The sequence below is a fragment of the Pelmatolapia mariae genome, linkage group LG1 (genome assembly GCF_036321145.2).
Source record: "Pelmatolapia mariae isolate MD_Pm_ZW linkage group LG1, Pm_UMD_F_2, whole genome shotgun sequence".
In the NCBI taxonomy this organism is placed as follows: Eukaryota; Metazoa; Chordata; class Actinopteri; order Cichliformes; family Cichlidae; genus Pelmatolapia; species Pelmatolapia mariae.
Genome location: NC_086227.1, coordinates 11877710 through 12021888, shown reverse-complemented (window position 1 = coordinate 12021888; position 144179 = coordinate 11877710). Strand labels below are relative to the sequence as shown.

Here is a 144179-nt window from a genome sequence, read left to right as displayed (position 1 = left end):
GTGACTGTGCCATGCAGGAATGTTAAGATCGGCAGGCACACCAACAGTAACCAAGAAGGGTGCGGCTTGCTGCACAATTTGATGCATTAAAAGTCAATTACATCCCCACAGAAAAAAAGCTAAATTAGCAAGATGCATTCCAACAAAACCAGCAGATGATGCAAGAGCACAATGGTCTCGTTCTTTTCTAACATGTTTTCAGCATCCGTACTCATCCTCGCTATCCCCCTAACAACCTACAAGCTTTAAAGAAAATTATTATTATTTAAATTTTGCAAATTTATAACACCTCTAACATTGTGAAGCGCTGCTCAGAAAGGCCACCGTGGCAGAGAGAACAAGTGATTATACAGTGGTACAACTCATCAAACAGAGCACTTGATATCTCAGACAAGTGAATTTAATAGCTGCCAGTGCTTGACCTTCTTCACAGGGCCTCCATTTTAGTCATTCTCCAGCAATTCCAAATTGAACGAGTCACATCAGCCAGTGAATGTGTGCAGAGAGAGGCGAACGAGAAAGTACACATAAGAGAGAGAGAGGAAGCACTTTGGAGATTTCACCCCCCTCCCTTAGGGTCTCTCTCTTCAGTCCACCCTGGTATAGCCGACCGATTTGGGAGTGGGTTTCCCAGTTGGGCAATAGTGTGACAGCGTCTCTGAGTATTTCACCGCGTAAAGTTTGTGGGCAGAAAGGAGAGCTGCAGACCACCCTACTTACTGGATGAGTCTGAAAGCTGCATTAGCCGTTGCCAGCAATAGCATTTTGGCACAAAGGGCACGAATGTTGCTGCAAACTGGGCTGGATATCCACAGTAACAGGACTTCCACTCTCATTTATATGTGTAATATTCTTCTTGTTCAACCAGGATCTGACAAATCAAAATGTTATGAATATGTCTTTTTCGAAAGCTTAGCATGAAAATTAAAATAACAAAAAATAACACGCTATTTGTGACCTAATTAAACCGACACACAGTACCAAACGGTGGAATTTCACCATATGTCCAGAACGCCTCACAATAAGCCTCCATCGGCTTCACATCAGTAACCCACGGCTCCACCCCTGAATGGCCCTGCCATTACTCTCATCCTCCTTATGGACGTCCTGACATTCATAAGTGAATCTATTGACGATTACAATTAAGGAGAGTGATGGAGCTCATCCCTCAAGTTCCAGCGTCGCTGGTGAAACATGCAGCAGGTTCTGTGAATGGAACAATTAAGATAATTGACTGTACAAGCCCCATTAACAAAGCCTGCTCGCAGCTAGAAGCTGCGATTAGATTAATTCTCATAATGGAGAAGCCCTTGTTCCTCTATTGTTCACCATTTGCCCTCTTCATTCCAGGTGCCAGTCATATCCTGTGAGGGAGGTTTCATATTCAACTGGAATCACAGCATTTGGTTAGACACACAGGATAAAGGACAACACACAGTCAATGTAAAGTGACCGGTATTTAATCAATACTTTAGCAACAGATACGCAACTCTAAATTCGATTTCTGTCCCTGCGATTCAAATACTGTGTGCTTTAGAGCCCTGGTAAATAGAAATGCATCCATATAACAACATTAGTAACATTTCTTATGATAAGCCTCCATCCCAAATAGACATGATCTAGGCCAGAGAGGAGCCCATTTCAAGCCAGCGAGTTTTGCACGCTTCATACAATTGAACTTTTTTGGATAACTGAGGCAACAGTTCAGTCCTGTGGAATGCACATGCAACGGTTGAATGTGCAAGTCGAGCATGCAGGAAAAAGGAAAAAGAAAAGACTAATTACTTTAGTAAGTTGTTATTCACTAATTCAACTCTAAATTGCTGGTCTTGAATCTAAGAGCCAGATTTTCTAAACGGGGCAAAACAGCATCTGATCACAATCCTGAAATAGTAGCCATAGGTGAGGTTAGCTTGATGGATGGTTTACAAAAGTTAAGCACAGTTGGTTTATTGTCAGTTCAATTCAGTTTTATTTGTTGCTAAATCACAACAACAAGTTACCAGACCTACAATAACACAACATAATATTATATTTCAATATCAAGCCAAAGAATAAGACATGCTTTTGTTTGGAATTGAATATAATAAAAATATAATTAATCTAATAATATAATATAATAGTGTTAGCCCTGCATCAGGTTGGCGACTTGTCCAGGGTGTACCCCACCTCTCGCCCTGTGGTAGCTGGGATAGGCTCCAGCCCCCCCACGACCCTTATAAGGATAAGCAGAAGGGAATGGATGGATAATAACGTAATATCAATATAAATATCATTTCAGAGTTCACGCCTCCTATACGCAGTGTTGGCACTGCAGTCTCTTTGTATATACTGAGACAACTATTTGAATGCTAAAGGCCAGGCCAGTATATCCCCCACATTCAATCACTGCTGGTAAACTCACCACTCAGACAGTACTGCCACTACAGCTCTGATATAGCAGGACATCTTATGTTTTCAAACTACAGAAACAATCTGTGGATGTCTGACCTTATGTGCTGATGTATTGTTAGAATGGTGGTAAAACGCTGACGCAGTTAAACACTTGTGTCTTCAGCCCTGCTGCGGCGAAAGCAGCACAACGCAGCGGATTACCATGCATGCATGACAAGCGTAAAACCGCCATTAACCACCATTAAAGTGTCACATCTCCTACTAGGTGTGTTCCTATTGACTCTGGCAATATTAACTCTATCTATAGTTAGTTATAGTGTTGCTTTCATTCAAGTTGCACTGGAAAATCAACAAAACTTTATGAGCGCCACAAAATGCAAAAATGCAAATTTAAGTGACCAAAAATCGAAAAAGATGTTAAGTTAGCATCCAGTTTTTTTAATGGTGGATGGTTTTAAATTTTTAAAGGAAATGATGCAATAATTAAATGTTATGTGTCTGACTGTGCATCCTGTGTTTCTGGTGAAGCAACTCCATTACCAGTCTTTCCAGTCTTATGCCTGTCTGTGCTCTTGCCTCTTGCATGCTTGGAGCATGGAGGTCAGGACTGAGGCTTCTGCTACTGAATTTTCTTTTTCTGTGGATGTTATTCTAAAGAACATGACGTTCTCTTTTATGTCTGTCCAGCTCAATCAGCTCATTCAGGAATGATATGGATTCGTCAGCCACTTCAAACCACCTGCACCCCAAGCCACGCAGAACAGGTTGCACTGCCTAAGTCAAGAATGCTGCAAATACAGATGCAGTTATTGGACAGGGGTTTGTGGAAAATAAGGATAAAAAGCTATAGACACAACACCACAGCAGCAAATGTTTGAACATACTATATGGCAGAGAGATGAGAAGATTTTTTTTCTCTCTAATAAAACAAGAGCACACAGCTGCTTCAGATTCGTCCCATCTCTGTCCATTTGCAGTAAGAGCCCCTTCACGACGTCTGTAACAGAAGGCAAACCAAATACCTTCTGAGTCAACACAACCTTGATCCAGCCTGCAGTTGGAAAACAAATAAACACGGGCTCACGCTAGGTAGCCCCAGCGAATCCACTCAGGAATTTCAAATACTCTTGAATTTATTTTCCATGAAGTCTTTGGGGCAATCAAAGAGGTCAATTTTACTTGGAAAGAGAAAACTATGAAGTAAATATTTTCAGGGAAGCTGGTCCTATTTGAAATGAAATGGCTTCTCTCTTCACCCCTGCCCTCTGTTTTTTCAAGCACACGCAGTGTACACACAGGGAGACGCACAAAGCTGCGCTGGAGACACATGCATACACAAACAGCTTTTCTTTTAGACACAGTCCAGTTTTTTCCGAACGATCAGCTCCCCTGCCGCTGCACCGACTGACACGCTTGTTTATTTTTCCCATGCCCACTTTAAATTCCAACATCCCCCTCCACCCCACACCACAGCCGAGAAGATCCATGTGTGCCTGGCCAGGAGGACAAAAAAGGTAGGAAAATATCAACAAGTCATCATTTACATCAGAATAAAAACAAACAGAGCCAGGAGAAAGGAGCTGCTAAGGAGGTCCAAGGCTTTCCCCCCCTTTTTTTGTGCTCCAGGAATCCTTCTCATGTGGCTTCAGGCAGCCTGCCAGCCAAATCTAATATGGATTTATATACAAAGAAAGTGCTTAGTTTAACATAATGAATATTTAATCATGCATGGACCCTGTAAAGCAATTTTGCAGAAATAATTGAAAGCAGACTTTGTCTCGAGGCTTGGGAAAAAAAAAGAAAGAAGATGAAGAACAAGAAGGAAAAAAAACAACAGCTAAACTGTTGACCCAAAGGAGCCCAAAAATCTCATGCTGGATTAAATGTCTACACTGCTGGCATACACTCTGATAAATGAGGTTAGGAATCTGGGGTGGAATCAGCGGGTGTTAAATCTGCTGATTGTGTAGGGGTGAGAGAACACACAGATGCCCTGCTATGCATACAACACATGCACAGGGCTGAGCAGCTTCAACCTGCATCCCTCAGCGGTCTATGCATCAAGTATGTCAATTCTTTCATTCAGAGAGTGATGACTTAGTGAAGGAATACAGATGTCGATGCACCTGCATGAGTCAGAAAATTCACGTTAACCGTCTTTTTAAATGAATCGATCAAACACATTTTGCATTTTTTGCATGGAGTTTGTGTTTTGCTCTTCCTACCCTGAACGTCACATTGTACTCCTAATCGCCCAGCAGCACTTCCGTGGTTATGTGACGGTCAGGATGACACTGTCTCTGCATACTTTAGAGAGTTTAATAGAGCCGGCATGCCTATTAGCAAAAAAGAAAGAAAAAAGTCCACCAGGAGAAAAGCTTGATTTTCAGCAGGAGAGCCCAGCCAAAGCAGGGACAAGATAAAGTACAATCAATCACAGGAGAAAACTTACATCATATAAAAAGCTTTTCACAGGCATGTCTCATGCAGTTCACTCTTTTGTGATTATTACTCTCTCCTAATAGCATTAACAAAGAGACTGTGACGATAGCATTGCACAGCCTCAGGTCACAGAAAAATACAAGAACAGCTAAACTTGTATTTAAAAAAAAAAAAGGCAGGACGGGAGCCACATAAGAGGATTTGAGGGAAAGTGTTCACTTATGCAAAATAAAACAGGTTATCAGGTCTATTTGGTGATTCCCTGGCACCCTTAATAAATCAGCTTAGGGTGCGGCCCAACGGCTTCATTCACCTCACAAATCTCTGCACTGCAATAACATGCGCCAGCGAGCACAGATTAATTTAATAACTCTTTAATATTCTCCATGAAAAAAAGAACAGGAGACCAACGAGTCAGGAGCATATGGGGAGGGTGGTGAAGGTGGCTATCTGTGGAATAGGATATTGCTGCAGCAACAGATTGAATATTACGTAATGATGTCATTTATATTCCATTCAAAGTGCTCGCTTTCTAGACTGGGGACTCAAACAGAGCTGGGGATTTGTCTGTGATCAAGTGTAATACTGAGAGAAAAAGTTTGCAGGTACAGTCAGCGTGAATGAGGACGGAGGTGAACAGGTAGTGAAAAAATGGTCTTATTACATGTGAGAGTGTGCGCGACTTGATGTAAAGAGCCAAGTGTGATATACGTATATGCATTTGAATACATTAAATAACAAACAGTTCTCAGTCAAAAAGCTTAATATGAAGCACCGTCTGGAGTCATCTGCTGCATGTAAGCAGCTCGATCAAACATATATAATCAAACATATATACTTCATAAGGCTAATTGTTTTTTTCTTTACAATAAAGAAGTTGTGATTAGATTTTTAAAAAAATATATGACATGGCTAGATGAAACTTTTTTCTGGGAAATTGCTGCCCCTGATTTTTAGCTTAAGTCCCCAACGGATAAAGTTCTGATAATTTCATCACCATGGCCTCTAAACTAACTCCAAAACTACTGAGGTCATGGTGTTGTAATATATGCAGAAATGAGGTTTGGCAGTGTCTTGCTGAAATCAGTAAAGGCCTGAAATACATATCAGTTAGCATTAATGAAGCCTTCAAACATATGCACGTTACTCATGCTATTTAGACTATTGCACTCTAATACCATCACAAACTGTGGCATCATTGCTGAAAAACAAGAAATCCTCCCTCTCCATGATTCAAAGAAAACTGTAGCCTTTCTTGTTTAGTTATGATTCATTTATATTTATATTTTGACTGCAGTGACGATATGTGTTCACTGATAACACATTTTCAGAAATACACCTGTGACTATGCAGTTATATGTAGAAAATGATGTTATTAATACAGCATCACCTGACAGTTCAAGGGTCACAGCCATTCCACACTGGTTTCCAGTCCTGTCCTGCACACACAGATTTCTCTGAACTCTCTGATTCTTTTAATCATATTAATTTTAGTTTAGTTTTCATATTAATCAATGAAAACCACACACTGAGAACTATATGCCCATACAACCTTTTCCATCTCCTGGGTTGCTCTTTTCATAACCAGTCCTTTGTTGGTCTTTTAAGTTTCCAGTCCTTTTTTCAACCATTCCCACATTTTTCAGATGTGTTGCTGACGTCCAAACAAAGACATCTATTTAATATGTTGCCTGTACATTATTTTCAATTAAATGCATGATTCAAATTATTTGCAAATCACTTTGTTGTTTTTCTTTTTATTTTGCACTGTGATCAAGCTTTTAAAACTGGGATGTAAATAGAAATGTATAAATTTCAAGAAACGTGGCTGCAGGTCTAATGCTATAGCGCTGTCATCCTAAACTATTTCCAAATCAGTAATGGTGTCTGACCACATTTCAATCTCTCCATCTTGTGCCAACGTCTGACTCTCCTCTAACTATTCGTTCACGTTCATCACAAATTACTCCATTTATTAGCGATACTGTGGGAACTTGTTCATGATAATTATCGAGATCATTTTATTACCCAGCCCCAGCAGCGATGCAACAGATCACTCTAAACAGCCCCACAAAACAAATGATGTCTGTTTTTGCCATTCTGTGCTGAGGGTGATAAATATCCTGTAATCAGCAAAACGAGGCATAGCAAAATGACACGTCTGCATCGGAAACAAGTGTTGAACACATCAGATGGCAAAGTGGTGCAAGGGGTGGAGGTGAGGCTTGGAGAGAATAAACAGAGCTTGCAGACGTTGTAATGAGAATTTGCTCCATTTGGCAGTAGCCCACAGCAAAGGTCTCCCATCTGTTTCCTATTGGAAAGGGAGTCAACAGTTTGAAGGGGGGGAAGGTGGAAAAAAGGAAATGAAAGAACGAACAGGCCACAGTGACATCCTGTGGCAGCAGCTGATAACGCAGGGTAGGGTGGGGAGGTATGAATCCAAGCTTCATTATTAAATGAATTGAAGTGGTGCTGGAAAGCATTAACAGCTGTTCTTCATTGCTTGTGTTCAGGTCGTAAATGGGACACACAAGTAAAGTGTCCAACATGGCGTTTAGGCTGTTCCAACGTAAACAGTGGATTCTGTAGGAAATGAGCTGAACGTGTTCTAATATTTGAAAGGTTTGATGGAGAACACAAGTGGTTTTAAAATAAACTGAATCTCAGGTCTCGTCTGTCCTTCAGTGGACAAACACTGCTACAAGAGCGCTGACTTTAACTAATGTTAGCTTGAGAGTCTACTATTTTAATTGTCTCGGGGGACAGAAGGGTCTTGGCTTTGTCCTCATGCTCACATTCTCAAAGAACATGGGAGTTGGCTGACAGTGACTAAAGATTTGTTTGCATGTTAAGTGACGGTCGTTTGTGCAGGAAGATTAAACACTAGGGTCAATGTTGAACCTGTAAAAGCACTCGACAAAGAATGGCATTACAGTTGTTATTAATGTGTGTGCTTAAACTGGGTACACACACTTGTGTTTAGTGTCTGTGTGTGTATCCATGGGGTGTGAAAGGCTTTTAGCAAGATCAACAGGCAAAGCGGGTAAACAGGCTCGACGGTGGCTATCACCTGTGGAGGATGTTATAGCTTTACCTAGCACACAGGCCCTGCCTTAACTTTCAAACTGTGAAAACATGATATAAGAAGACTTTCCCAGGCCTCACCAAGCCGTCTCTCAGCTACTGTCCCAAATGCGTAGTTGTCGACCACAAACTCGTGGCTCGTGAGCACATTTTTTGGTTTCGCTTTTGTTTACAGGTATCAAATCTGTGGTCACGGGGAGACATTTTTGTCAACGTCCCCATCAGTTTTTCCATGATAATACTACAATTCACATTCTTCCAAATGATAAACGCTGCCAGTCACACAATAATGGAACTTAACAACACTCAAACTACCTGACACCAAGCTGGATTTAATGCCGCCTTTCCTAAACACTGAAAAAAAAAGTCTTGAGCCGCTGCTCATTTCTTCGATTTTGCTTGAAAAATTGAAAATAGGTTCAGCCATTTGTTAAAACTTGTGCAAACATAAATCACAATACAGTATATGAGGCAAACAGTTTTTTTCTTTTGTCCATCATTTTTCCCATTTACACAATTTTTAAAGGACGCACTGCACACCTGCTGAGATATGCTAAGGTTTCAGTTAATAGCTCATTGAGAATCAGCTTGAGGTGATTTCCAATGGTCAGAAACAAGGACTGCACTGAAAATTAGTGAAAAAGCAGCCAAAAAAAAACTTTGAAAGACCTTCAGAAAGACTAGAGAACTATTACTCAAGAGCACTTTAAAAAGTCTGGCTGATTACAAACAATTTAAAGAAATGAGCTCAAGACTTTTGCACAGTACTTTAGGGTCAGCGATGAAACACAAAAAAACTACCTTGATAAGTTTGTGAAGTCACGCGTCCTAAAAACTACATGAAATGTATTTATTACCTTTATTGCTGTAACATTATTTATATCATATAATTAGGTTCTGCTATAATTTTATTTGATGCCAATTAAAATAAAACTAACATTTTTAGGGGTTTTTGGGGCACATTACAAAGAGGATCACTACACAACCTGTGACGGGTTCACGCTACAGCAGGCCACATCCATGTTTTTCTGATACAAATTCTAAAACAACAAATTTGCAATTCATATTTCCATAATCGATGCATCGTATTAGCTCCAACCAATCAATACAATGTTATTTACAGTTGCTACACATTTGACTCGCAATCGATGTGAGATAAATGTGTAATAATTGTAATAAAATGTAATAAAACTGTGTTAACATTTACTCAGTGTCACGCAGTGGACATGGACACCAACTTGGAAATTAACTGAGAGACGAGGTAGCCCTTGCTTGCATGGCCATTGTTTACTCTGATCACACACACACACACACACACACACACACACACACACACACACACACACACACACACACACACACACACGGCTGTACAAACACTCTTTGCTGACTCGGGAAGAGACAAAGGAAGTAAGTGGAAAGAGGAGGGAGCTGATGTGGAAGAGTGCAGTCATATATTTTTAAACACTGGTGGCAAAGAGTGCAATCAAGAAGGGTGTTGGAGCTAAATAAACACATTTAACTATTACAATTTTTTTTACTCTCACCCCTCTGTTACACATACACACACATATCAGCAATTGATATCAATAACTAAATACACTGATCATGGCTAGAGACAGTCCTATTAACGCACATCACAACATAAGTACAAAAACAAGGGGAAATACCGTGCCCCCCACCCTTTTTAATTTTTTTTTATCAAAACAGCATCAGCCAAAAACTACCTCATCACCCTTACCATTGTGTTCATTCAAGACAAAGCTAAAACACAACACAGAGGGACTGAAAAGCCAGTAGGCAAAACATGTTCTTTGACTTCCTAAATGCACCTTCAGATCAAAAATACCACCACTAAAAGTCGAGTTTATCACATGAATCTGCGTACAGTTTTATCGGAGACCAAAACACTGAAAAGCAGTTTATAATGCTACCAGGCAGGATTTCACAAAGAATATATTTTATCTTTCGTTGCTATGATTGCAAGGCAAACAGCCGAATAATACTCCGCACTTTACAAAGCAATCACCCAGGAATGTTTTCATGCACATACTTGACTGACAATGATTGCTAGATATTGCCACATTGTGTCAGGGTAAAAGTGGAGCCATGTTCAACCGCTTTGGCTCCCCCACTGTGCAGTTTTTAAACTGAAAGGAATCCGTGAGCCGTACAGTAGACTGAGTGCAGAGAGCATAACAAACAGCTACAACATATGGCCATCTAAATATGACCCACAGCTTCATCAGGAAATCAAAGACCTGGCTACACCAATGGGCTACACGTAAAAAACTTAAATAAAATGCAAGGCGCTTTTCTACTTCTAATAACTGTTGGAACTGCAGGCAATCTTAGATCCTAAAACGCTGTTTAAAGGGTATTTCTTAGCTAGTTTTTCTTTTTAGGTACTCTCCCAGCATTGATGCAGCTGCACAGTTAGCTACATTTTTTTTTATTAGCAGGCAGAAAAAAATTCCCTGGAATTGATGTCGTTTTCCCAGTGGGTATTTACACTGGGGAAGTCCCCTGAACTGTTTGGTCCTAGAGCAACATAACAAAGTCAGACACTTCCTAAAATGGCCTTAAGTTCCTTTTCTTTCTTTTTTTTAAAAAAAGAACTTGTATATAGTGGGACTCTGTACCCTGGCCAACAGGTTGTTTGTAGTATTTGGTTAGTAATGAAGAGTTGTTTTTATTTTAAAGATTTAATGTAATCTTAAACCCTTCTCTGTAAAATGCAAACTCATTTGAATTTACATGTTCATACCTGGTTCTTTAACCGTCAAACCACCTTTAACTGATGGCAGTTGTAAATGACTTCAAATTTGCAAAAGTGTTCAGCTGCAGCTGTGTAGGTTCGAGACTATAAAATTCAAAACTAACCACAGCTAAGCTAATTATCCTCATGTTCATAAAGCTCCTGTAGAATTTGACAGTTGTAAGCTGTCAGGTGGGGTATGTGCTGTGTCTGTGGTAGTTTGATGATAAAGTGCTGTGAATTTGGCTTGAAATTTGCATCTAATAACTACTAAAATTAACCTATAGAGCCATCAACCCCTGCCTTTGCTCCATCCATCTATTGCTACTCTGAACTCCGACTCCGAACCATGTCTTCTGGGTTAGCTGCAGTTCAGCGGGTAGAGGAGGTAACCTACTAATTACCAACTAAGGTTGGAGGTTCGATCACTAGCATCTCCAGTCTGAATGCCAAATATACTTGGGGAAGATACTAAACCCAAGTTGTTCTCTGATGCATCCATCGGAGTATGAATGTTAGCTAGAAAGCATCTAAGCATGGAAAAAAAAGAGCTTGTGTGAATGGATGAATGAGGAAAGTTGTATAAAGTGCTTTGAATGCTCAGTTAGAGTAGAAAGAACCAGCCCATTTATCTGCACATGAACTTTAAAGGTGCAGTGTGAAAAATCTGACCACTAGATGTCAGTAGATTGCAGTTTGCAGTGAGCTCTGAGTTCTGTTTCCTTGCCCCTCCCAATTGAAGTGTACAATCCTTGCATAAACAACTCTAGCCACTGTGTATATGTAGTGAGAGCAGGCTGCCAGTCTGCTGTTTACCTCAGCTGTCAATATATGAGCAGGGTTTTTTTAGTTTGTGGAATTATGCCCTGATTCATTTCAGAGTTTTTAAATCAGATATTGGATCTGTGTTGCAGATTATTGTCTTGCAAAACAAGCTGTAGTTTGCTAATTTCATAATATTATGTTATTCATAGGTTGTGTGAAAATATCAGGCAGTTTATTGCAGGTGACACTAGTCAGTGTGTAATACTGTGAGAACAGTTCTACCCTTGATGTGTTACTATGTTACATCAAGGGTAGAAGACATCAATCTTTAATTAAGGCAATGATGCTGATCATTTAATTCTACATTTATACCAGTTTTTAAGAGTCTGACAGGCTTATTTACAGCCCTGAGTCAGTTTGTGAAACATCTGTGAATATCTTGTTGAATTTACTTGGGTAAATCCACAAACACCAGTGAATACTGGCGTAGCACCACAGGTCAACTGAAGACAGTCTGCAGAAAAAGAAAAATCTTTTGGAGGTCACAAAAAAACTCTCATGGCACTTGTTTCGAAGTAATTCTTTTTTCCTCACTTCACTGCTACATCTGGTCTTAGGGTTCCCACAACTACGCCCTTCAGTCTCTGGTTGCAACTAGCAGAAACAAGTTTTGCCAAAGTCAGAAACTCATCAGAACTGACTAACACACCTAGCTCTAACCTCCTGATCTGATAAATATATAGAAGAAGCCACTGTAACCAACTCATTTTAGACTCGCTGCCATGTTGGTTTTCTGAAGCCAGAAGTTTTATGATGGTTAAATCAATAAACTTTATGGGTACTTTGCACAGACACACATATTAGCAATCTAATAAAATGTTCGACTTTCTCCCACCACAACTGAGGTACAAACTTGTTGGGTAGTCTGTACTAGACACCAAACCACATGACTTTTCAAAAGGTCCCAATGGAAATGACCAAGGTAGACATCAGGTAGATGATTTTAGTTGAACATTTAAACACTGCAGCATTCTTCTTATTTTCAGGGCTTTAAATACATCTGTACGTGTTGCATAACTGCCTCCTGTCACATTATCCAGTCATAGTTTAATCTGCAGTCCAAATTAACTGTATTCTTTACAAAAGTCCCACTGTTTTCAGAAACCTCAGCACTACCATTCCTCCCACTGCTGAGTTCTCACACAGACACATATCGCTAATGTTACTATTCTCTACCCTTAATATTTGCATGCTGGCACTTATCTTTCCCCTTGTTTCTTTGTACCCCCTCTTTATGATATCAATGCGTTCTCCTCTGACTCGCTTTCATGACACCAATTATAACAACCAGTCAGATGTTTCCTCATAATAAAAAATGTGTGCTATTTAAATTAGTGAGTCCTATTCTCAAACTACTAATGATGACTTGTTCTTTCTTACCGGAGCCAGTGCTTCTTTCCTCCCCTACTTTCCTTTTTATTACATGTAAATGTCAACCTGGTATTTCACCATCCCAGATCTCTCGCCATCACTATTAATCATTTCCCGCCATAATATGGACTTTTTTTCCAGTATCTCTGTCTCATTCATGAACAGATTCCTCTGCTAAGTTATCTGCTTTCTCGCCTTCTCATTGCCAGGAATTCTCTTTATGTCCTGGAGGTTCCCGCGTGGGGAGGACAAAAAAAAAACAAAAAAAAACCCCAAACCAAAACAAACAAACAAACAAACAAACAAACAAAAAAAGTTCCTCCAATAGCTAGTCGAGGTTGGCTCCAAAAATGAGTCAATCCAGACAGAAATAAGAACACTTAGAGAAGAAAACTCCCCCCAAAGGGCAAAGGCTATGCAAAAACATTGATGTTATTTCAAAATCAACTTTAACCCCGATAACAATGAAGGCAAAGGTCAAATGCTTAACCAACCTAGGTACTCATTTGCCTCAATTATTGTTGTGAAGTATGAAGACAATCCATAGAAAATTGTGGGTAATATGAAGTGTTTACTGATTGATCCTTGACACGATTTCAGGTATTCTATGACGAAAACTATTACATATCACCTAAAGAATACATTGAAAAATGTTTGTGGGGCTTGAATCACCACTGATTTCAGATCAGGTTACAGGTCTTGTTGTCTTGCACTATAAACAAAAACATATCTAAAAAGATTTCAGTGCACACAAAGTCTGTGTGTTATTAAAGCCGAACTGCTGTACTTCTGACCTACAGTTAGACGCACGAGCACATTAAAGTCATTAAAGTGAGCAAGCTGCAGTTATTACCACGGGTCTAACAGAAAGTCTACACGTATCAATTACCAAATATCACTCACATAAGCCAAGTCAGAGTTTGAACTTTATGGCTTAGTGTATATTTAGTCTGTCACGCTACAGTCTTTACTGAACAGCGTGTTTGTTTTTCCAGCCTTCTGTTTACTTGAACATCACGTCTTTGTGTGTGTACACAGGCCAACAAAACCCACCAGCCGCTGTGTATCTACATCATATTTGTGCTACACTGGAAAGAAAATTACCCAGAAAATAAAAGCCTCAAACATCAAATACATGGTTTGTAATCTCTCGCTTTCACACGGCAGTGCACAAAAAGGTGACCAGTCTAATACAATGAACCAAAGCAAACACAAAGTCCACAACGGATAAGAGGAGCTGTATTTAAGCAGCCATTAGCAGGTGTTTGACTTAAGGAAGCCATAAAGCAGTCCTGTCATATGGTATTTGCTCCCACACTGCTCAAAGGCTGGCTAGTTAAACAACCAGGAAAGGAAATGTCAATGTTTTTAGATGCAAGCGTGGAAAGAGGTTGAGACTGGCTGAAAGCCACGTACCACGTTCTTACCACAAAACCAGTCCACGAGGCAGGATGGACATCCTGTGGGCAACAGAAATCACCACAGGATCAAATAACTAAGGACCAATTAGAAAAAACAATAGTTTAGTCCTGTCATAAGTTTTCCTTACACAGGTAAAGATGTACGTAAGTAGTACTGTCAGGCCAAATATTATTATCAGGTCAGTATAGTGCAAAGTCACCTGGGGATTCATATATTAAAACAAAGCATTTATTTTTGATGTATTAATCATAATTATTTGATATAAGTTACAAGTGCTGGAGCCTATACTATGATGTGCAAATTATGTATAATGCTAAAAGCTCTGTTAAAAGATGTCATCTCTTTAAATTTCCAAGCTGGAGAGCAACTGTTCTCCAGACTTTCTGGAGGTCTTTCAAAGGTTTTCTTGGGACATTGGCTGCTTTTTCACTCCAGTAACTGCACCAGACCATTTTCAGGTTAGTTTTTATTTTTTGTCTGTTTGTTAAGTCACTTAACAGACATCAATTATTCAATCTTTAAAAATGCGCCTAACTCAAGAGTTAAATCTGTGTTGTCACTGCAGACAACAGACAACTTAGAGAAAAAAAAACAATTTAGCCTGTGTCCCTATGACAAATGCCAAATATAACACAGTTTGGCATAAAAATGGATTCTTTCACCAACAAGGTGTTTCCCAAAAAGCTATTAGCTGAAAACATGCCATATCTTAGCATGGTGTGCAGTTTGTCCTTTAAAATTTTAGAGAACTGAAAAAGTGGAGGACAAAAAAAGACATGACAGGCCTAAAAAAACAAAAAAACAAACAAAAAAAAACAACAACAAAAAAACCCACTATCTACAGCAGGAGAATAGGGTCTGGAAGTCCTGTCCTGAAGAAACAGGAGGGGGAAAGCAGTAAAGACCTCACACAGGATCTAAGAGATGCATCTGCCCCTTCAGTTAATCCATTTGCTGTTCACTGAAGGTCATCAGAAACGGTCTCAGTGGAAGGGTGGCTTTCAAGAAGCCATTCTTTAGGAAGGGAAACAGGAAAAAAGGCAGAGATTTCCCAAATTACTCAAGAACTAAACTGAAAATCAGTGGAATCAAATTTAAAGTTTTGGTTGAAATCTTTGTTCATATGTATGAAGAAGCTCAAGAAAGACACTGAACAGTGGGGTCATCTTGACAGAGAACATAACTAAAGTCAGTCAAGAGAAGAACTTTGAATGTCCTTATTAAAGAAGCCTGGAGAACTATTCCTGAATACTCCTTGAAGAAGCGACAAGCTCGCTTACCTAAGAGAGCTTTGATAACATTATACAATCTCTGTTTTTGCCTTATATACTGTATTTGAATGTATGTTTAATTCAATAAATCTCTGCACCTATTCCCCATTTTCCTGGCAAAATATAAAGAACTGAAGGGTGTCTAAAGCCTTTTGCACACTTCTATACACTCACTTGAGTTTCCTGTTCACCAAATTTTTACAGATCAAATGTTGTTAGAAACACTATCAGATCACGAAGGTAAACCTACTTAGCCAGAAAATTTAAAATCCTATATCATGAGCCTCCTGATGAAAGGGAAAAAAATCATGTTTAGTTGTGCAGCCACAGTTTGTAACATCATGTTTTGTGTTAAACAAAAAAAACCCCAAAAAGGCTCATATTCCATCAGCCAGTTTTAGTAACCAAATTGCCCTCCATAGTCAATTTGCCAAATGCACATTAGCCATCACCACATACTTTTCAGCTTCATTTCCTGTGAAGTGAAAATAAGGCAATTTCAATCTAATGACAGCTCATCATCCAGGCAGAAAAGTAGTTCATCAAATCAGTGACCTCATCATCCTGGTTGTCCAGGCATTCACTGTGAAATGATACTGCTGAGGCAGCAGGGCATCATGGGAGGCACAAGCTGTCTAATGTCAGTGGCGGTGAACGAGCAGGCAGCATTAAACCTCCATAAATGGATGACTGTCACACTCGTTTCACTACCGGGTCATTTCAGGTCAGGCAAGTAACGTGCAGAAAGGAAAATGGATCATAAAGGCCAGATGAACATTTTAAGGTAATAATAGCAGATCAGATTTAGCCTAAAGGAGAATGAAACCCACATCTCAAGCATATCAGAAGCACACACTCCTCACTGATCTGCAATTAGAAATACTGGGTGTGCTTTCTAAAGCGGTTTAGTTCCATCTGCTGTTCAGACTGTAAACTACAGGTAAGTAAGCATTCAGTGCAGTGAAATGAAAGAAGCCTTTTAAACAGCAGTATAAGAAAATAAAATGATTAATAAGGAGGAAAAGAATCAACTGTGCTCCATAAAGATGTCAAGCTTTAACATTTTGCAATCAATGACACGCTGCTCTCATAACCTAATCTGTCATCTGAAAATTCAGTTATACTCCGGTTGCACCGACTTTGCCAACGCAGTTAATAAATATTGATGGAATTTTATACAACCCAAAATGCAAGCAGAGCCTCAGTCCACGCGATTTTTCCTCTCAGAGGTGAGGACAGAGCTGCTAGTGTGTACGTCTAGCTGGTAGTTTGGTTTGACATTTTTCACCTGCTGACAGGCCAAAAATGTTGCACAAACAAGCATAAAGTGTCTACTTGTCAGCAAGGCAATCTGTGTGCCGAGTGTAAAAGGAAGCCTTGAACTCAAGCTGAGAAGCTGTCAGGGAAATATATGTTTGAGTTTTAGCTTATGCAATCTCTCTTTACACAAGTTAATAACAGTTAGAATAATCAAAAGGATCATTCTCAGTAACTTCTTCATTCACACTAACCTGTAGCCATTACTATTATTTTTCTTGCTAATCACATTAAACAAAAATACTAAATACAACAATGAACTATGCTTACTGGCCACTTCATTAGGTTTAGCTGCTCATTAATGCAATCAGCCAATGGCAGCAACTCAAAGCATTTAAACACACAGGCTAACTCAAGTTTAAACTGAGCACTGTGCAGGGGAATAAAGGTGATTTAAGTGACTTTGACATGATTATTGGTGCCAGATGGGCTTGTCTGTGTTTTTCAAAAGCTGTTGACAATCTCTCTCTAGGGTTTACAGAGAATGGGCAGACTGCTTCAAGCTGATAAGAAGGTAAATACTCAAGCACTCGTTACAAGCAAGTCATGCAGAGGAGCATCTCTGGATGGACAACACATGAAACTTTTAAGCAGATGGGCTACAGCACCAGAAGACTAACCCTAAGAAAAGGAAACTGAGGCAACAACTTGCACAGGCTCACCAAAATCTCGTGGGATCAAAATTTGGCACAAACAAACTGAAAACAAGGATTCATTCTGGTTTAATGGTGTGTGATATTTTCTTGGCGCACTTTGGGCCCCTTAGTTACCAACGAAGCATCGTTTAAATCAGCTGTCCCCAACCTTTTCTGTGCCACGGACCGGTTTATGTCCAACAATATTTTCATGGACTGGCCTTTAAAGTGTCGCGGATAAATACAACAAAATAAAACCAGTACCGGTAGCAAAACAAAACAAAACAAAAAACAAAACAAAAAAAAAAAAAAAGATTTATTCATAACACACGGGAAGAGACCCAGGGAGACAGAGTTAATGATAAAAATGATATTAAAAAAAAATAATGCTAAAATACCATAAAAACCCTGAAAACCATACCCAAGCCTCAACTCTCGCGGCCCGGTACCAAACGACTCACGGACCAGTAACAGTCCACGACCCGGGGACCGCTGTTTTAAACACCACAGCCAACATGAGTATTGTTGTTAACTGTGTCCATCAGTATGACCACAGTGTACCCACATTCACATCAAATGACAAATCTGCAACAACTGTGCGATGATGTCATGTCAACATGGACCAAAACATTTGAGGAATGTTTCCAGCACCTTGTTTTATCTTTGCCATGAAGAACTAAGAGAGTTTGGGAGGCAAGCGAGGTCAGTCCTGGGACTAGAAAGGTTAAGACCAAAGTCAGTCTAATCCATTCTCTCTTTGGTGATTGAGGGAAAAAAAAAAAATAAAAATCAGAATGAGACTTGATGTCGGTGTTTGAATAAATTTAATGCCACCAGAAAGAGCAGTGTGCTGCATGTCTTAGGAGATGTTTCAATAAGCCAAAGTAAAAAGTTTCATGACATCTATTTACATGCAGGCCAGGGATCGAGTTCAAAACCTACATAATGGTGTAATATTTACAGTTTCAATTCTACACAGTATAATCTAAAATTTGTTTTTTTTTAATAATCAGCAATATGCTTAGTGTGACATTTGATCAATCAATGACCTTTGAAAAGAAAAACAGCGACATAGGGGGGGAAAAAAAAAAAGCACATACAACAGGTCTATAGAAACATATGGTCGTCTTTGGATAGTACAAAGCATTCAAAAGCATAAAAGGTTCCATTTGTAGAGTGTTTATAAGTTTGTTCATGTTTTTAAGGAGAAATATTTCCAGAATTCAAAAAGTAACACAAATGCAGCAATTACAACTTAAATATTCTCCATTACTCTTGTTCTGAAAAAAATGATAATTCCACCAGAATAATTCCTAATAAGATGTGATAGAATTAAAAAACAAAAAAACAAACAAACAAAAGACCCAACTTGGTATCGAAAAGATGCATAGTTTCCCTTCAATTTCCTCACAATTACCCACTCTTGTATGTTAAAAGCAAGATGAAAATATTGAGGGCAATTTAAGGCTTTCTGCGTCTGGAAGAAAGAAAACAAAGACAACCAAGAACAGAGTTTAGTTTAAACTGAAAACCAAAATCTAAAGTACATAAAACAAACACATGCTTAGTGCTTACTTTTGATACCCATGGGATGAATTTGTGCTAGCCACTGGAGCCTAGGGAGGGAAAGTTTGAACAGTGATTAGAAAGCATAGTTAAAGTTTTGCTCGTCGTTGTATTTACGCTTTTTAAGAGCTTACCCTGTTTTCTATGTCCTCCACTTCAGCTGGTCCTTCTGCAGATCCTGATCGCCTTTTGCGACTGAAACAAAGAGCGTTGTTTTTAAGTCAGTTCTCTTATAACCTAAGGATTCAACCTTTGCCAGTCTCTATTTGGGAACATTTAATAACTTGTATTTGATTAGCATTAATGAGTGCTATGTTTTGGTATTATAGTCATATTTCTCTGTGCACACAGAAATATATCACATTTCTGTACATAATACTGTACCTTGGTGCTAACGGGCACACTTGTTTGAGAGTCTCAATGTCTGTAAATTGCACAGCTTGTCCGCCACTTCTGGTCTTAAACACATCGCCCTGATGAGGTTTAAACAACAACAACAAAAAAAAGAAGAAGAAAAAAAAAAGGAAAGAGGAGGAAGAAAGTGTTATCAGAATTAAATCTGTAAGTAAATAGGAAGGTGCGTCCCACTAAAACTCTGTAATCTGTAATCAAGTGAAATTCATGCAACATCTAAAATTATCTAAATCAAACACCAAAAATTTGTCAAATTTTTTTTGATTTTACCTTAATCAGTTTGGTTTCGATCTCCCCGTCAGAGGCAAGCTCTTGATGTCTAAGCACATACTTGTGGCATTTAGACAGAGCCTTCTCGCTTGGGGTGGACACCTTGATTGCATTGGGTATGATTGGCTGCATGACAGTGTCTAACTCCAAATTAGAAGGTGGTTTGTGGTCTACCCATTTCTCCCCACCAGCAGAGTGTGAACGCCTGTGTTTTGGATGAACTGGAAGTGCCTTCTGGTGATCCCAATGTGAGAAAGACAAACCAGGAAGTTATTCACATGTGACTCCAATCAAACTCTGTCAGGGTTAGTAGGGAAGGTGAAAAGCTAGAAGGTGTTAGCTTGTTAGGAAAATAAATGTATTACTGGAAGTCACAGGAAGTTGATGCATTATAGACTTTATTTCTGGAAATTTCTAATCAAAGTTGAATAGTTTATTTAAAAGTTTAACTGTCTTCCAGCAATACACATTGTCAAAGGGTGTTTTCACACCTGCAGTGTTTTGTCAGTTTATATCGAACTCTGGTTCGTTTCCCCCTTGGTGCGGTTCACTTGTGCAGGTGTGAACACAGTAATCACACTCAGGTGCAGACCAATACAGATGAACTAAGGGGTTTCTTCATGGTGTGAATGTGACTCGACCTCAATCCAACCAAACTAGCAGGTGCATCTTACATGTTTGAGCTACTTACAAGAAAAAAAAATAAAAGCCATGTGTGCTTTGTTTTGTGGAATGTGGCAGGGTACTAGAGATGTGTAAAGATCTGTACAGGTCAGCAGCCCGTGAAATGAATTCTGTGAATGAGCTGTGAAATGAATGCAAATTCTCTGTGTTCTCCAAGAGTTCAAAACCCAGCAACTTCTTCCTGCATCTACTTTTGTTGCTCCCGCCCCAGACACATCTGGCCAATAAGCAGACTGAACATTCTCGCGTGGTCTGTAGTGACGCATTTTGGTTTGCTTGGAGTCCACTTGCAAACCAAATCAAAAGGGGGAAAGCTTAAAGTTACAAAGTCATTAACTGATTCAGACCAGAGTAAACAAACTATAGGTGTGAAAATGCCCTTAGATTAAGTGATAGCACTCTAAAGGATTAAGAAATTAATGACAATGCATGCAAAGAAGCACAAAGGTAGCATAGGAAATGGATCTTGTCATGCAAACACCCATTACAAAAGCCAATCTTTTCCCCACCCACGTTTGGCTGACTTATTATCCGGTTTTATTGAGCAAATTTCAGCATTAATTTGAAAATTAGCAACATCGGTGCTGCTATAAGGCTCAAGACCGAGCACTCTGGAGGACCGCTGTCGACGGCCTAGACCCTAGACTATTAATACTCACCAGTGTTTTTTGGTTTTTTTGAACAAAGATGTTTGTGTTCATTTCAATATCAATACCGTGTTTATGTCATTTTACATGATGCTATTGAAGTACAAGAGAAAAAAAAAAAGTATTTCTAGAGAGCAGTTTGCATCCAGAAAAAGAAAGACCTACAAACATGATGTAAATACTCATGAGCCTTAAGATGCAAGCCAAGAAGATTTCCAAGCATGACAGATCAGTCTGCCTAAGAGCGAGGACAGGAGACAGACCAGTCTACACTGATGCTGCTACTCAATGCATTTCGAAACAAGGCGACAGCTGTTGGAATTACAGATGCAGTTCTACACCAAGGCGAAGCTTAAACTACAGGCTCACAAAGATGAACATCTAGGTTCTAACACACACTGACCCTTGTGCCTGCCTCTAGGTCTAGTCCATAGACAAGAGTGGTGGCAGGGACCTCAGTGCCTGGGGCCCTGCGCTGGCCTCTCCTGTGACCCACACTGCTGGTGCTGTGGCATGGGGCCGGAGTTCGGCTCCTGCATTGGGGAGTCCCGGTGAACCTATTCTGGCTGCCTGAATCTACAGGGAGCCTCTGCTCCCACCTAGAGATGCTGGAGGCTACTGAAGGATAGTCAGAGGAGGATGGTGTGGAGGTGGGGTCCTGAAACACCCTAACTCTGGCTTTATTTTGGTGGGAAGGAGTTTGGCTGAAATCCTGAAAGGGATGAGGTATTGTGGATGTTAGGTGCTCCAGATTAACACAAATTCACAACAGAGCAACAGACAAAGTAGAAAACAAAGTGATGTAACCAGTAAGCGTATACATGTCAGGATTCCTGCTCATGATTTTCACAATGATTAGAAACATGCTGATTCAATCGGGTTGACAGAATGATTAGGTGCACATTGGCGAAACATGCAGCATCAGCAAATAACTCACAGGAAGTGGTGATGGAGAGGGAGACCTCTTCTGTTGGATGTTTCGATCTCTCTCCCTTGAGGGCCTCTCGGGCTTCTCTGGACGCTCAGTGGGAGTGCTGCCACCGCTGCTGCTCTCCGTCACTATGGCCTTCAGCTGCTTCAGCTTCTCATCCTTTACCCACAGCTTGTTCTGCATCTCCAGCTGCTTTGCATTCACCCGTCTCTCCTAATCAGAAACCGTGGACAAGAAAATATTTAAAGTCTTATTTGATCGTTTCATATCTAACAATTGGAATTACAAACTTACATGAACGATCTGAGGGACATTACCAAGTGGAGTTTAGTATAATTTGGTATAATTACATTGCACTGTTCATGTTTTGGTAGATAATGTGGGTTAATCTCTGTGTGTACCCATACAAATGTTTCCAAACAGTAGGGCTCTCAATGCATATTTGAAATGCAATTGTAAAATATAACTTATAATTGTGCAAATTAACATTTGATTGCAGAAAAATAATTTACAATACCTGATCTCCTAATGGCTCAAAACAGTGAACAACTCCACTTACACACTCCTTCTCCCACTTGAGTCTGGTGTCCGTCACCACGCCCTGCATGCGCTGCTCCATGCGCTTCCTCTCTGACAGCTCGCTCTGTAGCCTGTGCTCCCGGGTCTCCAGCTCCTGCTGAAGTGCACGTTTGTCCTGCTCGTACATGTCCGTCGTCTTCTGCAGGATATCGATCTGAAGACGAGCAGCGTACACAAACAGTTAAATGCAGACCATTATTTAAAAGAAAATTAACTGAATGCACATTTCCAAGAACATGTGTTTTGTGTCAGTTGTAGAAAGAAGACAGCACCTTATACTCCAACGTTTTGGACTTTTTCTCCAGTCGTTCCATCTCCGTTTTCTGACTGAGAATGACTTTGTCTTTTTCATTCAGTTTGCTCTGTTGATCGTGGAGGAAGTAATCCTTTGCACTGAGCTGGCTGTCAAACTGCTGCAGCATGGATTTCACTGTATTAGCTGTAGAAAGAAGCACACTGATATTAACAGATGTAGATTTATATTTATTTTTAAATAGAAATGTTACTTGTTTGTAAAACAAAAACACAATCCATATCACAGAAAAAAGATTTAGATACTGAAAACACTCAGACTGATGCATCACTGCTGTACCGAATAAATCTGCTCTAACAGCCTAATCCTGGAATTCCAAACTTTGCGTGATGGAGAAAAATGGCCTGTACCAGTTTTATTGAATTGTTCTGTCATCATCTGTCGGATTTGATGCCTCCTTTCCAGGACCTCAATCAGGCGGGGCAGCGTCTGGTCATCAGCTGGGTCGACCAGCTCGCAAGTAGGTAAATCTGGAAGGCTTTCTATAAGCTGAGTCATCAGAACTCTGTCATCTACTATGAGAATCAGATATGGTAAAGATTGTTTAAACTGAGTAACATACAAAAAATAAAACATCTCCAATTGCTTTGCTGTTATTTGCTTTCAGCATAATAACAGCACAATGAGCAAGCAGCAGAGACTTGAGGGTGATCTACCAGCATTGCTGGGCCCTCCTCGTTCTTCCAGACGACGTGAGAGCTCGTCTCTGAAAGCCTGGTTTCTGTGCCTGCGTCCAGGAGCAAGGCCACATATTGGACGGTCAACCGGCCGTGCCACTTCTACCTCTTGGGTCATTTCTGCAAAGCGCATCACCAACTGCAACACACAATATGGAGGACTCTTTAGAAATAGTCTACTTGGCAGGGACAGTTCAGTAGGTGGAGTGGTGGCCCCATGATCGGAAGGTCGGGGGTTCGAATCCACTGAACGGCTACCCTGAGGTACCCCTGAGCAAGGTACCGTCCCTACACACTGCTCCCCGGGCGCCCAATGGCTGCCCACTGCTTCACTGAGCGAATGGTTTAAATGCAGAGAGGAATTTCCCCACGGGGATCAATAAAGTACACACATTATTTCATAAAGCATCCAGCAAGGCTGCAAAAGAAAAGTTTGCTCATGTAGGCCATTCTACTACACGAAAAGAAAATGTCTTACCACAGTTTCTTCATAATCATCAGCATTTGGGTTCACACAAACAATCATCCTGACTTTTCCCTCCCCATCAAAGTAGTTTTTAAATAGATGGGTAACTTTAGAGTCTCTGTATGGCACCATCTGAAAGAAAACAACAGCTCTGAAACTGCAAGGAATGAAAAACCCAAATGTTAAAAACAGAGATCATGCCTCAAGGAGGCGGGAAAATGATAAAACATGAACCTTATTAGTTCCACACATCTGATTTTCACGCAGGACTTCCATACATGTGCGCAGCGTCATCAGGGACTGGTTAATATTTCCTGCAAATGAGACATCACTAAAAATGCTTGGTCTCCTAAGAAAAGTGATTTCTACATAAAGTAACTTTCAGAATGTGGTTAACATTAGCAAAGCTGAAAGAAAAAACAGACAAACCCGCTTCACGGAGACGGCTTCCCTCTGCTCTGGTCCTGTTAGTGCGCTCACTGCCGGCCAGGTCAACCAGACACAGCTGGCTCACATTCACCTGGTTTTTGTCCTGTTGTTCAGTGACATTGTGTCAGCATCACCAAGCATTATAAAAAACAAAACAAAAACATCTGTCTTTCTTTTAATAAAAAGGTATAATTGAAGATACCGATATCACTGACATATGTAAACATGTTTAAATAAGGGCTGCGCGTCACCTGTAGTATGTGGTCCCCATCAGCATCTAGTGGTGCCTGGGCCAGTTTTATTGTGAAGACACTGTGGGAGCGGCTGGATTCACGGTTGAGCTGAGTGTTGGCTATCCTCCTTTTCTTTTGACCTGGACAGAGAGGAGATCATTAACACAATCTGTGAGCTCAAAAACCAGCAGTAACAACTTTAATTTACTACAATTTCCATTTATTTGCGTTAATTTGATTTATCACTTATTATAAATGCTGCCATATCCTCCTGACTACCAGGTAAAAAAAAAGTTGTCCAATCAATTTTTTTTAAAAATCCCCCAATGTTTGTAAGGTAATCAGAAAGACAGAAATAATTTTTTGGGGAAAAAAAGTTTTTCTTTTTTAGATATCACATGTCCACTGCAGAGGACATAGGAAGGCCAAGCATGTAAAACTGAACTTTTATGGCAAACATTTGCTTCAACTCTTCACCAAGGAGCAGTTTGAAGTCAGGGAACTTTAGTGGTTTCTTCACCCAAAACTGCAAGTCACTGCTATACTGAAGCCATGAGTTGGTGATTGCCAGATCAAGAAAGTACAGAACTGCAAGTTCAGGAGGACTCCGTCTGAGTACCATCTCTGATGCTCCCCTTTCTTTCTGCTTGAAGGGTTTATTCCCTATGATCGTCTTCATCAGACAACTCAAGATCTGAGTTTCCCCTCAACAAACTGCAATAAATTTATTTCTGCTTCTAAAAAGGACTCATTTTCCAGTCATTTAAAAAAAAAAAAAAAAAAAAAAAAAAAAAAAACAGAACAAAATGGAGGAAATGACTACAAATGGCCACTACGGAGGACATTTTTTAAAAACTTCAATACTATACTAAAAAAGTTAGAATTAAGCATACTATGTTTTAATATGTTATTAAGAGCCTTATCTAAAATATGCTAACATTTATAGCCAAGAATTGCTCAATGAAAGGTTTTATGCACTTACTTTTGTTCTCCCCATAAAATGTGCTTGCAGCGATGGGCGCCATGTTCCTTGATGAAAAAACTAAAGTTCCCAAAGGCCCACCCCTTTACATTTGGTATCATTGGAAAACCCTAAATGCCCTCTATAGATTCCAAAAGGAAGTAATTCTGTAGTATGCAGTGGATGGGAGATATTCAGGTTTAGAAAGGTCCTCTACAGAGGACAAATTTGCATTGCTGGTAGTCAAGAGGATGTCTGCAGAAAGCTCAAAATTGTTCTGCTGTATATCAGCAATCCCAGCATGCCACAAACATTGTAAAATCTAAGTCACTACTCTCCATTTACATGGAATATAGAAGCTCTTTTAAAGCTCATGTTTTACAAAAAAATAATTTCAGATTTCAATTTATCTGACGTTTTTTCCACTTTGCCTCATTCCATTCTTTTAATTAGCTTTGGCCTGCCCCCAAAAAAGATGGCAGCATTTCTGGATTATGTTCAAATATGGCTGCTTCTTTGCATGATAGAGCTTTAAACTGGATCTGTAGATGGTAGTTGTTCTGAGCCTCTGCAGGGATTTTAACCACATAATAATGCCCATTTTTAATCCAGTGCCTCGTAGCGGCCCAGAAGTCATGGTCATCCAATACTGATTTTCGGCCCTATACCCTGCGCACAGAGATTCTGAATCTTTTGATGATATCAGGTACTGATGATAATGATATTCAGCCCATCTTTACTTTTGCAGCCAAATATCATAATTAGTTGCAAAATCTTCCTCCAGCTGGTTGTTTCTAGTACCACTTACTTTATTGTTACTTACATTTTACTCAGCATTTGTACTCTTTTAAAACTCATAAGAACTGTTTGATTTAAATATTTTACTTATTTCCATCATAAGAAAAAACAAACAGACAACACTGTTTAAAATGTTTCTACACATTCAAGTTCTGACTTCTACTCACCCTTCCAGAAGACTTCAAAAGCTTCCTCTGTTGATTTTACCTCCACCTCTGTGCAGCCAGCCACATACATGTTATGATTCTGATCTTCTCGTAGAATCTTAGATTGAGGTGGTCTACAACAAATTCAAAATATTTCTAAGCAAACACCAGTGAGGTAACGCAATTACATGTTGGTATAGTAAGCAAAGCAGCAAAAGCCAGATGCCAAATAATTGTTAGTGCCATTATTTAAAAAAAAAAAAAAAATGCAATCTAGGAAGACATACACATTCATTTAGGGGTACAGACACATGCACACAGCATTTGCACAAAAGCAGCTTGAAATGTTCAAAGACACCGTTTCCTCTACGTTGACAGAGAGCCAATTAATTACAACGGCGGGAGAAAAAAAAATACAGTAAGCTACACCTATGCTACAAACAGACGACTGGATTAATGGGAAGGGAATGCACTGATTACCTAAACAACTTATCAGCTACAGCCAAGTTATGCCTATGAAAAACAGTACTGTGTAATGCTATTTTACTGGCCACATACACATACTCATTGCTCCGCACAGGCGTGCTTCCACCGAGCCACCTAACAAAAAACAGGGTTTTTACAAGTACAATTTGTCAGTAAAGACCTACGAAGCACAAAAAAACATGGTATCATTTTATACTTTCTCAGTTTCAACACTGTGCTATCTTCATGTGCACCACAAGTATGGGTGCTGTCGGGTAGCTTTGTACACAGAGCTTTTTAACAAGACGTTATGTTTCAAAAGCATACGTTGATTTCTAATCTCTTACTTTGGTCTGATCGGATCATACGGAGCATCTTCAAGGAGATCGTAGATATAGTTGTTGTAGATCTCAATATAGGAAACAAACACACTGTAACAACCGTCTTCATCCACATTCTCCGATTTACAGGCCTCATCTGGACTGATCATATCTGCAAATTCAGGGTCAGGCTTCTGCCTAAAAAAAAGAAAAGAAAGTAAAAAGTAACCCAACAATGAAATGCAAACTTTAAACTCAAATGTCAACAGTGCTCGTGACCACCATGAAAGTATAAAGTGAAGAGTGGACTAAAACGACTCCTTAGCTACCTAGAAGATGGCGTTTTGGGCACTGCCTGCTGACTGTCTCGCTTCTGCCTCTCGAGGAGAGCATCAACTTGACTCTGGATCTCCATGCCATTTTTATCATCTGGTTTGAACACCTGAAGAGGTTTAAAAAAAATATTCAGTAATTTCAGTAAATACCTCACTCTGCAAAAAAACAAAACAAAAACAAAACTGTTCAGTCTTACAAATCTTTTAGCCTGAAAGGGTCCGATGCTGTTGAAGATCATGTCTAGAGAACGGGGGAGAAGACCACCTTCCCCAGGTGAGCCAGTCATAGTGAAGGTCTTACCACTTCCAGTAACACCATACGTAAACAACAGACCTGTGGTGAACATAGGTAGGATATTGCAACATCACAGTAAAGCAACTCTCACAGAGACTCACACAGAGAAAACCAGCACGGCAAACTAGCAGTAATCTTTTGGCAAGTCTTCAAAGTACACATTACACATGTCAAGTGACTTACCATTTTTACAGTGAATTAGATCCTCTACCAGCGGCTTGGCAACATCCTCAAACAACTCCAACTGAGTGGTGTTAATACCGAATACTTTCTTAAAGGAGTACTGTGTCTGAAGGGTAAACAAACAAGAACATACATCAGTGGTATTAAGAAGAATAGAGACAATAATAGCAGTTATTATAATGTATGAAATCGCTGTCGAAGAATGTCTTTGGTATCCGCTTTCAGGTATTTGCTGGGTTCAGTATTGTTTTGTGATTTTCAGCACAGTTTAACAGCGACAAACTGAGGTCATGAAAGAGAGGGGGGGAAATACTAATCAAGTATGAGTGGCCAGCTTGTTTTACATTTTTATAAAACACACTTACCTCCTTGTATTCCCCATTTCGGTTAGCTTTAAGGCCATCAGGAGCATGCAGCTGAATGGTGGTGCTGCTGATCATCTCAACACAGCATTCCTCATCCTCTGATCCAAGGGGCCGTATACGGCAGTACACCTACAATAAATGTTGTTTTTATAAAAGCTCATTGTTTGGCCCCCACGCAGGACCAATTTGTCTTGAGACCCTACTAGAAACAAAACATAACCCCTGTGATCACTGGAACACACAAAGACCTCCACCATGATGGAGGGTAATTCACAGACATATGGATTTGAAGTCTGTCTGTGAGCTTAAAAAGGACAAAATTATTCAACAGGACTGTAACTAACAATTCTTTAGACTAGAAGACTTTAAGTCAATCAGTCACAAACTGTTTAGTTTCTGAAACCCCAGAACACTGGGAAAATGTTTCAAACTTTTCTAATTCAAGTCCAAGTAACAATCCCATTTGCCATTTTGCTCAGTTAACAGTACAAATTCAAATATTCAGTTTACTAACAAATACGATAAGCAAGACAACAAATCTCAACAGTTAATTGGCATGGTCATAACAAAGGGCTCAAAAAGGTTGAAATAAGTCACCTTTTTCTCATTTTTGTTTGAAAAACAGCAATTTTCTGTCACAAGCACTGGCAGCTCTAAAGAACTACATCGATCACCTTGTCTTGTCTGTGTTTACACGAAGCACTAAACTACAAAAAAGAGGATTTGACAGTAATGGCTTCTCCATTAATTATACTTTAGTTTCATGTTTAATGAGTAAATAAGTTCACTTACTCCCACAGGATCTCTCTCTGTGTTGGACGCCTTCTTTGGCCCAGGCCTCCGAGGAGTCTTCCCTTTGCTGGAAGTGTCAGTACAACACCATCAACACCAAACACATTATTTAGTTACGGAATAACCGACCTATCTTAACGTGTGTGTGTGTGTTGTGCGGTAATATGTAGAGGCAGACGTGTGCTTAAAGTGCCAAACCACACAGTTAGACAGGGGTAGGTAGGCGGAAGGTTAAAAAACTGTCAGTGAGGGTCTGACGTGTATGATGAATGGAGTCTTCTTATGAATTACGCTAACTAGCTAGCCAAGTTAGCTTCTAACTCGCTAACCATGGTAATGTAATTTTTTTCCTGACTCGATATTATATTTTGAACGTTAAGCAAACCGAAGTCACGCTACCTTTTAGGTTTAAAAAAAGTGTAGGAAACACACTGTCAGAAACAGCCGATGAGTTGAATCTGAGCTTGGAAGCCAGTTGAGCAGTTACCAGACGGTTTTAATTACGCGGCGATAATCTCAAAGCTCCCTTTCCAGAGAACAATCGTAAACTAACTACAGTCATTTTAATACGTCTCTCATTTATAATGTGCTACCTGTTCACTGTTAGACGTGTAAACGATGATAATACTGACCCCGGTCTTTGCATTGTTTGTGTTGTGAACACCCTCTCCGCTGTTCTCACGAGCGCCTCTTCTCGATTTGAAAATTTCCCTCTTGTAAACGTTCTTCCGAAAATCAGATGTTCCAGCCAATCGCAATACTCTGCAGCGGAAGTCCCGCCTCCATCCTCTCCCCCTCCTAACTCCGTTACTAGCTCTGGGTCAAACAGACAGGTCCGAAAATCTGGTAAGCTGTATTTTGATAAGTTTAGCATGATTTTCCTCTTCATTCCTATTTTTTTAGAGCAATGTCGTAACATCTAACTTCTCGAAGCTGGACAGGAAACTGCAGGATCTAGGACTGAGCAGCTCCCTCGGCAGCTGGATCCTTAACTTCCTGTCTGACAGACGCCAAGTGGTCAGGCTGGGCAGCACCACCTCATCCCCCATCACACTGAACACTGGTGCTCCACAGGGGTGTGTACTGAGCCCTCTCCTGTACTCACTCTACACCTACGACTGCACGGCCACTAGAAACTCCAACATCATTGTGAAGTTTGCGGACGACACTACAGTGGTGGGTCTTATTACCAACGGTGATGAGACGGCCTACAGGGAGGAGGTCAGCGCCCTGACCCACTGGTGTCAAGACAACCATCTCACCCTCAACGTCGCAAAGACAAAGGAGTTGATAGTGGACTTCCGGAGGTGCAGAGGAGTACACACCCCCATCACCATCAACGGCGCCGCTGTGGAGAGAGTGAGCAGCTTCCGCTTCCTTGGTGTACATCTGGCTGAGGATCTTACGTGGTCAGTACACATAAACAAAACAGTGAAGAAGGCGCAGCAGCGCCTCTTCTTTCTCAGGAGACTGAAGAGATTCGGCATAAGCCCCCGCATCCTCAGGACCTTCTATCGCTGTGCCATTGAGAGCATCCTCACTGGATGCATCACCACCTGGTACGGCAACAGCACCGCTCACAACCGCAAAGCTCTCCAGAGAGTAGTGCGGTGTGCTGAACGGATAATTGGAGGTGAGCTTCCCTCCCTCCAAGACATCTACAGGAAGCGGTGCCTGAGGAAAGCGGGGAGGATCATCAAGGACTCCAGTCACCCTAGCCATAAACTGTTCAGACTACTTCCATCAGGAAGGAGGTTCTGCAGCATCCGGTCCCGTACCAGCAGACTGAGAGACAGCTTTTTCCATCAGGCCATCAGACTGCTGAACACTTCATAGACACCTCACCCTCACTACTGGAACTTCAACATTATGCACTCCATACTGTATATAAATACCACTGTTTTGCACATACCAACCTCTGTATATTTTATATATCTTATTTTATTGTTTACTTTATTTCATTTGTAAAACATGTATATACACACTATATACACACTCAAACACACACACGTAGAAAAACATATTTAGTATACACATTCAGTAATGTATATACCTTTACATATTGTACATATATTTATTACTTTTTAGATTAGCCATTTTTATATTTTGCTTGTTTTACATTATTGTATTTTGCACAACTCTGTTGCTTGTGAAGCTCGCACACAAGAATTTCACTCACATGTACTGTACCAGTGTACCTGCACATGTGATGTGACAATAAAAGTGATTTGATTTGATTTGTTTTATTTCTGAACTTTGAAACTAGTAATTAACCTTAATTAAATTACACCTGAGACGTTAAAGAAGGGGGACTTGGGTGACAATATATTAGAGTGACTATTTGGGGAAATAACTCGTTTTTCTAATTAATTTGCAATTAATTAGTTAGACAGTTTATTTTTTCCCACACTTCAGTGAGTCGTCTAAGCGTCAGACACCTGCCTGATCTCCTGTATTCTGTTACATTTTATACCCAAATGTACACAGTTTGTTTAGTGCAATCTGTTTATTTGGTTAAAGAATTACACAAACGGTAGATAAACGTTGCATTTATATTGGAATATATTGTAGTAGGCCTCACTGGGTCTCTCTGGGTGACCAGATGTTACAATTTTGTGGGACAGCACAGCATTTTGGTCCCCTGATTCCACACTCTGAGTCAAAGTCCCTTTTTTTGATTGGCTCTAGTATACAAAAATTAGCAGTACATGGCAGACACTTTTCTAAAATCTGGCCTTTAACGGCTGTGAAGAAAGCAGAAAGGCTGTCATCATGGGTCATTTGCAGGATAACATGTCATTTTCTGACCAAAATAAATATGAATATCATGGAAGTTACCACATGTGAAATGGACTGGAAAAGTACTTATAAGTGTGTGAAGTCAGTGAAAGTCAGTTTCCAGTGTTTTTCCTAAGTTATCATTCTTTTCAGTTTCACACAGGAGAGGATCATGATATGGAGTGACCAAATAGTACAGGTGGGAATTATCACGATACATTCCATGATACAATTTTATTACAAACATTCCCAGTTAAACATTGCCAGTATACATTTATTCAATAAGAAAGTTAACGGATAAATCATTTTATACATTGTATAAAGTTATAAAATGAGATTGTCCTTGGAAATCACCTATCTGTTATTGGGCACAAAGACAGAAATCCACGTTTAGCTCTCACATATGGAAAAGAAACAGAAAAAACTTATAAAAGACTTGCATCAGATGTGGCCTACTTCATATAGTGAATCATATAAGGCTTATATGATTTACTCATGAAAGTAGCCACTTTATATTATTTTAGTAAGTATCCAAAACATACAAGTTTCATTTATATAATTTTTCTAGGGATTTTATATCTGTTTTCACTCTTGTATGCTTTTCATACAAGTTTCACACAAGACAGATAAGATTTATATATATCTTTTCCACATGGGTGCTGTCGTGCTCAATAACCGTCCTGTTCTATGGGTATATAACCAGAAAACAACCAACTGACAGGCAGTTGAGTCGAGTCCCCTCGAGTTGTGCAGACTGATCAGAATCAGAGAAACTTTATTAATCCCAGAAAAGAATGCTACTGTGAATTGTCACCACAGCATGCATACAACAAATCACATAAAATGAAATTTCTCTTTATAGAGATATACATATAAAAATAACTATATACATGAATATAAAAGGACACTATTAACTAATATTTCTGTGATATTAAAGATATTAGTGTACAGGTGTGCAAGTATACATTTGTGGGTCTGACCCAAGTGGATGAACTAAAGAGAGTGATAGCAGCAGGAAGGACTGAACTCCTGCATTGTTCCCTCAGACAGCAAGGTTGAAGGAATCTGTTGCTGAAACTGCTCTTCAGATTGTCCAGTGTGTTATGGAGAAGGTGGGAGTCATTTTCCATGATTGCCAGCAGTCTTGGCGACATGTTGGCATGCCTGCATTTAGAAATTAGACAGCAGTGGTTGGCAACCCTTTGAAAATCTCTCTGAGAGTGATTCCAGCCAGTCCAACTCAGGCTTCAAAGTATTTGCAGAAAAGTTGCCTCTTATCAGACGACCTGTGCAATTACCTTGGGATCAAAAGTGGTTTTGACTGTAAAACATCCACAACCTCTGGGTAACCATGTAGTCACCACAAGTTGCAATCAGTGTTAGCCGGCCATTTTTTTTGTAGATGCAAGCAGGTTGCTGTCCTGCTTTTGCTCACATGACTCTGCCCGTATGAATACTATGTATTTGAATACTATATTTGGCCCTCACATTGACCTGCATAGCTTACATCTGTTTATTCTTTTAGGTTGGACACTCCAGGCCTCACATGTCTCACACTCATACTCATATATTTCTCTTAGACAAACAAACTGTTTGTCCCACATTTAGTTTGTTGGGATCTGGTCACCCTGTTATAGGATGTAAATACTTGTAGGATAAACACTAATGTGCCAGCATTATGCAACAGGATGCTCCTAATTAAAATAAAAGGGACACAGACAATCATAGTTTACAGTTTATATGAAAAACTCATAATAAATAACTTTGTTCTTAAATACTCTCAGTTTTGTAATCAAGGAAAATGTAACACCAGAAACATCAGACATTTTGAGGGAAATAAATGACTCAGAGGACATCAGCTCTGTGCTCAGTAACCACACTGTCAGTCTATTAAGCTGAAGTTTAAACTAAAAAAAACAAACAAACATCTGATCTCCCTGAACAAAACTGCTTCATTTGTTTGATGTGCATTATTTGACTGATGTCACATTTAACTTAACGACAGTCATGAGAAACATGAAAAGGCACAGTGTCAGTTCAGCATCAAAACCTGGAATTGAAAGGGAAAAAACAGTATTTTACATAGTTTTTGTTCCCTGCAGTCTCTTCATACACCACAAGTGTGGAAATCGGAGAAGCGAAAAGATAAACACACAATGCGCTGCCTCGTAATGTAGCTAACCTGCTACATTTGTAGCTTCATGTAGAAACAGGTTTCCTCAGAAACATTTAAAAGTCGTTACATATTATGAAACTTAACAAACACGTTGTTAATTTTCATGCTATGTTTGTGTACCTTGCACCTATATTTTCAGCCTATCCGCACAACAGCAGGCATCTCATTGATAATTAAAGGCCAAATGCAACAGTGATTCATTTAAACATCATGTCAGTTCCTCATCTGGTGCACCCTTTACTATGTTATACCATTTATATTACCCATAATGCAATTTCTTTAGTCTTGGGACCATATAAAATGTATGTTTTGGACGAGTTAAAGCCCCTTAAACCATGACCAATGAAGCTGGAGGTTCAGCTGTGGGGGCAGAGTTTGTCTTTCTTTGGTCCTCTACTGTACTTCTTGTCTTTGCAGACTGGGCCCAAGAGGAGAGGTAGGCTGTAGAGGAAGATGATAACCAAATTCAACACCACACAAAGCAGCGCCGGACCCACTGAGTTAGCAAATGTGATGGGGATTGAGTTTTCCACGAGCCAGGAACGGCGTATCGTCATGTCCTGCTCCATGGCCTGCATTTGGAAGTGGGTGCCGAGGATGGCGCACACATGGAAAAGCTGATGGCTGTGACCTGCAGAGGGAGCAGTTGATATGCGTTTGTTAGAGGAAAGAGGTAGACTGCAAACGTTCAGCACTGAGCAAATGATTCACATTGGAAACACAACATTAACACAGGATATGTGAAAAAACAGAGGTGATTATGCATTATTCTTGTGGCACAGCAGAGAGAATACTTTTTAATATCCACTTAATAAAGTGCAGTGCTGGAAAATGATTAAGTCAAACTAGTCAAACATTTGTTCAATGTTGGTTTGGTTTATAATTGGTGGGTGTTTTTCTGTTGGAGATCTTTATGATCTTTTTGTCACTGATTAATTACCCCTTAGTGTTGGTGAATGCTTATTAACCTCACCTTAGGATCAGAAATTAGCATTAAAATTCACTTTATTTGAAGTACAAAAACCATAAAGACTTGAAAGTCACAGAGTTATTGCAAAAAAAATAGCCAAAACAAATGACTTATAATAAATAGTACATTGAACATTCAAAAAAGCTAAAAAATTTCATGCTGAAGGAAAAGAAAAGAAATGCAGCACAATACAGCGATGCACAGAGCATTTTTAACGTAATCTTTGCCAACAAAGAGACCGTAGTTAAAGTTCTTTCATGACTAGATCTCTGCTTTCAGTAGCTTGTAAATGTCTCCTTTGTCTGTCTTCCTTTTAGTGCTGAGCAGGTTGTGTACAGTGGTTTATTTTGGGGGGTTTTTGTGAAACACTACGTACAGCTAAGAGGAACCGGAGATAACGCTCTATCAGTAAACAGGCCGAAAAAGCTAAACATGCTAATAATTATAAAGAGTGCTCGTCAGATCTGTTTTACCTATGAAGTCGAAGCTTCCGGGTGCCAGGCGCTCAGGTAAATGGGTGGCAAACAGAAAAGCAGTGAGGAAAGCCAGGGTGATGTGGTAGTAGTGGAGGATGTTGGTAGCGTTATCTGTACAGCCCTCCCCTTCACACAGGAACACCTGCGAACACGACAGCACAATCGCTTTTAACTTCAATGGTTAAATAGCCGATGACTGTTTTTTTACTTTAACACCCCAAAATTTCTTAATAAGAGTCAAACTCTCTGCATCTGCCAGTGGAGTTGCTTTCATGTCATAAACGCAGATTGAAAAAAAAAAAAAAGCAAGAGTATTGTTCACATTTTTTTAATCATAAATGTTAAACGCATGTATCTAAACAGGGAGCTAATTGGTTGTAAAGTATTCAGGTGGGTTCCAAACATGAGCAGTTGGCTTCTGCTTTGTAAGTCTTTCAAAGGAAAATACTCGGCTCCTCTTGATATACACCAAAGGGGTTACATCATTTTATAGAAGGTTACCGCCTTCAATAAAAGGAGTTTATTGTTTTATGATATAATAAAATATTTTCTTCAGGGGTTAGTGATTTTTATCTGTTTATTGTGCCCTTTTCTGTAGTAGCTGTGGATTTTACCATGTAACATACATAATTTTAGATTATTATACCAAGGATGCAGCAATATATTGAATATGTATTGGAATATTAGCCCCGTACTATATAGCTTCTGTGTAGCCATCTACTGATGCTATTTGCCAACGTTTTTCTGTTGTTTCACATCAGTGTTTGCTGGCTAAACTTTCAAAGGCAGTGTGATGATAAAATTAACTTCTGCATAACTTCTGTAAGGGAAAGAATTGTTATTTTTGTTTATTTAAAGCAGCAACAGCTTTAAAGTTAAATCTGAGGTAGCGTTGATGGCTAAGTTATGCAAGTGGAAGTGGAACATTGAGCACCAGGGTCAAAAACCCTTAAAAAATGCTGTTTTTTGGTGTAGCAAAGAAGTTTGAAGATGATACTCACACAGAAAATTACAAACATACACATGCTTTCAGTCTGTTACCTACTGTATGGTTACCTCTCTAGAACTAACCGCATATTTTGCTCTATACTGTTTCAGGTGTGTCTTGTGAGGCAAGTGGATGTTTAAAGTGCCTTACCCGGTAGAACAGAGGAATGTTGTCAAACAGGTAAGGGTAGGCAAAGGCTACGACTCGAAGAAATTTGCTAAACTTTGGACTCTGGTACTCAGGGAATCTGGAGGGAAAAAAAAGAAAGAAAGGCATTTTCAGTGGAGGAAGCTCTACAGAAACAGAATCATCATCGATAATGAAAACATTATGTAAGAACTGATTATTAACCTGCTACATTTTTTAAACAGAACATAAATTAAAATGGAATTACAGCTGAAAACAACTTGAATGAGCCAGAAATGTCTAGATAATAAAACAAATCTTTCTTAAAAGAACTCAAAATATAAATACACGCAAATATATTTAAATTTACGAAGCATGTGGACCATGAAATGTTTTCTGAGCAGCACGTTAATGCAGTGCCCGCTCCTTCCTATTGTTGCGTGAAGCCAGGATTGACTTTGTTTTTTCCAGAATGAAGTTAGTGAGTCAGGCTGTTACAGAACACGTTTAGCTGCCCTGTGTGTCAGCTCCTCCAACCTGCTCCAACTGAAACTGTACTTGGAGTCAGTCACCGTTCAGGGCTGGTCCGTATGGTTACAGTTACATAACATCAGTTGTGTTAAGAAGCAAGTTGCTCAATTGCACCTTCGAAATACCATTCACCTTCTGTGGTGTGTCCGAAGACTTGTCAATACTTTAAATAGATGACTCACATGTTTTACGTAGGCACCTTGCATTTAAATAATGAAAATGTAACGAAAAATACAGTTCAGAGGAAGATAAACGAGACAGAGGAGCAGATTGTTAGCAAATACGTTTTGTTTACCTCTTTATGATGTCGTGATTATATTGTAGAAATGGTAAGCCAAGCCTTAGCGGTGGGGGAGAGATAAGTGAAAGAACAATCATTAGCTAGACCAAGCCAACATTTTCCAGTACATAAAGGTAATAAATATGATTATTGCTGTAAATGGACAACGTGGAAAAGTGAATACTGTGTTTTGCCTCTTATGATCAAAACTCCAGCAAACGTTACATTTTCCAAGAGTTCTGATTTGCAGTCGTTGAGAATGATCTAGATTTTGATGTAAGCCACGCCCACCATTGTGCTGTACCAGACACGGTGCTCGGGCTGTTTGACAAGATTTACGTGACTCATGTACTCAAGTACAACCTCGAGATACAAAGACGACAAATATTTGTTAGCTGTCACATTACAATGTTGTCTTGGACCAGGTTCACCCAACTGCTGTAAACATATTTTCCTTCTTATTAGTTCAGCTGGAGTTGAAACACTGACTGCGTAACTGTATGCTTCCTAGAAAGTGTTACTGTGCTAATGACGACATGACAACATGCATGTTCGCCTATACAGCGTTACGTATAGCATGGGAAAAGGAAAAAGCATTTAGTGTGTTATTATGAGAAGATGCAAATGTTAGATCTTAACTGAATTTTTTTAGTTCTCCTTGAAGGTGCTGCCAGATCTCAGAGGACTCCTCTAAGGCTTTCCATTTCAAAGTTTCACCCACAGCTGGAGCTTTAAATGGGCAAAAACTTTTAGATCAAACACAGTCACACAGGCTAAAAAGGACCTACAGCATGTTCTTGCTCAGTTCTGCACCATGCATCTGCAAGAAAAAGCTTTACTGTTGTTAGTTTTATTGTATCTGCACTCTTATGCAATGGAGAGGTTCTATCCTGTTTTTTTCCCCCTTTATTTTCATACACAGTGAGGCACTTATATTTTATTCATCTTGCATAAGATGAGCTTTTAGATTTTAGATTGGCTTGAATCAGTTAAAAATTGATTTTGAGCTGGGGACGTAATGTTTTTTTCAGTTGGAAAATTTTGTTAAAAGCACAAAGTGAAGCCATCTGCTGTTAAGAAGGCTCGCATGTTAAATTGCATAGTACAGACACCTCTTCTTGCATAACAAAAATCTAGGATAGAAACAGCATCAGCAGCAGGGATGTAAAAGTCATTTTTTCAGCTTACCTGGAGTAGCATGCTAGGATGGTGCAGATGACGGTGTTGAACACAGCGATGGTGATGTAGGACTGGTGGAAGGAGCTGTTCGCCCACTTGTCGGGGAAAATGTAAGCTGAATAGACGATTGCTGAGCCTGCAGCCGAGCACACCATTAGCATGAAAATCTAGTCTTCCAGTACTCCATAATTCCATTAAAATCTGACCTAGAAAACTACCATAAGTTTAGACTGCGCCTGAATCAGAACTTTAGAAAAGGGAATTCACATTGGTTTCACTGAACATGTTTAGACTATGCACACATGTGCACACAATGATATTACAACAATGGCTGTGTCACGTTCTAATGTGGACCCACTACTGCGCAGTGGACGTCCCTGCCCCTTTCGAGTAGAAGTACAAATTCACCCATTGTGTATCTTCCTCAAACAGCTTTTGTTTTTCACTTACCCAGGCTGTAGAAACTGATAGAGCCATAGTCAAAAAAGAAGCAGATGTGGCGTGCCCGCACTGACATGGTGCTGAAGGTGTGAGCGCAGCTCGACGCCAGTGGATAAATGCAGCAGGTGAACAGGAAGATCACCATGGGCCAGGTGAAGGAGTCCTGCCACGCTTTCTGCATCAGCACCACCGTTACTAGTTTCCATAGGAAGTACCTGCCGGGAGAAAGACTGGGTTGATGAAATCAGAATGGATGTAGCACATGCGTATAACAGATGCGTCTAGTTATAAGGAGTGTATTTAGTAGTTTTAATTCATTTAGTTTTGGAGAGTGATTATTTGATGGTGTACTCAGAACAAAAAGGGCTGTGTGCACAGACCGACTGCAGGAAGAAGAAATAGAGAAACACGATGCACATGCTTTCATATGGGAAGGTCTAATGAATAGTTTGATGGGTATGATATAAATCGAATGCTATGGCTTTTATAGTCACCAAATCAATGCTGCTGAACAAACATGGCAGATTTTCCAGCCGTGGCAAACAGAGCTCTGAGTCCGTTTAGGTGACACTTTAGGTGGGGTTTTCCTTTCATTCGTGAGCCATGGAAAAGGTTAATTATTAACTAAAGAGCACTGTAACTAACTGATAATTATAAGGTTAAAAAAGAATCTGGCAGTGAAAGCTGAAAGACGCACATCGATGACTAAACCCAACTTCTATCATTGCTCTGTTTTGTTAGTAAGCTGCTCAGTGCTGAATTCACTGTGATCATACCATTTGTGGTCACATATAAATATGAAATAATATACTCTATATGTCAGCTGTGAGCACAGTAAACACACGTTCGCGCCCATGTTTCACACGGCTTTCTGTACAACCACAGCATGTCATTTTTCACATTTCTGTTTGCTGAAGGATTAAAGAACCACAAAGCAAAGTCTCAAGGACTACGAGTTGACATCCCAGCTGTTTCCCGTCCTTCAAGTCTGTACACTGAGCTATGGTGTCTAGCTCCATATTTTATACACAGACCTGAGAGTCAAACTTTTCCTCAAGGCAAGAAAGCTAATAAGTGTTTAAGTGTCCAGAAGTATTAACTGGAGCTGGAACGTTCAACTGGCTCCGTGCTTTGAAGCGACACAGCAACATTAAGGAGGCCAGAAAAACCACATATAATAGCAGAAAGTTGTATGTAGCACCTGTCAGAGTAGAAAAAGTACTTTATTACTCAGAAAATTATGTATTTGGCAGTTACCTCTGCAGCTGACTTGACTTTCCAAACACTTTTATCCTATCATGAGGATATTGTATTGCCTTGTGTATTGCAGTCACTGCCTCGACTTCTCAGAGCGCCTCTTTAACAAATCAACATTACTTGTGCTTTTCCCATCACTGAGCAGTTAACTAATTGTGGCAGTTTATGCAAAAGTCTTCAGCACAGATCTGCTCATTACTGCCTAGCTCTACATAGAGCCCCTGGACACCAACACCCATGTGTCCTTTGCTTATCTGAACACAAAAACACTCACAACCAACCACACCACCCATGCAATCAAAGGAAGGAAGGAAGTGCAGAGTGACTACTGGGAAAAGAAGCCTCTGAAGTAACTTTAAATCCTTACTCAATAAGAACAGCATCGAGACGTTAGCTACAGAGCTGCCACAAGTCATGGAGAGATTCTGTCGTCACGTTTGTCAAACAGACAGAGAGGAATCGCAAGTTTAGGAGGAGGCCGAGGAGCCAAAACTACTTTAGAAAAGAGTCCTCGGTATTTTTCTTTGTCCACCTTTACTTCTGTTTGTTAGTCATGCAAACTCTTACGTTGGGTTTATCGTTGTGCTAACTGACAGGCTTTAAACTGGACAGGCTTAATTACTGCACGCAGTCGTCAGACTGGATTCCTTATTGCAGTTTTCAGATTTTAGTAATTCCCTCACGTAACGCACTGCCTAATCAGTGTAGCTCATGCTGAAACCATATCTACACTTGAGTCTTGAGTATAAAAAAGGACATGTAGTCTCCATCATAACTATGCTCAAATAGAAAAATGAAAGGTTTTCTGTAAATGCTAGGGTGAATGATGATGAGCTAACTAGATTTAATGAGTTACTGATCAACTTTACAAATTTGAAAACTTTTTTGTTTGTTGTCTGGAAAGCTTTGTAATCCTCCTTCGTCCCAAATAGTCACAAATTTTCGTCAACAGGACAGTGCTGATAATGAATTGTGTAAACACAAACAGGCTCATATTAAGATTGAGCATCGTCATACGCAAAATGACAGTGACAGGGAGGCACGGTGATGGGGGACCCGCATCGTTGCTAAAATCACAACAAACCTCTGTGTATATTCAGTCCTCGTGTTACGTAAGTCGGTGCAAACAGATGCTGCTGAAGCTGCAGGTTCTGTGAGTCTTTTGATCTCTATTCTGTGAAAACTGGCCACGCTACTTTTAAACTTTTTTTTTTTTAGTATTAGTACTGTAACGTGCCACTGATCCTCTGCCATCTGTTGAACTCCATCAAGACGTGCACATAACATGAATTCCAAGCAGACTGACACTGCAGCAGTAGTCAGTCACCTCTATCAGTACAGTCGTACTGATAGAGGTGATAAGAGTTAGGCCCGACTGTAGAAAATGCCACGAAGGTATAAGGTAAGCAAATATTCAAAGAAAATTCTAGAAAACTCAGAGTCCTACGAGCTTTACAAGATGTGCAAGATTCCTTCTTTCATGAATCCGACCAGGCTGTTCAGCAGGGAGTGCAAAATCACGAACACTCTTCTCTGCTTTAAAAAGCTGCTTTTCTGCTGCCCCTTTATTCACAGCCGGGAGCGCTGCTTTTCTGCTCTGCTTTGCTTCTGTATTAATATTTTTATTTAGTAAACGGAGAAAATAGTAGAAAGACTTCACTAACTATGATCAAGACTGTACTTGATTGCTCAGCTGTCACCTCATGTACAAACCAGGCCACCTGCCAGCTGAATTTAAATTCTGTCAGGTGTGTTGCATGTTGTCAATCTTTCCAAGCGCACAGCAGGGGGGTGAAAACAACTTTGCAGTGAAAGAAAAACAAGAGAAAAAAATTGTCAGCTGTACCAGGTGGGCAGAAAATGGGTCCAGATATTGAGCGTCTCATTGGTCATCTGGAAGAGGCTCAGGATGCAGTCGGTGGCTGAGCTCCGGGGGTGCCGGTACCCAGTAATAATGCTGTCCTCATGAAAAACCTCAATGAAGAAACACTTGCAGTTAGTGCTCTGCCCAAATGTGAGAAGACCAATTTTGTTTTCACCTCTTCTGAGAGTTTAACAAAGAATGCATGACTAGGAAATTTCTAGAAGATTTAAGTTCCTGTTCAGTGTACAAATCTCACAGTGATCCTTTAAGAATGACATCAAACCAAGGCTGGAGATCGCCCTTCTCAAATATAAAAGCGGTTTGTTTCTTTTTCAACATTTTGCATTTTTGACTTACTTTTGTCTTTGAAATGAACAGCTTGTTGATTGATAGATTTTTTTTTTTTTCTTTTTTCAAATTTCTAGCACTTATCCAGTCTGAAAAGCGAAAAACTGTAAAGATTGAGTGAAGGTAAACTTACTTTGGGCACTTGATTGATGGTGAAGACTCGTGGCAATTTGATGAGGCTGAGCATGACTACGGTAAGGTGCTGCTGTCTGAGAGGTGAGCTTAACTGAAGCTATAAGCCGGGTGTGCCTCCGTCTTTTATAAGGTTTGCGTTGTCATGCCGTTCTCAAGGTTCCTCCCCTATCGTGTCCTCCCTCTTCAAACCCAACGAGAATTTCCAGTGTACCTGTGCCACTCCTACTCCTGCTGTCTCTCTGGAGGCAGAGGGTATGTACACACAGGTGTATGCTCACATAAACAGACACATACACACACCTGCTGCTTGGCCAAAAAAAAAAAAAGTTTGACAAGACTGGACCAAAATCACTCATGTCACAGCGACATTGGCATTATGAAACAAAGCTATTGCTATTTTGTAATTGCGTAACACTCCTGTCGCAAAGATAGTCTGCCCAGTAAGGCAGGTTTCGTTGAAAGACTCCCTTCAATGACAAAACCGCAGCTGTGATTAACATTAATGGTCTGCAACGGAGGACAATATTTTTAGACAGAAGTTCAGAGTTTCAAGCAGGCCAGATAAGGGTGACATCATGAATGTAGGGTGTAAATCGGCCTGGCAGAAAAGTCAACAGAGTTCCTTTCACGCACTTTCCTGCTCGCCTCCCTATTAAACTGACATGTCGCCATCTACCCCCCACCTCCCCACCCCCAATCCGACATCAGCCGTCACGCCCGGCAGAGACGGCCGAGCCCAGTCGGACCTCCCCGGGCCTGTTATCTTGTTCAAACTCTGAAGCAATGAAAGCAAACATGTCTCACTGCTCCTGCAGAATTAGGAAGGGGAAAGTAGGATAAGCATTTTTATGTGGCTTGTTAGATCCTTTGTGTTGCACACGAGAGAGAAAATCAATTTGGTTCTTTTTTCTTTTTCTATTTTCAATTTGGCGAAATAATTTTAAATCACGAAAGAGTTTTTGATCTGAGTAAAACTACAATAATCATTAAGCTGTTATAAAAATGTCATGCTGGCTTAAGAATAGACAGCAAGTTAATCATCCATCTGGTTTTATTCCTCTAATCCTTGATATCAAGCTTCTGTTTTCACATTCCTTCAAACTATTCTGGACCTGTTTTGTTTTAAATATACACAAAGTCCCTTAAACCACTCGATCTTGTACTGGTCTCCAAACCATCACTATTGCACCCTCAGTGATCCACCTTTCCGTGTTGGGTTGAGAGCTGCAATCACAACAGCCCAGTGCCATGAACTAATGCGTGCATGCAGTGGAGCACCTTGGGATTTCATTCTGCGTTCCCTCAGAGGAGCAGAGCTGCCAGAGCAACACCTCGGGTTTAAAACAAAGAAAATCCACCAACAGGAGCTGCTCGTCTCACTGGGAGTTTGGCTTGGCTCGAGGTCAGTTACAGTTAAAGTGTGAGTTAATATGTAAGTATTTAAGAGTTTTAGGGCCAACAGTATAAACAAAGTCAAGTGCAGAGGGTTATGACTTTGGTAGAGGAGAGAAAAACAAGGTTATTTGTAGGACACCCCAAAGCACACCCCAGTGAGAGCGAATTCATGGTGTCCCTGCGGAGTGAAGAGAGAAACGGACGAAACATGATGTCCAAATTTTATAATTACACCTAATTTTTTGTTTTAATATAATTATACTCATAAACTTGACTTGAGTTATTCAGTACAAGGGAGGAAAAAAAACAATGAGAAAACAAATTTCCAGAAGTTTCTGCTCACACTCATCCAGCTTTACTGACGGGTGTGGTTGGTACGCAAGACAACACATTTCACACGCTACCTTAATCCTGAACGGTACAGGCTAATGGAAAATTTCTTGTGGCGATGTTGTGGTTGAATCTGCACAGAAAAACAAATTCTTCTACAGTGTTGTTTTGGTTTTTGTACTTACAGTAACTACAAAGTACTGGTATTATACAGTTTTACAGTATTTTTTTCTTCTTCAGTGAGTCACAAATCGAATTAAATGAAGTGTATTTACTTTGATCACCTCCATCTATAAGTCATCTGCGCAAAACCATGTTGCAGCAAGTCTGATTGGCTCATTTAGCACACGGTTACTTTGAAGAAGTGAACAAGGAGGCGCATGAAATTGCAGCTGTGTACGCTCTGCCCTGGAGAGCACAAAGACTTCATTTAGAAGTGTTGCTATGATTATACTTTAACTGATGTGAAGGTGTGATGTGGCTTTTTTTTCCAGTGTTTGTGTGAACGAGAATAAGGTTGACATTTAACTAGCAACAAGCCAGTGAGGTGAATCACAACAAAAGCTGAAACCCCCACCATCATACTGTAATTTAAGATTGACAGTAAACTGAATTCATGCTAAATGAACGTGATTAAGGCCCTGTTTAGTGCTGGGACAGGTGTTTTTAAACATTTAAAGTACTGAAACATCATGAAATAACTTCTTCATGAGGTCACAGAAGAAAACTATGTTGCCACGTTGTTAGCTATACCCGTTCCACTGCTTGTTAACACAAATGTTTAAGTAGCCAATCACATGTCGGCAACTTGGTGTATTTACACAGGTAGACACATTCAAGAGGATCTGCTGAAGTTCAAAGTAAGCATCGAAATGTGGAAATGAAATGATTTAAATGATTTTAAACAAGGCACAGTTGTTGGTGGCAGACATGCTGGTCTGAGTATTTTGGAAACTGTTGATATGCTGCCCCAAAGGCTGATTCTGTTCATCGTTTACAGTGGGAGAAACGTTTCATCACTCATCCAAGTGACTTCTTCAGTCTCATCTGACTGCAGGTTTCCCCAATCTTATGAACAGTGCATTTGCATAATGACTGAAACTAGTTAGTTAGTTTCAGTCATTCAGACAAAATGTTTTTCCCACTGAAAACGCTACGTCCAGATGAACAGAATCAACCTTTGGAGATTTACTTACCTGGATGATTGAGCATGCATCAAGATGTTGATATGCTTCTCTGGCAGATTTCCCACATAACCGCCTCTAACAGAAAGTCATCCGAAAAAGAGAAAATATCCAGTGAGCAGCAGTTCTCTGGGTGAAAATGCCTGGTTGATGAAGGCAGCAGTAACTAAAATCATCACTTGGCAAAACAAAAGTATGCAGAAGAGCATCTCTGAATAGACAAAAAGTGTAGCCTTGAAGCAGATGGGCCACAGCAGCAGAAGACCACACTGAGTGCCACTCCTGTAAGAACAAGAAACTGAGACTACAGTTCACACAGGCTCAACAAAGCTGGACAATAACAGATTTGGAAAACACTGCTGGTCTGAAATGTTTAGATGTTCGTGTCAGAACTTTTTTGTAAACAATGTCTCCGGCTGGTGGTGCTGCTGCAATGGTTTGTGTGCCAAACTTTGGGCTCCATAGTGCCAACTAAGAATTATTTAAAATCAATCGCCTACTTAAGTATTGTTGCTCACCATGTCTATCCCTTTGTGGTCACAATGTACCCATCTTGTGATGGCTGAGTGTCATGCCAAGAAGAAGGACGTGGGGAATTTTTAACCAATGGTTTAACCTATTAACCAATCAGCCAGTACCAGCTTGTTAAATGCTAACTGGTCAGCTTGTTTATTTGTGAATGCATGATTGATCCACTTGGATTTTTTCTGCTTCCTGGTTTTTTTTTTTTTGGTTTTTTTTTTTAAATTTAACCTCCTATGACCTGGCGTCCACATATGTGGACATCACATTTTGGGTTGTCTAGACCAAAATACTAAATTTTGCTCTACAAGGGCCTGATATCCACTTACAAGGACACTATACTGCCTCTGTTTCATCAAAATTTAAAACGAATATCCTCATACGTGGCTCTCATTTTTCTTAGGAACAAAATTCGGGTAAAAGAAAAAATCTGGTGATTCTTTGTTTTTACATTCATCGGGTCCCAATCAGCCCAAATATCAAAGAGAAATTAAAAATGCATGCCGTGGAAGAGTTCGGGTCTTAGGAGGTTAAACACAAACTGTTTGATATCTTGGAGTGACCAAGACCACAAGCCCAAACTCGTTGGTCACCTAATAATGTTGTTCTCTCATACTTTAAGTATTCCTGGAGTCTTCATGTCGTCATGTTATATCAAACTAATTTTTTGAACATGACAATGAGTTTAACAGCTCAGCAGATAATACTTTTATTAATATTAACATCATATCTCCATATCTCACCAGATTTAAGTCTAATAGAGCGCCCGTGGGATGTAGATGAAAGGGAGTTTGTACTGTAATTTTTACAGTGGGAGCCTCTTATAGTACAAAAACTTAGAGCTGTGAGTACTTTACTGTAATTTAACGGGGTGATTTCTTATGGTGTGTCTGAAAACATTTGCACGCTGTAAAAAGATAAATTTTATCGCAGTGTCTCTACCACTTCCTGCTAATTATCAGCTGACAGAGTCTGCACCAAACCTGTCGCCTCATATACCGTCTGCCCACTGTTAAATTAGTTTTTCTTACCACTGCAAGACCTTCACCCTATGACATCCAGCAAATCTCAAACCACCTTCTCATATTACAGGAATAATTAACAACAGGCAACAACAGCAAGCCAGTAAGCAAGCCTCAAAGACCAGCTGCTCTTACACACATTAAATACACTCCTTGCACTTTAAAATTTGTTTCTTAATCTTGAATGTTTAACAAATAAGACATGTATTATTAATGACAGCATTAGTAGTAATAAACTGGATTTTTAGCTTCCAGCTGATACCTGGTTTAGTTATTTTGGTAATGCAGAGCTGACTGAAAAATTATATTGGTGAATATTGCTCCTGTACAGACAGGTGAGTTGGTGGAATCTCTGTTGTTATTACTACTTACTATGTACAATGCCATGAAAAAGCCCCCTCTCATTTCTTCTTCTTCTTCTTTTTTAAAATGATTATATTAGACAAAGATAACCTGAGTGAATATAAAATGGAAATGATTACTGCCAGACAAATCACTTAAATAGAATCTGTTTGAAATGGGACTAAGATCTCAAAAAGCAACACATCATGCCATGATCTACAGAAACAACTAAGAAACAAAGTCAGTGACATCTACAGTCAGGAAAAGGGTAAAAGGTCATTTCTAGGGCTTTGGGACTACAGTGAATCACAGGGAGAGCCATCAATTACAAGTGGAGAAAACATAAAACAGTGGTGAACCTGCCCAGGAGAGGCTGGCCTACCAAAATCAGTGCAGCGATGACTCATCCAGGAGGCTGGCAAAGAACCCAGAACAATATCTGAAGAACTGCAGGCCTCACATGCCTCGGGTAAGTTCCACAGTCATGAATCAACAATAAAAATGGACAAAAATGTCATCAATGGCATTCAAGTAGAAAATCACTTCTGACCAAAATGAACACAAAGGCTCGTCTCACATTTACCAGAAAACATCCTGATGATCCCTGAGACTTTTGGGAAAATATTCTGTGGGCTGATGAGGCAGAAGCTGAACTCTCTGGAAGGTTTGAGTCCCACCTCTGCGTAAAACTAACAGCATTTTAAAAAAAAAAAGAAAGAAAATCATAGAAACAGTCAAACATGGTGGTGGTGGTGTGATGGTCTGGGCTGTTTTGCTCTCTCAGGACTTGGAAGACTCGCTTTGGTAAATGGAACCATGGATTCTTCTACCAAAACATCATGAAGGATAACATCCAGCCATCGGTTCATGCCCTGAAGCTCAAGCTCACTTGGTTTATGCAGCATGACTGAAAACACACCAACATGCACTGCAAAAACCCACCTCCTTAATACTAGATAAGCAAATCTTCACCAAAAATAAGTGTATTTAAAACAAGTGAAATTATCTGCCAGTGGGTAAGTGTTTTTTTTCTTATTAAGATTTCTTGAAATAAGAACAATATCTAGATTTAAATAAAGCTAAAAAATAAGTCCTTTACACTTATTCCAGGCAACAAATCAGAACATTGAAACTTAAAATAAGCTTTAACCACTTATTCTAGGGAACAATTAGATAAATCTTAAAATAAACCTTACACGCTTATTCCAGGCAACCAATCATGGCAATTGAAACCTAAAATAAGCTTTAACCACTTGTTCTAAGCAAAATGTTGAAGAAATTAAATCTGAAAATAGGCATAAAACACTTATTCTAAGGAACAAATCAAGGCAAATAATCTAAAAACTAGTACATTGAATCATTTTAAAGATACACCGCAAAGAATTACCCATCTTAAAATAAGTTAAAAAATAATAGATTGTAGTCTAAATCTTCTTAAATTTAGTGAAATAATCTGCCAGCGCAGTAAGATAATTAGACTTGATAAGAATTCTCAAAATAAGAAAAATAAAGCCAAATTAAAGCAGGCAAAGTATACTGTGTACATGACCTTTATTGGAAACAAACTCTCCAAACAGTAACAAATATTTCAGTCAATCATAGTACACAAAATTTAAAGACACATTGTAAGTGTAACATTGTTATTTTGTGTTCCTTTTAGAAGTGCTAAACCAGTTAGCTACTCAACATATAAAATCTAATAAAAAGAGCATTTGCAATTTTAAACAGAATTTGCAGAACAGATGTGTTTAAAGAAAAAAAATCACTTTTTTTATTCTTATTAATGTAATACAAAGAATTCAAGTGTAAATTGCAACTTCAAAGCTATCAGGTCCAAACCTTCCAACACAGACCTAAGTTACATCTTGCTCAAACAGCTCTACGTTTCAATAATAATTTCTACAGCCTGCCATGACTTTTTTGTATGAGCCTGTGGTGTCTTGTTCACCGTTCGGTTTTGTTGGGTAATTTGACCAAGATACAGTCAGTGGTTGGCCATAAGATAGACTTCTCCTCTTCAGCTGCCCCAAAAAAGGCTCTTGATCAAAACATAAACAGACCATCCGTATTGAAAGGTAAAAGGAGCTGTCCTCAAAAAAGAAAAATCCCACCTGCTACTGTGGAGGAGTTGTCACTGCTATAATGCCATGTTTTATCTAGGGGTCTAGATTTATGCCTGAAGTCCACTGCCATGTAAATAATTTGCATTTACTGAATATGTACTGACCCTTATGTAGCGCTGGAACCCAATCACGATGCGTTTCATCCATTTCATAGGCTGGTTTGCTGCAATAATGCCAAATAATTAGCAACTCTATAAAGAGAAGGTAGTTCTGCAAAATCACTCAGTAGGATGTTTGTTCTAATTTGCTATGACCTCAGAGCGCAACGAAAATAAAACTAATAGGCTATAAAGAGTGATATGAACATATTTAGAACTTACCGGAATGAAAATGTCTGGAGCACACCAACAGATATTTGGAGATGGAAGAGAACTGGATATCAGCTCGTCTCACAGCTGCTATCCAGACTAAGACGCCTTCGTTTGGTAACATCCGATACACGAGCTGCCTCATGTTGCTTCCAGGTTGGGAAAGAATGAAAAGACAAACCCTTTTCAAACTTATTCTCTTGCCGGTCGTGCGATCACACATTGCAGCCGACCACACAGCAAATACGAACCATGGCTATTGTGTGTGCCTTCGCTCCCTTTTCACTTGCGCTAGACCCCCAAAATGGCGGATCGGGCCAAAATCCTTTCCACGCTCATCCCCGTGACATCACGCTCCAAAGTGATCGCTCACTTGTGTGCACGTGCATGTAGGTGAACGCTCACGGCATGACGTCACACAGCTCAGTTCCTTTCTGCTTTGATCTTGCAGTACGTGCCTTTGATCTTGCAGCACGTGACCTCCACTGTAGTCCTTAAATAGGGGTGAAACAGCGGGCTTTATACAAGAATCTTGCAGTTTGCATTTTTAGTTGTCGTACGTTAGATGTACAGACCGCGATCTTCCCTTTCTGAAAGCTTTCGGAAAACGGATTTCCAAAGTAATTGTAGCAAAACTAAGTCGTTGACAATGTCTTTATCCAGTGTTAGAACCCCTACCCCCATTAATTCAGAGGCTATTTTACCTGCTATCAGCGGGTGTTTCGATAGGCTCTCTGGATTACAGTGGGGCTTGATAGAAAATGGGATCTGGGACTCCGATGTCCAAGTAGCACTGGCTGATATGATTACTGATGTCATACAGTCAGTTAGTGCAAGCACCATAAAAACTTCAATTCTAGGAGGTCAGGATCAATTAAGTGATGCATCATTCCAGACAAGCCTTAGCATAGCCGTGACAAAAATAAGCCCCATATTAGGAGACTCTCTCTCAACCAGCTTTGCTGCCGCCCTTAATGTCACCCATGAGGAGTGTGACAGCGCTGTGGAGCTGACACAGATGGTTGAGGAGGAGATCTCAAATAAAGTCAACTCGGGTTGGGTTCTAGTCCCAGAAAACCCTGATTCTATTTATGTCACCAGAAAAATAACGAACATAAAAAACCTCAGATGCATGGTTTCTCATGCTTTCTCATATCTGAAGAGATATAAAGGTAAGCTGAGCTGCCTGTGCATGAGGGGGGCTTTACCCAGTTCCTTTAGTTCAAGCGATGAGAGCCTTGAATCCAAGCTCTCTGAGATGGGAACAATTAAAGAAATAAGTATGGCTCTCATGAGGTGGAGTACAGACAGAGAGATAAGTAAAGATGACAAGGACTGTCACATAGAACTGCAACCCATGGAGGAAAAAGAAAGTGATGAGTTTGCAGAAGCTGAGGAGAAAGCTCAAAGTGATGATGAAACATTCCTCAACAATCTGAATTATTTACATGATGAAGATGATGCAGATAAAGCTGCAGTTGACATTGTAAATGTGTTAATTGCTAACATTCAGTATCCTGATGCAGAAGATATCACATTAAGTGAGAAGTGTAGCTCACCCAAGCCTGCTTTTGATGTGGACATGGTGATCAAAAAGGTGAAAGACTTTTTTGCATCATGCGCCCTAATTATAAAACCAGATGAAGTAAAACAACACTTCTTCAGGTTTGCTAAAAAGGAATTTGAAAAAATGAACAGTGAGCTGAAAGATCATTTGAAGAAAAGCAAAGGATTTTTCACCTTTCAGAGACAACAGGCAAACTCCCCTGAGAGTGAGAGAGCTGACTCCAGGAAATGCAAACTCATGAATCCCTCAGAAGTTCCCAGAAAATCACCAACCTTAGAACCCACAGTTAAAAGTTCTTCTCCTCTCAAATTTACAACAGTCATGCCAGTTCTGAATAAACTGTTTAGTAAATTAACCCAGGCAGGACACCTTGACCTGACAAGTAAGGAAATCAAGATGTTTTCAAGGGAGTTGACAGAAAATGTGTACGCCCATGTCAAGTCAACATATCCAGACCCCACGATGCAAATGGGTAAAAGTCTCTCAGAGTCTGACATCTCTAAGACTTCACAGGGTGACTGTAACGTACCCTCTGCTCCTGAGGTGCCATTTGTGTTCGTAGAAGATTCAGTGGAAAGGTTCTTACAAAACCTTCTTTTCTGGTTGGAGAATGAAACTTTAACCCAAACTATTATAAATGACAAAATTTCTGGTGCCGTGGAAGATATAATAAGAGTGCTGACCCCATCAAAGGAAGAAGTTATGATTGGACCAGATGCTGGTGAAACAAGCGACAGACTGTTTACATCACAGTCAAGTCCAGTTACTGATCTCACCAATCAACCAGTCTGTGTGAGTGCAGAAGACCCGGACCTGGTTAATACAAGCGATTATCAGGCATCAGTGTCTCACTCTGAACCCACAGAGGGTCAAAGTCAGCCAGCAACCTCTGAAAACACAGAGGAAGAACTGTCAGAACTGTCAGAAACATTAGTTTCTGGTGATAGGCTAATTGCCAGTCAATTTAGCTATTTTCTAGTCATGAGAATCGCACACAAATTGCACAAAAATACTAGAAAACTTCTGGATACACAAAAATTAGAATTAGCTACCAACCACCTGACAGATTTGGTACTTTCTGAAGTGAGATGCACCAAATCCCTGGAAATTCTTAAAAATGACAGGAATAAATTAGTCAAGGCCACAGCTAAAGGCCTTATAAAGGAGTTTGGATCTCCAGACAAGTTCTTCGATGTAATGATATCAGAAGATTCATCTTTTTACGACACTATTCTGAAGCACCTAGCAATGAATGTCGGTGTCTTCATGAATCCTCCAAAGAAATCCAAACTCACCAGGTTTTTTTCAGCAGTGTTAAAAGCTTTTAAGAAGCCGTTCAGCTGCTGCTTTAAAGGCAGTACTGATGACTAAATTGTCATCTTGACCTCTTTTAAAATCTTAAAGCACTCTGGCCTCAGAGTTACCATCTGAGGTATATTTTATTTTAAAACTATTTCATTCGACTTTAATTAGACTGAGAAATATTCTTCATCGTGTCTCTTCGTATTATTGTTACCATCACCCCCCACAGGCCGCGGCAGATGGCCTTCCCTTCTGAGCCTGGTTCTGCCGGAGGTTTCTCCCTGTTACAGGTAGTTTTTCCTCCCCACTGTCGCCAAGTGCTTGCTCATAAGGGATTATTAATTAATTGGGGTTTTCTTGCTGCTACTGTAGGGTCTCTATCTTACAGTATAAAGCAATTTGAGGAGACAGTTGTGATTTGATGCTATATTAAAAATCTTAAATTCAACTGAATTTTAAAAACATGTAATATAGCATCACATCACCATCAAATCAACAACTGAAAAATAAAACAAAATGAAAATAAAAACAGTTTCTGATTTGTCTTGTGCTTTCAAAATATATTGTCAAATATGAAAAGCTCTGGTCATTATTACTGGTATTTTAATGTAAGCAAACACAAGAAACATACACCGATGAGTAAGTACTACAGATGAAGATGCAAAGAAACCATGAAATAATTAATGAAATAGTGAAGTTTATAAATAAAATAAACAACTATTTTGTTTTACAAATCTTGTCAAACTTGTAAAACAATCTGAGATCTTCAGTCATCAATATCTCTCCTGAATACCTGACGCTTCTCTCTGAAGTGGATACGTTGCCTTTCTTGTGTAGAATCATCCGTCAACTCCGACTTGACGATCTGGTCTCTTGGCCATCAGAGCGCGGTGTGCTAGTTCAATTCCAAGTAACTGGTCACTGGGAAAGCCCAGCATGTTTTTCAATAAATTATCCAAAAATGTCATCACTACAGCCCCTTCTTTATCTTCACATATTCCATATATCTAAAGGGTTTCTCTGCGTGCTCAGCCTTCCTGCTCAACCAGCCTCGCTTCTAGGCTGGCTTGACGTTCTGTTAATCTCTTAATTAAAGACGATGCTGCCTGTAGCACCCCTCTGCCTCTTCCATTCTAGCATCAACTCTTCTTAACCCTCGTCTAATATGCACATATTGTTTGTTGTTGTCTTTCCTAAAGTTACAAAGTTCTTTCGGGATATTCAGGAGGGTGGGCTCGTCTGTATCCATGCCCTCTGTGGCTAACCTTAGCTCAGGAGAGTAGCTCCTATCCACGTGGCTTTTCTCTGTCTCCTCTTCTGTCTGAGTTGTGCCTCTCAAACTTCTTGTGACTACCCCCGTTTTCATATTTAAAAGCAATCTCACCTATTATCAAAAAGATTACCGTATTTTATTATAAGAGAAATTACTCCCACTTCCTGGTGTTTGGAGACTCTAAAGTAAGCAAATGTGGTAAAGGGTGTGGGTGATTCTGGGATTGATGCAGGAGGGCGACAGAAATAAAAAATAAAATATAAAATTTTTGCTGTTATTGACTTTCCTTTACAATATCAAACACTGAGCCAGATGCACAATAGTCATGTACATCACACGTAAACACATTAATGTAAAAAACACAGAGGTTAGGCCATCAAAGTGTGTGTAAAAGAAGTGTTTATGTCTGTCTTGCAGTTTCTGTTCCTGTCCGAGGTTTGCACTGGAGAGCTCAGACTAGAGCAGGGCGATATGGCCAAAAATATTTATCACGATATATATTTGAAAATTTGCGATAACGATATAACTGACGATATAATTGATGCGAGACAAAATACAACTCCACAACTTTACTAGCGCAAAAAAACACCATCAATTTATTTTCACTTAAACAAGAAGCTGTTTTTTATGTGCATTAAAGCTATATAAAAATTTAACAGTGCAAATGCAAATTCCTTGCTGAAAGTTTAACCAAAAGGCATTTCCAGTAGAAATGGGCTGACATATCCTGAGCATAACCATGTATAATATCCACTGAAGTTAAAAAGAGTTGCTTTGCAACATTAAACTACAGTGTGCCAAATAAAAAAGTCAAATACATATTTTTCGGACCATAAGGTGCACGGGATTATAAGGCACATTAAGCGAAACAAAGCAGTCAGATAAACCAAACTTTATTCAACTCATTCTTCTTGCTTCCTCCACTTCTGTACCATTGATTCATTAATGCTGTATTCCAGGGGTCTCAAACTCGCGGCCCGGGGGCCATTTGCGGCCCACGTCACCTCTACTTGCGGCCCGCATATTGATGTGAAGAAATATTTTTAAAAAACTGTTATACGAAAAATGATTTAATACGACGGCAGAGTGTTACAGGCATGTCCCTTTAAGAATGTAGCCTCATGGGCGGTGTAGTCCTTGCAGCAGGGAGAACGTGTGGGACCGCCCCTCCCGCTGTGTGTGTGTGAGCGTGAGGGAGGGAGAAAAAGGAGATAAGTACGAGGTGCCACCGAGCAGAAACGGGAGCTGGAAGCATGTAAATATAATAATAACCACTGCAGCCAAAAAGAGTGCCTGACGAGCCCAGTTTTAAGTAAGCTATTTAGACTCGACTGTACACTGTGTTCGTGTTGTCCTCCGAAACAATAAAGTTCTGCTGGAGCAGCCTTTCAAAAGCCTCTTTCTGTCTCTCGCTAGCAAGGTTGACCCAGAGAGTAAAGCTAGTTCCCAGCTACGAGCCCGACACGGAACCCAAAGTATTAGCCGGAGGTCTCCTTACCACGGTTCGGAGCCGCGGACCTGGCTGAGGTAACAAGAGAGTGCAAACGTGTTGAGGGCTATGTTAGTTCAGTGAGAGATTTATTTGGAAAGAAAACAATTTTTACTTGCAGTCGAAAACTAATGTGTAGGCTTATGCCTGCATTTTATTTTGTTAAATACAAACAGAATTGTAGCAAAAGTGCTGCCACTTGTCTGGCCAGAAAGAGCTGTTTATTTATTAGTTCAATGATACTACTGTACTATACTGTACTATACTGTACTATACTGCTGAGTGACCGTCTTCTGCTCGTCAAATACATTTCATTGCAATGTTGACCCTGTGCTAACTTGCATATGACAAATGAAACTGAAACTGAAAGGCTTCAGATAGTTGAGAGTGAGAAAAAAATTGCGTTCATGTTTGCAATTTTGTCTTGTTACACAATATTTGGAATTAAATAAAACAAACAAAACACTACATTTTAGGAAATGTTAGTGGGTGTTTTCGTTTTTGTTTTTTTGTACTACTTGGACACTAAAGTGGCCCTCCAATGAGATGACAGTGCCAGAAGTGGCCCGCGGCTCATTTGAGTTTGAGACCCCTGCTGTATTCTATCACAGCTGCTCTATTCCCATGTTGTTGCAGTATATTAATGACTAACCTGGATGGATTATCTCAGTTGTTCTCCTGACTAAAGTTTGGTCCGTTTACAGCATCCTGCTATGCGATTGCATTTGTCTCTAACCACCAGGAAACTTTAACTTTTATTGAGTGGAAAAGTGTTAGCCTTGATTCCTCCAGCTTCACTGTTTATGTTATGCTAACATAGCTGTGTCGCTAGCGATCACGTAGCACATCATTACATACCAGCTAGCCCAACTTCAGTAACCTTACAAACGTCACTGCTGTTAGTTTCCTGTCTTCATTTATGTTGGAAGTGATAGCAGAGCTGTACGTTTGAATTTTTTCAGAAATCTCTCAGTCAGAACATGCTATATCATGCTTAGGTAACTAGCGAAACTAGCGAGCTAACTTCCGCTAGCTTCCTGCTAACTTCTAACTCCGTTAAATGTAATAAATTCTGTTTTCATGTATGCCTGGATCTTAAACTTCATAGTTACACCTGGTAAAGCAGCAATGCTGATCATTTTATTAAAGATGAAAGAATTTAGACAGTTTTTAACTCTTAGTGATGCTGCAGTGTTTGTTTGACTTTGGGACCTGAAGCGGAGGGAGTTTAGGACCCAGATTACTCCCAGATTTACGAGCACCTTAGTCCGACAAATACGGCAATAACGACGGCCGCTTGCATGTTCTACAAAAAAATGTGCTTTGTTGTGTATCTGACGGACAAACACCAAACCAGTTCCACATCACTGAAGTGGCACCATTTTTACAAACTAATTCTGGTTCAAACGTTTCACTCAACAATTGGCCATGTTCGTATGAAAACAAAGGCACTGCGCATGCGCGTTTGACCCATATTCTATCGCGATATTTCATTTTCCTATCGTTGCCTAACATTATACCGGTATTACCGTGAACGGTATAATATGGCCCAGCCCTAGCTCAGACCACACAGGACCCCGTCCTCGCCAAACCCTGCTCAGCTCTCTGGTACCAGCACACCCACGCACAACTGGCCACCTTAAAAAATTGTACAGTTTTGAGCTCAATAACCTGCAGGTGAAAAATCTGTAGATCAATCATCGTTGCTCTGTGGTGTTAAGATGCTGAATACAAGGAGAATAAAAGTGGATTATAATCGATACCAAAACGGATCTTTATCCATGGAATCAGTAGCTTAAAATCAGGAATTTCAGGCTTCATTATCATGGTTAATTTAAGTAAATAAATAAAAATAGGTGTGACCATATTTGACGATTATGAGTTAATTCAAGCAAGTAGAAAACTGAATAATTATCCATAACTGTAGATGAACTGGCCGTTAGATGAACTGTAGTTTTTGTCCTTTGAGTGTGGCAGGTGGCTTCTTGATGGCTCACACCGTTCCCCTCTCTCACCTCCCGCAGGGGGCAGTGTCCAGCTCTCTCACCTGTCTGCAGCTGCATAAGAGGGCGGAGCGAGTGGCAGCTCTGCTGATGGAGAGAGGCGGTCTGCAGGAAGGAGATCACGTCGCTCCGGTGTACCCGCCAGGTGAGAGACGATGCAGATGTTAAATGTACTTTTCAGGTGACAGCACCTGGACACTGCAAGCATCGTTCACACCTGTGTGTCTCCTTCTTCTGCAGGTATAGACCTGGTCGCAGCCTTTTAATTTAATTAGCTGATTAATATAAGGCCACATGAACTTTAATTGTTGGGTTCAGTTGTAGACGTAGTGCTTGTTATACACACAAAGAAAAATACAATATTGAATATACACATACACCCTGAACTAAGGCTTTACTCAAAGCACCGTACAGTCATTAGTGTAGAAATATTTCTGGCTCCATATTTTAAAGCCACGCTGCAGCCTCTGATCACAGCAAGAGTCTCGTCTTGAAGTAATGCAGACAGACCTTTAGAGAAGAAAAAGACTTCTCCTCATCCTCCTTCGTTCCCTTTGTTTTTTAAGTACCTCATATATGTTGGGATTTTTTAGCTAGTTAGCCATCACATTAGCAAACTGCTTCGGAGCACAGCTGCCGGAGTCGCGGGTTTTGTTGAATCAGGCGTTGGACCTGCTGGAGGAATGCTCTGCGACGATGGTGGAAAACACCCGCCATTCAACCCATTTGAGAGATTCAAAGAACTGGCTACAGGTATGATTGAAAGTTTGAGAACACCGACTTCAACGCCGGCGCTGAAGATAATGGACAGAGCCACTTGAGGGCAGCCAGGGGGGAGGTAGTGTTACACATTTTCGTCTGTGTAAAGCTTGTAAAACTTGAACATAACATGCATAATGAACCAGCATTAGAAAAACAAATTTTAACAAATAACCCATCAATTACTATGACTGTTGTAGTCGTCTTTACAATTACATTACTACACAAGTTAAATGCAGACTTGGTATAAACCACCCCTTCAAACCTGGTATTGACCTCTGCTACTCTGACCGCCAAGAACTTCTTTCAGGTCTTTTCCCCTAACAAGATGGCATGTTGGAGGTGGGGGATTTGTTTTGTTTTTGTTGCCTTAACATTAAAGTCTCTTTTGAGCCATATTAATACAATTCATAGCCGTAGTCCAGACTTTCGTGTGATATGTGGGATTGATGGTTGTACGGAGGAATACAGGAACCTAACCTAGTGCTAATACATTATTTAACTTTTTAATATGAACTAGACTATGGAACACCAAAGTGTTAAAATGTGTCATTTAATTTTTATTTTACATTATGTATTTTTATAATATTTTATTAAATATTTATTTCACTACGATTCTTTTTTGTAATAATAGAAACATTTTGAGACACTTTAATTTTAAGCAACTGTTTAAGCAGCAGCCAATGAGCGTTCAGGTCTCACCCACTGACCCTGATTGCCTGAATAAGAAATTCAGTTGTTAAATGACCTTCTGAAATAAATACACCATTATGAAAAACGCCATTATTAAACAAAAACAGACTTTGGGAAAAAGAGATTTTTGGAATATAAACTCATTGTATTTATTAAAATGTCTCAAAAAATGTTCTATAATTCATAAAAAAAATTTTTATGCTAGTTTAGCTTCAAGTGACAACAGATTAAAACAATCCTCTGGACAAATGCTTATATTGATTAAGATTTTGCCATTTTTATTGGACAGTGTTGTAGAGAAAAAGCCCTTTATCCAGTTTATTTTGGATTTAATTGAAAGTGTTAAAATACTTTTTGCCCCAGTTGTGTCTTTAAAAACTGTGTCCAAACTAAAAAAAAAAATGATAGAAGATTACATGCTGCATCTTCCCTCTCAGATTATTGCCCTGGGACCTGTAATTTGTCATACGTGTATGAAATCCGAGTCTAAACACAGTTTTTTTTTTAAACAATGGTCAGCCAAATTAAACTTTAAGAATGTGTGCAAGTCTCTTGTAAACCACAATCAGCTGCTGGAGTGTTGTCAAAGTGAAGCAGGAACTGAGCATCTGATATTTGTAAATGAGAAAGGACTAGGTCCTGTATCAGAGGTTGCTAACATGGAGGTTTTGGTGATTGAAGATGCTATACATCATGCCGTTAGAGTAAAGTGGCTTATTTTACATGGTAACAAATACATCTGTGACAGGTCTCAGATATAAATATACCTTCGAATGATTGACTTTCTTATTTCAAGGAAAAAGGTGAATGTTTCTTATTTTAAGATAATTTTTTGTTTTACACTCTATCTAAAAGCTATTTTTGCTTGAAATAAATGTAAAATGGTTCATTTTTAGATTTACAGACTAAATAAGGAAAAAAAAGTAATATATACTTGATACAAGTCTAATCATCTAACACATGAAACTGGAAACTAGCTTGTAATGTTCAAAACAAGATGGACAAGATAATCTGGCTAAATTTAAGAAAATAAATCTTGTTAAGCTACAAGAAATTTGCAGTGTGTACACCTCTGAATGGCTCAAAAAACAAACTGGCGTTTTTGTAGTAGCCTATTCAAAGTCATAACTGTAAATAGACGTGGTCCATCTAAAGCGCCTTGGAGAAGCTGTGATGGCAAAAAGAAACAGCTGGAGAAATGAGAGAAAATATAAACTGCAAATTTATTTTTAAATTTATAAAAATTGACTTTACTGCTACAAAAATGAAATAAAAATAGCCAAACAATCCTACATCTCCCAACAATGATCTGTCTAATTCTAATATACATCAAACACCATCATTCATAAGTTCCCCTCACACTGACCAGCTGACGTGCAGTAAAAGAGCTGCAATATCGACTGAAGTGAAACATGAAGGTGATGACATATTAAAAGGATAAACTTGAGCTAATGAGGACAGAGACATAACAAAGGCATGATGATGATCCCATACAGGGTCACTGAAAGGTTTACTGAAAACGTGACTCGAATGCTGTGACCTTTACGTGCGTCAGAATTTGATGCCGGCTGAAGACTGTTATAGATGACTCTGATGTGTGAAGCAGCTGTCTCCACCATCATCAGCCAAGCACTGCTTTAAGGATCATCTATAGAGAAATAATGCAAATGTGAAGAATCACTGATATGAGTGGATGGTAGCAGACAAGCACATTTTACTTCACGGACACCCAAAATCAAAATAAGACTCTTTGTTAAATTGGCACTTGTAATTTCCCATCTTACCAGAAGGTGCCAGTGTTTTCCAAGAGAACCTGCTCAGGCCCGACCTCAGCAGGTTCTGCAGATGGTTGTGATGATAGTTTGAAGAGCCAAATTTCCCAGAAATGTTTTCGTTTCTGTCTTTTCTGCTGTCAGAAGGTTTCTGCATTTTTATTTTGGATTCTTACCTTTGTTTTCCTCTTGGATTAATTAATTTGTCACTCAGTGCACAGCTACTTTTTTTTGTTTTAACCTTATGTCACAGGGAATTAAAGCAGATTACTGTAGGGAGAGAAAGGTCTTCGTGTGCCGCTAGCTCCTTTTATTGACTGTTAATGAGAAAAAGTAACAAGTTCGCTTCAGGCTAGAGCTCCCCTCCCTCTTCCCTCTCCCCTCTCCCATGCAAGACGAGCTGAACCTCCTGTGGCAAGCCCTGAATGTTCGTGTAACATCAGCACAACCACCGTGGAGCTCTCCTCGCATTAAGCATTCATTGAGTCATTGTTGCTGAGGCAAACATTGCCGTACTTAAGAGAAGTTTCTGCTTACTGCGGATGACTGCACAAATATTAAAATCAGTCTTCTCATTTTGATGGAAGAAAAAAAATGATAAAAAAATAAGTGTATTTAATTTTCAGCATCTTAAAGCCACCCTTCCACTGAGGTCATTTCTGATGAGGCTTCAGTGAACAGCAGATGGGTTAACTGAAGAGTCAGATGCATTTCTCGGGTCTGGTGTCAGGTCTTTGCCAGGTTTATTCTGATGACTTTCAGATACTGCTACAGACAGTTTTTAGGCCTATCTCTTCTTCGTTTCTTCTCAACTTGTCCCGTTTTCTCATTTTTTTAAGGACACACTGCAGACCATGTTGATAATTAAAATTGTTTCTGTTATGTACCGTGTTGGGAAGGTTACTTTTAAAATGTATTCCACTACAGCTTACAGTATACATGCCCCAAAATGTATTTTGTAACGTATTCCGTTACATTACTCAATGAGTGTAACGTATTCTGAATACTTTGGATTACTTAATATATTGTCATGCTTTTTACAACTACATGAATGTACTATTGCTGTGTGATTTATTGCTATTATTGAAGGTTACTCGCCATACCAATAGCAACTAGATTTTTAAATCTTAATATAAATGAGTAACAGTAGGGTGGACATTAGGTAAGGCTGCACTTTTTGCAGTGATCTCGTATTGAAAACTATTCCACGCGTATATAAAACAGGTCAGCGGCCCCGAACCATAGTAAAGGTACCTCTGGCTAATACGTCGGGTTCCGTGTCGGGCTTGTAGCCGAAAACTAGCTTTACTTTTTTGTCTGGGTCAACTTTGCTAGAGAGACAGAGAGAGGCGTTGAAAGGCTGCTCCAACTTACTGTTTCGGAGGACAACACGAACACAGTGTACAGTCAAGTATTAATAGCTTGTTTACAACTGGGCTCGTCAGGCACTCTTTTTGGCTGCAGTGGTTATTATTATATTTACATGCTTCCATTCCCGTTTCTGGTCGGTGACAACTGGTACTTTTCGACTCTCCTTTTTCTAATAATAACCAAAAATAGAGAGGGCGTAGCCTAACATATGAAACAGGAAAAGACTGCTGTGTAATCCATTTATTTCAACAAAGTAACTGTATTCTGAATATTACCTTTTTAAACGGTAACTGTAACGGAATACAGTTACTCATATTTTGTATTTTAAATACGTAACACCAGTACATATATTCCGTTACTCCCCAACACTGGTTATGTACACAACACTGGCTCAACCCTTTAGTTGGGTTCCTTTGATAGTCATAGATCCGTGTCACAAACAAAATCAAAAACCACTGAAAATGGAGTGAAAAAGCAGCAAATGTCTAAAACCTTCAGATAGCCTGTAGAACGAATGCTCCTCATCCGAAGCGAGATATAAAAGTGAGGGTGCACAACACTATAAAGTACCTATAATACGCACATTGACCAACTACAATATCAGAATGTATGGTGCCTTTAAACAAGATGGTCCTTCACTCAAGTAAAAGTAGCAATACTACGAGATAGTTTCAAAACTTTAATCTTGCACTTGTGGTACAGATTAATTGCTGTTGTTACTACTACTCATAAATTATCATGAAAGCAGCTTTTATTGTTGTATTTGATGGAGGTGCCACTATTTTTATTCAGTGTCAGGGAGTTAAACCTGTAACAATACATCATGTTTTTACAAGCAGGTTATAAAATTCACAGCTACACATAAGCGAACTGGCATTAAAAAATACACACAAGTACAAATAAAATAGCAAGATACACATGTTACAATCAAACAATCATCTTCCTGCTTCACAGTTACCATTTTTAATAATAGTAGTGATTGTGTTCTGCTGATTCTGTGTTTTTTTTTTTTTGTGCGAGTGTCGGGGAATACAAAGAGACCAACCGGGCTGCTGTGCTGCAGCTGCTCAAAGACTCTGCTGCCTCCCTGGTGTTTTGGTTGATGAGGTGTAGTTTGTGTCTCCAAATGAGGAGCATGTGTGGCAGACACCCTCCTGATACATTATTAATAGTTGCTAGACTCCAGGCGCTCTTTTCTTCCCTCTGTTGAATTTCAGGCCTTCACAGCTTCTTCTTCTTCGCTCCGTCTAGAAACACTCCCACCACACACTTGCTTTTTCCCCCTCTGTACATCAGTGCATCGTTTTCCTGTTTACCCTACCCCCTGCCATCACCCCATCTCCTCATTGTTCTCCACCAGCTTCCATCTTCATACCTGACTCAGCTGCTGATTAGCAGCGAAGGTTTCTATTCTCTCGGCTGCGTAAACCAAAGTCTGTCAGCTTCTTATAAATGAGCAAAAAATAAAGCAATTACCTGGCTTAGAAACTGAAACAGTAGATTCATTTCATTCTACAGTAATGACTTCTTCTTTGTCTCCGGTGTTCTTTTAGTAGCGAGGATGAGGCCGAGCTGAATTTGACACATCGTCAGCTCAATAGCACAAATGAAACCAGATAAGAAGTGAAGTTGGGAAATGATTTGGCAGAGCGCAGGGAGAAACAGATTGCCTGACAACAGTAGGTAAAAGCTAATGAGGACTTCAAGGAACTTCAACAGTTTGGAACATGTGTTTCTTCTCTTTCAGAGAGCAGATCGACACGGCTCCGTGTCTATGTGTCAGCTGAATATAAACCTAAAGATACACTTAGCTTAACCAAAAGGCTGTTAGGAGCAAGTCAAGCCAGACACATTTTAAGATAGAAAGCAAACACTCCAAGAAACCTGAAGTAGGAGAAAACCTTACCCAAAATAAGAAAACTTTATTTTGAGGCAGAAGTTTTTAATCATATTTGATGTTAATTCCAGTTAACACAGGATAATCTTTCAAAATAAGTAACTAAGCTATGCAGAGGTGTTTCAAAGTGGCTGTGGTGGGGGGGCTTGATTCTTTAGGTTCTTTAAGGTTTTTCCAAAGGCAAGAATATCAACCAGGTAGTAGCTCTAAGGCTTACAGGGATGTGCTATTTTGTGTTTAATTGGCTCAGTTTTTACAAAATAGTTTAAACTGAAACATGTTAATAAATAGAAGGTTGCGGTTTAGCATATTGGAAGGGCTAAGCTAGCTGTCCAGACCTATGAATTCTTCTTGCTAAGCTCGTTGGTTGTTGGTTGTAACCTGATAGATCAATTAAATAACTCTGAACGTAGCATGGTTGGAATATCCTGTAACCTAAATAACCACTAGTTATGTATGCAGAAGAGTGTCTCTGAATGCACATCGCACCTTGAAGCAGATGCCCAGCAGCAGAAGACCACACCGGGTGTCCTCCTGCCAGCTAAGAACAGGAAACTAAGGCTATAATTTGTAGAACCTCACAAAAATTGGACAACAGAAGAGTGGAAGAACATTGCCTGGTCTGATGAGTCCTGATATCCGCTCTATCATTCAGATAGTGGGATTGGAAGTGGATGAAAGCTTGGATCTGTCCTGCCTTTTATCAGTTGTTCAGTGGTGTAATGATGCGGGGGGTATTTTCTTACCACACTATGGGGTCTGTAGTATTTTGTCTTAGAGATATACAGTCATGGTTGTAGATAAACTCCCTCAATCAGAACAAAACAAAGCATAAATTATTTCATTTGGGCAAACCAACCTGTTAATGGGTATAACAGTGGGTATAACTGCAAGCTGTTCAAGATGCAGCAGCTTGCCTTTTGAAAGGGGAGAAACAGGGATTACATTACACCCTTACTGGCTTCCACTCTATTTCAGGATCTACCCAAAAAGTTGCTTCTGATCATCAGGACGTAGCGAGAAACAAGAAACGAGACACGTTTCTCCTCCTGAAAACGTCCAGATGAACAGACTCAACTTTTTGGGATTTTCTTACCTGGATGATTGAGCATGCATAAAGACATTTCAGGATCAAGTTTAAAACTTGATTACTTGTATTTAAGAGTGCCAATGGTTTGGGCCCCCGTCATTGACAGAATGTTTGTAACCCTACAGTCCTACCAGAGCACTGAGGTCTACTAAGCAGCTGTTTCGAGTTTAAAAGCAGAGGTGATTGAAGCTTTTCAGTGGTGGCTCCTAATCTTTGGAACAACTTACCCTTTTTCCATGAGATCTGCTGTCTCTCAAACATCATAAAGCCTGCTTATTCTTGCTTGTTTTTGAGCCTAGTGTTTGTATATTATTATGCAAACATGGTCTTTTTTTACTGTATTTTTTGTTGATTTAGTGACTGTGTATTGTGTATATGTTGCAAACTTGTACAGCATTTGTTCTTTAGAAATAAACTTTGACTTGTTGCAACTGAGCATCATTTAAATGCCAAAGCCTACCTGAGTATTGCCGACCACGTCCATCCCTGTATGACCACAGTGAACCCATCTTCCAACAGGCTAATACACCATGACACAAAGCTCAAATCACTTCAGTCTGGTTTCTTGAACATGACAATTGAGCACCTTTAGGATATCAGTAGATGGACCAGAATCTCCGAGTGCTGTTTCCAGCATATACATAAGTATTTCGTTCAACGTGTAAAAGACTACAAACCCCGTGGAAGTTTTAAAGTTGCACTGTTGCATTGTTTCTGTTTTCTTTCAGCTCGATATTTCCACCTCCATTTCTTTTCTTTTCCCACCTCCCCTGAGAACCCAGACAACACACAAACAAATCCAATAACGCAGGGTTCAACGGTGTGTTAATTTCATCAAGTGGGTAAATTTATGGACACTATAAAGCCTGTGGCTTCTGGGCGCCAGAGTACCAAGTATTCACTGTAATTTTATCATGGGCATCTCAAAGGCATCTGAATGGCAGCAGAGGAGGTAGAAGAGGCTGATACAAAGGCCGTGAAGAGGCCGAGCTTATCGGGTTTATGTAGGGCTAATTACAGGACTGGGAGACAGACTCTCTGTCAGGAGGCACAGTAACATCATTAGCGTCAAGAAAAGAGGAGGAATGTGATGTGTGGGGTAGTGAGGGAGAAATTATGGGTGGATTGTATTAATGCCAAAAGGTAATGAAAAATGCAAGCGGGTGGCAGGAGATACAGTCCTTCTCAGGTGTCTGCGCTTTTTCACTGGATCAGAATAGCCTAATTAGGATTAATAATTAATCAGGATTGGTTTCCTTCCCAGCAGTTTCACAGAGACCGTGTTCAGTATGGATAAACTGTTTCTATAATACAGTCAGAAATGCCTGTCACCCGTAATAATATGTGAAGTTGAGTTAGAAATGTTGGAAAGAGCTCTGATACAAACAGCAACTTTACCAGAGACGTCAGGTAAAGTTGTTCAAAGGAAAACATCTGATCGGGTGTGGAGTGTCACTCAAAGTACCGAGAGGAGCTGAAGCGTCAGTTGACATGTACAATCTGGCACTGGAGTATATCTGGAATAACTGGGAACTAGTTAAAAGCCACTCAACCCTCTCTGATGACAGCAAATCAGAAATTAGGGATGTTAATACAGAGGATGGCAGAGCAGGTGGTTTGATTATGAAGCACACAATTAAATTACACAGAACGGTTTGTCATTAGACCCGAGCAGGCAGAAATGACATTAGTGGGGTGCAGGCTTGAGTGATGGACTAAATGGTTACACGGATGATCAAATCAATCCCGCTGGTCAGGTTTCACCTGAACAGAATTTTTTGTTGCGACTCAGTAATTCCAACTTAATTAGTTTCATGCTGGCATGCAGTGCTGTGAAAAAGTATTTGCCCACTTTCAGATTTCTTAGTTTTTTGCATATTTGCCACATTTACATGTTTCAGATCATCAAATTCATTTCAATATTGGATAAAAAAATAACCTACAAAAACACAAAATGCAGTTTTTAAATGATGATTTCATGTATTAAGGGAAAAAAGTTACCCAAACCTACTTGTCCCTATGTGACAAAGCAGTTGCTCCTGAAACCTGATAACTGGTTGCGCCAGTTATGGCAGCAAGAATCGCAATCAAGTAGTTCAAGTAACTGGCAACAAGTCTTTCATAATGATGTGGAGGAATTTTGTCACACTTTTCTTTGCAGAATTGCTTTAATTCAGTCACTGTGGAGAGTTTTCAAACACGAGGGGCGTGTTTAAGGTTTGTGTCTTAATCTGATTTAATTCTGGACTTCCTGACTTTTCTTTTTTGAGCCTTCCAGAGTTAGATTTCCAGTAAGTCGTCCGAGTCCTGAAGCAGCAAAGCAGCCTCAGACCATCACACTACCACCACCGTGTTTGACTGGTGATATGATGTTCTTTTTATGAAATGCTGTGTTAATTTTACACCAGATGTACCAGGACTCATAGCTTCCAAAATATTTTCCCAGTTGATCAAGATTTTTTTGGCAAATGTGAAATGAGTCTTTATGGGGTGTTTTTGGTCAGCAGTGGATTTCTCCTAAAACTCTCCCATGGATGTCATTTTCGCTCAGTCTCTTTCTTAATGTTGGATTATAAACTCTGACCTTAACTGATCGAAGTGAGGAATGCACTTCTTTAATGTTGTTCTGGGGTCTTTTGTGACCTCATGGATGAGTCGTTGATGCACTCTAGGAGTATCTTTGATAGGCCACTTTTCCAAGTCTTTTTCTCTATTTGTGTATAATAGCTCTCACCATAATTCACTGGAGTCCGCAAGCCTTTGAAATGACTTTGTCACCCTTTCCCGATGATAGAGGTCACTGACTTTGTTTCCTGAGCTGCTTCTTTAGATTGTGAGATGTTGCGTTGCGTTTGAGGATCTTTTAACCTGCTTGGCTTTCGTCAGACAGGTTCTACTTGCGTTAGATTTGCAATTTCCCTGATTTATCACAGTTAATCACTGTATTTGGCAACTTCACCCCTTTTATCCAGAAACCAATAGCAGACTGACCACAAGTTATTGTGGTGACAATGCATCATATTCTCCCCCCCCCCCCCACCCAGTGTAGCTGTAGGATAATCAGTTGGAGTCATTGTTGTATGGACATGGAACCTCTCGATGTGCGCTGGGCTTGTTTAGCACATACCGTCGATCAGACGTGCATCTGGTGGTTCTTTGTGTTCCCCGACCTGCTCCTGAGATTGTAAGAGACGGCACAGCGCACGAACTTGCTGAGAAAGCTGCTGCTGTCGGGCAAGCTTGTTGCTGTGGGTGTGCTAGTCTAGGCAACATGCCAAAATAACATGAATGTCAGCACCCAAGTGTTTGCAGGCTCTATTTTTCATTTTCTATTGCAAAATAATACTCCTTAGGATACAATTTAGATGTATCCTTAAGATATAATTATAAATATTCAATTATTGAAATTGTAACCTTTTTTTTAATATAATAACTATTAATTTATTTGCATCTCTACTGATTTCCATGGATCCACTGTTCTAATTTCTTGAAGTCCATGGTGCCATCTTTACATTACAAATCAAATATATTCAAGTTGTTAACCAAATATGAGGGAAAAAATTATAAAACTGTCAGAAATGAAAAGCTACAAGCAATAAATGTTTTTATATTTTCTAGAAATCTGGAAACTGATAAATGGCTAAAACCGATCACCATTTATCGACAACTGATTGATAAATCTATGGCTTCATTAGACATATCTATTCTTCATTAGGCTGCTGTGTTCATGTCAAACCTCTGAAAAACAAAACATACCAGGAATTTAAGAAAAAAAAATGCTTTTATTTATTGATTTTTTTTATTTTATTTTATTTTTTTTTTACACCTTTAAAAAGCAAAACCTTAAAGCACAAAGATTTACTCTGTATATAAACACCTCTCTTCCTTGGACTAAAAAAATGGTAGCATTTGCACATTGTGCTTCGGTTGCAAAGTCTGTACAACAACTCTGGGTCTCTCGTGGTGTCACGACCCCAGTAAACATTTTATTGCATAAATCACATTTGACCTCAGTGGCCATTTGCTGACGTGTTGAAACAAAGAGTGTAGAGACAGAGGAAAGGGTACCACTGAAATGAGGAGAAAGAAGCTCTCATACCTGTTACACAGTGAATAACAATAGCAGCTTTCTTAATGAAGGCGTTGCACATTGTCCTGAAAAGAAAAAAAGTAATCCATAAAAGAGAAATACAGCTAAACTCATGTGACGATAACCGACAGTTGTGCTTTTGTCTAACTAGAAAAACTCTTATTCCTCTGCAGAGGAAAAAAAGAAATAAAATTTAAAAGAAAACTCAAGAAGAACCTGCAGCTATTGGCTCATTTCCCTTTAAACAGTAGCTTACTAAACACTAATCTCAAGTTGCACACAACCCCTTTTACAATAAGCACATTTACATATCTTGTTTTTGCGAAATTCTACTCAACCTACATCTGAAAAAGTAGCATTTCTCAAAAGGCAGTGGCTCTCCATGACATCTCCGAGGAGACTTTACATCATTAAATGCTGAATGGAAGTCGGTTTTTGCACAAAAATATACAAATACACTCGAATCAATGACTTTGGTATAAACAACATGGAGCTCGTTATTCTCACACAAAGACTTCTATTCCTGAACGTTACCCCCCTCCCCACCCCCGCCCTCAACGGACATATTTCTGCTCGTCGTGTATAAATTATGCAAGTGTTTACAGGAAGAAAAAGCCAACAGGAAGTAAAGAAAACTAGAATCAGCAAAAACAACAACAACAACAAAAAAAAGAAAAACCCCCAACAGATTATCCAAAGATCTCAAACATCTTTTATGGTATAAACATTCCCACAACCTAATAAAGGAGAAAAATGAATAAAAATGAATATAATCATCATTAAAAGAAGATTGATTGAAAATAAATGACTTAATGTTAAAAGGTTCCCCTTTTATTGGACACAGTTGTAATTTTTCAATTATAAAACAAGAGTACAAAAACAATAAATGACAAAGCAGGGTTATATAAAAAACAGATTAGAGACATGCTTACACATTAGAACCATTATTTTGAAAACCAAACGGTTTTTTTGTGATTAAACTTGATGTTTAAATGTGCATTATTGTGTTCTGCCTTTCTACTTGACAGCGGCTCTAATAATTCAAGTCGGGATTTGTTAATCAGTTTGGAAAAAGGGAACTTGGATGTTCAGTGTTCCTTTGATTTTTGTCCTGCCAGTGCAAACTCAAATAACCTGAAAAGCCGGCCTTGTGGGAAACCGATTTTTGTCTCAAAAAACTGGCGTTAAAATTTTTTAACAAGATTCAGAAGAAGAAACCAATCTGCTGCTTCTTTAAATCTTCAAAGCTGGATCAATGAAAGCCTCATTGTTGCTGAGGGCTCCGCTTTGTGTTGTTTGTGAGTACGATGCCGGTGAACGCTGACTCATCCGTGAGCAGCGACTGTACCGTGAACAGGCTCTCCAGCCTATTAGCCGGGTGAATTGTTAGAGCACAGGCAGGCCTCTTTCTCTGCGCTCGGCGGTCAACAGGGCAGCGCTCAGATTAAAAACGCCGAGTTCATGCACTCGCAGCGGCTGAGAGGAGCAACGAGAGCCTGCTGGGACCGAGCCTTTGCATGCTCGTCAGGAATTTACCTCCAGCTTTAGTACTTCCTGGCATTGTCTATTTAAATGGTGTGAATTAACATTGTAGTGAGATGCAGCTGTGCTTCTGCTGCCCACGTTCATCTCCTCCAATACACAACAGAGACATCTACACCACCTACGCTCGTATCCTGCAATTATCATTTTCCAAGTATGAGTTACAGAAGAAAGGCTTTTCAGACGAGTTCCCGAGTAAACAACGAGCTGAAAAGGTCAAAAAGGAGGAGGGGAACGAGGGGGGTGGGCACAAGAATGAATTAAAATGTGGCTACGACTGACGGTGCTGATATTCACACCAAGCAAAAAACACAGATTTGAAATTATAACAATGACGGTTCCGTGGGGAGCTGGAGTTTGGCATTTAAAAAGTTTCACATTAGTATCACCTTTTAACTGATGCCTCTTGGTTAATCTAGTATTAAACATTTAGCCTCGTTCAGGCCTGCGATCACGCGTGTAAGTAGTAAACACAGTTTTTCTTTTTGAAACAAAACTTTAGGTTGTGCAGCTGAAAAGAAGTGAGCATTTATCCTGGTCTTAAATTCAGCCAGCTGGGATTTCTCACATGGGACACACATGTTTTAATAAACACGCTGAACTCAAAGTTAATCATAAGTGAAGTTGCAACCTTGAACAAAAACGGTTACACAGTGGTATCACTGCCTGACCATCGGATGCAGGTAGCAACATTACAGAAGCTCACAGCTAATTATGATAACTTCATCATTTTTAAGCATTATTGCAGGGCTGCATTGATTTATCTCAGTGAATACCACAGGAACAATCACATTGCTACTGAGAACTAGCTTGATTATTACTCAGAGTGGCTTTCAAGCAGCTTAACAGAAGCCTCATATTTATTTTGGAGGAAAAAAGATAAATCTACTAAAGACATAATACTATAATTATTGGCTAACATTAATCTGTGTTTAGAGAGAAAATGGATTTGGAATCATAAAACGTTTGATTTTCTAGCATTTCCACAAAGGGATGAATTCTCTAATAGACATCTCTAACCAAACATTAAATGTGAGACACTTAAAAAAAAGTCCTGTGTTGTAATTTAAAACTGTTTAGTATTGAAGGGTTTGCATTTAAAATGTTGTTGTGGTGAAATATTCGAATGCTTCTTATATATTGAAAAGATGCGCTTTTTTTGTTTTTTGGCAACGTTCTCCTTCAAATAATTTATAATATATTCTGTTATATACAGTTTGTTTTAATAAACTTTGCAAATCTGAAATGACGTTAAAAAAATACAATTGCAGAAGAAAAATGTGCTGGATGCATCGAAGAATGTCTGAAATGTGATTCACAGAGTTTTTAATCTTTCACCAATGTCATATATTCTTTTTAAAAACACACACACACACACACACGCACACGCACAAACACATACACACTTTCTTCCTGAATGCAGACACTCTCACTTTGAAATGAGGTTTGTGCATAACTAGAAACACTAACTCAAGAGAGGGAGGAAAAGAAAAAGAAACCGGGAGAGGAGAGCTACAGTGGATGTTGCAGAAATTAAAAAACCTGCAACAGAGCACACGAGAGAGTATTGAGAGCTTCAGCTGATTAAACTCATACTTCAGAGTTTGGACTTCAACCAGATCTGGGACGTGCACAGACACGCAATGCGAGCATAGGCCGCTCATTCATTCCTTCAGTCGCACAGAATATATCGATCTTCTTCTCAACTCAGCCTTTATAGTGTGTGGGTTGGAGTTTAGTCTAATTGTGCTTGGCACGAATCCCTTTTAAGTAGGTTTTCCAGCGCTTGACCACATCCTTGAAGATGGGGGAGTTGTCTATGGATGCCAGCAGCTGTAGCTGGTTAATGTGCGTGGTGTGATAGTCCCAGCGAGCCAAGTTGGGCGCAGTGCCCAACATGAAATGACGCAGGTCATAAATGCTCCCAGACCCGGTGTCAAAGAGCGGCAGCATGGCCTTCAGTGACTCCATGCCGCGGCTGAATAGCTGCCCTGCCTCCCTGCCGAGCTTCTCTCCAGCTGTCTCAGTCAAGTCGTAGAGCCCCAGCAGGGAGTAGATGAAGCCGTTGAGCACAAAGGAGCTGGGTGTGGTGGGGTATTCTTCATACCAGTCATACTTGTTCATGAACACAGCTTTGACCCCATGCTGTGCTGAAGGCACCTTATAAGGTCCTACTGCCTTCAGGGCAGCGTTGAGGTACGCCTGGTCCTTGGTGAGGAGGTAGGCTCTCACAAGGGTGGACATGGCCTGGCCCTGAGCCATGGCCGAGTACCAGCCGGGCTCCAGAGGTCTGAAGCCTTCGCCTAGTTTACGGGTGACCATGATAGGCCATCCGCCTCGCTCGTCCTGGTTGCGCAGCAGCCAGTCGCTGGCGGCAAAGAAGGCGGCCATATGGGCAGTGGTGGAGATGGTGATGTTGTCAACAAATCCACGGCCATGCAGGACTAATCGCACCACACGTCTGGGCATAATCTGAAAAGAGACAGTAGATGAAGGGAGTTAGGACTTGGCATTCATGAGTTCTACATACTGCAGATTTAGTCTTCATAAAGCCAAATAAGAACAGTATTTAGTTCACATACATCGAGTTAAATCTAACACAAAGAAACCCTCTGACACAATACAAGCGGCAAAGACTTGTAAGTAGCTTTGATAATGAAATGTATACATCATCACCATAAATATAACTATACTTCCTTAATGGACTGTTTTCTGTAACATGTGAGAAAGTAGTGAAAAATGTACAAAAAGTGCATTAAAGGTTTTTTTTTGTGGAACTTTTGCTTTAAAAATGAGAGCTGCCAGTTCAACTAATTATCCCAGCTGCAAGTGCATCGTCACTAGACCACAAATATTTTCGCAGAGGTGCTTTTTGAACCAGCGCTTTGAGTTGAACGGACCTTTGTGGCCTTAACAGCCTTGGTGTTGGACAGCCCGACGCCCTTCCTGAGGTCGGTGAGCAGATCCCGGGTCAGAGTGCTCCAAGCGGTTCGCGGTCCAATCCCGTAGGTGATGTCACGCTCTCTGAAGGCGATGAGCTGTGTGCTGGTCACGTAGTGGATTGTGAAGGGAGGGCCCTTCTCTGTGGTTTCAAGGATTACAGACACGCTGCCGTTGGAGATAAACTTGAGGTCCAAGCTGAGGATGAAGTCTTTGGAGTTGCCCATCTGGAGGGACACGCCTTCGGAGGAGTCTGTGGTAATGGGAAGTGAGTGGAGTGGGTGCAGCAGATAAATAAGTCAAAATTGCGGGAGAAAAAACATTTAACAACATTTATTCAAAGACACTTGGTGTCATTTGACTCACGTCTTTAAGAACTTGATGATTACTGGCTGATAACGTGCTATTTTTAGTTTACTGGAAGCTTTTTAAATCCGAGTCTGTCTCTTAATACACTCCTCTGGTGGTCTGTTTATATAACGGCTCATCTTTTTTTTTTTAATACTCTCAATGATCAATCACAATGAGCCTACTTTAAAATCAATCACTGGTCAGAAGCTTAACATTTTAACTACCCTGGATTTTGTATTATTACCCGTGTGATGTCCCTTGCTGTTTGTGTGTGTGAGAGAGACAGTGTGCACACACACACACACAGGGACGAGCTTCTCCTGGGATGTGCAGTACGGCTGTGTCACTGCACACTGAGCTTAATAAGGAGGACAGAGAGGAGAGGGAAGACAGCGTGGAAAGGAATAGAGGAGCAGTATGAGGGAACAACAGAGTGAAAGAAGAAGTTGATATATTGCACCAACTCTATTTGCATCCCCACATCTCCTCCAGTCAGAGCTCAAAGTAGAAACTCAGATGATTTTCACTTTCCACACTGCCACCTCTGACACTCGATCACCTTTGTGTCGCTATAGTTCAGCTCCGACTTCATTTCAAGACCCCGAAGCAGCGAGCGGTTCAAGAATGATCTCTGCTTTTGCCTTACTCTTTGGTGTGCACAGCAAAAAAACAACAAAAAAACGAGGAGAATGTTTTCTAATCGAGGCTCCTCCAAGGATAAAGAAGAGAAAGGGTCAAAAAGTCAAGGAAAAGGAGAGTAATGGAGTGATGGCTCACACAAGAGCTCTTAAAGCCAGGCCTAGATGGGAGAGGGTGAAAATGAGCCAATAGTGAGGAGACAATTGAAATCAGAAGACGGAGAGATCTCACATCACATAAGCTGAGAAAGCAGAAGCAGATGAGGCCTAGTGAGACTCAAAGACAGTCGATCAGGAAGAGAATGAAGGAGAGAGACAGTCTGGCAGGGGCCTCTGGATGACTACGGCTCTTTAATGCACTCATAAATCCATTACTTAAGGCAATGCAGAGAGTAAGTGGATTTGTACTCTGGCCCTGTGATTACTCTGCCATCAATAAAGGATGGGCAGGGAATATAGACGAGATTCCACCTCCACCGCTCAGGCTCCTTAGCTGTTTAGCAATAAGTCTGGAGACGGGGATGACACGCGGCTAGAAATACGCCCGTGTAAATCACGCTTGTATACATGACCGAGCGTGTGAGACGAACACTTGAAAGCGTGCACGGTGCCTGCAGTACATGTGCGGACAACAAAAGACGTGACAAGTGACGAGAAAACAGTCGATGGAAGTGTGATTTTTCCATCACGCTCAGCACACCCACAGCTAAAACAGCGACTTTAATAAAAAAACAATAATAAGGGGTGTTTTTTTGGGAAAGTTTTAATGTATTTAGGACTGCAAACTGTTTTTTTTTTCAATATTGATTAATCAGTCTGTTTTTTTCCACCAAACTGTGAGAAAATTCCTCTTTGGTTACTTCAGTCTTCAGTCTGTGCAGAAAGCTCTTCAGCAGCTTTACACCTAATGCTCTGCAATTCCCCCGCACCATTCTTCTTTGAAACTTTGTGTTATTTTGCATGGGGATTGTGAGCGAACAGCATTTTTCCAAGACCCTAGAAAATCTCGATAAATACTCAGCCACGACAGACACTGTTGACTTTGATATGAAAAGATACAATTCTAAAGATTTTTTTTGAAAATCACACCTTTCTTTGCAACACCACCTCAAAGTATTTACGTGCAGGATAATCTCTCGGTATAGTGGCAGTCTTTTTCCTGTGATGGGTTCAGATTGCTTAATAATCCACAAAGGATTCAAAGAAAGACGTTTCACGCCTGTGACCCGGCGCTACCGCTTTTGATGTCGAATCCACCGTTTACAGTTCAGCCTCCTTCACCTCTATCAGAGCCGTTTTAAGCTGCTCAAATGCAAACGCCACATCTCTTATCTCTGCAGCCTCACATTCAGCCATCAGACGAGAGGTGGGCGACTTCTCATCAAGAGCGCCCACAAAATAGGACTATAACAATTAAAATAAAAACAAAAAAACACCAAGATTTGCAAGGATGTAATGGCGCAAAGAGCAGCTGCTGGAAGTTAACCAACCTAAATGATCCCCGCTGATCTGGGAAAAACTACTTGTTCTGTTTGAAGCATGAAATCAGATTGTGGTAGCAGTTATTATTGACTGACATATTTATTAGATCACTGACTGTGTTTGGTTGGAAAAGGAAGAAAAATTCTTTAAAGGATATTTTGTGTTCATAAATTTAAAAAAAAGACAAAGTAAGCCGACTGTGGTTCAGTATCATCATTAAACCTCGTGTAGCTGATGTTAGCTGTTCTTCCACTCCATCTACGTACATTATTATTAAGTATTTACTAAAGTGAAACCATGGCTCTGTACTAATCTGAGACATGTCAACCATAACGCTTATCCTACAAGCAGTGTAGCTATTAGCCATTTCTCATGAGTAACACTGTTTCTGTAGCAAAACTAGTAAGTGTATGTAGTCGCTGCTCTTTTGCCGAGGGACTAGGCTGCTCTTTAACGGTCTCAACATGACAGTAATGATACAGTAAAAGTCTGGAAACTCAGACACAGAAGCAGGCTAACTCGCTTTTCCTCGATTGAACGAGTGGCGAAGGGTGACTCGTTGCAATCACAAAGGACGGCACTGTTCATGCCAAAGTTGCCGTGCAGATGGTACCACAGATACCCGCGCAGGGTCGTCTGCACACACCACAAAAGCCATTTTTCTTTGATAGCGTGATTCCACCTTATCAGGGGAACAAAATGCATTTCTGAACTATCAACCAACCACAAGGGGATTGAGAAAATAAAGGTGCTCAGTGGCAGACAGCGTTTGGGCAGGAAAGTGCAGATGGTGGATGGTAGGTTATTATCAGGGGACTGACGATTGATCCAGTTGTCAGAGGCTTGGAGAGATTGCTCAACACTCGTGCCCTAGATACAGTAAGGAGGAAAGGAAAAAAAAAAGGACTGCAACAGGAAGAAGGGAGTAGGAGGAGGAAGTGTAGGGAGGCAGAGACAGAAAGGAAAACTGACAGCAGAGGAAGAAAATGAGGAAAGTTTGATGAGAGACAAGAATAAGGCATCAGAATGGATTGGGGAAATATGACTGCAATGTTTAGGAAGCACAGGAGTGCTGAGGGGCGATAAGTGGGTGGAAATAAGTCAACAGAGGTGGAAGACTGACAGAAATCTGGAGTAGACAGGGAAGATTAATGGAGAATGAAGGCTGCTTAGTGAGAAATGATGATAACATGAAGTTAAGGTAGGAAAGAGCAATAATGGTGAGCTGAGCTTTAAAGCAAAGTGGGCAAGCAGCAGGGAGATAGAAAAAAAGTGGAGTGTGGTGGAAAAAAAAACAAGAAATTGGTGATGATGAGAGGTTGAAAGTGGAAGAATTGGTGGGGGGGGGGGGGGGGGGGATTACTGTAGAGACAGGAGCTCGGCAGAGGATGGAGTGTGTGTCCTGGAAACATCAGCAGGAGATCAGAGGAGAATAAAGACAGCTCACAGTCAGCACCGGGTGTAAGATGTTGACTTCTTCCAATCCCCAAAATAACTCTGCCAGCCATCTCCTGGCCTCGGTCACTTTAAAGCTCTAAAACTAGGCCAGATCTCCAATCTTTACTGTAACAAACAATCTGATGAGTAGAGCTTTAATTCACCACTCGAAAGATGCACAATGGTGCTGCATTTCTTGTTTCACAACATAATAACAGAAAACACTGTACACTGTCTAGAGTCTAATCATGTGTTAACAGTAGAGGCTGACCAAGTTTTAAGACCATTACTGATATTAAAGTTTATCTTATCTTATATTTGGCGACTTAAAAATCTCCTATTAGCTGATGTTTTTTTTTTTTTCCCCCGTTTTAGACACATGAAATATAACATTTATCAAGCTGGTAACAGTATTTATTTGAGCATCAGTGTGAATCCTAAAGTAAAAGAACACTTTTGGAGTCCCCGGCCTTAGCTGAGACCACCGTTTCATGCTCTGCTACCTTACAGTTAACCTGAATGAACATTAGCCCGTGCAAATCCTGCTTTTCCTGGGAATATATTTGTGTCAGTGGTTGATGCTTTTATTATAGAGATACTCTGCAAATGTGACTTTTACAACAGCCAGTGCATAGCTGCCGTTTCACACTGTGTATTTTGTGCTTGTTGTTAGATCATCGTTGGAATAAGGTATGCTAAAGAGTGACCATCTCAGGTGCAGTGCTGTCTTCGATAGTAAAGTATAGTGTCGAAGGAGACGCCCACATTGCAGCATTCCCAAGGGATCCTCTATATTTATCATCCCCTAGGATTCTCAGACTAATCTCACACTTCCAATTTTAAACTATAAACTCTGTTATTTTATTTTTTTTACAAAACTGAAACAATTTGAAATAAATGTACTAACATATTTGTGACAAGTATTAAATCATAAGATTAATGGTTATGTGGGAGCATCTGTGCTAACTAGTTTTCTTTACAGCGTTAAATCCAATAACTTTGTGCTACCTGCAAGCTTATCTGAAACAAACATAAGGAAGTTTGTTAATGTTTGTACTTCTACAAAGAATCTAAAACTGAGTGTAAAGCTACACAGAAGAGCACATTAATCAAGCACCAGCCGAGGCTCCTTTTTTTCTTGATTTGCCGACTCACAGGATTAACACGACATGACAAGAGTTGAGTAAATACGTCACAGAGAGTTAATAAATCACAATACAAGCTACAGTCTAAGCACTCTTAGATCAACAATTTCAGTCTAAATATGCATATATGCAATTATTCAGGCATACACTGAAGCAGATATAACAGCAATTTATTTCTCCCTAAATGGCACCGCGTCTCCTCCAAGTCAACCACTCGGTGAGAATAAGAGTCGCCTGCTCAAACTTGCAGTATCTTATCCATACCCACCACATGCTGCAGCCCTCAATACAACTCTGTTTGGAACAATGTAAAAACATGAAGTGGGAGACTTTTTCCATTGTCCTTTTTTTTTTTTTTTTGTACCCCTTTTTATAGATCAATTTTTAGATGCATAAGAGAGAAGGCCATATGAGTGAGTGAGCTGAATGAAATTAGATTCCTCATAGTTGAAACAGTGCGAAATGGCAGCAAGGACAGCCCCATTATTCAGTCTGTTTTATTACAAGTGATGAAATTCTCCATTTTCTGAAGCCCTATTAACTAAGCACTTATGGAGAAATAGGCAGTATATGTTAATATTCATCAGTCTCTGCTGCGGTTCTTACTGCAACATTCAAATCTCACTGAAACCTCGACAACAAACAAAGAAAACGTCTTCGGTGGCCTTCACTTATCACGAGCCTTCATATATTATTAATAACACATTCTGTTATGATACTGCTAGTACTGTGTTACTAAATACATTTTAATTAAGCGTTAAAAACTAATTGTTGATGAATAAACTCTGGGCAACAGTGATAAAATCGTTAATACATCACTTCTGACAGTGTGACAGTTATCTGATGACCACTCAGTGACACTAGCTTGCCACTGCAGCATAGTGAACTACCATTAGCTTCACAGCTATTAATGCTGGTACTAATATAGTAGGCAAATCAGCATTAAAAACAATTTGCTTTAAAGGGTTAATCTATTCTACATATGTTTATTAACACATGCAATGAAAATACCCACATACAGTCTAGTAGAAATGTACTTTGAATAGGCTAAACCAGATGACTGACTGCTAAAACAGGTACCGGCAGGAAATTATAGCTCCTTTTTAAATGGTATAAGTACACATTTGTGACTCTTGTGTTAACAAAAAGTGACATAAAACAAGTCCTTACAAAGAACACAATAACCTATAATGACTTTATTTTGCCTGCGACTAATAAAGATGGTGAAGTTTCAACACCTACATTTACATATTTATGTTTTACCAGAGAGGGAAAAAAACTGAACTAATCTCATCAAAGTGTTTTTGTCTCTAACACCAGCTGCAATTTCAGTGTCTGATTAATGGGACAAAACAGGATGAAATGTGTGCTTCTTTAACCATCACGCTGTCTAAGAATATCATTATGCTGTGGGTCCACTGTCAGACCAGACAGCCTGTCAGCGTACTCTCCCTGTGGCGCTGACTCACTGCAGACTATCATCCTGTCCTCAGGGTATGCTTGCTACAGCCACAGTTAACACGAGATAAGCTTCTTGCCCAGAGGCCATCTGGGCTAATGGAAGGCTTAAATACCTGGAGCGCTGAACTGCCGCACGGAGGTAGCCCTTGTCTTGTCATAGACGCGGCTGAGCCCGCAACCTTTCGGTACACTCCAGGCCGCGGCGTTGGCTCGGCCGTCCCTCTCCTCGGCCGTGTCGTAGACATCAACGTGGGGAGCGCGCTCGGTCAGGTTTTTGCTGTAATGGCTCAAACCGTACTGGGCGATCTGGATGGCGTAAAAGTAGCCCTGAGGGCCCCACTGAGTGGACAGAGGCACGCCTGGGTGGAAAGAAAGGAGGAAGAAAAGGAGGATATTAATGTTAAATAAATACTGGAAATAGCCTGATATGCAAGAAGTGCAGTCGCTTTAAAACTGGCTGGAACTTTTATGAAGCACCGCGATGGTTCTTAATCTTGGCTGACATGATAAGCTGGGTTTTCTTTTAAGCTCTTTGCAGTTTATTTCAAGCAGATGTTCTTTTTAAGATGGCACTTGTCATAACATTGCCTTACTTTTTTTTTTTAACTTTGTTGAAGATGACTAAATCTGTTAAGTGCAGCATGACACCGAGTTCATAACCACAGTATAAAAAGAAACTGGTCCAAAATTAAATATTAATACAAACACTATAAATTTTAGAACTTCTCATCTCCTGGAGACTAGAGGCCGACTAGGGCAATAAAAAAAAATACTCCTTTAGTAAAACAAAAGCAAAACAAAAAAAATTGTTTAAGAGAAGAAGAAAAAGGTTAGAAAATAAATGCCACCAGCTACAATAAATGATTAGACGGTGTGGTGAAATTCAACCTAATCTATTGCATTTCACTGGAGGCGAGCTTCCATGTTCATGCAGCCAAAAATAGCTCAGCCAGGAGAATCACTCTGATTAACAGATAGCTCATTTTAAGACCTTGTGACAGGGAATGCACACGTGCTACCCAAACCCCATCCTTCTAAGAAGAATGTAATAAACTCAGATTAGGGCTGACAATACGCCGCCTCCTTCTAAACTAATCACCACCGCATACATAGCAAGTCCATTTTAGTATCTCCTCTTGTACAGTGTAGAAGTCCAGCTGCCCGACACCAACTCAGGAAGCAAGCTCAATCTTTTTATGACTGAAAAAACTGCAAATGCCCAATTTTAATAATGACACTACGTTTTTATTACAGGACCCTCTGCACATAAAACTCAGCTCACAAATAAGAAGGAAAAAAAAAAGAGCAGGCAATTTCAACAGCAGTTAAAAAGACAATGGATGATTATTCACGCACGTAGAAAGGAAAGAATCCATTTGCACACATACAGGCACACTCTGGTCAAAGTAGGATCATGCAGCAGAGTCTTTCAGTTCTTACCCCCATTAAATATACAAAGAAACTCTAATTATTCTCCTTTTATTCAACACACAATTCTGCCTTTTACTTGGCAGCAAGGAGATTTATCGAAACCTCTCCACCTCGATTGATCCTCCGCACAGGGTTCTCAAACAAACACTGCACCAGGAGTTAATGCAGCAACAAGGACTTATTGATGTTCTATTCAAAAACACAGGTATTAGTAACCAATGGCTGCCCATCCATTACGAAGCACACTCGCAGGGGTCTGACCACATGTTCTGTTTACAGTCTTTACTTCTGCACGCAGAAAACTTGACACAAATAGCTCTTAAGAGATTAATAGCTTACATTTCACGGGCTGCATGTGCGTAAGTGTGAAGAATTATTTCAGAGAGAATTCTTCTTCTTAACTGCAGACTGGCAGTCACACTGACAGGCAGAAAATGTGGCACAATTTTCAGCTGCTCCCCGCAGTGTTTCCAGCGCAGCCTAGCCGCACACATTCACTCCGATCCACAGAGGATTTTCCACGTGCCTGCACTCATGGTTTCCCTTTCAAAAGTCAACGTGACATAGAAGTGGCCATCAATAAGTTGTGTGAGCAGTCCGTCCTTGCTGCAGCAGGTCAAGCAGAGCTAAAGCTCTGCCGCCAACACCCCCACCCATACCACTCAATTACGTGCTTTGAACCCTGTGAGGCATGCTTAAATTAACAGTTATGCTTTATAACAGCTTTATCACGATGCACTTCATTTTTCTTGTGTTAAAAAGTTCACGCATTAGTGGGTCGCAACATGCACGACTAAAATATTTTTAATAGCTAACATTAATCGGGGGCACACGGCTTCAATAAATACGTGCCATCTGACTGCTCCAATTATCCTCCTCCTCTTAATTTTGGATGGCAGTAAAAACAAGTTAGGAGGCACTGAACAAGTTCATGTGGTGTCTGATTTGACCCGACGATGCTCTGAACTCTGTTAATAACCTGTCAGGAACTTATTTTAATGTTTAGATTTCAAGAGACAAGCACAAAGGATGCAGCGATGCCCCAAGAACTGATATTTCACTATACTGTCCATAAATAAGAGCCCAGAAAGACAGCTTGTACGCATTTATACATTCCCACACACACTTCCATGCCTTAACTCCCTGCCTGGCTTGTTCCCGCATCTGCCTTGACAACTTAAGGAAAATGACTGTCAAAATCCTAACGCTGTGCTACCCACTGCATAACACCAAGTAATCCATATGGAAATGACTGTTAAGCCTCCATATATTTTGCTGACTCCAAAGAGCAGACTTTTCTAGAAAAAGATTGGTCTGTAAATTGCAGTAGGCTCTGAGGCTTGACGCCTACTGGAATTTACACGGAGAGGAAAACTGATACCAAATGGTTTTGGGAAATTTTTTTTCTCTCATTTAAAAAACCAAACAAAAGCTTTGTTTTTGACCTCTACCAGGTCAGGAATATGTAAGCTCCACTGAGCATTTCTTTAATATTAAACAGTGAACCACCGCCGGTAATTTGTAACTTGCTGTTGTGCTGAACTTAGAGGGATTTCAAGCACTTTTGCAGATTTTAGCTTTGTCTAAATGAAATATTTTTTTTTATAAAACACCTCAGAATAACTCACTGTCAAGACAGCCAAAGTACATTGACGGAGAACATTCAGCATGTAGGAGCTAAAGGTAAAGATGTTTTCCTCAGGAGTTGGTGGTTGCCTAAAGCGGAGCTAAAGAAAATAAATATATCTGAATATTCAAGTGCCTTCTTTGTCAGTTTGTCAAAAATATGATGCCAGTGGGATTTTCATGTTGCTCCTTTTCTGCTGGGAGCTTAAATAAAGTAGAAAACAGTTACTAACAACTTAATAAATGAATGATATATTAAGGTTGTGTTTCTGTGAGGTTTTGTTGCAATTCTACTGTATGATAACTAAAAAAGGCTTAATGCAGCTTTAACTTTTGCATCATGGCTGTGTATTTGAGCTGAATACATCAAGAAGCACTTAAGGGAAATGATTTTCTGTTTATTCACATGGACATTACAATTTCTGCAAGTGTGTATAAGAATCTGCTCTAAATGCAGCATATGCTGTAGGTGGAAGGCTGGTGGATAATTACACAGATCAAAAGAATGACTCCAAACTGTATTTTGATTTAATTTGTCAGGACACAGATCAAATTGTTCAGTCTACTTGACTGAATTATATTGTGGCTTTTGTGGAGTCACTGTCTGATACATCACACTGGTTTCCACCAATGTCCTAGATTCTTTTCAGAGAAAATTAATCCAAGTAGTAGTAGAAGTATCTATTAGTGAGTGTGCGCAGGTGCTAGGTAAAACAGATCACCTGTCATGTACGTATGGGCACAGTGTGTAAGTAATAAAATGGCTGTTTGAAAAGGTCATAAAACGTTGAGGAATATATACATACATATACACATACACACACACACACACACACACACACACACACACACACATATATATGTATGTATATGAGAGGATAGAGGAAGGTGGAAAAAACATACCAGACAAAAATTAGACAGAACGTGATTTAAGGTTGTGTTACTGCAGAGTATTATAACTACAGTGGTGTGAAAAATTTTTGCCCCACGTCCTGATTTCCTAGTATATTGAATATTTGCCACACTTACATGTTTGAGATGATCAAACAAATTTTAATATTACACATCGATGACAAGAGTAAATACATATTGCAGTTTTTAAATGAAGATTTCATTGATTAAGGGAGAAAAGTTATCCAAACCTATCTGGTCTTGTTTGAAAAAGTAATCCCTCCTCTTGTTAAATCATGAATTAACTCTAATTACCCACACTTTTTGGAAAGCTGAGTTTAGTTTCACTAAAGACACTCAAACCTGATTACTGAAAGACCTGCTGAATCAAGAAATTACTTAAACAGAACCTGTCTGACAAAGTGAAGATGGCTAAAAGACCTCAGAAAGCAACACATCATGCCACGATCTAAAGAAACACCTGGGAAACAAAGTCACTGACATCTACCAGTCTGGAAAGGGTTACAAAGTCATTTCTAAGGTTTTGGGACTTCAGTGAACCATGGTGAGAGCCATTATACACAAATGGAGAAAACCTGAAACAGTGGTGAAACGTCCTAGGAGTGAACAGCCAACCAAAATTACTCAAAGAGGACAATGACAACTCATCCAGGAGGTCACAAAAGACCCCAGAACATCATTAAAGAACCGCAGGCTTTCAAATGTCTCAGTTAAGGTCAAAGTTCATGAATCAACAATAAGAAAGAGATTAAGAAAAAGGGCATCCATGGGAGAGTTCAAAGAGAAAAGCACTGCTGACCAAAAAGAACACAAAGACTCATCTCAAATTTGCCCCCCCAAAAAATCTTGATGATCCCTGAGAGATCTGGGAAAATACTCTGTGGACTGATGTGACAAAAGCTAATATTGTGATAAAATATTGTGGTGGTGGTGGTAGTCTGGGTCTGTTTTGCTGCCTCAGGACCTGGTAATGGGAAATGGTACCATGAATTCTGGCTGTCTACCAAAACATCTTGAAGGAGAATATCCGGCCATCTCTTTGTGACCAAAACACACCAGTAAAGGCTGAATGGCTTTAGAAAAACTAAATGAATACTTTGGAGCGACCTAGTTAAAGTCCTGACCTGAATCCGATTGAGGTGCTGTGGCACGACCTTAAAAAGGCGGATGATGCTTGAAAACCTTCCAATGTGGGTGAACAATTCTGCAAAGGTAAGTGGGCCAAAATTCCTGTACAGTGGTCCCTCACTATAACGCAGTTCACCTTTCACCGTCTCGCTGTTTCACTGATTTTTTTGAGTGGAATTTTACATGCTTTTTTCCCCCTTTCTTACAGCGCTTTGTGTTCTGCGTCCTGATTTGGCTGTAGACCATTGTCAATCAATCTCGTGCCGTGTCTCCTGTACAGTACAGAATGCGTTCAGCTTGGAACGTAATTCCCGCGATAAATGAGGGACCACTGTACAGCGCTGTAAAAGACTCTTTGCAAGTTATCGCAAACGCTTGATTGCGGTTGTTGCTGCTAAGGGTGGACCAACCAGTCATTAGGTTTAGAAGAAGTCAGTTTTTCACACAGGGTCATGTGGGTTTGTATTTTTTTTCCCCCTTAATTATAAACACCTTCATTTAAAAACTGCATTTTGTGTTTACTATCTGTAAGCAAGGAAGCCAAAAAGAATTTCCACTTGCATATCAGGATTTATTAACCCACAACATTTAAGCAGTCTCTGTATGCAAGCAAGTAAATGTTCAGTCTTGAGTAAAAAAAAACAAGAAGATCAGTTAATGACTTTTAAAATACACCTGCATTCATAGTTGGACTGTAAAATTCACCAGCATATGAAACCGGACGTTTTGTCCCAAATAATCGTTATCTGTCATTGGCTGGTCGCAATTGAAGCCCTGAAACACTGGCTGTTGTCTCTTGTGGCTAAATCATGAGAGGATAGCCAATGGGTTTTGTGACTGTGCACTCTGACAAATGCATTACTTATCAATATACTCAGCTGCGTCCTCTTTGTCTTGGGCTGCAGCTGGCGACGGCAGTCAGCTATCTCATCACAAGCTGAAAGTGATGTGCTGATCGCAGTAACATCCTCCGGCACTGCAGTTAATCAGCAGAGCGGGTGGGCCAGGTCATAAAAATTAACATGATTAATAGCATCTGATTAGCAGCAGATGAGTTGTGAGTGAGTGAAATAATACATCATTAATGAGGGGGGGGGGTCTACCTTTCTAAAATGCTTTCCATTTGTTTCCATGCACAAATTAGCAGAAGTCTCCTGCTGTGTTGGCTATTTATATTGCTCATAACTAGTCTTAATTATAAAGTTACTATTCTATAACATAACAAACCTCCTATTGATAAATAACGTTAATGTGTGAGGGTCTGTAAATGAAATGTGTTTTGTGTAGGGTGGTGAGCTCGGTGGGGTAGGCAAATCAGCCAATGTCCAGATTATCATTATAACAACTTTGTAATAATTTGCAGTGACTCTCTCCTCCAAGGCACCAAGGGGACCCAAACCATCAAATAGACCCCACACCATAAGAGAAACACTTTATCCCCCCACTTGCCCCCATGTATGTTTAAGGTCAGGTCAAGTTTCTCCTTTAGTTTTTCCACCCGTCTCACCTTTAAATAGTGGGGAAAAAGTGTGTGTGGTGAGCTGCCTCAAATAAATCGATATATGGGAAAGACTAGATTGTGGATGGGCTCATTCACTGGGCCAGATTCTAAAATAAGAATAAAAAAAAGAAAACAGGCTAAAATAGGCCACTAAATATACTTTGTCAGACCTGCCTGAGTAAAATCTCTATGAAAACACTGGTGCTGTTAAATAACCTTTTCATGGTTAGCAGGGGTGCACTGAGGAAAAATCTTTCATGACCTTGTTTAAGCCCTGCGGTAAATCTGAATGTGACAGGCTAATTAATGAACGCCTATTTTCACCTGTAAAAAATGTTAAGTAGAACACTGGTGTTTATTCCTTCACATGTAAAAGCACAAACAGTAAGAAGCCTGGAGCTTCATTAAATGACCTTGGTAAATTGTGTGTGAAGTAAGTATGTGCTTGTCCTGCATATCTCAACATACATACATACAGCTGAACAACTAACTTCAGGATTAGACAGATCAGACAGTAGCCAACTAAGTACTGCTTCTATAGGAAATGCTGATCAAATGAAGCTGATTAACTGATCAGCAAATGTGAGCCTTCTTTAAAAAAAAGTATTTAGGTGGTTAACACAATGCCACAATCTACCCAGGGGTGGATATCCCTTCAAATCTAGTGGACGGTTAGACTGTATAATGCTCAGAAAAACTGCAAAAACCCAAAAGCTACAACTCTGACTCTGCAGGCCTCAATTAGCATGTTCAATTTTAAACTTCATGATGGTGCAGTTAGAAAAAAGATTGAACAAGTATGACTTGTTTGCCAGGAGGAAGCCTCTTTTCTTTAAGAAGAGCATGGCAGCACAGCTTAGGTTTGCAGAGCTGCATCTGAAAAAACCACATTACTTCTGGAACAATGTCCTTTGGAAAAACAAAATGGAGACGTGCGACAAGAACGAACGTCACCACGTTTGGCAAAAACACAACCACCTTGGGCTTGTTTGCAGCCACAGGACCTGGGCACCCTGCAGACATTGGTATATAGAGGAGTTCCTCGTCAACTCAAAGTATTCCAGAGTCATCTGTCGGACAGCTAAGGCTTGGCTGAAATTTGGATCATTATCCTGCTGTATGACCTAACAGTGGCTGAAAAAGAAAAGAATCAAGGTGTTGTAGTGATCCAGTCAAATTCCAGATTTCAATCGGGCTGAAGTGCTGCGGCGAGACCTTAAGAGAACTGTGGATAAATGAATGCCCACAAACTTCAATGAACTTAAGGCAAAGCTGTAAGAAAAAAAAACAGTAAACCAAAATTCTTCCACAACAATCTGAGAGATTTATCAAGTCATAAAGAAAATGATTCAAAATTATTGATTCTAAAGGTGGTTCTGCAAGCTACTGAATCATTTTTTCCTCTCTGTTTTTTACATGACTGTATATAGGACACATAACCCATAAAACTGAATGCACTGAATTATTTTTAGTACTTAAAAATTGGTTTCTATAATCCACAGCCTGTATCGGTCAGGCTCTCAAAACAAGTGCTTTGAATGCAACTCACTGTGCTGTGTGGACAAACTGAGAAAATAATAAATGATTTAATTTGATAACTAAAATATTGCTAAGTTGCAGAACTAATAAAAACAAAAGAGAAACTGCTGAAAACCAAATAAACATAACAGAATTATTGCTTTAAATGTGACCTTCTGACCTACCCAAGCCTTTTAATGTCATTATTCTCTACTGTTTTGCTTGAAACACAATCCCTTAAAGAGTTTATGTTTGAAATAATTTGAAATAAGAATTTAAAATAAGTCTCAATGAAAGATGGGGGGAAAGAAAATACTTCAATCGTGATGTAAAAAAATAAAATAAAATAAAATGTGGGAATTTGCACTTTCCATTTCAGCAGCCACAGCCACAAGTTAAAAACAAAACAAAAACTAATTTGCTGCTGTGACACTGCTCTCACAGACAGTAGCCATCATTATTCATCAAGCTTACCTCTGCACCTGACATTTTGCTACTGAACATTTCCTCCTCACATTTACCCGCCACCACAAGAGCTTTCTTCTCAGATGGGTAAAGGACTCAAAACTGTGGCCGACTAACTATAAATCCTCTACCTCCTGCTTCTGTCATTTCCAATAAGAAAACTGATATGTCTGGATTTATAAGATTATTTTTGGGGGGGAAAACAAACAACATATTCTGTGTTCATAGCCGACATGATCTCCTTTCCCCCTTTTGTTGTGCCTGTAGCTATTTGACAAAAAAAAGAAAGATAATAAATATCTATTTTGTAATTTCAAGCAAGTACAAAGAGCCACTTCTTCAAGCAAGCGAGGAACAGAACTATATTGATGACAAAGTGGTTTCAACTAATAGCCTTTTAAAATGAGCTATTGATCTTTCCTGGCCATTATCTTAAAAGGAACCTTCAAAAGAAAACAGCTTTCAGGACAGACCAGAAGCATAGAGGAACATGGAGGGATACGGCCACTTAACAGACCCCCAGCTGCTTGTATCAATACAGACTAATACTGACAATGAGTGAAGAAAAGAAACATTTTGAATGGATTCGACACAAATCCTATTTAACAGTGTTAGTGTTAAAGAAAGGCAAAAGGCGTTTGGAACCAGGTGGCAGAGAGTGAGAAGGTGCTTTGGAAATCTTTTTGAAATCTGGCCCATCTTGCTAATCAAGTCTCGCCTCACTTTCTGACAGTTTAAACAGGTAATTTACAATGTGCCATTTTACGGCAATATGCTTAATTAAGCAAATCACACATTTCTCTGAGATGTTTGTTTGGGGGTTTTTTTTTAAAGAGTTTTTTGTCTGTTTTATTTTTTCTTATGAGATAAGCTTCTCATTTTGGCTACACACATCAGACACTACTTGTGGAAAGCCTTGGTTCAGTAGGATCTCAACAACAGAAAGAACATTAATATTCAGATGCATGAGCACCTCCATCAGGAATTTAAAACCTGAAACCTGCGTGCAATCGAAACCTAAACAAACAAGACTTACCTTCCACTCCACTGATACACTTGACCCGGTCACGGACCTCCACGTTGTATCCCTCAAACGACATGAAGACTCCATCGGGGTGGTAGGGTTCACGCTGGGCGTAAACCTTTGAATAACTGTGCTGAAACTCAAAACGATCATAGCCATCGTACTGCACTATTTTGCCGTACACCTCAAAGTACTTTTCCACCCAAGAGAAGGGCAGGTAGACTTCTCCCCCCTCTCGCCGGCCTTTGACAGTCGATTCATCATTGATTAAGCAGTCAATTTCTTCATACTTGATCCCCCCGACAACTCCGACAACAGGCGGGGGCTCGGGAGGTTGCGGGGGATGCTGCTGGCTGCTGATGCTAGCATCGCCGATCTGAGAACTCGTGGCCACCGGGGCAGCACGGGGCAGGAAGCGTATGGAGGTGTCACTAGAGCAGCGGTTCCACAGCAACACAGTGATGAGTGTAAAGAGGGCGCAGATAACGATGAGGGTCTTGTAGTTCACCCGAGCAGCCAGGCAGCGCATGGTCACAACCTGCCTGTACGACACAAACAAAAACAACTCATTAGAAGACTCTCATTAGAGTCAGAGTAGCCTGCAAATATATTTATACTTAACTTCTGCCATTATACACCAGCAGCCTGCTCTTTATGCTCTAGGTTAAAAAGCAACCACCTTGCACACACCTAAAATCTGCCTTTCTGATAAAGCAGGACTGCACAGACATCTTTTCTCCACCAAAGTTATAAAAAAGGTGTTTTCATCTGAGCAACTGGAGGAAAAAGGAAAGAAACTATATTGTGAGTTTGCTTTTCTTTTTGCAAGAATCCATTTAAAATTTATAGATGGTGAAAAGTTTACAACAAGGATAGCACTGCTGTGTGAGCTTTCTTTTCATCCCGTGGTGCCAAACACATGGCCGCGACATCAGCTGTGTGCAGGAGAAATCTGTAATCCCATACCACCATCGCTGAAACCTTGTTCCTCGTTTACAATCGCTTTAATGGAGAGAGCTGACTAAAGTGGTTACTTAAGTGCATGTGAGTAACATAACTGCTCTGATCTTTTACAATGACTTCAATTTTACAAATGAGTAAAGTCAGCTGATTCACATTAATAGCACTTGCACTGAGTAGATAAATGGAATGAGGTCATTATTGTACTAAAAAAAGTCAGAACATAACCAAGAGAAACTAGTAAAAGATACAATCTAGCATATAACACTAAAGCTTTATGGTGAACATCACAGTTTGTAAGTGCCTGGAGAGTGTAAAGTGCTACTGTTCTCCAGCGATTCTCTCACCAGATCATCAAACTCCAGATAAACCTGAGTGAAAGCTGCTTGGAACAATTTTCCCTAAATAGATGACATGTTGTAATTTGTGTCAAACCCAGAGTTTTGCCCACTTTTGTCTGGTGAGGAGGCCGTGTTGCCGTGGATGAGTCACGAGCACCTGAAGACAGAGCTGGTACATTCATGTTGTAATTAAGACTGAACAATGTGAAGAAAAAATAATTTTGTGTAGTCTAATCGATTTTTATTTTTCACCTCTCTTTTGCATTGAGTCAATTGTGGTCTTCACTGCAACTCAAACTCCTCTAATCAGCACACCTGCATATGAAGGGGTAGTACAATATGTTGAGCTTTCCGTGCAGCAAGAGCCAGCTTAAGTCCACATCACGTCTGAAAACTGGGAAGTAGCTCGCCTGGCTCAGATCACAGAATCCACGAAGCAGAACCTTTAAATCTAACTAATAATAATGTTATAGCTTTTTAACTCCCACAAAAGCTTACATATATGCTGGGCTACTTCTTGGCCAGCAGCAGTTGCCAAGCAACCAGCAGGGACTCCGGGAAGTTATAGCTCCTGCCCGAGAAACACTAGGGCTTACTGAACTACAGCAAACATCCTTATTATTATCATTAATTTCAACAATAAAGATATTAGGGGCAAAACCGCTTGCAACACAGTTACTACAATTACTATTATCTTAAAAATAATTATAACCAAACTAAAAATAAATCTTGTATTTTAAACTGCAAATTTCTTTATTTCTAAATATAATTGAACTAAAAACCTATAAATAAATAAGATGAGGTTGTAGTGAAGAGCAGACGGTCATTGGTAGTGGGTTAGTGCCAGGTGGGAGCTTTTTTTTCTTTTTTTTAAGTCCATCTCATAATGACCTGAGCTGAACTAAACCAAAGTCCTTTAGTAAACACCTCCAGGCACTTATCGAACTTCAAAGGTCACGGAGTAAAAAAAAAAAAAAAATTGGATCTGTAGAATAAACAGTCAAATCTGGTGAAGTCAAAACTTAAGCCAAAACGTCTACCCCCCTTGAAGTTACACTTGTACAACAATATTTGCTGCAAAGTTCTCCCACAGATTTCATATCATCACTCTTTGATTGTCATACTTCTCCTTAAACTGTGTCTCTGTCTAAGCAGTGAGTGACCTTTAGGACTGGATAAAGAGCACAGATGTAACAGATGTGACTCTGAATTTATAATGAAACAAAATGAGGACAACACTGCAAAAAACTCTTTTAAAAATCAAAGCCACACCTTTATGATCACTTAACCTCAATACATCAGACATGCATTTCCCATCATGACAATGCACAACTTCTCCTTAGATAAACACTAGAGGCAAAACAAACCATATCCTCCTGATGCTGGCTTACCATCAGTCGCTGCAGACAAAATTTAATTTAAGGTCATTTTGTTTAATTTTAAAGCATTGCATCGTGCTCAGGCCATATTGCAGGTCCCTTAGAGGCTCTCCTCAATTACCCTTTCAAAAGGTTTAAACCATCTCTCATGTCTTAAATTGACATTTTTGATTCCAGTCTTAAGAGATATTTTCCCCCCTAATTGAATCTACATAAAGGTTACTGTCACTATCATTTATATTCTCTATCAAATTACGTGCTCTGTGCATTTCCACCTTATGGATGTTAAATTTATTACAGTAAATTATCTGGGTGCACTTTGGTTGATATGCTGCTTTTCAGATTTTGAATTAAAAAGCAGCATGCAAATCAGACGTGTTACTTTTTGCATCAGTCTTCTGTTTTCATGTCCTCTGTGTGTCTCTGACATTTTCGCCAAGCAAACAAGAAATCAATACACATCCTTAGGTCTCTCCTCTTCCTCCACACTAATTACAGCTTACTGCTGATAGAATTTACTATTACACTGATGGCAGCGCCCCATCCTCTGATGACAGAGGAGGGAGAGGGAGAAAATCATTATTCGCCAAGTTCATTTCACTATCTCAGCTTAAACTAGCCACAACTGAAGGTCAGCTCAATCAATGGGCATTAATTGGACAAAAGTAATCTTCTGTAGCGCTGCAAAGTCAAATAATCACACTAGTGGCCTCTTAAGAAAGTTAAAGTGTTAGATTACTCGCAACGAAAAAATGCTTTGAAATACAAACACAGAAGGAACGCATGCTGTAGCAGATGAAGCTGCGGCTCCATGCACGACAGGGGGGAGTATTTTCTCCATTACTGGATGGAAAAAGTTTTCAGCTGGATTTTATAAGAAAGAAAAGACTTTGGTGCATCTCTGCAGCTGGTTACTTACTGCCACACATTAAAAACCATCACTGATATTTAGAGAAATGACAGCGCGGTGCAGTGATAAAAAATGAGGCTGATGGGAGCTCTGACAATGCTGAAAATGTGAGGCGGAAAGACTGGGGACTGCACCCTGAAAGATAAGTAGAAACAGCCCTGTCAAGGAAACCAACTATAAATAAATGGCTCTTTTTTATAGTGATTCGTTGCTAGCGTTGAGGCTTGGGCTAAAGGTGGATATACATGGGCTTTAAGCGTGGCAGCATGAGGAGTATCCTAAAACCTCTTGCTCACTTGATTTACCTAAAGGCATGTCCCATTTCTCAAACGTAATTTACATCTTCACGCTAGAACAGCAGGCGCACTGGAAGAGAGGTTAATGTCACGGGTGAGCAAATTACAAGATGCAGTTTGTTTACGGATCACAAACCATGAATGTTCTGTCTGAGGAGATCTCGCACTCTGCCACGTCTTACACCCAAATAAGCATTTGCAACGTTTCTGTAAGGTTGGGACTAGCAGTAGAAAGCCAAAATAACCCTAAAAACTGTAAATAACAGCAGAGATGGAGAAAACTGAGAGACTTAAAAACTGTTTATTCTTAGAAACTAGAAAGCATGCCCTCCTTAGAATCTAAAACTTAATTTCCATCAAATTCTTGGCAATAAATATAAACAGAAAAATGAGTAGACAGTGTTGAAATTTTATCAGTGAAAGAGTGGTGTAGCACTTGCAACATCAAGCATGTTTAAATCAGAAAGTTAACAGTTTTTAAGAATGGGCATCTGTCTTTCCACAACAGGTGAAACAGGGCACCTTCTGAAGCATGCTCTTACCTGAGCACATCAAAACACCTTATGTAAGCCACGCCCATATGTTTTCTCTGTTGTCACCATGATTTTTCTTTTGTCATGATCACGGCAGAAATATAAAATGAGCACATAATTTACAGACCAAATGTTTACCTTTTGCTTTGACATCTAGTTAATCTTTAAACAAAGAATCTGTTACTTTGTGTCAGAACAGAGGACTGCTTTTTGTCTGAATTCCCGCTTAGTCAGAAGAAGCTTTATATTTATTGGAAAACACCGTCCAAATGAAAAATGTGAACTGTCTGTATTACAGTATGTAAACCAAGTTGACACAAAAAAATTAGTTTGATTTATTGTTCCCTCGACTCCGTTTCCACAAATGAACTTCTTTGCAAATCATCTCTGCCGCTATGTTAATTACAAGGCAAAAACAACACTTCGTTATGCAGACACTAGCTGCATTGTCTCTGGTGTATTTTGACCCAAATTCACTTCTATCTATCAGCAATCTGTTTTCATCAGAAAAAACAAATAAACAAAAGACAGCAGTGGTTTTTTTTTAATTATCATTGAAAAGACTCGTGTTTATGTCTTCCATATGAATTAATGTAAATGAATGGCTGCTATGACACAGCAGAACAGGCAGTAGTTGTATGGTATTGACGGGGGACAGCTGAGTAAATTCAGCACTATAAACTCCAGCGATTCTATTTGATGGAGTTTATTTATTAACGCATTACCTTAAAGATATTAAGATTATAGTAATGGTTAAGAAAGCTGCATTTGTTACTTAGTTTATCATGCACAGGGCATGGAGGTGGAAGATCAGCAAAAGCCGTTTTGAGGACTTGTTTATATGATACACATCTGTGTAATCCACTGGTTATCAGATAAGCTCTGGAGGTTTTGCATAGATGCACTCCCTTTGGTGATAGTACAGCTGTGATCTGGAAGAAAACTACACTGTACACGACACTAAAACATATCTTTACAACAGGCAGATATAGCTGGACAGCAGGTGAAAGACAATCCTGTTGGAGGATAAAAGTCTTCCATGCCTGACAGATTAGGGAGAAAGCCACTGGAAAACAAAAGCAGCTTTTCAGCTTACAGCATCCCAGTGTTCTGGCTATGGAAAATGAGAAGCGACTGTAGGTACAGGTGAAGGCTTTTCTTCTATATTCTATAGTATAATACGATGGCACTAGGAACTTACAACAGTAAATTGTTTTTGAAATTATGTTTTGTATATTTGCCCACATCAACTCTCATGTCAATCTGTATCCTTCATGCCAACAAGACCAAGAACAAAAACCTGTAGTTTTACAAAGTAATTTTCCCTTCACTTGACATGACTAGCAGAATGCTGGAATCACAAACACAGCAACCAATTAATGTACCGACAGCCCCCTGCAATACAAATGTGAGCAAACGTGTGGTAGAGACTGAGCAGTGAATCTGCACAGATGCAACTCTCTGCACTTGAGTGCAAGAATATAATTAACTGAATCCTTTTCGTCTTTTTCTGACACATGTGTCAAACACTCCAGCTTTTTCAGTGTCAGGCATTGGCACTTTTATTTTTTAACTTGCAAAGATTGGAGTTTTCTGTTGGTGCCACAAAACCTCAAGAAACCTTATAGAAGTCTGATACAATCATGGGCTACTGGTGTTTTTCCACTCTTTCCTATTTTTTTCAAACAGAGTCAAAGACTGACAACCCACACGTTGACATACAGGTATAATTAATATTATTCTGTTGTTATTGTTAATTACCAGACTATTATAAAAAGCCACTGTATATGCAACTACATGTAAAATGAAAAGCTGCTGGTAAATCACATCTGACTTTACACCCAACTGAAAACTCCTAAATGATACTGCTGACAGCTGTCACTGTAGTAGGCTGAGAAAACATCTGCTTCACAAATACACAGGTCTAGCAAATTCACAGTCATGAGTCCCTGAGGTCACAGGGCACTCGTATGTCTAACAACACACAGATTCTCTGCTGCTAATGCAGATCAGAGGCTTGAAAATCTACCTTAAAAAGCCCCATAAAAATCACATCTCTTGAATGGGGACTTCAGTTTAAACTAACTACAAATCTCGGTCCAGGTCCCCAGTGCAGAATGTACAACATTTACACCGAGTGAAAACTGTTGTGGCGTTGGGCTTACGGATGGGTGAATGGAGTTGTTTTTCTTCTCCAGCTCCAGGGGTAACAGTCACAAGCAGTCATCACAGCAATAAAAGCTTGAGTGCTCATGAGATATCCTTGGGGAGCTGTTGGAGCAGAAGCCCAGAATGCGTGAGGTGCAGGTTTTTGTAGCCTCAACTAAACTCCTGGCATTTCACTGCCTTCCTCCAGGGGTAAAGTAAGGCAGGGGTTTGAGACTGCCTGTAAATTATCAGCTTATGCTGAAGCTCTGAGGCATGTTAGCTCCTGCAGAGATGTGATGGAGTTTGTGTATGTGTGTGTGTACACTCTGGATGTGTTTTTAAGCCTGATTATGATAGCGTAGGCAACAGAACAATTCAAGGCAACATCTGACAGGAAAAATAAACAACTTACATCTTTATCCATGAACCGCTGAGCATGCAGCAGAACTGCGTGTATCGCCCGTTATATGAGGCACAGTCTATACTCTGCATGCAAAATCAATTATACATTATAATGTATAAGGATTAGCAAACATAAAACAATCTATCATCAAGATATGTAAATACTCTCTCAGCAATGTAATCAATTGTATATTTAAGACAGGTTAAACTTATACAAGCTCATCATGCTACCACAAACGTAAAGGTGCATGTGACAATCCAAATGACTGACTTAGTCGGATCAGACATTAAACAGCCTTTAACATGCCAACTCCCTAGTGCAAAGTCTTTGTTATGTCAGACTGCATCCACGTGAGAATACCCGGGTAACTTCCATGGTGACCCCAGACGGCTGGTGAAATCCTCAAACCTCAAGCTCAGACTCATCTTTACATACAGTCTACAGCTTGATTTAAAGAGAGTATTTTTTTCATTACAAAGAATGACAATATTTAAGGAAGTAAAAGTATGAAGTCAATTGAGTACAGCACTTCATTTCACCTAAACCTATATCTATATCTGTCCAGAAAAGGTATGCCTCTCACTGTCGCTTCAAATACTCAGTAATAGTAGATCGCAGCTATCGGTCCTAAACAGACATGAGAAACCTTGAAACCCTCATCACGCAAAATTATTCAGTTTTGTTTGGAGGCAGCGGAAAAGTGAGTGCACTGCTTTGAAGTTAATGCGCCTGTGTGTTTAATCTCTGCTTGGCGGATTAAGCAGGTCATTACTAAAAAGCTTATAACTGAGGTCTACTGAGAGTTTTAGCCAACTCTTAATCAAATGGAGGGGAGACGGGAAAAATACAGGGTTATGCCTGGTGCTACAATACCATAGAAACAAATGCAGGTTTACTAAACACAGAGAAGCAAAGGGATCTAAAATAAGGGAATGAAGTCTAACCTATGGTGTACAGTTGTAGCAGATTATTGGGGTCAAGTAAATGTCAGCTGAATTTCAACTCAAAGTAAAAAAATAAATCCTCGCCTGAACATCGCCAGCATTTTTTGTTTAAAAAGATCATTTATTTCTGTAATTTTATCCTGTTATTTAGTGGTCTTCTTCTTCGAGGAACAAATAACTTGACAGCAGTGATGGGGAGAAATGGCATTGTATGGCTTATATTAAGAAGAGATGCACTGATTGAAGTGTGACCTGCTGATCGCCAACTGTCATTTTCTTTTCTCAGAACTATAATTACCAGCACACAAAAACAAAAAATCTACTTCTGTTTTACTTTTTCTCTTCTGTTCTGTTACTGATTTACAACTACTACTTTTCTTCAATGCAAAATGTTATTTTATAACAATATTATTAATAATAACAAAACAATAAATTAAACTTTAAATATTCCCAAAACTGCTGTAATTAACAGGATTGGCTCTTGTTGAAACAACTAAATATAAAGCGCTCTGTTCCTGGAAAAAGGCACAAATATCATAGAATTGGGTGGTATAAACGGTATAGAGTAGAAATGATATGAATTTGGCCAACGGTAGAGATTTTTACTATACCGATGATATCAAGCTGCGCCTAGTCGAAATCATCGCAGTGGCTGCAAGCATGGAGCTTACACGTGGGGAGGAGGAGGAGGTGCCCATGAAGAAGACCGGTGCAACGTCGGTCACATGCACCTGGGTTTGGGTTTAAGCAGTTTGATGTTAAGCAGAAAAATATCATCCGCAAATTAGGCCAGGCGACAGTAATAGCGAAGAGACGTTCTGGAATATGAGAAAAGCCAAAAACTGCGCCCTCCACAAACGCCCAGTCAGTCAAGTGGAAAGGAAAAAGGCGGCCCTACACACCAGCAGACTGATCTTTTCCAAAGGCACATTTTATTTTAAACAACTTAGTGTTTTACTGATAATTTACTTGTATTTTTTTATTCAAAAATTTTTGTGCATTTATCTTCATTTTTATTTGTTATTTAAGAATTTTGTGTTACATTGTTTGGAAAAAGATCTATTACATCTTAAAAATTATTTGAAACGTTTTGTAATTAAAAAACAAACAAACAAAAAAAAAAACATTTGCACAGTAAATGTTCTTAAAATGGCATTCTATACTGTTCAGTCATTTTTACATATATCTATATACAGAAGAAAAGAATATATCGCAATATATATCGTTACAGCACATGATTCAAATTATACCGCCCAGCCCTAAAATATCACATAACATATTTTACCTTACCAAGCAAAAGCAGGTGCAAGAAATGTATGTAATTACACAAATGTGTGTTACTCACATAACTTTCCAGCATGTTTATAACTATAACACTATATCATCTCCATTATTTCCCTTGTAACCACTTTGATTCCTTGCTCATACCGAGGCTGCTGGCTAGCTTTAGCGTTGCCCACTTTGCCTTTTTTAGCTGGCTTTAGCTGGGTGAGGGTGATTTAACTGTCTGGACAGATTTGTTGTTGTGAACTGTTTTGTGGTGTTCACGTGCTGTTTACTTTGGCGAACTTTACCATTCACTCATAGCATACTTCCATGCTAATGACATGTTAGCATGTGGCTGTGAAAATATGTGCAACTATATTACAAGATGTTCTTCATGTAAGTGTTTCATGTAGGTCTCTCAGTACTTCCTTAAATAACTGATTTAAATGGACACCGTGTACTAAATCAATTATTTAGCTTTAGCGTATTCTAAAGAGTAACACTTTTAAGATTTCACCAAAAATATGGGCCAAAGAGAATAATTCAATCTCTAAAGAGAAACACTGCATAACTGGTTTAAAGTTCAAAAACATACAAAAACATCTTACGCAGCACTACAATGTGATATAAGTTACAGCCTTAAACATCAGCCGTGGATTGAAATGCTGTGTGATTATCTAGCACTTAAAGCAGGGCTGCATGGGGGTGTGTTTCAATATCTCAAGGCCAGCACTTTATCCTCACACAGATGCACAATTACCTGTTACGCAAGCAAATGAACAGTTAGTTCCAAGAGCTCCGTCTTTCCCCATGCTATCAAAAATGTTTCAGAAGGGAAATGCAGCACTTAAAGGGACTTGTAACAGATATGCCTAATAATTTCATCATACAAGCGAGACCAGGCCATTTTTCACAGTGGATATAAGAGCAGATTTAATTTGCCCATGTAATGCAGTTAAGCTCCAATCTGCATGTGGAAGAGGTTTTAGTGCACATAGAGTGTGTTGGTTAATTTCATTATTTATTTTTTTTAATATCGACAATGTTAAAACTTGTCACAGTCAAGGAGCGTGCATGAACCAAATATTTACACAAAATGTCATTTAAAGAACAATCTCTCCTCTGTCCATGCTTGCTGGACCACAAATATAACTATCTCACTCTAAATCTTGACAGTGACGTCTGTAAAGACAGTGATACTAACCTCTTCTATTCATTTAGAAAGAGATAAACAACTGGCTGAACATCCTGTCGAATTTCACCCAGCGTCCTGTCCCGGCTCGCTCTTCTGGTACTTTCTGTCTGCAGTATCTGTAACACCAACAAATGAGACACAAGTCAGTATTGTTTCTCAAAGGTGACCTCATATTTTTTTATTTTGCGTGCATGATGAGGACGATGTATGTGTAGGTGCGTAAAAGAGCAAAATACACCACAGAAAAACATCTTTTTTACATGTTAAATGCAAGCTGACAGATTTCATGGGATGCACTGCTTTTTTTAATATAACTGAATTGCTTTTATGTGAACTGAGCTCTTCACTCAATTCTAATCATTTGTCATTAATGTAGCCACAAAAAAAACCCACAGCCTCATAAGCAGACCTTGTTACTCAAACATTTTTTTGAAATTAATTTCCCAAAATCTGTTATCTGCTATTGAGGGTCACATGAAAGCAAAAAATGCACCAAGTGAAATGCACTAGGCAGCTGTTGGTTACAGGCCCACTTCAGACAGGTAGAAATACTCACATGTGAATGGGAAAGGTTCAGTTAGCATTAGCTGATAGTAGAGAAGAATGAATTCCTCCTGTGCACTGGTTTAAGCAGGCTCTACATCGCTCAAATGAAATCCTTTAACTGGCTAAACGCTTCCTGGGGTAAATTATGAGTGATTGCTCCTAAGCAGCTTTTCAATACCACCTTTTCACAGAGCAGCAAAATTAACCAGTGTATCTTTTATTTTTTTCCCCTCAATGTGGCAAATTATAACTTTAAATCAATGCTACGAACACAGATGCACAATAAATTACGATAAGAAAACCGATGCATATTTGTAATTGCAGCTATTGCAGGGTCACTAATGTACGCCAGTCTATCAGTCCAAATATGCAGTTACATGGATACTTCACTCTGCAATTAATCTTACTAGTTTATTTCTAGCTGCTGTAGTGGCAAGCTATTAAATTAAAGAAGGTACTAAATCGCTGCGTCAAAGAGAATATATTGATCTTTTTTATGAAAAGTGCTTATTGACAGAGCAATTAAATTAGATATTGAAGAAATTAAACCAGCAGAGCTTCATTCTGTCAGTGCACGGCCAACTGCAATGTAACAGAAGCAGAACGACAAGGCCACTAACAATTTGAAACTGGCAAATCAACAATAATTACAATATTTTAAAATACAATGGTATCCAGTTACACAAGAGTAAAATTGTCCCAGTGATGTTGAGGTATCTACATAGATCGTTCTAGATCACTCAGTCAGGAACATTTTAAGCAAAACTATCTGATGGCTACCACTCCCTCAAACTAGTAGCAAGTATATTTTTGCTTTTTTCCTCTTTAGCTTTCGTCGTCGAGTATACTGATGACCTGTTGTGCCACAATTCTGTCTATTCATGCTACAGCTGGTCTATAACAAGTTGCCATAAAAGATGTATCCTGGCTAAGAAACAAAAGAAAATACGTTAATGAAGTATTTCAATGACACTCTTGATTCATCAAAGGAGGACAGGACATGCGTGTTTGTGGCCTTTTATCTGAAAGAAAGCATACTGCTACCGAGCCTGAGCGAAAAGGAGACAGAAATGTCAGCAGTCTTAATCAATATTCTCTGGCTACTTTATGAGGATACTGATGTTTTTAAGAGGCAGGTGTGCTGCAGGCAGATGGTAAGAAATGAGAGTAAACATCAGCCTGGAGCAGCTCATTTTTCCCAGAGCTAATCCTGCAACAGCCAAGCCAGCATTTCATTCTATACACCTCTCTCTGAACATCTGGATAAAGTGTTGCTTTGCTTGAATAAGCATCTTTGTAGCTGGCCTAGTGCACATGCACTGTAACCCACACGGACAACCGCACACACGCGCTTGTACTAAATGCTTCAAGATGACTGTGAAGGTGCCATTATGTTTCTCCATCTCTTCTCCTCAACCCTTCTGTCCAAAGTGGATAACCAGTTTCTTAAAATACAAAAAAACAAACCCACAAACAAACACGTGTTTCAAGCATCAAATGGAACCAAAAGCACAGTGTAAACTTAAACTCAGAGGTGCCTTTAGTGGTGTTTTAAGAGTGTATAAACCTTATCTGTCCTTCTCAAATGGTTTATGATTGTGGCAAAAAAGGCTTGGCTGGAGGAAAAAAATCCACTTATATCAGATGAAATTAATTAAAACATAATATGAAGGATACTGAGCTTCAAGGAAAATGATCTGTGGCACTGCATCAACAGTAAAGGTCATGTATTCAACAACTGAGTGAGGTGACTACTACACTGAGAGATTAAATACTCTAGGTCTGTCTGATTGGGCTCAGGGGGTGATTGAATACTAACACTAGTGACCAATTTCCTATGGGAAATCCTGTGTATGCACAGATCTTATACAACAGGCTTTGAAGGAGTTGATGAATGAGTTTATGAAACATTTGTGTTTTTTCAGTATATGTTTCTGTGATTGCAGCGAGATATATATATATATATATATATGTGCACACATTACACATGAGCACTGCTGCCATGCCATAAACTACTCACTGTGTAAGAGAGCAGACTGAAGGAGGGACAGATATTTTTCAACAAACACCAATATTTGAAATTCTAAGAAGTTCAACGCTCAATCAGTATGAGTTCTAAAAATATATATAATCTCTTAAGGATGTGTAATCAAGAGAAGAGGAAGCTGAGCAGCACTCCAACTCCTCTTTAAGGCGGTTTAGCATGTCCCAGCTTTGCTCTGTGCTGACATCGTTTTCACAGCCTTTACATACTGACCCATTCAATCGACCTCTCCTAAGCAAGGGGCTGACACCTTGCATATGAATCACGGACATCAACTTTATGGCTGTCTCCTGTGAATACATTTTGAACATTAGCCTGAGGATATTTCTTTTATGATGGTTTGACTGAGAATGATATTAGGCCATTAATTACTCAAGTCGCTACTCATTTGCTGGCGCCACCACACATGCAGCCATCTATCATGACTTGTGAGGGTGAAAAAGAAAAAAAAGAAAGAGAGAGAGATGGAGACCCATCTGTTGGGCATTCATAAATATATTCATTTTCTTTGGGGAGTCAATGGCTGGCCAAACATTGAATGATCGCACCACGGATGCCACCATGGAGCCAGCTATCATTGACCATCTGATGCCCAGAGCAATATCCAAGAATTCTGCGTCTGCAAAGTGAAGCGCTCAATTAGCTGAGATTTCTGCTTGCAGAGCTGGAGAGCGAACTGATTAAATGCGATTGCTTATCATACAAATAACCTACTCCATTCTGCCCACATATACACACAAACACACACAAGCCGGAAGTATTCTGACGCACAGTTAAAAAAATAAAAAAATCAATAAAATCAATATGAGCTGATGCCAAGGTCACTGGATAAAAATAGTCTGCATAGTATAATCTAAATGAATTGCTTGGGAGACACATCTATATCCCAAAAATAAATAATAGTCTGAACCACTCTGCAATACGCGTTTTCAAAGAAATACTGCAGATGATTTAATCTCTGGTTGGACTGGAGTCAAAAGCTTCTCTTTTCAAGCAAATTTACACAATAACCTGTTATATACAAAACACTCCTTGAAAAGATAACTGAGAAAAATAGGACTGTGTACATCCTTATATGGTCTGCTATAACAGAAGAGAATGATTTTACTTGAAGCTGCTGTTACTTTTAAAAAATAAATTAATTAATAACTAAATCTGCATAGAGCAAACCTCAACAAAAAAAGACAAAAATCTTTACTTGAAGGGCTTTTCTATACAATCCTGGAGGCCCATGATAGCCACCGTGTTAGCTGCATTCTCCCAAAGCACCAGTCCCATGCCAACCTCTCCCAACTCTCAAAACATTAGGGTAATTTTCATACTGGATTTAGCAAACAAAGAGGGTTTCAGAAGGCCTTCGTCACATGCTGAGAGATGCGTTGTGGTTGTCACAAGTGTTTAGGGATATAGATAGTAAAATCTGATGTTATTTAGTGCTGCTTTGCATACATTTATGGGCTGTGTCACTCCCTTTTTTGTGCTTGTAAAGAAATGCAGCTTTGTTGCACCAGCTTATTCCCAGATTGGGTGCAGCTGTTCTCCACTGTTTGCTCTCTCCCTTTTCTCATGCAGAAACAATTTTCCATTTGTGAATCCCCCCCCCCCTAAAAAAATCTCCATACTTCTAGATTTCCCCTGGAGCGTCATGAGGTACTTACCCTTTAAATACACCTACACTCTGAGATGCTTTTTGCATTCAGTCGTGGGAATGTCAGTGTCAGAGTGACACAGTTAAAGGTTGAGGCAACAAGAACAGGCAGGCTCTGGGGAGGCAGGTGGAGTCACTGCGCAAGCCATACAAAACAGATACTTGGAAAACTCTCTGAGAGCCACTCCTGCTTTGCGTTCCAACTCTAAACTGAAGAAAACAGTCTGAGAGGATAAGTCTCAGAGTGGGAGGCAGCAAAAAGCAAGCTTGCAATAGGAAGCCAAGATGAAAGTAAATAAGAGTTGGGAAGTTTTTAGAAGCACAGCAAATACCCTGGCTGCCTGTCAGGACTGTAGTGAACCCCGTTTTTCATTCTAGCAGGCAAACGCTGCTTATAGTAAGAGCGGACCATTAGATGCCAGCGATATGTTAGGGAATGAGAGAGTAAACATACACAAACAACGTTAAGCAGCAGCAATTAACACGGCTCAAGTCTTCATTATCTCAGTATCTAGCACAACTGAACTGTTATGGTGTCTACGAGAGGTCACTGCAGATAGCCCTGCTCACTTAGAATCGACATATTCAGATTTATCTTGATTTGGGGAAAAATGAGCAAGATTGCAGCTAACAACACCTTCCAGTTATTAAATTATTCAGGTCTAAATAGAGGGAGAGATGACAGACAGATGCACCTACAATGCCATAGCGAACAGCCATAGTTAGCATGCAGGCTGTAGTTGTAGGATGGCAAAGCTCTTACTTACAGTCTTCAGGTCATTTTACAGACTCTTTGTAGATTTCTGATATGTGGTATAAAGACAAATCACATGAGAACATTCCCTTCTGGGCTCTGTGCATCTGACGAACAGCTCTGAACTTGTTCACAGCACAGACACCTCGGTGTGAGCTCTGTAAAAGAGGAGGGCTGTGCCCCAGCTGCCTTTCACATGAAGACAAGACTTGCATCTTCAGAACCTTGTTAGTTCTCTGAAAAGGCCACCGACTAGTTTGGAATATTAAGCAGCTCGTGCTGTCGGAAATCAAAAGGATTTTGGGAGAGAGTGGGAAGTCTCAAAAAGGCTTTGATGGTATATATCGCTCAATCTCCAGAAGATATGACAGGATGAAAAAATAAAGACAGGAGAACAAAGAGCCTCTCGGGGAGGAGGGAGGCAGAGGTTATTCTTCTCCTCTCTCTGTTCTGAATATGCATATATCATTATTCCTCAATCAGAGCGTCTTGCTCTTAAAATGTCAAGACTTCTGACTGAAAAGACGAGAAAGCGAGAGACAGAAATAGAAACTAAAAATGGGGAAATGGGACACCAAATGTTTCAGGTCATCAGACACACTCAAGTAATATAGTCTCACTTTAAGGAATATACAAATGCAGAGCACAGCTAAATAATTCATAAATCTAAGGCCTGGTAGCACAGTTTGTTTAAAAATAATTAAAATAATGAAATGATTACTAGATGCCTGAATAATTACAGAAACAGTTACATCTTTCTGAAAATCTTTAAAGACACGAATGTGCACAGCATGCTTCTTGGTGCGCTCTAAGACAAATATGTTGATTTAATAACAGCACCCTGTTGCATTGAGAGAATTGCCATCGCTTTGGGAGGAGATTAGATTAAGCATAATAACACGTCTCCTGCAATATGCCTTTCCTTCAGTCACAGTAAAAATAGGTTGCTGCCAATAAAAAGGGCTTTCTTTCAGGAATATATGCAAAATCTCACTTTTAAATTTTAAGGGAACAAAGTTGTTTGAGAACCAAAGAGAGAGTTAAGACGGTCAAGTCGGTGAGATTTAATATGTAAAGCACATTGGCTCACACAGATAAAGAATTTGACAGAAATGCCAAGAGACTGCAAGCCATCCAGCAACAAGGTTGAACATGTGTGGCAATGAAGAAAAAAGCTGTTCAGAGGCAAAGTAAAAGCCCTGAGGTGATTTTTAAAAAATGTCTCTTTCGAGCTGACCTTGACTTTACCGTATCCTGCAGGTTTACCTTTAACTGGCCTTACCAAGCAAATTATTACCCCTGTCAAGGCTGCAGTGTCCTGCCAATCTTCTGCTTTCTCTGCCTTGAATGCAATTGCTCGTGGATATTTCTGCTCAATTTTCTTCTGCCGCTTTCAGGCAATTTAAATCTCTTTTAGTTCATTCGCCTATGTGCCTATAGTGGTCCAGAAATATTTAAACTGAATAAGGGAGATGGTAATTCTGTTGGTTTTTAATTATGGGGATTAAGGAACGTTGTGTTCGAGCTTTACAGATTGCACAGCAAGGCCATGCCAGTTCTGTTGACACTGCTCAGAAGTCTTTCATGTTGTAACTCAGTTTGTAACCCAGAATGTCCATGTGTGTGGCTATAACACTTCTGTCATGGTCCAAATGTCTACTGGAAGCATTTCAGAAGCAGAGTATCTGCAGTGTCTCCACAATGTCTCCTTCTCTCACTGTGTATTTTAACACCAAGACAAGTTACGTATAAACACATGACATGTATGATGACGTTACTTTTAATTTAACTGCGAATGAGAGACATGAGCCAAACTGGTATATGTGCAAGTTAGATTGAGATTCATTGAAATGATCAAGGCGTGTGTATGCTTGATTTTGCTTTTTCCAACTCAGTCAGGGTAACTGTCTGAATGTGTGTGGGGGCATCTTAGAACAGTCAGGTTTACATAAAAGGAAAAACCAAATGTACTAATTGTGGGACATTGGCGAGGTTCTTTGACAATTCCAGAGCAGCTGTCATTACATATGAATGTGGTTATTTATAGCGCTGTTGCATACCATTTCATCCCCTTAGATGTATGCACACAATGAAACCATTCCCTCCTCCATATACAACAGAAGTCCTCCTCAACACAATCTAGGAATACAACCAAACTTTGCACTTCTTCCTCACAGAAGGCTCCAAAAATCTCCACCATATTTTATAGACTTAAAATAAACCCACACTGTTTGTGCAGTTACTTCTGGGAGAGAAAGCTGTTGACTTTGTGTCTGCAGAGTTATATAAAAGCATGTTAATCAAACACGGTTTTGATGATAATTAAAAAGTCAAAAGGCGATACTAACCATCCAGCATAAACAAGGAATTTTACCATGGTGGAAGCAGAAAGCTGTTCCATTTGTAATTACTGCCATTATTATCCACTAACCCTTTAGCACTGAATGAAAGCAAAATGAACATTAATGCAATACCACAAATCTTAGTTCTTACCCCTTGAAGAAAAATAATGACTAGTAAGTGTTCAAAAATCTTACAGTGTTGCAAAACTTGTAAAGAGGTAATCAAGGGAGTTTTTGACTTCTAAAAGCGCTCTACAGCTGCTTTTCTGAATGGTTCCCTGTTTGTCTGTCTTGTATATGTACGCAAAGTAAAGACAGACAAGGTTGCAGATAATGACACACAAAAAAGAATAAAAACAAAAAAAAACTACACAAAAAAGTCCATTAAACAACCCTTAGTCAACAAACTGTCTATTTATGATCATCCATACATGCAGTATCAATTAATTACACCATCACACACAAACAAGGCTGTTCCCTGGGTAGTACTATCAGTGTCCCTTATAGATTAGATCTATACAGTCACTTGAAGATATGACGTTGAAATAGCCAGGCTCCATCACATTCGTCACTGCTAACAGGGCTGTCAGAGCTGAGCTGAATAGCAAATATGCTAGTCAGGCATGGGGACAGATATAAAGTAGATAGAGGCACCAGAGAAGCAGGGGAGGAGACATGTCTGTACTGTAATGGTAAAGCCAAGCCTATTTATGCAGCTGCACTTCTTCATGTGTAGCTCTAGAGATGCAGTAAGTTCACTCCTCTTTCTCCATCCAACTTTCCTACACTTGTGCAGTATTCATAATGAGATGCCACGATATTGAAGAAAACAAAAAGACAACAACGGGAGTCAGCAAACTTCAATTCACAAGTCTCTAAGCTTGACACTGATACTCACTATTATAAAAGCGCAAACAGGTATTCAATGTCTTTGGAAGAAAACTGATAAGACTTTTAATGAATCAGTATGAATGACAGAATTTTAACTTTATTATTACGAGCATCCACAAAAGCAAAGAATATATTTATGGATCATTATCTTTACAAGTTGATCTTATTGTGTTTCTACTAAAACGTGGTCAAAACACCAGTAATCTCAAGTCTTCACAGAGTCTCGATCTCCCTCTAATGTGCACTAGCCAGCACTGATTTGCAGTGTTCATCTGGGACTCTGTTACCACAAGAAGGTTAGGTGAACTGCAGCAAACGAGAGGCCCCATAAGGGTCCCACTCCTGGGGAGTAAAAACAAACTATGCAGAAAGGCCAACAGATTTAAAACTTCTCGCTGTGAGGCAACAGTGCTCCGCACTCAGCTATTGTGCTGCCCCGTTGTGTGTTAAATGCCTTCCTAATTTTGTGGTAATAATTGGAAAAAAAACCTGCCTGTACACGACTAGTTAGCCCAAGCTTAAATCCTTTTTGGCCTGCCAGTTTGAGCAGAAGCTCATTAGTGCAGAGGCTGCTGAAATTAGAAAAAAAATGTCCTGCTCATTTGTATGTGGGAAAATAGCAACAGAAAGTAAATTAGGAAGCCTAAAGCTTTGGTCTGTGCACCAGTGTACAAAGCATCTGGCTCTATCACGGTTCCTGGACATGCTGCCACATGTTATTCCAGCGCTTTGCGAAATTCACTTGTCAGCATACATACATGCATATAACTGCAGAAAGCTGGAATACATGTTTCGTTTTTTTTAAGTGAAGAATTTGTGACTGGCATTTCAAATAAAAAACATTAGTGCCATTTCATTTAACTACTTTAGTTCTCATATCAAAAATATCTTCAGTGACTGCTCACATTTAAAAACACAGCAAAATTGGTAGATCAGTAGTTTGTAATTTGACTAATTGGGGGTCTTATGATCTTAAGTACTGAGTCTTGATCTGAAGTATTTGGCTGCTACCTGCTACCATGTGTTCAGACATGAGGCTCCAAAAGAGCCATGAAAATATGAAACAAGCGCTGATGAAGCAGGTCCAACTAAATTCTTCTGAGACGTCTTCTGAGCTTAGTATGTCCAGCCAATCCAATAAAGACTTAACAGGTCTCTCGGCCCAAGGTCGCGTTTCCTACCCTAAAAGAAGGAAAACTTCATTTGCAGGCCTAATCAAGCGTGAACGTCACAGGGGCATAGCGAAGGAAGGTCACGGAAGGCTAATTTTGCTCGGGGAAGATGAGACAGCTTTTGAGTCTCCCAGTTTTGCAATATTGGAGGGTGTCGAGTTGTAAAGATGGCTATTAAAACAATTAACTAAGACATTCTTTATCCACATTGGGTAGTTAGAGTGGATAGCTCTTATGAGAGTGAATGCAAAATGGTAGCCCAGGGAAATTTCACTACTCAAGCTTCATGCGCTGAGCACTTCAATTATCGAGCTGGATGGAAAAGAATTTCTCACAAATACAATTGTAGCCTTAAATTATTCTTGCACCTGCTTTGATAAGAGCCAGTGTAATGCTACACAGACTTTTGCTTGTTACTACAAGAGACAGCGCAAGAACTTGACTGTGAGGTCATTCACTCTGTCCATAAAAATCCTTTAAAAAAGAAGAATAAATTACTCGAGAATATTAAACTACTTAACCACTTTCATTATTAAAAAATAAAATGCTAATATATTTAGTTTACTATGACACAAGTCAGGCAGGAAACATTTGGCATTTTTGCTTGAAAAATGTCTCAAACTTGTTGCAGTTTATCAGTTTTCTGCGCATAAATAGCAGACCTTAAACAAGTCAAGTATGTTCAACTCTCAATATCAATCAAATACTAACACAAACAACACTTCCTGCAGATGCTTCTTGAGCAAGAGCCAAGTGAATCACTGCTTTATGTGTTGCCAATTATTATTCAAACCATTTTCCTCAAGCTTGTGCATTTCTTTTATAACAAAATAAGGTAAAAGAATGGGCCATTCAAACTCTGTATGACTGAGTGCACAATTAACACAACCAAGTTATAAAGAAAGGGGATTTTGAAAAGCACACACACACACACACACACACACACACACACTGCCCTGGCACAAATACCACCAGCCCAGGGCAGCCTCGACAAACATGCTGTTTGTGCAGCTCGTGCCAAGTTATTTTTGCTCTGTTTGGTTTTTTTAACCTCGGTTTTCCATACAATTATTTGAACAAGTGAATGGCTGTAGTGAGTAAAAGTGAAGTGAGAAGCATTTGGACTGTTAGTATAACAAAAAGGCATTGTTAACTTTTACTGCACAAAACACAAGCTGAGAGACAACACAATGGCATTGTTATGCAGTGCCACTGGAAAGGCACTTGGAGTAAGGCAAGCGACAAGAACAATGCTACATTGCTAGTTTAAATGTGTGATTAACTCATGACTATAAAAAAAAAAGTGGTGGGCAGTGGGTTGTTTGGTTTGAGTATTGATAAAAGATGGGACAGAAGGCGAAGGCACAAGCACACCACACAGGATCATGAGCCAGCCAACCAGAGCAACTCGCTCCCTGTAGAGTGTTACAATTCCTTGGAAAGCCTGGTTGAACCCACCAGCTTTTAATTCGATCTGCATCTATAATGCTAAATTAATGTTAGACAGATTTTTTTAAGACTTGTTTTACCTAAAGTTCAAAAGTAAAGTGCAGAAGACGACAGGACTGTGTCCCTTTTTCAGGCCCACTTTCTTTAGCTCTGCAGGGTGGTACTTGGTGGGACGGAGAGATATAGCAGAAAGTGCCCAAGGGAGGGTTACGGCTCCAAAGAATGCAAACATAAGCTGTCTGCGTGTTGCCTTTGAAGCAGGCTATGGTTGGCTGTACTGTGGAGGTCACAGGGCAAAGCAACAGCGGTGTCCCACAGAGAGACTGAGCCAACCCAACCCCCTCAACCCACTGTTAAAACGAACAAAGAGCAAAGGCTACAAAAACATAAACATGAATGCTGAAGACTCACAGAAACTGTCATTGTAAAGGTGCAAGCAATTAAAAACAAAACAGTTTAACATAATTTACAGAATTTGCAACAAGGCGTTACACCAAAAAACTTGCACGTCCAAATGGCTTACCTTTTCTAACAAGGTTCAACAAACTCATCTCAGAGCACTGACCCAGAGGGACAGAGAGCACCAAGTGGCTTCACTGCTCAAGCGTAACTATGGCAAAGCAGTAAAAGGATGAATCTCAGTGTTGTCAGGTGGAACGCTGAGATCAGTCCCTGGCACTTCCGCAACAGTAAACTATGACAGGTAGGGGTCCACTGTGGAGTCTGCCGAGTCTCTTGGCCTGATCACTGCAAGAATTTGTGACTGATTGCTTAATCTGACTGTGCGGATCTGAAAATTGGAGATTATTACATACAATCATATAATCAGGGGGGCTTTCTTTCAACTTTATTGCACTGAATACCCAAACATGAACTGCACAAAAGAGACAAATGATCCTCCACCTTCCAGCGTGCAATCATCAGTCAGCCACTTATCAGAGGATTGGATCCCAGTGACGAGGGTAGATTTTACACGTTGGGGATTTGAGTTTTCGGAAGCATCAACCATGCATCCAGCACAGAGAAGACCTTTGTCTGTTAGCCCATTATTAAACACTGTGGGAAAACCCAGCTTTGCCTGCATTGGAGACAAAAATCCCAGCAGGAGATAGTAGCTAGAGCAGCGGGAAAGACCCTTTTAGACATGTGCTCCTTGCCATTATTCTGACTGCATATAAACCTCAGCTTTAAAGCCTTTTCTATGAAAGTAATGATGGTGAGCTTACTACACAGTTCTTACACATTTTAACAGCAGTTTCATGACTATCCTTTAACTTTGTCATAGCATGCAAGATTTCCTGACAACACATTCTGAAGTATCTGTATGAGTGTGAAAAATTAAAAAAAAAAAGTTCACATCCAAATTTGCTAACACATTGTTGCACAGCTAAAGCTTTAACATGCATTTCAATGTGAAAACTAGGTTTGTTAACCCTGAGATGAGGTAAGCTCATCTCTAGATCTTCTGGGCTGTTCTCTGTTGAATAAATGTCAGCAAATAAAATTACCCTCTTCTCCCTTTTCAGGGTAGAAATCATGGTTCACATTCATGATACACATTTATATTTCTAGCTCCTTAGATTAAAATAGAGCTCTTTATTTAATCCTGCTATCTTGGTGAATCCTGGTATTGGAGCTCCACTGAGCATGACTTTTTTCCTCCATTAACACCATACAAGTTTAGGTCACAGTCATCATAGTAAGCTGATTAAACTGATTATGGCTAAAATTATCATCATAATTTTGATCAATACTAAGATCATGATAATCTGTCACAATTGTGATTAACTGATTTTTAAATAAAAAAATATATTTTTATTGCACTCACACAGAACTCTACTTTCACATTTGTACAAATCCTTGCATCAAAATAAAATATAATTAAAAAGAAAAACAAATTTAAATCAACAGGGCTCCACTTTCACCTTTACACTATGTTACATTCCTGTAATTTCATCTTTGTAAAATAATCTTTGCAGAGAAACAAGTTGTTTATTCACATGACCCAAGCGCATCTCCTAAAAGCAAAATGTAAATTCTTCATTATTGTGCATGAATGATGGATCTGAATAACACTGGCAGCAAAGTACTCGACAGCTATGACACCCCTCTCCGTTTCCTCTGCGTTGTTTTACATACGGCACAGGTTTTTCCACTCTGGAACAGAAACAGTACAAGGTGATGACCTCCTTTTGTCCAGTACGCTGACAGTCTTCCTGAAGCTCTTTAAGTTTAGTGAAAACACATCTTTGGCCAAATGAAATGTGTCCGTGTTGGTGATTTCAGTGCATCTTTGCGTGAGCTTAATGTGGATATGAAATGTTGGGACAATTCATGTTAGCAATCATTCCATTGTTTTTCTTGGACTTCATGAATTAATTATATTACAGTTTGAAGTGTGTATTTTTGTGGATGAATGAGTTATTTATGCTTCTTTGCAGCGAGGACACAGCTCTACAGCACTCTTTGCATATGATTTACTCCTGGTTAACATACCTTGTGCTAAGTCTAATGCATTTCCAAACAACAGATCCAACGTCAAGGGACGATCTGTTCACCTTGTGCCGTGCCAGACGTATGAATTTTGTTCCATAAATGTGTCTTTTATTGTAGTGTTACTCTTCCAGAGAAGTCCGTGGAACTTAAAGCTGCATGATGCAAGGAACAGTTAAGTATGGATATGCAGACACGCAGTCAGGTGCGGACCACTTGATTTCCTTTTGCCTTGTGTTCGCCTGGTGGAGCCCGAATTTTTAGTATCACATGATCATGTTCATTTAACTGTTGGAAGCCAAAACCATGACCAAGATTAAAATGTGATTAGCTGTGCAGGCCTAAGGTATACTATACTACTGGTAATTAGCTACCTTTAGTGACTAAATTAACTGCAATTTATTTCTGTTTCTAGACAGCACCTGATGGCAGATGGCAAGAAAATGCAGCTAGCGATGAAGATGAGAGTCTGTCTGTGCAGAGCTGCAATATGGGAAAGGCTCCTTGATCATGGCTAGCTGGCCATATTTGAAATGTCAAACCTTTTTACTTCCACAATTTACCAATCCTCTATCCTGGAATCAATCCATACCCCATGAAGCCAGACATTTTAAAATCTGTATTTCCATGGTCCACATCTCCTTAAAAGTGCAGGCTACAACTCACGTTGGAGTGGCTGTGGCTCAGTATTTAAAGGGGGTCATACACTAATCAGGAAGGTCAGCGGTTCGAGCCCCAGCAACTGCTGCAGATATATCCAGTGGTGTGTGGGTAGAACCTGTGAATGGGTGAATGTGGCTTGAGATGTGAAGTGCTTTGAATGGTCAATAAACACCACAGAAGCATGCTATAAATACTTAAATTTTTTAAGTTGCTAAGCTTAAAAGACAGGACTGTTCTGGAGACAAGTTATCTCACCAACTCAGTTTTTAATTTGCAAAAAAGAAAAAAAAAAAAAGCACTGCACAAACACTGATTTTACTGGCAATTATAGAGAATTAAATGTTCAAAGTGTGGCTGCACTTCACTAGAGGCTATGCTGACAATGATAGTTGCCATAAGCATAAGAAGTCCTTTATACATGTGGCAAATATTTCCCCATCTGCGCTGGCTTTCCCCATCACTTGTGTTTCTGACAGAAACCATGAGAAACGTGTAAGAATGACTCATCACACTGACTGTTGCTATAATCAAGCCAAAAGAAAAAAAAAACAAAACACAATGACTTGCCATGCTGTAGGGAGGACTTGTGCGGAAGTCTGAAATCAAATGTTGCTCAGACAGCAGAGATTTTTGAAGAAATGCCACACAACCAGCTCTAAACAGTCAGGTTGATGACTGTTTAGACCTTCAAACATAAGCAGCCTTTCTTTGGGAAAACAGCTCTAGTGGCATCTCATCTGACCAAAGGATGAGCTTCCAGTATGCATAATCTTTCTCCAGGTTGCCCTCAGTATACTTCATTCTGGGTTGAAGGTGTCTCTTCTTGCAGAAGTAGAGTTTTTCTTGGTATGCAACCTCACAGTACATTCCTTTGTAGGATTTTTAGTAACCGTCTTCTTTGAGACTACAACTCCTGTTTGCCGAAGTCTTTCACTCAAGTCTTGGCAGTTGTTCTGGTCTCTTTAGACACAGCTCTCATTAGTTTTCTCTCCAGAGTATTTGAAATCATTCCTTTCATACCTCAGCCAGGCTTGTTCTGTACTGTGTGGCTTAATTTGAATTTCTTGATGATACTTCTATCTCTCCAGTTCTTGACATTTTGAAATGATGTGATAGCTTTGTATATCTATCTCCTGCTTCGTGAACATCAACAATTGTTTTTTCTCAAGTCTAAACTGATTTCTTTTGTTTCCACCATGATGCCTTCTCAAGTGACAGCTCAAGTTTTTTACTGTGTGTAAATTGAAAGATAACCCCCAGTTTTAGTTTTAACTTGATATTGTGTGCAAAGACTAATAAATTATGCTTTGTGTTAAAAAAAAAAATCTGCGCTCTGTTAAAATAAATAAATAAATAAATTTGACAGAAACTTGAAATTTTGTACTAGCCAGCTGCGTGGAGATGAAGAAAAAGCTGCTTGGACCTTTGAATCCAGCCCTCTTTCCTCACTCACCACACCGGCACATATCACACGCATGTTTCTCTAGAGCAACTGCCTGGAAATGCCCACCATCACGGCTGTTTTTGAACAATATCTAATCTCCACAACCCTCCCCCTTCTGCATGACTCACAACTATAAACACTTGATTTTCAATGAGGCTGGACCACATGTCCTAATAACAAGTTCTGGGAGATACTACCCAGCCTTTAGATCTTAGATAGATAGACATGCTTGGACATGAACTTGTAAAATAACATGGAATTTTATTTATTTACATGCAACAGCAAAATACAAACAGCAGGTAGATCGAACACAAGTAGTCTCAGATTGGTCTCAATTTTAAGCATAATGATTACTGTATCATAGATATCGGGTTTCCACTTTACTCCCTCTCTGTGAAACCCCTACCACAAAAAAAAAGAATGACAAATGAGTAGAGTTCAGTATAAAACATTGTTATCATTTAACAGCTTTCTGCACTTTTCTACTTCAGCCACAAGGACACTTGACAGTTCCAGGCAGTGTGGTAAAATGTGCTGATTAAGGGCACTCATCAGAGAAGAGACCGAAATGGCTGTGGAAGGACAGACGTCAACAATAAATCAAAGCACAATGACATGAAATTGCAGGGTACCGAATTCAGCAGATAGCCCTAGACGGGACACTGTGTTTAATATTTACTGGAGACAAGGGACTAAATGGTGGAATGTGGGTTCAACAAAGAGTTCAGAAAGAATTTGTTGCAAGTGCAGTAGATCAGCATATGAACAACAGCTCTGGCGTTCTGTGGGCTGGGTGAGTAGGCTCTGTCAGAGGACACCAGAAACTGAAGACAACGCGAACATGTTAAGAGATCAGAGGGTGCATGCATATCTGAATATTTTAGTGGAAAAGTGGATAAAACACAATCATGCTGAAGGAGTAACTTATGAGAAGGTGCATTTTGCGTCACATCAAGAAAAAGCAATAATGCATCTAAGACAGCCAGGTAAAGCTGTCTGATCAACACAAGCGACTAAAGGATTATTTTGGAAGTGCTTCATGGATTTTAAATAATTACATTGCAAATTTCATTCACAGTGATCACATATTTGCACAAATATTAGTATATACACCATCTTCTGTCTTCTATAGGATTTTTTTTAATCAGCTCTCTGTTCTGATTGGCTGACTGTAATCAGCACATTGGCAGTTTCTGCCAGCGTTACTGCAATCTGCCACAGCTCAAAAATAGTATGAATTCACGCTCCACGGAATATGGTTTTATTTCTTTAACCATGTAGGCACATTTCTATACACCCTCGCTGGCTTTTAAACAACAATATACAAACTACTTCTTTTCTATTAATTGGCACCATTTCACATTTGTTTGTTTGCTTACTACCACCAGCTGGCTGGCACAGACTGAGGCACCGTTAACGTTTAAGCAGCTTTAGTCACTAAATGAGTTTTCACGCATATGCAGCAGCCCTGAAGTTTTCCAGATATCACCCAGAGGTGTACATAAGAACGCAAATGTCTGAATCAGTCAGACTGGACACTAAACACACTTTTAACCCTGCCAGCTTCTGATTGCAGAGTGTGTGTAATGGAGCCTAATAGTGCAGGCAACTATCCAAAAACTTCACAGTGAATCGGTGGGATTCATGTGTTGTACATCCTCGATGCCCCACCGAAGAACCACCGTAATCCAAATGTTCAATTTCCATTCATGAGATTGTGTCTGAGAATAATCTCTTGACACTATCCGGAACTCATGTGGAAAAACTGCCTTTGTAGAAAACATCTATAATTCTGAATAAGCAAGCTTTAATTTCTGTTGAAAATGTACCAACACTAATACTGCTTTACTGTATGTAAAATCAGAGCACCAAGTGGAACCACGTAGCCGCCAAGCTTTAGAAGGGGATGAATGTCAATTGGCAAAGTTGACAGAATAGCTGCCACAATGAGGTGATAAAGTTTCTGGATAACTGCACAACGTATTTCAGTTTAGGTTTGAACTATAACTTTGCATTTTCAGGGGCTTCCACTGCATCTGTGTCATGTCAACATTTTCAATGCCAGAACTGAAAGTGCACTCGAATCAACAACAACATAAAGGGTAAATTTTTACTATGATGAATTTTCTGCTTCTGCAAATGCTTTTAAATGGATTTCCAGAATCTCATTTTTATCTGGCGTCCACACTTTACATTTACTGACTGAAAAAAAAGAAGATAAGTCCTCTATGTAGACATTTCAACAAAGTATGAAATTCAAAGATTTTTAACCCATATAAAATTGGTAAGGGCATTCATCACTGAACATGAGCTGCAAATACGGCTGTGCGATATGACAAAATATATCGGATGACAAAATTAAAACATCTATCGTTTGTTTCGTAGTGTCGCAAAATACACCGTTTACTGCAATATTTTTTCATCATTTGGATGGTCACCACGTGGATGCAGCAACAGAGTATAAAAGTATGGCCAGTGATGATGAGGCAGAACCAGGTAGCTCCAAACAGAAGGACCAGTCAAATCGAGGACCTTTCTCCTAAACGAGCAGCTACCTCTGTAGCATGGACAAGGTTTGGTTATGAAAACTCTGACACGGACCAGAAAACTGTACTATGCAAATTATGCCGCAAACCGGTCCCCACCTCAGACGCAAACACGACAAACCTCTTCTACCACCTACACCAGCGGTCCCCAACCCCCGGGCCTCGGACCGGTACCGGTCCGTGAGTCGTTTGGTACCGGGCCGCGAGAGTTGAGGCTCAGGTGTGAAATGTATGGTTTTCAGGGTTTTTTGGTTTTCAGCGTTATTTTGTTATCGTTTTTATCGTTAACTCGGTTTTCCTGGGTCTTTTCACGTGTGTTATGAATAAATCTTCTTTTTTTCGGTACTGGTACTAGTTTTATTTTGTTGTATTTATCCGCGACACCTTAAAGGCCGGTCCGTGAAAATATTGTCGGGCATAAACCGGTCCGTGGCGCAAAAAAGGTTGAGGACCGCTGACCTACACAACAATCACATGAAAGAGTATGGACAGAGTTTATGGATGAGAAGCAAAAAAAAAAGAGCCATCAGGTGCTCAAAATAAACCTTACACTCAAACGTTAGAACAAGCTTTTCCCTCCAGCACGCCTTGTAATAAGCACTCTCAAAGAAAATTGCGGCCATTACAACTTATATCTAAAATATAAGAAAAAAAATCAACTCCAGGTACACAACGCCCAGCTGAAAACACTTCACACAAGTCTAGTTGCCCGGGATTGTGATATATATCGTTATCGAGATGAGAAATGTCTTATATCGGGATATGAGATTATGGTCATATCGCGCAGCCCTAGTTGCAAATCTATCGCGTAAAAAAAGAAAAATCGTGCCACACAAATGTCCTCTGATGTGTTCACAACCTCAAACAAACAAACAACACTCATGGGAATAAACATAGTATAGGGGCCATCGATCTAAATGTAAATTAGGTTGTATGCCATAAGTCTGATTTACATTTAGATAAGTGGATTTTAATTTCCTTTAGAGAAAAATCCTCATTTTCACACAAATGAATCGATATGCAGTATGACTGCGTGCTAGATCAATAAGACTAAAGCTAGAGCCATAAATCAGCTAGGAAGATATACTAGCAGGATTTAGTTTAGGAATGATAGTATTGCTGTGTACAACGGAGAATATACAACAGGGTGCAAAGCATACAAGAGAGTTACCTTCACTTTCAGAGGAATAACCACAAGTGACCAGTAATAACAGAATTTTAAATAGCTATCTACTCCTCCTCCAACAATTACAAAAAAAAAAAGTACAAATCAATATGCATTTTTATTAATTTCTGAAGACAGTAGGTCTCACTTCCCTTAATATTCATTCTTAATGGATGTGCCATCAGCTCCTATTATTTGTGCCAGGATTCACTTTAAACTGCTTGCAAAGTCGCACTCCCTGCTAACAAGTAACAACTGGTAGTAAGAATTCAGTGTCAAACACACATGAGCTAAAACATTATTACATCTCACAGGTGAAGAGAATAATTCTGATTATTTCAACGCAATAGTGCATGTCAAGGTCTGTGACATGCTAGGCATTAAGTGATCAATTAATCCAGTAGGCCTTGAGGGGTACAACCAGTGACAACTGAGAAGAACCTCCCAGCAGTAGTTCAAGGAGGGATAAATAACGTACACAGTCTGAACCGCTGCAGCTCTCTCTCTAATACTTAAAAACAATGTCCTGCTGTCTCATCACCAAATGCCAAATGATGATTTCAAAGATCTTACACTTAGTCTACGCCTAGGTAGGTCAAACTGCTTTGGCAACACAGGACTGACCATGATCATATTTGGAGTGTTGGTTCATAATTCCGCACAGTGACCCGGGAGCAGAGAGCAGTACGGCATGAACAAAACACACATGGCAACTGCTGTTTTACTTACGATTTTCTCAGAAACATCCTTTTTTGAACTTACATATTATATAAGTCTACTAAACATCAGTCCCTATTCTAACGCTTAGAGTGCAGAAAACTGTTCAAAAGTGGAGTAGACTGGTATTGGCTGGCTCTTTCTCGGCATCATATCAAACAGAAAGGAAGAGACACACCCAAAGTGGGCAGAGATTTTTAGTAGGAGATCCTGAATACTGGCACGCACTTGCATAAACACATGCAGTACACCATGTAGGCAGAGTCTGCACACCATTTAAAGAGGCAGCTGGTGCATATGCCAGATTCCATGCTCAGTTCAACAGGCATATGTGCCTTTCTTGACCATATCATGCAAACACAACAGACTAAGTCTTAATGGTAAGCAACAATGCAACCACCATTTAACAAATAAATGCATCTTAAAATTTACTTATTTAAAAATTTTCCTGAACAACCAGACATTTATTACAGGAATAACTGTTCCTCTGGGCAATCACAAAAAACATTAAAATACAAAAACAAAATATAAGAGATTCTCCTTCCATCCCCTTCATCATTCCGGGATACATGACTAGCACGTCAAGGAGAAAAACAGGCACACCCAGGGTCTTACATATAACACGGTCACTGCTATATTATAGCTTATTTTATGTTAGTGTGTTTGGTTTTACAATGAATGTGTACTTTGTAGAGCCTGGCCAAACCTATAAATTTGGTGACAATGATCTCAAAATCAGCACAGATGAAAATAATGCCCATATAGAAATGTTTTAAGAGTTAAATTTTAAAACTGTGGCCAAATAATCTGCAGACCTTTTTCCTTTCCTCCGACAGCTTTGCCTGGCTCGTAATTTTTCTTGCCTGGAGTAAACACATTTCTAAGAGTATGTAGAAAAACCAACAACATGAACATATCAGTTCCCTAAAATCACCCCGTGCCATTTAAAGAAGATCCATAACAAAGGCACACTATTAACAGCTGTGTAGTTACCACAGCAGAGAGCTCAGGCTGTTTAAGTTCAATCTCTGATTATTCTCTACTCCTCAAAAGCCTTTTTACACATAGCTGTTTTTTTATCTTTAGTGTACAACAAACTCACAGCTAGAGACATGTGTGGAGTAAAATCATCTGTGTAGATAAGTTTGTGCACAAAAAGATACCTTCCTTTAAACCTTAAGAGGTACTAGCATTAAAAGTCGCTATTCTGTTGCAAAGACTTGTGGGTTTAAAATTATTCAAGGTACTATAAACCAAGAGCAGAACTGTCGCTTTAAGTATCAATGCCTGCAGGTTAGCTAACCGGTGAACAAGTTAAGTTTGTCAGTTTCATTCACAAAAAGCTTGCCATGGCTCCCTCGCCTCGCCACCTCACCACCGCCTCATCGACAGGACAGTAACCCAGAACTATTATCACTGTGTTGAGTTGGCAAGCGAATTAGCCAGCTAGCTAGTGAGCAAGCCAAGCCACTTTATACTAAGCAGATGTATCGTTAGCATACAAGCTAACAGGGATATCCATTCCAGAGACAGAGTCGACAGTGAGCTTTGAAGTTGCTGCTTCCCCCCCCTCTGGTTCCGTTAACACACGCCGACCAGCTGGAGGCTTTCTTCATGACTTATCGACAAAGTACTTTACGAGGATAACTTAAAATGTGACAGAAGAGGACGCGAAGATTGGTGGGGGGGTTAAATGTTGCTTTGCTGGTGTAAAACTCAACTGTGAAAATATCAGCTAGCCCTGCATATGAGTGTCTGGACAGCGGGAGCCAACAGGACGATAAAGGTAGCAACCTTACCTGGAGGATGAAAGGTGTCGTGCAAAGTCGGAGTTTGGTCAGACACGTCAGTAGCTTCGTTTCGCTTTGTCGGTCAGTTTAAAAGACTCCTGCTTTACCTTTGGCTGGATCACGGTCAACCAAAGATACTGCCTGACTCTGCTGCCTCCCAGCCACAACAGCGACTGAATACAGTTCAGCGTCTGCTTCTCACTGGGAAGAATCCTTGGCATCGCGAGATAGGGCGAGAACTCGGGGATGTCTACGGACCAATCATAGTAGCCGGCTGGAGCGAAGCGTTTGTTTTTGTTAGGGTTTGTGTGAAAGTCTGAGAGACAGTCTGCTTCTCTATAAAATAAAATAAAATAAAATAAAATAAAATAAAATAAAATAAAATAAAATTAGCATTTTTATTTTTCTAAAGTTAATATACCTTTTAACTAACTTGAAACCCATTTTACATATTATTATTATTATTATTATTATTATTATTATTATTATTATTATTATTATTAATAATGCAACTAACATTAGGCAAATCATTTTTTAAAAACTACCTGAAATAAAATACTAAAACATGAACATAAGTGACCAAGTGATTATTATTATTAAGGCAACACTGCATTAATCAAAAGCCTAACTGCTACAATCTGCACATACCTCTGCCTCAAGAAAAATGTGGAGAACTGCATCAGTTGATAGCTAAAACAGCCTCAGGTTGCCTATAAGGTGTGTGCAATGCAGAGAAAGGACACAAGAATTATAAAGCAACTGTTCTACATAATGTAAATGACGGCGGCAGAATGCACTGCAGTATTTTTGACTAGAATGAGGAAACACTGATGAAATTCTCAGATGTGTTACATTAGATGAGATTATTTAAGTTTTCTTAGACCTCTAATATCTTTTACAAGAGACTGCATGAGGGTATTTCAGTAAAGCATTAAATAAATGAGAAATCCAGTCTTCTTCACTATATCCCATGTCTTATGAAGTACAACGTGAGAAAGAATAAAAGAAGATGATATCATCATAGGCAAAAGGAACCCAGAGTGCAGCACATGCATGATGCAAGACTGCACCACTCTCTGATGGGGAAAAAAAACAACAACATCTGAGCATTCTCACATTTTCTCTGAGAGTGTCGCATATCCCCGCAGTTAACTTAACGGGCACTAATGCAGTCTCAGTAGCTTTAGCTGTCCTAGTTGTGGATGCTCATTAAAATCAGGTATAGATTCTCCACTCCACTGGTGCTTAATAGTTTAGTGGACTCAGAGGAATCCAGATTTCTTTTATTTTAAATTCTTCCTATTTTTTTAAATTTACTTTTAAGATTAGCAAGCCAGCATCTTCAGCCCTTCTTTCATCTAAAAATATGTTTAAAATTCAGTCAGCTCTGTTTTTTTTGGGTTTTTTTTAAAAACATGTAGAAAGAACCTGTATGTTTTTTCATTATGGTTTGAATACTGAAATGATTTTGTTTTGGTGAATTAGAAGTCAATGAACAGGATCATCTAAAGTAAGCAAACCACAACCAGCACATCACATCGCATTACAACACTTTAAGCTGCACAAAACTGTCTTATTTTAGGCTGTTTATAAGATCTTTGTGACAAGACTCTATATATTTTTAAAATTTAACTGCTGTCAGTTGAGACATCATTTAAATAATTAATGGCATTTGCCTTTGTTGATGAGGTGTTCTTTTTTCACAAAGGCAAAGTTGCTGTGTCCCCTACGTTGGTCTATAGTGCAGAATTCTCTTGGCTGATGACTTTCTTTGTGCTGATATTCATGTTCCCAGAAGATGAATATCATCCTTGCCAAACCAACAATCTGGTGCATTCATAAAAAAGAAGCAATCCACCAGTTAGCTCACAAACAGCAAAATTCCTGGGAGCCCACAGAAGACAACTACAGTGGATGACTGCGGAGTTATTTCACTGGTTTAAAAAGTGTTCATACTTTCTAGTCAAGAAGTCAAGTGTAGTCAAGAACACTCTCAAGGAGATATTGTGAAACTACAATCAAGAGAGACCTTCAAGAATGGAAAAGATTAAGTGTTTACACCAACATGCAAAGCACTGACTACACTGAGGATCAAGAAGGCCCGGTTGTTTTTCCACAATTCTGAAAAAATATTCTTTGGACAGATAAAGTTGAGATTAATCTATACCATAATGATGGGAAGAGAAAGGAAGAGAACCTCTCGTGATCAAATCCATACCACATCATCTGTCAAACAGGGTGCAGGCAGTGTTATGGCATAGGCATTTAACTAGATCACTAGCACTGATGATGTGACTGCTGATAGAAACAGCAGAATGTATTCTGAAGTTTACAGGGCTATACTTTCTGCTGAGATTCAGATAAATGCTGCTTCATAGTGCAAATGGATAATGATCCAAAACAAACTGCAAAATCAACCTAGCAGTTTCTCTGGGCAAAGAAATGGGAAATTCTTCAATGGCCAAGTCAGTCATCTCATCTGAACCCAGCAGAGCATGCGTTTCAGTAACTGAAGACAAAACTGGAGGGACCCACAAACAAGCAACAAATAAAGGTGTCTACAGTAAAATCCTAGCAGAGCATCTCAAAAGAGGAAAGACAGCATTTGGTGGTGTCTGTGGGTTCTAGACATCAGGCAGTCATTGACTGCAAAGCATATTGTCACAAACCAGCCCAAAGGTCAGACAAAGGGAGGGAGATCACACATATAAATTTGTCTTAGAGGAATAAAAATGTAAATTAAAATGAAAAGAAATACAAATGTAGTGGCCAGATCAGTCACGTGAAGAGTGTGAATTCACGTATGTTGCAAAGGTCTCTAAAAGAAAAGTGAAGTTAATCCAAAGCCAAACCCAAACCAGCTGTTCTCCTGCCTGCTGGAAAGAAGTGAAAACATTAGCGTCAAGCCGTTTTAAACCATTAGCCAAGTGCCAACAGATGTGCCGTCTCTCAATATCTGCCTTTCACAACCTGCTGCCTTCAACACAAGACCAGAAAGAGGCAGAACAGAGAAGGCTGAGTGGGTAGGGTCATCATAGTATTCATCACATTATTAAAAACAATGATATTTGAAATTATTTTAGGTTGTTCATTTTATTTTGATCCTCTGAAAACTGCGGACCATGTTTAAAAATGGCTGTAACTGCTAAACAGATGATACAACATTTTTGTTGAATCCCTTTAATCAAAGCTGAAAATCTGCACTTCAATCACATATTGACCGCTTGATTTAAATTCCACTGTGGTGGTGTGTAAAGGCAAAGCTACCATTGTCCAAAAACAAATGGACCAAATGATACATGGCAACACCAACATTTTTTTTTTCCTTCTTTTAAAAAATTTATCTAGGACTGCCATTACTTAAAAAATGTATCTAATCGAATCTAATAAAAATTCTATTGACTATATATTATATAGTTTTAGCTATATGATCGTTTTAGTGCTACTTGGAGAATGTTAGCAAAGATAGACCGTTAAACCAAGATAAAATAGCACGGTTGTATTTAGCTACAAGGAAAGGAAATGACAGGTTTTCTATGAGTGAATGTCACATGTCATGATTCCTATTATTTGTTCGAGCTGGTTGCTTTACCCTTGCTAAACTGCTTAAATATAATACCCATTTACTTTTAAAGTCTAACATTGTGGACAAAGGTAAAACTTTATTTATGTTACATCTCTCAAATAGTTTTAATGGGTTGTTCCAGGCCTTGAATTGGACACATCCTTGGGGGCTATTTGCTGGTCACTAACGTTTAACCTAGCAATTTTTCCAAGCGCAAGGATCAGTGAGGAGAGCTACCATTAACGGGTGTGGCAGCTGATTGCGCTCGAGGTTTGCTAGTAAGTTGCATCATTAGAGTTTTAGTGGGATTGGCATTTAGACATAGGCAGTTAGAGCTAGGCCAGTCTCTTCAACACCGATCTCTATCAGCTTCTATTAACCTATTAGGGAAAAGGACCAGACTCTGACCTTCAGATGAAAAGCCGGTCCAGACTTCCTTTCCTTTACTTTCTTCACTTGCTTTAGACTTTCCTTGTAACTGGGATCTAACACTTATGGAATGTTAGCAATGATAAACCACTAAACTAAGATATGATAGCTTGGTTGCATTTATTGCTCCAAAGGGCATACTACAGCCACACAGAGCTAGAAGCAAAATGTAACTATCATCAAAATCAGTCCGGAAGATGGAGATAATTCTATACTCACAGAGGTATTTATGTGTTTCTTTGAGCACCAATTTTAAGTCCAGAGTTTGATTATTTTCCATTCCTTTTAAAGTGTTGTTTTTCTATAAGTTTTCTAATATTCCTTTATTACAAAACCAAAGGAAAAATGCACACACTCACGCGTGTGTACACACACTCACACACACAAATCATTGTGATGTTTCTCCTAAAACGTTATGCAAAGCTGCGGGGGAGGGGACGTTATTGTCATTATGAACAACTTGGCAATAGAAACTTCATATTACATCTTCTTTTATAGTTAATGTAATTACCTCTCAGAGAGGTTTTATGAGAGACAATATTACCAAATAAATGAAGAAAGAGGATATTTGAGTGTGTCGAAATATATTTAAGCGTGGTACAAAAAAGCTATTTGATTTTGTGCTGTGTATTTGTGTCCCTGTACTGTGATGAGTACTCTGATAAACTTTATTGATTCAAATCAGAAAACATATTTGGATCAAAAGGGACATTATTAACTGTCAAAACTCAAAAAAATAATAATGGGACTGGTAACGGACTGAAATGTAAAGGAAACATGTGGTTTTATAGCCCATTTGTCAGCATGCACAGATGATATTCAGTCATTCATTCTGTGCAGAGCGATATTGTGCACGTTCACTGCTGAAAAGAAGAGAAACACACGCACACACACACACACACACACACACACACACACACACACACACACACACCCAAGAATTTGAATGTGGTATTAAATATAGGCAATTCAAAAGAGATTGTTTTCTCTTTTCATTTCTTCAACTGTTGAACCCAAGGAGCAGGGCTGAAATGTGAGTCGCTTTTGGTGAACACTCAACAAGGGTCGTTCAGTCAGCAGAGACTATTTCAGAGCTTAATCATATTTCTGACAAGCAGCAGCAACCTTCTCGATCAAACCCCACTTGCTGAGAACCATTGCCCCATCCCGTGACTAAATTCTATGGAAATTAAAAGCTTTTTGTTGTTCTTTGGTTTTTAAAAAAAAATTCATTCAAAGGCTGATTAAACACATCGCAGCTGAGGAGATTTCTGAGTGTGTTTTTGTGGCTCAAACACTCAAAGTCTAAACTAACCTCACCACTGAAATGTGGACTCACTGAAGCTTCTGAAAAGAACTTCAAACACCAGTCCTACTTTTAATACCTGTCAGGAACCGTTCCAGAGCAAAGGCAGCATAAATTGGGGATTAGCAGGCTTAACGCCCTGTCTTAAAAATCAAAATCCTTTCTTACAAATGATGCACAAAGTGAAGTCTCAGAGGCTCAACTTTTCTCTGGATTTCCCAAAAGCGAAGGGAGGCCGAAATATGGCAAAAGCATGAGCAGAAAAATAGCTTCTTTGAAGAAACTGTCAAAAATATAATAACAATGTTGAAGGCAAAATTGAATGTGATATGTGTGTAAGATGTCCCTGTTTGCGCTACAGCCAGAGGGCTTGCTGAGAGAACCTCTGAGCCCATAGTCTCTCCTTTTGGTGTCTGGGCTCCAAAATGACTGACTGAGTGAGATAAGGAGCTCAAAATCCCTACCATTCATTTGATCTGTGGCTATTTGTATTCCAAGTCTGTTTCTCATTTTAACTTTTGGAAAAGGAGGGTAGCGGCATCACTTTAATGCGCTGCTCTCTGTATCTGATATCAACCTCAGGCACAAGAAAGAGATATAAACTGACTGACAGCTCTGTGTGGACAGAGATAGTGGGTGGAGGGGAGGTCTTCCTGTGGATGAAGGCGTTCAAAACACATTTCTTTCTTCAGTCCGACAACATAATTTTCTTTTTCAGAGGTTTTGCCACCAGTTATTTCCCACAATTGCTGAACGTAATACAATTTGCACTAATGAAGAGTGGTTTCGCCGCCGCATAAAAGATGGCAAAACCCACAGAGACCATTCAGACTGATAACAGTTTGTTAGTTACATAGCTAATTTGCATTCTCAGTCCTTGAGAACAGTAAAGTTGTGTTGCTAATGGAAGAAGAGAGCAAAGGGAAATAATCAAATGCTAATTTTCACACAAGGCACCCTGGGACGTGTCTGATACAGGCCTGGCTGCAGCAAGCTTTACAAATTAATATGCCTGGAAGCTTTTCTGTATTATATTTATAAGATGCACAGAGACAGATTTATCAAGAGCAAGTAAAAAAGAAAGATTGAAGGAGTCGGTTAATGTTGCCTAAAAGGACGTCTGTGGCAGGGTGCAGATGCTCGAGTTAAAATCAAACCGAGCCTGTACAGCAACCATAATGTTGCAACGACAAAACATCTGAAGGTGAAGAACATACAGCTTTGTACTTAACAATATATCGGTCCAATATGAATCGATCCAAATATATATATAAACATGGTATCAGTAGCATTGATTGTGTTAAATAAATAACATTTTTTGGAAATGGCAAAAATATACCACAAATATGGACAATGAAAAATGTCTGAATCATTCGAACTGTCACATCTATTTTATTTATAGCAGGGGTGGGGAAGGGCTGGTGTCCTGCAGGTATTAGATCTCACCCTGGGTCAACACACCTGAATCAGATGTGAATCAAATGATGAGTTCATTACCCAGCCTCTGGAGAACTTCAAGACATGTTGAGGAGGAATTTAGCCATTTAAATCAGCTGTGTTGGATAAAACCTGCAGCACACCGGCCCTTGAGGCCTGGAGTTCGCCCTCCCCTGATTTATAGCTTATAGCACATCAACCAAAGTTGAACCCAGAGTGCTTTGGAGACAAGCACATTTACATTCCAGGTCTAGGGGGGAAAAAATCCAGTTTCAAAATACATGAAAAGCTGAAAGTTGTGTTTTGTTGTGTTAACTATTTATTGAGGAGAGTAAGAATGACACTGATTTAGTGTTGAGAATATGCAAATTGATGACAATTCATCTCATAAATCATGGCACACTGCTCTCCCATGTGTAAGCTGCCTTTATAGGTTAAAAGCACTGGTATCCGTATTGGTATCTGCAATACTCACTGTGTATTTACTTGATATTGGATTGATACCAATGCTATCAGCTACACCTGCTTCTGCAGCTGTAGCCGATTTATCTGAGGCTCCACCATAAGGGCGCTTTACAAAACACAAAACAATTGGATTTCCAGTTTGTCCAAAACAATAAGGCTATCTTTCACTGCAGAGGCGGCACATGTCAGTTTCACTCTGAGCCTCTTTTTATGTTCCACTCTTCACACCTACCTCCCCTTATCACCCCATCCATCCTCCACATGTTCTGTCCAGTCACCCGTCTGTCACACCCACACCCTCAATCATCTGCTGTCTGTGTATACCTGCTCTTTTCATCCAACATCTCATAGCATATTTTGTGCAGGTCTGAACTCTACAGTCTTTCTACTGTGCCTGTTGGCTTAGATTGCTCGTGCTATTTTTGGCACATAAGTGCATTCATATTGTCAAGTAGGGCTACATGAAATGCTCTGTGAGTGCCTGTATGGTTTTACATTCAAAAAGTTAAATGTGAATCACACTATACGTGCTCCTCATTTTCAGCCAGTAGACTTGCGATGTGTCTTCAACATCATTAGTGTTGATCCCAGTGCTGGCCAGCTATTAAACAGCATTTTTTTGTTCACTGCGTTCACATGAACAACAAGTTGGATGAGTTTCACTTGGTAGTGCCACAAACATAGTCAAACTTTGCAAACATCGCTTTCAGAAAGAGCTCAACTCAATCTGAGAAAATCCTATCTTAGTAAAATTCATGCAATAGATCACAAAGTATGGTGTGCACATAGTAACCAACAACATGCAAGTGCACTAATGGAAGATCTGAATGAAAACACTCTCTGTCTCACACTTTTGTCCCACATAAACATTATGTTCCACGCAGGGAACATTTTTCACCAGGCGTGTGCTACTTTGTTGGCTTCACTCATGTATGACCACAGAGACATGTAGTTCATTTATCACGCTATTCCTTTGATTGTCATTATATATATATATATATATATATATATATATATATATATATATATATATATATATATATATATATATATATATATATATTGAGATGGCAGGGACAGTAATTCTTCTTCCTCTTTGCAAACTACAGATTCATTGTATAAGACCAAGTGATCAATTACAGACACTGTTTGATTAACACTTATTTATAGATATGCAACACATTCCAGTGACCCCAAAGTGCCACTGCACTAAAAAGTGCTTGGCAAAAAGTATGTAACGTGCACGTAATGTTTTGAGATCAGCTACTATGGATAATATATATATATAATTTGTAAAGATTTGAGTGTCTAGGAAGAGTTGGGGAACAGACATAGACAGATACATACACTCACTATGATAATCATACTGTGAAAATGTACTTTTAGGAGTCAGGTTAGAAATACGAGTACACAAGTACATCAGTATAGCAACACTTTGTGTAGTATAACTGTTAAATCTTCAGTGCAGCAAAACAGCTTCTCACACTGTCATCTGATATAGTTTATATATATAGTTTATATCCCTTTGCATAGAACAACAGCTCTTTAAAAGTTGAGGCTCACCTCAAAGGCACACTCTCTCAGATTAAGATTCCACACAGAGGTGAGTCTGTCTGACTGACATTTGATTGATCTCGGCGTCCGGAGTGCACTGTGAGCAGAGCTTCTTTTGTCTTCCACTTTATCTGCTGTCTCAGGGTCATAAAAGATTCATGTACTATGTCTTCCAATGTTAGTTCACTTATATTAAGTAGCGTAAAACAGAGAGCCACAAAGACAGAACAGAAGCGAGCTGATTTTATATATTATATATTTTTGACACATCCTCCATCCACAAAAAAAGGTCTGTTAAGCTGATTAATGTTAAAGGTAATGTAATAAAGTTGATGAATGAGGAAACACAAGATTTTTAAACTAAATTTTCCAAGTAACATTGCCAGTTTTGAATCTTTATATGCAAATTGACTCCCACTCAATCAGCTCTAACTTTAAATTATTGCAAACAGGCTCACTTGCTGTGTTGAGGACTGTTTTTCACCAACTCCAGTGGAGTTAATTGTACAACAGATTCAGAGATGAGGCAAAAGAAGTGTAAGCATCTAAATTTAAATTAAATGCAAATTATACATTCTTCAACAAAGACATTGTAAAACGCATCCTTGAGCAGGATGAAATTCTGAAAAGCGTCAAGGAAAGACTCAACAATTATAATGTGACTGTGCTCTTACCCCACCTGATTTGAATACAACTGCTTGCTTTGGCTGAAACACTTGCAACACTTCATTTTTGTTATTTACGACTTTTTTAGCCATTACCATAAAGCCGTTCATTTTTTAAAAGGTTATAGAACTGCTGAAGCTGGCAGCTCCTCCTGACAGCCAAATGAAAGCTCAGCTTTTTCACTTACAATCCATCACGGAGCCAAGGCATACTTTGACAAATCTGAGTCTGTACACTTTTCAGAGGGTGCACACATTGTATCTTTCAGAGTTACACTGAAAGCAAACCTGTCGTGACTTTTTAAGAGGTAATCCAAAGTCAGAGAAGACGGCTGGCGTAAATCGTGGTCGCTGTTTACATTCTGCCATTTTACTTTTAGTAGTGGATTAAAAATATATCACGTTCTACCAGGACTTGTGGGAAATATTTGGATTACTGAGGTAGAATGGATTGCACATTTATAAAAAGTTAGCGTTAATATAGTAATAAAAATGTAGCTGGTCATTAATGAGCTTTTGGTTGCCTCCTGGGTTTTAAAAGAAAAGAACTTTAAGCTTCTCTTACTTAATTTCTTATCTTGAAGGTAAAGGCATTTTAAGCATAGTAGTTTCAGATAACTATGAAATTTCTGGGAATGGATTTCATAAAACCCAGACTTTAAGCCTATTGCAAATATGTGGGCTGTGTTTAAAAGGTGTGTCTGTGCAAGGAAACCAACTAATTCAAATAAATGTTACCAATTCTGTAAGGTGACATTTGCTAGGGAACATTTAACCAAATATTAGTGGGAGTGTATGTATATATTTGAGCCTGCATGTATCGTTTTTACACAAAATCCAAAATAAATTCAAAACTGTGGATCCAAGTAATTAAAATTGTACTCTGTACAATCATTCCACCATGGAAAATGAAGAGTTCAAAGAAATTGTTAAAAGCCCCAAATTATCATGACATTTATGCCCATAACAAGTGGATGGAAAATTTTGACAAGAGCTTTAAATTTCAATACTTTGACTATTGCAAGAGAAAGTGACTAACTGATATTAGTTTTATTGGTAAAGATCACCTAACGGAAGCCTTTATACCAGGGGTCGGCAACCTTTCTGATGATGAGTGCCATCTCAATGTGCCATATCAACCATTGCATTAGCAATACATTTAATAACGCTCTATATGAACAGTTACACACTATATAGAACAACTTTATAGAACGATATGTGTTCGCAGATGTTGGCATAGTGGAGTATTGTATTTGTGTGTATTTCCGTGGTGCTGGTCCTGAGCTGAGCGGACAGCTCCTGAAGTATTTGAAGTAGCGGAATGTGGAAATTTCAACATCGCTTAAAAAAACTGCCAGCTAGCAACGTCTCTCTCACCGGTAGGCTAAGTGATTTTTAGCCAATTACAAGTGGAATCCAGTAGTTGGGGTTGTTAGCTAAGATACCGTTTTAAGAAGCGGCACAACTAATGTGTCTATGCGAGCTAATTTGCAATGTGCACCAGTGGCCCGGCCATTTATTTTTAATGCACCTTCTCAGATTAATTCCCTGCGTGTCGTGCCATCAGTTAACCCTTCGCGTGCCAGCTGTGGCACGAGTGCCCAGTGTTGCTGACCCCAGCTTTATACTAATGCAGGTCATCATTTCCACAACACGTGACATGTTAGTCTATAACAGGACCTCTGTAAATGTAATTCAATTTAATGTAGTCAGCATGCTCCTTTTGAACTAAAGGTATCTTTGTAAAGAGTAGTAAATAAATTCCTTACAGATCTAAGCTTGTCTTTATGGTTTATTTCTCAGTTTATTTGAGGGGCCATACTCTGGCCCATGCTTAGTTTACTCAGCATGTTAATGAAACGTGTCCATTGGTTGTTATTCTTATATGGCTGAACAGGCGGTTGGTGACTTTTTGTTCTGTTACTGTGATAATAATTTCCATTTTTCAGTCCAGTTTTCCACCGGTGAGAAAACAGTCATGCTCGCATGTTTATCTACCAACGGCTGCCTGTTTCTTTACCTCCTACAGGCGAGAAGAGACAGCATAAAGTAGATAGGAGGCTACAGCTGTGTCATCAGATCAGCGCTGCCATTGTTACAGCTATGCAAACACTCTGGAATAAGTACTGGAAAATTAAAATGGCAATGCTTTAGGACAGATAACGCTTTTCAGACACATAACAATAAAACTGGCTGTTGCTGTGTAGTGTTTTCACTGGCAGCTGGTCATGATTCAGAGAAAATCCACCGCAGTTTTTAAAGTAAAATTCATATTCGTGTCACGTTCACTGAAGAAAGATGAGGGATATCCACAAGTGAGAGGTATAAAAGATAAAAACATACTGCACAAATAACTACAGATGCATTGGTAAGACTTTCTTAATATGGAATTTTTCCCTCATAAAAACTACAATGCTGATTTTTCTTGTAAAATTACCCGAGCTGACAAATTTTCTACAACACAGCTAGAACTAACTGGTACAAGCAGGAATGGAGAGCAGCTTTATGAAGCTGGGGCCACTTCTTATGGGATAATGAAAATTATGCAAATGAGGACTAAACTTTGAAAAAACATTAAGAAGTCATGCAAATTACAAAAGTTCTTGATACCGGAAAAATTATAACTGACTAATCGCTCTGCTCTGCAGTGATTTTTAAGGAGTAGTTTAGCTGAAACTGTTTTATTTTTTTCTTTCTCGGTACACTAAAGACATCGTGCACTATGCCTTCCTGTTCCTGTCATACAGGCTGTATGACAGGAACAAGTGGCTGTCTTTAAATGTCAGTCATATCACAAAGGGTGCTTCAGTGCAAGATTATCAAATCTCTGCAAAGAAGTAAAAGTAAAGAGCGTCTGTGAGACAAACTGGCGGAATATCTGTGTGCAAGATACGTAATGATTTATTATGTTGCTTTAAGATGCTTTGCTTCATAGCTGTGGTTGACAGAGTGCCGTTTTCATATGTGGACATTAAATTGGACCAAAACACAGACACTGCTGTCAGAGATGGGAATAATTTTGACATTATTAGCTGCAGTACACTGAAAGTAGCAAAGCTAGATTGTCAAAGCACGGTACACCAGGGTAGGAGCTTGTTATCTATGACTGAGTTATATGGTTGTGATTGTGCTTTTGTCGTATTACAAAATGTACTTTAATTAGGAAGCAACAAACTGTCAATCGCAGCTGACACGAGTCCAGCGTAGCTTTTTTACTTCAGTTCAGTTATATGTCTAATTAGTGCAAATGTGTTTCTTCTTCTTGCTTTTCTTCTTTTTTATTTCAGCTGGTCCCTTCAGGTGTCACCACAGCAGATCATCACCCTATCTCTGGCTTCCTCTTCTGTCACTACAACCCTCTGCATGTCCTCCTTCACTGCATCCATGAATCTTCTATGTGCACTTCCTCTTTTCCTCCTGCCTGGCAGCTCCATCTTCAACACCCTTCGTTATCCACTATTCCTCCTCTGCACATGTCCAAACCATCTCAGCCTTGCCTCTCTAACTTTCTTCCCAAACCACTCCACCTGAGCTGTCCCTCTGATATATTCATTTTTAATCTTGTCCATCCTGGTCACTCCCGGTGAAAATCATAACATCTCCAGCTATGCCACCTCCAGTATTGGCTTCCTGTCTTTTTGTCAGTGCCACCATCTCCAGTCCACATCTGCTACATCACAGCAGGTCTCACAACCATGTTGCGAATGTTCCTTTTCACTCTCGCTGCTATGCTTCTGTCACAAATTACCCCAGACACTCGTTTCCACCTGCTCGACCCTGCCTGCACTCTCCTCTTCACTACCCTTCTGCACCGTCCGTTACTTTTGATGGCTGACCCCTGGTATTTAAACTCGCCTACGTTCACTATCTCTGCTCCTTGCAGCTCATCCTGTCCTTGCACTTGTCTCTCTCTCATTCACACATCATGTACTCTGTCTTACTTCTACTTTTATTCCTCTTCTCTCCAGCTCCATTTCTTTGCTTACCCGGTCAATACGAGCCCCTTTTCTCCTTCTTTAGTGTCCACCCTCTGAAGCAATTCCTATTAAAAACCTTTTGGCTCACCTTTGCCACCTCTCTTTTTGCCATATGCCTAGCCTCCTCATGTCTACTTTCTTCATCTCCAGACTATCCCACTTTTCTTGGCTAATCACTTCCTTTTAATACTTACCTGTACTTCCTCCTTCTACCACCAATTCTCCAAGTGTCCAGAGGATATACCAATCACATTCTTGGCAGTTTCCCAGTCATCAGGCTACTCTTCAACACCACCAAGAACCAGAAATCCACACAACAAACCTCCAGCATTTGGTCCTTACCTCCACCTTAACTTGCTTCCTCTTCTTGATTTCCAAAACAACCCTACACCCAACCATCCAATGCCACCTTGCCACCTTCTCTCCTGACACCACCTTTCAGTCTTGTATCTCTTTCAGATTGCAAAGAACCTCTGCATTTCTTTCCTCAACACCACACCCACCCAACACCTCCTCATCACCCTTATTCCAATCATCACTCTTTCCCCCTGGGAGGACTCTCTGCCACTTCATCCAGCTTACTCCAGAATTCCTTTTTCTCTTGTACTTGACATCCAACTTTTGGGGCGTGCAAACGTTTAACATCACCCCTCAAACCACAACATTATATAGAAAACCCCAAAAGTTAGAGCACTGGGAGACTTGCAACACTAAGTGTTGATTTGTTTCAGGGATGAGAACACTAAATGCCTGTGCTGTTACTGCTTGCATACAGATAAAAACCAAAGTAAACTTTTACTTGGCAGCATGGCAGCAGTTGCTAATTAGTTTAAAATACAAAGTAAAGCTGAGGCTAATAGGACTGCTATCCTATTTTCTGTTGCTTATTCATGAATGAAAAGCAGGGTATTGTATTATCGGTGATAGTAAAGCTAGAGGTATTATTATTATCCTAAGGTAAACATGAACACATCTACTGTACCTAAGCTTGATGGAATCCAGCCAGCTAGTTTGCAAAAGGAAAATACAGGGTGACCACCAAAGTCACCAAACGGAGACTTGAATGTATGTTCAGAGTGCAGTGGAGTTTGTGTGTGTGTGTTGGTACTGACCCCTCTGTGTAGTGAAGCCTCACAATTTGTGCCTCAAAGGGTCAGGCTCGTCAAAACCTTCTGTTTTGCCTCCATCAAGGTCTCAAGGACAGCCTGGTTACTTGCTGTCTGTGCTTGGATTTATAGTGCACAACCTCACTGTGTTTCTTATCAGGAGATGAGAGCAGGCACAGGAAGGGGATAAATAAAACTGTTGAATTATAAACTTCAGAGAGAAACCTGGTCTCATAAAACTTCCATCACAAACTGCTTCACAGTCTAAGACTGAAAACAGCAAAAGGACAATGGATGAAAAGAAGAAACAAGAGAGAAAAGAGGAAATCTGTAATCTGTGCAAGTGCTACAAAAGGTATTATCTGTCTTAAGGTGAGTTTAATTCATCTGCAGTAGAAACTGTAATCCACTGACCCACATTCTGAGCCTCTGAGAGTCATTCCCACAACCTGCACAGATGATAAGATCTGTGTCAAATGCTCCTCTGACACATAATTAGCACGAGGACACTGCTGCACATTAGCACAAAGCAAATATGTAATTATGCATCACTCACCATGTTTAAATACAATTGGCCACAGGCGGAGATATTTGATGATCTATATGCGAGGCAGAGATTTAATGTATTCCTATGTATTAGTGTAAGGCGAAACACTGTAGACTGACACAATGTCATGAAAGCGAGCTACAGCAAACAGAAGATAGCAGGAGTGGATTTGAAAATCATGACGCAGGTGAATGTGAATATTTTTTGCCTTATTTGTATTCCACATTTTCTCAGTGACTGAGAAATAGGCTGAAAATCTTCCATTACCTGTAATGGATCTCACATTGACAATACAAAAGAAATCTCATCCTGCATTAGTCTGATCTATCTGAGCATGAATTCTTCTTCAATGGGCCTCACATATGGTCTGTTTTGACCTCACACCAGTGGAAATAAGCTACTGGGTGCTGCGAAGTCATAGAAGGAGGGAGAGGCTGAAGAGGAGAGAGTCTGCACAGTAGCATCTCCAGTTGAGTAGAATGGAGAGGCCTCATTAAAATTTAATTGCGGCACGATGTTGAGTGCATTGCCATCTACATCAAGATGCATGTGACCTTCTTTTTTCACATTTCTCATTTCCAGCAAATGAGTGCATGCATCTCATCTGTACTCCTGTCAATTTAGCAGGGTCTGATTATTTGAAATGATCTCACATGAAAAACGTTCTCGTTCATTTTAATAGTTTAGTCCTTTTTTTTCCAAATTCAAATCAAAAGAAAAAAATCTGTTCAGTTTCTCAGAAAATAAGGATTGCCTTCCACTTCGCTGTTAAACATTAATGCATACGCACAGTGACGATGCAAATCACACTCCAATGTTAACAATATACCCCGGCTCACACGGTTCCTCGCAGTTCCAGGTTGATGTGAGAAGAACGAGTCACATGAGAAGGAAGCAGGCTACTCTGTATTCATGCTAGATGAGATTTGTGTGTGTTTATCGTCTTCCTGTCCTGGATGGGTGTTGCATTACAAGGTACTGTCTCCAAACTGCCAGAATCAATTAACATGAATAATGAATGTCTTCTGACGCGGTTGGTCTTGAGTGTTCATTTTGTTCCAGCTCCCATTGTTCCAGCACGTGCAGGAGAACAGTTTAATTTTGCAGCAGGTACAAGAAGCGAAATTTTTTTATAGATATGAAGTAGGTCCTAAGATTTTTTTAAAGGCACCACATGCCCCTAAAAAGCTTCAAACCACAAAAAAACCCTCTGCACTCTCCTTCACCACAACAGCTAAATGTGGCTCTTAAAAGGGATCTAATTCACATGGAGAAGGAATGTAATCCACTACATCAAGAAACACTGATGGCATTAGTTGCCCCACTAATATCACTTTACCCACTGCATCACCCTTAGCTGTAGGGCTTACACATATTACCCAGTCAGCAGGCACTGAGCAGCGGCCACCAAGCTCCAGAAGACACTTTGCTCTTTATAGTGTGCTTCAAAATGATCCTGCGCAGTGAGACCAGTAACAGAGAAAATGTTTCTATAATCCATTACTGACAAAGCTTTAGTAAGTGATTAAACAAAAAATTAGTTTTTTTACTTCAAATTGGAAATAGTCCAGAGATTAGCATTTCAAAATTAATCCCTTTTATTGAAGCTCTGTTAGCTTTGCATAGCAAATTAAATATCTGTGCTGTGTTTACTGTGTAAACTCCAATACTGCATATTGCTAGTTGTGAAGTGCACTATTCTCAAGATTCATGTATTTTTTTGTTTCTTCAGTGTCATTTTACCAGCAGAAAGACTATAAGTGATATTTTGACAAGGCAGCAGCTGTTCTGGCTTCACCCATCTGAGCACATCTGCCTGAGTTCCACATCTTAACATCAGGTTGCTGCACAGGAAAGCTGCCAAACTCCAACAGAGGAAAACTTTTAGTCTAATCGGGTCTGTTCAGTTTTATTCTGCTGGATTTGCAGGCAGCTGCTGGTGGGAGAGGAGGTAATTAAAACTGACAAAGAAGAAACATCACGGAGAAGCCTTCACGCAGCAGCTACCATGAGCCAGCTTTTGAGTTAGGGGTTACTGCGGGCATAAAGTGCTTCCATGTGGAGAAAAGTGGAAGAGCAGGATTGCTCCTTTAGCAGCTGTTCCTCTCTGCCGTCAGTTTGCCATAAATACAGCAACATACTATTGGCTTCACCTCTTTAAACCACATGTCATTAAACAAGATGAGTTTTGTGATTAATTAAAAACAGATGAAGAAGTTGCAAGTTGCTCCTTGTAGTCAGACTAATTCAAACGGATGATTGACGCTTTATTTTTAGACATGAGCCTGTTTGTGAGGTTTTAATTGTGTTTTTCCTCTTTAATCCTGTCAATCTTGAAAGTTAATGCCTACTAGCCAATTACATTTCAAGGTCCCATTTACTGACTACTGATGCTCGCTACCTTAACAAATGCCTCCCTCTTGTGGTAGACCTACTCCTACACAACATCCTTCTGTTCAGTTTTATCTTGTACATTGCATCCCAACCCCATTCTATGTGCACCATTACATTTATATTTGTTCAAATATTATTTATTTATTTATTGTAGGGTCTACCTTACAGTATAAAGTGCCTTGAGGTGACTGTTGTTGTGATTTGGCACTGCATAAATAAAATTGAATTGAATTTTGTGGTTTTAAAAATAATCTATAAAAGTTTATCCTGGTTGGGGACATTATTTACATTTAATTCACATGCATGCATTATTTTGACCAAGTAAGTGAAGTTGGAAAAGTCATGCCCATCTGGTAAGATAACTAAAGGCCCTGTACAGGGTCGCACAGATGTTTTCATTATTCTAGTCAAACAGACCTGGCTTTGACAGATGAAGAAAAACACTAACATACACCAATTACATTTTCCACTGAGCAGTTATTAAAATCCAGTCCATCATGCACTCTCAGATCTAAAACACTAAAACACTAACAGGATTTCTTATTTATTTAAATTTGATAAGGCGTACCAGTATGTAGGACGACAGAATATAAAACCCTTCTGGGCCACATTATTTGTCACACTTGACTGTAAATCATAATTTAATAAGCCATAAATAACATGGCTAAATGCAAAAATGCAGGAATGCAAAAATACAGGAATGCAAACCAGAAACCAGAGCAAGGGTTAAAGCCTGAGGTGTAGCCTGTGGAGTCTGAATTAGTGTAATATAGGAAGAGGGGTGCTTTCAATTCTACAGAGGCCCAAATAGTGACTATAGACAGTTATTATTATCATTATTATCAGGATCCTTTTTTATTTTTAATTATCCATTTTTATTGTGTTGTAAAAATTCAGTTTTGTTTTTTTTTTTTGTTTCAAAGTGATTTTATTAAAATGTCGGGGTATTCAAGAGGAGACATTTTTAAGGAAGTCAGAGCAGGTGTTCCAGCACATGTTGTCTACATGTTTTAGACTCATGTAGACAAGACATTCTTCATAAAGGTAAATTTATTTTCACTTGTCTACCTCAAGTTTCTTCCGTGGTCATATATTTGACCAAACTGACAAACACTAACCTACAGGTGTACCTCGTGCATGCTATTTTATATAGCTATGGACTACTAGTACAGGCACTGCTAGTGTAGTGGTATCATGCAAGATTCCCATTCTTGTGACCTGGGTTCGATTCCTGGGCAGTGTACCCTTTCTGCAGAACTGCAGAGTTTGAGGTTTCCTCATTATGGTCACAGATTTTAAACTTTCACCAGCAAGTCAGCTGAGGACATGCACCTCTTTGCCCATTACTGTTCACCCTCTTCTCCCATCTGTTTAAGACTATAATAAAATTTGTGGGTGAGAATAAAATGCTTAAATACAGAACAACTGGCCTAAATCTGTGATCCTTGTCCCTTTTGGATCCATCCTGCTGTGCGACTGGACACAGTTTGCTGACCCATTACAGAGCCTATGATATTTTCCGGTTGATCTGGTTCTGGGTCAAGCTACTGAGACTGATTTTGGTGATTTTCAGTAGAAAATATGTGGAGCCTCAGACTCTTAATTTCAGACACCGTAAATTTCAAAATGTTGACTGATGTTAAATGGCTTAATCTCAATCTGTGAACACATTTCAACAGGAATTTCAACTGAATGACTGCAAAACTGTTCAAAATAGCAAAATAGCATAAATTTGGATTTCAGTTTTTCTAAAAATATAAAACAGGACAGGAAGCACAGCCCACCTCCTCCTTTCTATACAAAAAGAAGTAGTAGATAGTGTGAAGAAATGAAAGTTCCTTGGACTCAGCTTGTCCGCTCACATGGACCTCCAAATCTTAAACCTGGTCAAAAAAGTCCAACAAAGACAGTTCCTCCTAAGGAAGCTGAAGTAAGTGCAGCTCTCCCAGAAACCTCTGCTGAACTACTGCAGAACTACCACTGAGAGCATCTGCACAAACAAAATCACGAAGCTGCACAGCTGGTCAGCTGAAGGAACTACAACGTATGAAGACTGTACAATGTGTGATGGGGTTGGAACTCCCACACTTAAAGCATGTCTGAGTAAGAAGGTCAGTGCCAATTTTTCAAACACTTCACACCCAGTGAAGTGTCTGAAATAATGGAATAACACCCTATTTGACCTTGTCATCAGACAGACAAACGCAATCCTGCACAAACAGTCTAAATTTCATTGTACTTGTTCTGACCACAATAAAGATTATTCTATTCCAAGAATATTCCATATCAATTTTGCAAGAACGCGACATGTATACACAAGAAACACAATATTAATGTCTAATATAATTTTTTATCTTCATTTCAACGTATTAAATTTTCTCAGACTGTGTTTTAGATATAATGATCCTGCCAGTATGCCAAAAGATCTCTATTTAATCAATTAGCCTCACTGAATCGACATCTTTTTCAAAGGGAAACTGAGAATGAATGAAAAAGCTAAAACGTGAAACACAACCAAATAAAGGCACTTGCCTATAAGTACATACAATTTAAAGACAATAAGGCATCACTCTGAAGTCCTGATAGCTTGATGGAGCGTGGGCAACAACAGGACCCTGTAACAATTCGTTGTTTTTTAACACCCTTGAGAGGGGCAGCCATCTTCACAGTAAGGGGAGGAAGACAGGACAAAAGAAACAGTGTGAAAGAGAGCCAGAGATTAATAATAACTCATGCAGAGTGGTGTATAAATGCATGGCGAGTGAAAAGAGGTGAGAAAGGTTGTCTGTCTCCCGAATGTAATTTGGGGGCTGGTTCCACTGATTCTGGATTTAAGAGGGAGCCAATGAAGAGAAGCCAAGCCAAGAGAACTATATTCTGTCTTTCTAGTCCCTGTCAGTACTGGATCAACTGAAAGCTTTTCAGGGAGCTTTTAGGACAACTTCATAATAATGAATTACAATAGTCCAGCAGATAATAAATGCTTAAACTAGTTTTTTAGTATCACTCTGAGACAGGATCTTTGTAACGTTAGAGATATTGTGTATATGCAAGAACAGTCCTGTATTTGTTTATTTGCACATTGAAGGACATATCCTGGTTAAAAATGACTTCAAGATTACTGAAGGCCAAGGTAATGCCATGAGTTAGATCAGGGGTGTCAGACCAGTGAAACTCCCCTCTCAGTCAGTGTAAAAAAGATACAGATTTATCTGTTTTTCTACATGATAAAGAAAAAGCTGGTGTGACAAAGAAAGAAGTCTGTCAGCATGATTCTTTGGATAAATAATAAATGTGTAAAATGACAGAAAAAGTTCTGGTAGCTCATGGCCCAGAATGTCAGAAATTTCTATAGTAGAAAGTGAAAAACAGAAGGTTTCAGAGATTTAATTAGAGACATAGCTAAACAATTTGCAGTTTGGCATAATTTGTCAAAGTTTTCTTCAGTACTGCATGGCACAAATTAGAAACAAAATACATTTTCTTGTCAGATGTTATTTTTTGGGGAAAAAACAACAACAAAAAAGAAAAAAAAACAGCAACCAACAACAACATTTTATACAACGTTAGACTGGTGCATAAGCAAGTGAATAATGCACAAAATAAAGATTTTTGATGGGAAGCTGGTCTTCAAGCAAACTGAGAGATGTGCAGGAAGTCCGATTTTATCGTGATGGCGGTATCATGGTTCAACAGGTTAATTGTTTATTGCTTAATTATTTTGTGTAGTATGAATGGCCACAGGGGAGCTTTTTATCAGTAGTAAAGGCTGTAAAACTTATGAAAATACAGTTAAGAGTCCAAAATTTCTGCTTGTGCTGGTTTGTGGTGAGCAGCAGATCAAACAAGTTAAGAATTATAAGTGGTTTCATGAGCCTGTGAGACTCATTTAGACACTCAGACACCCAGTACCATTGAAAATGCAGCCAGATGTTGCTCATTTTATATTTTCACTCGCTTCTTCACATTTTCACTCTTCCATCTGGCTCCACTGTTTCTCTGTGTACCTGGCCTGTACCACTACACTTGCTGTTTATGTCCGCCCTCTTCTCTTCTTTCATATAATGGCATGATCCCAGTCTGTCTTCATGGTGTGCCGGTCAAAATAAAGTCCCACTCCTGCCTTCATGGATACTCAGTGGGGCTGAAAATTCGGCCCACTTACCGATGGGCCATTAATAATTGACACAGGAAATTATCTTGTACGCTTGACACTCCTGGGTTAGATAGTATCTTTCCAAGATTTTTAGGGCAGAGTACAATAACCTCAGTTTTATCTGACTCTAGAAGCAGGACATTAGAGGTCATCTAGACTTTTATGTCCTTAAGACGTTCCTGAAGTTTAGCTGTGTCATCTGGCTTCATGGATAGATAAAGGTGGGTGTCATCTGCATAGCAATGAAAATGTATGCTATGTCTTCTAATAATACTGCCCAAGGGAAGCATGTATAATGTAAACTTGATCCTAGAACAGAACCCTGTGGAACTCCATAATAAACCTTTTAATTAATAAATTGGAGTATATTAGATATGTAGGATTCAAACTTCTGCAGCCCAGTACTTTTAATACCTATGGCATGCTCTAATCCCTGTAATTAAAAATTATGGCCAACAGTTTTGAA

At 39.6% G+C, this 144179-nt stretch overlaps 3 protein-coding genes and 1 non-coding gene across 4 annotated transcripts; 1 reads left to right on the top strand and 3 right to left on the bottom strand.

Annotated features, from left to right (window-relative positions):
- Positions 1 to 18378: 18378 nt before the first annotated feature.
- On the bottom strand, positions 18379 to 30094 carry LOC134634651 (kinesin-like protein KIF23). Its single transcript, XM_063483999.1, has 24 exons — positions 30024 to 30094; positions 29392 to 29458; positions 28600 to 28728; positions 28235 to 28340; positions 27954 to 28090; positions 27751 to 27863; positions 27449 to 27619; positions 27201 to 27236; positions 26658 to 26770; positions 24750 to 24871; positions 24499 to 24601; positions 24304 to 24383; positions 24082 to 24201; positions 23583 to 23742; positions 23277 to 23441; positions 22886 to 23052; positions 22594 to 22767; positions 22041 to 22247; positions 21507 to 21815; positions 19773 to 20006; positions 19473 to 19561; positions 19223 to 19283; positions 19098 to 19138; positions 18379 to 18999 (listed from the first exon to the last, which is right to left on the bottom strand). The coding sequence occupies exons 1-24, from the start codon at positions 30035 to 30037 to the stop codon at positions 18984 to 18986; spliced, it is 2934 nt and encodes a 977-aa protein (XP_063340069.1). The 5' UTR covers positions 30038 to 30094; the 3' UTR covers positions 18379 to 18983.
- Positions 30095 to 34701: 4607 nt separating this feature from the next.
- On the bottom strand, positions 34702 to 42992 carry paqr5b (progestin and adipoQ receptor family member Vb). The gene is made up of 8 exons (XM_063487239.1): positions 42939 to 42992; positions 42440 to 42567; positions 39346 to 39551; positions 38905 to 39031; positions 37732 to 37776; positions 36930 to 37026; positions 35789 to 35933; positions 34702 to 34976 (listed from the first exon to the last, which is right to left on the bottom strand). The coding sequence occupies exons 1-8, from the start codon at positions 42990 to 42992 to the stop codon at positions 34702 to 34704; spliced, it is 1077 nt and encodes a 358-aa protein (XP_063343309.1).
- A 26175-nt stretch (positions 42993 to 69167) lies between these two features.
- Positions 69168 to 122301, bottom strand: glceb (glucuronic acid epimerase b). Its single transcript, XM_063472286.1, has 6 exons — positions 122122 to 122301; positions 100458 to 100564; positions 90086 to 90615; positions 80582 to 80827; positions 73915 to 74207; positions 69168 to 73486 (listed from the first exon to the last, which is right to left on the bottom strand). The coding sequence occupies exons 3-6, from the start codon at positions 90600 to 90602 to the stop codon at positions 72755 to 72757; spliced, it is 1788 nt and encodes a 595-aa protein (XP_063328356.1). The 5' UTR covers positions 90603 to 90615; positions 100458 to 100564; positions 122122 to 122301; the 3' UTR covers positions 69168 to 72754.
- Positions 122302 to 140729: 18428 nt separating this feature from the next.
- trnag-ccc (transfer RNA glycine (anticodon CCC)) lies at positions 140730 to 140800 on the top strand. The gene has a single exon. It is a non-coding gene; the product is annotated as a tRNA-Gly (tRNA).
- Positions 140801 to 144179: the final 3379 nt, after the last annotated feature.

Excerpts from the sequence above, each read along its gene's own strand:
- LOC134634651 (XM_063483999.1), bottom strand. Across the intron at positions 23,442-23,582 it reads AGGAGGGCCCAGCAATGCTG|TAGATGACAGAGTTCTGATG; the intron begins GTAGATCACCCT and ends TGATTCTCATAG. Across the intron at positions 19,562-19,772 it reads TCGAAACCAAACTGATTAAG|GGCGATGTGTTTAAGACCAG; the intron begins GTAAAATCAAAA and ends AAACCTCATCAG.
- paqr5b (XM_063487239.1), bottom strand. The coding sequence starts at position 42,992 with ATGCTCAGCCTCATCAAATTGCCACGAGTCTTCACCATCAATCAAGTG. Across the intron at positions 39,032-39,345 it reads TATCAGTTTCTACAGCCTGG|GCTCAGCAATCGTCTATTCA; the intron begins GTAAGTGAAAAA and ends GCTCGGCTGCAG. Across the intron at positions 37,027-37,731 it reads AATCACGACATCATAAAGAG|ATTCCCTGAGTACCAGAGTC; the intron begins GTAAACAAAACG and ends TTTTCCCTCCAG.
- glceb (XM_063472286.1), bottom strand. The coding sequence starts at position 90,602 with ATGCGCTGCCTGGCTGCTCGGGTGAACTACAAGACCCTCATCGTTATC. Across the intron at positions 80,828-90,085 it reads GTGTATCAGTGGAGTGGAAG|GCGTGCCTCTGTCCACTCAG; the intron begins GTAAGTCTTGTT and ends CTTTCCACCCAG. Across the intron at positions 74,208-80,581 it reads GCGGCAGTTCAGCGCTCCAG|ACTCCTCCGAAGGCGTGTCC; the intron begins GTATTTAAGCCT and ends CCATTACCACAG.